Raw genomic sequence first — 144,179 nt, forward strand, 5'->3', positions numbered from 1 at the left:
AGCACCCCTCATGACTGTGTGCCTTCTTTTTCCACAGCTTATATGCCATAAACATCTTTCCTTTCCTATTGCCATGCAAACATATTGCAAAAATAAATAACTTGTTCACAAAAATGTTGGCACTGAATGTTAAAAAAACCCAGTCATTTGATGTAATCCAGGGTTTTGCTGAATCAACAGCCTTGTCTGGGAAATGCGTTGCATCCAAAGTAACAAGGACACTGGTTTCTGTTTTCGTTATCTGGGTGAACCGGCCCTTTAAAATACAGAGAGAACAGAGAAAAATGGAGACAGACAGAGAGCGATTTGAAGGAGATGAACTCGATGTGAATGATGGTGTGTTCGAGGCCGTCCAGACACCACACAACACCGATCAGTCATTATTGGACTGACACACTCACACACTGTCACACACACACACACACACACACACACACACACACACACACACACACACACACACACACACACACACACACACACACACACACACACACACACACACTGTCACAGAGTGCTCTTCTCCAGCGAGAAAGCGGAAAAGCACCACAGGTCAGCATGCTATTATTACAGCTTCTCATTGATGGTATGGTCCACGTAGGTGTGTGTGTGTGTGTGTGTGTGTGTGTGTGTGTGTGTGTGTGTGTGTGTGTGTGTGTGTGTGTGTGTGTGTGTGTGTGTGTGTGTGTTTTGAAAAGAAGAGCCCACAGACTTCTGCTCACCACTGCTTCTCTGACAGCTTCACTGACATTAAAAAGAAGGAGAAGGGAATGAGGGCGCACAGATGTAGAGAAGGGTGTGTGCGAGGGTGAGGGAGGGAGAGACGGAGAGAGAGAGAGAGAGAGAGAGAGAGAGAGAGAGAGAGACGCGTTGTATCAAGGAAGTGACAGTGAGGGACTGCCGAGGAAAACAGAGAACAGAGAGGCAGTGAATGAATGAGCGGGAGTGTGTGCGCACATAAAAATAGCTGGAGCGACTGCGAGGATGCTGAGAGACGGATGGAAGCTGCATCGAGAGTGAGAGACTGACGGAGAAAACAGAGAGCAGAAGGGGGAATTAAGGAAACCACAGAAGAAGAGGCGAGAAGGCTTTGCAGCTTGAGTGGGAGCGCAGACTCGGGGGGTGGGGGGGGGGCGGGAGCAAAAGGGGTGAGGGTGGGGAGGGCAGTTTTTAAAGAGAAGAGGACTGAAGAGCGCAACAGGAGAGAGGGGAGAGAAAAGAGGGAAGGCTGAAAGGCTGACGAAACGGAGAGAGAAATCCGGAAAGAGGATTTAGATAGAGAGAGAGAGGAGGGAGAGGAAGGGGGAGACGGAGAGCAAGAGAGTGCGGGAAAGGGAGTGGTAATTGAGAAGAATGAAAGGCTAAGAGCTTTGAAGACTGTATTAGTTGTACTGTGTGAAAGGGCTATGGATCATTTAGTGACATCGATGTATTGGATTGGGGGGATAATGGGGATTTATGGTGGCACTTAAGGCCATACGGGCTGAATACCGGCCCAAATTGTCGTAATGCAGGACATGGGGCGGACGGCGAAGGGCACGTGGGCGTGTGTCCGCACGGAGCCACGTAATGTGAGAGACGAGACCGGAAAGAGACATCAGAGGAACCGACAGCGGTCGAACAAGATTTGTTAAAGTGGCCCTATTATGCTTTTCCACTTTTTCCCTCTTCTTTTGTGTGTTATATATATTTTTGTACATGTAAAAGGTCCATAGAGAGTAAAACCTGAAGTCCACGCCTAAAAGGAGTTACCTTCCCCCTCAGAAGCTCCTGAGCTCCTGAAACGGCTCCATCGAATTCTCTCCTTCACTTCTGTAACTTTATGAGGTCACAATGTTACGGAAGTGACCTAAAACTCCTTCCGGCTAGTTTGGCCCTTGAACAACAAAAGAGAGAGATGGAGCTGAAGCTCGGGAGGAAGAGTTTTTTTGAAATGTGAAACGTTGACCAATCACAACAGAGCGGGCTAGCTGACCAATCAGAGCAGACTTTGCTTTCTGGAGGAAGGAGCAAGCGCTACAACGGAGCGTTTCAGAGAGAGGGTGAGAAGAGGTGCTGCAGGACAGAATGATGAGAAAAACAAGGCGGATTATGAGCATTAACACATGTAAACATGTTGTAACTGTAACTTGACATAAAAATATGCACCCGGAAAATTATAGGGCCTGTTTAAAAAAGCAGCAACACAATGTAAAAATGATTGTGTTAACATCTGAAAAGTACCAGAAAAAAGAAATACTGTATCTCAAAGTTTACTTGGGTAAATGTCATTACTCACCTCCACTGCTGGAGATACTGCCCTAGCAGCTAAACGTCCCCCCCACTAATCCAGTAACAGGACTACTTAACTCTCTTTCTAAATTAGATGACCTCACAGGAACGCTCGAATCAAGACGTTCACTGGACGTAATCCGATTCAAGCCTAAAAGTGATGACCGTTTTGATTATTTTAAGACCTTCCTTTTTATCCAGGGGAAGGGCTTTTGCTGAGCATGCATGGCGGTGTTAAGCCACGCATTGCTGCCTATTCACCGTTACACGTTTTCACACCTCGGAGATGACAAGTAGAACCGGAGTCCTCTACTTTCAGCAGATCAGCAGCTTCACTGGAGTAGCTCGGCCTTAAGCACCTTGTGGCAAAGTTGTTATTCTTTATACAGAATAGGGCTGCAACAGATAAATAATTAATTTTTTCATTCATTATCTTTATGTGTTTTAGGGTTTTGTTCATAAAATGTCAAAATCTAGTCTAAAATGCTCATCACAATTTTACCAGAGCCCAAAGTGATGATTTTAAATGACTTGTTTTTACCGAAAAATATATTCAAAAACAAGCAGACACATTTTCAAAGTTCTTAATTAAACTTTGACATGCTGGGGCGGCTGTGGCGTAGTGGAGAGCAAGGTAGTTCTCCAATCAGAGGGTCGGTGGTTCGATACCCGGCCTCGGCAGTCGATGTGTCCTTGGGCAAGACACTTAACCCCAAGTTGCTCCCGAAGGCTTGCCATCGGTGTGGACTGGATGTTGCATGAATGTTAGTTAGAGTCTGATGGTGGCACCTTGCATGGTAGCCTGTCATCAGTGTGTGAATGGGTGAATGATATGTAATATACTACTGACTGTAAGTTTGCTAAATGACTGTAATGTAATGTAATGTAACTTGCATCAATAATATGAAACAGAGAAGGGCTGCAAATTCTTACTTTTGAGAGGCAGAAACCAGCCAATAAACAGTATTTTTACTTTATAAATGTATTGAAATGAAAGCTTGATTAACAAAATTGGTGTGGATAAACTGGTGTTGTCTTAGCAAAGAACCGCAAACAGTTTTGATGTAATAAATCTTTTATCAGTATTTACTTCATTAGAATATTTTCTTCATTCAACAAATTGCAGTTTGGATGGATTATTTCTCTCGCACATCAGAGTTTCAGTGTCTCACAATAAATCACACAGTTGAATCTGCATTTGAAACACTCAGAGCTCTCACAGATCCACTCTTTTGATTATGAAAATGACATTTTACATCTCATTATGCGACTAAATGATTTTGGTTCCATCCGCTAATCGATTAAGTGACTAATGTTTCAGCTCTAATCCAGATAGCCGGGGTCACAGCGTGCACACTTCTCCAGCCTTAGATGCCCAAACAAGCTGGACGCACTAATTGCTGCATCCGGTTGTTTGGTTCTACTAATATGATTGTTTTATGGAGGATTGTACTCTGGAAGGTTGAAGCATCAGCAGCAGCAGCACCTCATCTGCATCCCATCACCACCTTGGGGGAAGTTAGTCTCAAGGCTGTGCCGGTTGCCCACCTTTTTATTAGAGGAATGGAAGTTTTAATAAAAAGTACAGACATCCTATTAAATTTTTAGCGAGTACTGAAGTATTTTAAGAGGGAGAATCCCACACACACAGTCATGCTGGAAATAATATAATTGCATATTCATCATCTTTTTTTAAAATAATTTATCAGTAATTAAAAACATAAATTTGATGATATGATGATTTTGTAGATACTTGGTATTTTTGGTGAACTGTAAACTTTTTAACTGTTTTAAATAGTAATTAATCATGTGACGAGGCAATGATTTCATAAATGTATGCTATAAATTGAACAATCATGATGACTTGAGGATGTAGAATGAAGCAATGTGTGGCGAGTTTTTGTTTAATACTTAAGTTTCTTGAAGCGGGCTTACATAAAACTAAATTAATTTTACCGTGATGTAGAGTTGCTTTATGGATGTTTTTGTAGGACAACTTGGAAGTTAGCATCAAACTAGTTCCTTAAACAAAAAGCCAATGGGATTTTTCTATTGGATATTGGTTTATTGCATTAAATAAGCTCTGCTACTTGCACATTTTTGTTTACCAAGATAATCTTCACAAATTAACACCACTTTTTATAATTTTTGATGAGTAAATACAATCGCCAGGAATAAAAAGCTAGTGTAAGGCTATAAAACGTACTACATAACGGTCACATGACTTCGCGTCACCAGCACTAAGCTAAATATTGTCTAGTGTTCGCTTTGTAGTATTTAGCTATAAGTTAGCAAGCACCTTTAATCAGAGATGTAAAAGCTTCAAAATTCACAACTTGGTTATTTATTGCCATATTTTATTTTGTAGAACAAAAACTTAAAATCTCTTAAGCTTGTGTTAACCATGGACCTCAAACCCATTCCCAAAACCCTTTGATTTTGAGACAGGGAAGAGGAAGTCTAGAGACTCGTTCCTACAGCTCTCTGTTTCTATGCTTCTCTGCAAACATGTCTGGGTCTTAATTAATGCTGACGGATTGGAGCTCTGTTTCTTTTATATGATTTCTCACACCTTTATTTTTTGCCTCCACACCATCAGCTCTGCGTCATAATTTCTGTTGCTGTCTGTTCCACAGTCTGCTTGTCAACATACAGACCTGTTATCTAGCATGAGTGTATGACTTTCTATATTTTACACATACATTTAACCTATACTGACTGATTCCTTGGCTGCTTTGGAGCAGCGGAAACAAGCTCAGTGACATTTAATCACCACGTTGAAATGTCGAACATTGTGCAGAAGCAAACATTTGTGTATATAGACATCCAGCTGATACTTAGCAGCATTAACGTTCATTTAGAGTCGTGCTCTGTTTTAGTCTTCAGGTAAATATGTAGCTGCTGAATGCTCCTTTTTGTTCCGCAGCTTGTTGCTAACTGTGTCTATCTGCCGTCTTATCGTGGTTTATCAGAGCTGAGAAGACACTGAAAAGCTCCCTAGAGCTTAGAGGAACTGTAGAGTCAGGTGATGATTATGTTGCTTCATCACTACGGATGATCCCTTTCACGTAGTCCTGTAAGCCACTGGTAATATAGAAATGATTCTAGCTGTGCTTAAGGGTTTACACGTTCTCACTTCCATAGTTTTCAGTTTTCTTATCCAGGTATCTCCAAGATTTCTGCCTCTACCCCAGCTCAATTGTTTGTGAATGGAATTTTGTGCTCACAGAATTGAAAAATGACATTTTGAAAAATTCAGCAGCAACCTCTGTTTCCAGAAACAACATCCTGGTTACTTTTGGGTAGAGATGCACAGAGAACCATTATTTTGTTAGATAACATTCAGTACATTTATATCAGTATATTTATTTGTTATATTTTGTTTTACAAAGTTAAGAAAGCATTGTTTAAGTCAAGCCTGATATTGCCCAGAGGGGGGATATGTTGAGGAAAATCTATTTAGTATAAAACTTTATAGCCGTATATAGAACTTGTTATGTTGAACCCCAATAACCTGGTTGTTAAGATCACCTTTGGAAATGAGTTGACTTTGCCAAGAACAAGTTGTTATTCTTTGCAAAATCCCATAACAGGAAATAAGTTGTGCCAGGAAATAAGAATATCATGTCCGGTGGAAGGATAAGCTGTATTGCCAAATAGGTTATTGTGACATTTAAGAACAGGATGTGAGAAGAGATGTGATAAGAACCAGATGTGTTTTGTTATGGCCCACTTGGCATGATGTGATTGGCTGGTGGGATGACCACAAAAGTATATAAGATATGATGAAAGGATGAACGTGTTGAATTTTGTTGTAAGCTCGTCTGCAATAAAATATCCCCACTGGTGGCAAACTCCAAGATCTGCATCTCTTCGTTGACTTTCTGCCACAACAACATAAAAGAATGACTGGCTGAAACATGAATTTGTTTTGCAATTTGGGTGAGCTGGCCCTTTAAGAGAGAGAATCTGTTAGTTTGTACTAATCCAGTGTAACAACCTGTTACTGCTCCCCAGTCCGATACGCTTGTTGCTCCGCTTGCAGCACCAGACATGCAAATCTACTCTGATTATCTAATAACGAACTGAGGAAATGTGAATTATGAGGAAATGTGCATCATAGCTGTCTTGGGGGCGGGAAATACACTTAATTTAACTTGTTAACTTGTTTGCTTTTTTTCTTGGTCAGTTGCATGACCTCCCTGACCTGAAAAAAAACTCATTAAAACTCAGTTGTATGATTTCAAAAAATACTGTACACAGGAGTCAGTGAGTAAACAAACCAGATCTTTTTTTCTTTTTTCTCATTCCCAGGACTGGTTTTGAAGACCCATAGTCTTTAATAAAAGCTGTATACTGTCTGTGTTTGTTTGTGTGAGAGAGAGAGAGAGAGAGAGAAAAGAGAGGATCGTGAGAGAGACAGACTGACGAAATGACTCCTCTGAGTGGCGTAGGATTATTGAAATGCACCTGGAAGGTAAACTAATTTTCTCTGCGGGTCAGAGGACTGGTTATGCTAATAAAACGAGAGATGTCATTAGATTCAGTGGTATTAGAAGAGTTCTCTGGAGGGGGAGGAGGAGGGGGAGGAGGAGGAAGAGGTCTGTGTCGGTGAAAAAGCGTGTGTTTTTCCAATCTTCTCCCCTGCCACTATCTCTGCCTCCTCTGTGTATATGGTATTCATAAGCTTGACCTACATGTGCCCATGCTTGTGTGTGCAAGCCTGCCTGTGTGTGTGTGTGTGTCACTTCACCCAAGAGAAAGTGATAAGGTTCTGGTCCACTTTCCAAGATTCACCAACCACTTTCACGGTCCGACCACCTAGTTTTACGTTTTTTTTTTTTTTTTCTTACAATAGAGTGCGATCTCCGGATGACAGTCTCCACTGTGTTTGTGCTTTCATACTTGGTCTAACTCCAGTACCGCTGCAGCACAGACCCCACTAGCACCTGCACACCGTTCTTCTTTTTTGCTTTTCATCCCTCGCAGACTGCTGGGCCTGCTGCCAAAAATGCAAAGGGAGACGACATCGAATGAGAAACGTCTCTATATGAAAATCTGTGCATATTATTTCTTAAAACTTACATCATAAAAATCAGAAAAACAAGCATGGCTGCAACAGATTGCCGTTAAGATGCTGTGGATTCTCTTTGTTTGCCAAAATATAAAATACCGTGCTCGGGTATAGTTTCCTCTCCGTCCTCAGTGAAGTGCAAATGCAAGCTGTTTCCTAAGCAACAGCGAGCAAGTGAGTCCAAAGAACGCTGGACTTAGCAACATTAGATCTTTGGCCTCTGCCATCCCTTTGGTGTCCCTCTGCATGAAACATCACAGACTGGCCTGGTTAGTAAACACGAGCGTGCTGTGTGCAGTTTACTGATGTTGCATTACAGGAGTTCTGGGTACTGAAGGGGAACTGAAAATATTCAGTTCACTCTGGCTGCCATTAGGAGCAGCCAACATGCAACATTGACTTTTTGCAGCTTTAAAAGACGTCATGAAGGAGCTTTAGAACATTGACATTCTCCTCACATGTTTCCTCAGGAACCAAGGATGTTGTGGCAGAATGCAACACTGAAAGGGTCGGATAACCTTTGTGACCAGATGAACCTGTTCTCACACAGTCTGGAGTTGTATATATTGTATATGCGCATGTTGTATAGACCCTGTTAGAAGTGGTTTAAAGTAAATACGACAATGGAGCATATTAAGGGCTGCAGCTAACGGTTGTTTCGGAATTGATTCTTCTCAAGATTAGCCTTTTGATTAATAGATTAATAGCTCAGGCTGTAAGATATCAGTAAAGAGAAGAAGACGTGTTTACAAATCACTTCAGTTCAAAAGCCTAAAGATGTTTAATGGACAATGATATAAAACATAGAAATGCCGTAAACGCTAACATTTAAAAGGCTGGGACAAGCTTCATTAATAACTTAACACATTCATGAATTATAGACATTGTTGATCAATTTTATGTTGATCCACTTATTGTTTCATCACTTCACTAAACATTTTTTGGCACACAGAGCCAAATGAACACCTCAGACCCATGTTTCTCCTGCTAGTCCTAGTTACCATAAAGGCAAATATAGACCTGCAGGTTCTATATGATGGCTCATAGGGTCGTCCCCTAAAATCCGTGGTGACATTTTATTGGATAAAACATTCGTACATCATCGGATGAGTCAGCAGTAAGGGAAGAGGTGCGACATTGCTCTGGAAATGTGAGTAAATGCACTGTTAGACACACAGAGTCTGTGGCATATAATGACAGATAGCAGCACAAACCACCCAGGGGCACAAGGTAACTGCACAAAAAAGGCATTTTTCATTTAATTGGAACAAATGGGGGTCATTGGAGCTCTGTACATGAAACCACCACATCCTAATGACAGTAAAAGAACCTTACTGGGTGCCATATTGTATGTGAGCTGTGTTTTGTGTGTGTGTGTGTGTGTGTGTGTGTGTGTCTGCGCTGTACTAGCGTTTTTCTAGTCCACGGTTCAGATGCTGACATCCTCTTCTTAACTGTCCCCTCCTTCTTGTCCCTCTTCACCCTCAGGACATCCAAATGTGGTGGAGGCAGTTCCAGACGATCCCACGTACAACGTGAGCAGCGAGCTCACCCTGGAGGTGACCCGCAGTGACGACAACGCTGTCATCACCTGCGCCGTCGACCATCCCTCTCTCGCCCCGGGAGACAAGAGGAGCGAGCAAGCTCTGCGGGTTTTGTGTGAGTCAACCTGGGGGTAAAAAGACGTGAGAGGGAGATGCAAAGTAAAACCATCTAACTGCTGTATTCTTTTTTGTTAAATGTCCACCTAGCTACTCTCCTTTATTAGGCAGCACAGTCACATTTTCCTCCTTTTGCAAGTTTGATCTCTGCTCCAATAATTTCCCATCAGCTACCTGTAATAATGACCACACAGGAATTTAACCTTCCTCTGCTGGCGCACTCGCCCAGACTTGAGTCACTGTGAATAAGAGGAGCAGGTTATGATCTAAAAACGTCGGAGTCGGGAGTCTGTGTCTGTGTCTGTGTCGGTGCTGCCCCCCTGTGGGTGAGGCGGGGGTGCTGCATCACCGGGGGAAGAGTGATGTCGTTGTGTAAGGGGTTATGTCATGGTGGGAGGCAGAGAGACGGGGACGCCTACAGGATGCAGATGGGAGTAGATTTAGATTTGAGACGGGGATGAATGAGACTTTCGCTGTTGTCTGCGCGCTTATGAGTCCTGTGTTATGTAACTAATATTGTCTGTGTGTGTGTGTGTGTGTGTGTGTGTGTGTGTGTGTGTGTGTGTGTGTGTGTGTGTGTGTGTGTGTGTGTGTGTTTTATAATTTACTCTGTCAGTGTGTTTGTCTTCCACTTACAGATTCCCCTAAACCACAGATCGTGCCTGGGAGCGATCTGCCGAGAGAGGGGAGAGGTTTCATCTTAAGTGTGAGGGCAACGCCAACCCAGAGTAAGACACACACACACACACACACACACACACACACACACACACACACACACACACACACACACACACACACACACACATACACATACATGTCTCATTCACACACAAAATAAACCACTTGCACACATACACAGTCTCCTACCGACTGACAATTTGAAGTTTTTCTTTTTTAACTTTTATGTAACTTCAGGCAGTTTGCAACATAACTAAGACTTTCTTCCTCTCATGCTCACATTTCACATTTCACTGGAGAAGGACGACGACTTAAGAGTACATGTGGTACCTTCTGAAAGCCAGAGCCACAGCAGCACAACAGTGGTTCATTCGACTAATCTGTGCGATGAAAATACCTTCATATGACTTTAAAACCTTCATATTACTTTTTTTTTTTTTCTGATCTGACACCGTCGTGTTCAAAGTCTGGTTAAGTTAAAGCAACTAACTAACCACTTTATTGATTATGATTCGGGTCATGGTTAGAAAAATCCGTCTTTGACTGTTAATGTCAAGGTCAGACACTTAACGAGATGCGACGAAAACATGCTACTTCCACTTTCGCTTATTCGTAGGACTACTCAAGGTCGGTATGTTTGATTATTTGAACACATCTGGTGAGGGCGGCTCCTGATGGACAGTTTATTCTGGGTTTATGTAACCGTCTTTTGTTATAGTGCTTGTAGCCTTTTTTATCGTCTCTTCGCGGCCAGTTCTAATATCATCTCTCACCTCCAGCTCTTGAACCAATATTGTTCATATTCCTAGTAACTTACCCGATAGACTATCATTTATATCAAGCCACTGTTTCCTCTCTCATAGGAGCGTGGCCTGTTCTGCTCTTTCTAATGTACTGATGGAAGCCCTGACTCTAATAAACAGAGACGGCTGGGTGCTGCTGTGTTTGCCCCAGAGAGTCTTCATAGATTTTTAGATGCACTTTAGACCTGAATATGAAGACACAGAGTCACATGTGAAAACCACACATTTAGCTCTGACACCTTCCCGCACAAGAAGACATGACACGCACATAAACACACACATGGGCGCAGTTAGCGGAAAAACATCTGCTTGTACAAGCTCTCGTGTCTTCACTGATACAGTGTGTGTGTGTGTGTGTGTGTGTGTGTGTGTGTGTGTGTGTGTGTGTGTGTGTGTGTGTGTGTGTGTGTGTGTGTGTGTGTGTGTGTGTGTGGACACAATAACACGTACACAGCAACACCCTGTCTTAAATCCTGCCTACACAAATGCACTCTTTCCCCTGGCCTTTCTGCATTATAGATGAACCTTCAGCCAACCAGCCCTATCGATCCCCCTCTCCTCCTCCCCCCCACGTCCTCTCCTCCCTGCCTCCCCCCATCCCTCCATCATCAGTTATCTCTCCGCCGCCGTGTCACTCACGGCTCGTTCGCTCTTCTCCGTCTCGTCACGATGCCTCCTCCTCGTCCTCCTCTCCCCGTCCTATCCTATAACTCTCCTCTATCTCCCCTCGCACCCCCCCCCCCCTAAACTCCCCGTCCCGCCTCCTCGTCCTCTCCCTCCAGATCTGCTCTCTTGTCATCACCCCCTCTCTCCTCCCTCTCTCCCTCTCTCCTCCCCCTGTCAGCTCCTCACAGGAGTGGCTAGGAATAAGACTAGCCGGTTAGTTTGATTGGCAGGTGGAACAGATAGGGGCGGGGCAGGAGGAGGTGGCTGTCATCTCATGAACGTGTTTTAACAGGCAGTAAGGGAGTCGATAAATTATGGACAGCAGAAAAGCAAGGCGTGAACAGTGTGTCGCGGTCCGGGGCTCAATTCCCACAGGGACCACCTAAAGGCTAGAGTTGTATTTATTGTGATGCAATTATACACTCTGGATGAAAGCAGCCAGTGAATTATGTATGTTCTATATAAAACCTAGTCATGTTCAATGCTAATAAATGGCTCTATGTAGTTCAAAACGGCCCTGACAGTGCCAGGGTTCAGCTCCCGCTGGGATCATGATACACAGAGAGGTTTTTAGATGAAAGTGTACACTGAGTGGCAGAGGCTGTATGTAAAAGGAAAGAAATAAGGCTACAGAGAAACAGGAAAAAAACTGAGAGATCACTGCAAAATATGACAAGGAAAGGAGAGGTAGAGGGGGGGAGAGAAAACAAACCGACAGGAGAGGGAGAGGTGGAGGAGAAGAGGAGAAGAGCGTGGGCGGAGAGGAGACGGAAATATTTGGTGACAAGCAACGAATGACTAAGAGAGGGAGAGAGGGAGAGAGGGAGAGCAAACAAGAGAACGCCTGTGTGTGTGTGTGTGTGTGTGTGTTAGCGTACGGCGTGCATGTGTGCGTGTGTGCACCGCCGCTTGTGGATGAGCCGCTGTCCAATCAAATCAGATACAGGTTGCCCCCGCAGCTGTCAGTCAAAACCCAATCACCGCGGCGACACCTTTTCCACACGACACACCCAGCCGCTCGGATCCATCTCCTCCCCCTCCTCCCTCTCCTCCCCCTCGAGCTGCCCTCCCCAATCAAACTCAAAAGAAAACGTCACACTCCGTTCCATGATACACACACTTTTTTTTTTCTCCTCTCTGTGGTCACATCCTGTCAGGTTCAAAAGAATAACTCACCGTATCAAATTCAATACTGTGTTTCCTTGACGCCCGGCAGCGAGAGCTTTCTAATAGAAGAGAAAGGAATTCGTGCTCTAACATTCTTTTTTGTATTTTCCCGTTTATTCCATCAGCTCAGCCCGGGAGTGCTCGCATCAAATATCTGAGCTTGAATCATTTAACTGAAGATTTTTTTTCACATTTAAAAAGCTTAAAAAGAACTTGCATAACTGAGATCCTTTGCCTGCGAGCTTACTTGTGTGTGCCAAGGTCATGGCCAGGGTTAGAATACAGCAGCTGACATGTAACAGGATTACAGTAATCTGCAACCTGTAAAAGGATAAGGCCGGCCACATGCTACTGTATATTCCTCTGAGCGTTTACAAATCCCACGAAAGGCCAAAACCAAACAAGGAATCGATTACTCACAAGTACGGATGTCACAATGTCAGACTTTCAGACCAAAATAATTCATGTTAACGAGATTAGCTCTATATCTAATAATAAATAAAAAAATTAAAATAATAATGCTATCATCCATAGTCATATTGATCTTTACCTTTGTTTAGTGTGCGTTTCTTTTTTTAGCAAAGAAATTAAACCATCACTGTATATGTAAAATGTTTAAAGAGGCCCTTTTTAGATTCATGATATAATTCTAAAAAATGCACATGATATTCCCTCATTGTAAAGTATTTATTATATCCCACAATGGGGAAATTATTAAACATGATATAATTCAATAAAAAACTGCAGGTAACACCTCGGCATGTTGCCGGTAGAGGGGTTTGAACCACCCCTACAGACAAGTATTCCCTCATTGGCTAAAGTCTAATGTAGTTTATTCTGCTTAAAACTCAACAATGAGCCACATTATTGAACTTGATGACCTGTTTTGAGCCAAATCTAATGTGTATTAATCCGCAGCTCAAAATAGTCCCCAACAAATGCACTATTTAAACTCCTGTTTGTTGCTTTGTAAGTTCTCAGCTGTTTTAAGAAAAAGACTTACCTTTTATTTTGTAAGGATACAATAATTGATGCTTTTGGTCACACAGCGGGCAGCTACATGTTGTAAACGACACATTTTTATCACCTTATAAAGTTTTTATAGCGAACTAGTATGCAAACAGTGGCTTATTTATTCACACATCCAGCAGACACAGAGCAACATTAACATTCAACCGTGGACTGTAAAACCAGAAGCCTAGCAAAGCTGAAAAACTGAGCAGCTTTAAAATACGTCAATCTTCTGGAACCAGTGGCCACAGACAGCGTGGTAATGAGAGCTGGGGGTTTGTTGAACATAAGAAGAAATATAAAATAACATCAGCATCATCCTTCCATAACCACTAAATGTACAGATACTGATCAGACAACAGATGCTGTCGGTAGAAATAAGTGTTGGATCACAAAGGTTTTTCTACGTTAGCATAATTTAGCAAAAAAACACCCAACAGCTCATTCTTTAGCGTGATAATAATTACAGCTGGGAGAGGGAGGAATATGCAGCTCCAAAGTACCCGTAATTACGATAAAGAATGTCTTCAAGCGCATCATGACTTTTGTGCAGTGTTTATTAATGCATGCGTGCTAATAGAGAAGCTTCCACCTAAGCAGAGCTCACAGCCATGAATATAAAAAAAACAAAAAATATGCAGATTCTAGACACGCATGCATGGCGAGAAATGATCAGCGTGGTCCGACCAATCAGCTTCCTGCACTTAAATCCCCCCCGTTGTATAACAGCGATTGACTTTCGAGCATTATGTGTAATAACGCCACACCAGTTACAGCCTGTAAATGTGAAGTTAATTGTTCAGCTAATTGCTTATTATCTAACATTTGGAGGCGGTTTGATACAACAGCTGACTCTGTTTTATTGCAGGTAACCAGTCGATGTAGCCAAACATGATCATGACACGCTTGTTTTAAAACTTCATGGCTTTAATAATCATTCGCTTCAGGACAGCTGACTGAACACTGGAGCTTTTCTTTTTTCTTTTTTTCAGCATTGTTAGGATTTATATTCCTTAGAAAATGACACATATTCAAAACTTTGAGCTTCCCAATGAGTCCACAGCCTCCCAAGTGTTTGCTCAGCAGCAGGTGTCAAGGGAGCAGAAGATGTTTCTCATTAGCTTTTCACTCAGTTTGAGAATCTTGCCCCCGCGGCATTAAACAGATAGAATTATTCAAATGTCTTTTAAAAACACCCAAGTAGAATTTAAATGATTGTTCTGGAGGAGCTTGGTGAAAGAGATGTATTGTTCTTTGCCTTTACAGCAACAAAAAGCCACCTGGCCTCCATCATGAGTTTACAGATTGCTCCTTTAGGTGTCGCTGAGGGTTTTTTTTTTCTCCACACATTTCCAAGAGCGATTAATCAGTCGGACCCGTTCAGGTCTGTCTCCGTCTCCCCGTCATTGTAATTACTGTACAGCGCTTAAGGACTCCTACATTTACATAATTGATTCTTTTTTTATCAAGACACGTCTCGCTATCTCTCTCATACACAATCTGTTATGCAGAATGGATTTTTTTTTTTTTTTTTTTTTTTTTTTAAACGCAGGCTGATTTGAAATGCTGATCTTTGTTCCGTTGTCTTCTTCTCCCTCCATCTCTTTTAATCTCTTTTCTTTTTTTAAACTGCACTGCTCCTCCTAACTCCCGTCCTCCTTTCCATCATCTTTTTCAGCATTCTATCTTTTTCCTGCTGCAACAACTTTCCTCCACTCTCCCCCCATCGTTCATTCTCGCCCCTCAGTCCCTTCTCTGTTTTCTTACTGCAACATCAGTCTCTTTCTCTTATTTGTTATCACTTGCTCGCCTCCCCTGGTTTCATCTTTTCTTCCCCCCCCCCCATCTTCATTCCTCCAAGCCTCCCCTCACTTCCAACCATTTCTTCTCTTTCAATTTCTACTTCACCCCTTGATCATTTCATCTTTTTTTCTTTGTCCTGCAGCTCCCTTCTCCTCTCATCCCTTCACCCCTCTTTTGATTTTTCCTTTAAGTTACTTTTTTAAATTGCAGAGCATATACAGTTCAACTCAGGCCTCTAATTCTTTGTGTCTCTCTTACTCTCCCCCTGTCCCAACAGGCCCACCTCCTTCGTGTGGCAGAAGAAGGATGGAGAGCTCCCCCCGATGGCCAAAGTCGACGGTGCTTTCTTGCACTTCGAGAGGCTCAATAAATCTGATAATGGCGTCTACCTCTGCAACGCCGACAACGGCCTAGGAATCGACGAGGGGGAGTACAAACTCCTGGTGCAAGGTAATGACGAAGAGTGACAAGAGGGAAAGAGAACGGACAGGAAGTGGGAAATGTGTGGTGGTGGTGGGGGGGGGATGTAGAGAAAGAGTTGGGATGTCTTCTTCTTTTACTTTTCTTCATCACGTTTCTTTATTTCTGTCGTTTGTTGTGGCTTTTGCTTGTACTTCTTCCATCTTTTTTCTCTTCTGATTTTCTTTCGTTTCTTTTCCTCCCGTCTTTTTTTTTTGTTGTTTTTTTCTTTCTTTCTTTCTCATCCAACCGCGCCACCATCAACAACTACGCCACCGCTTGCCACCCAAACGCTTCTCGCTCGTTCTTGCGCTCCTGTCCCTCTCACTTTTACGTGTCCCATTCGTTCGATCCACGGCCATTTTTTGCGCTTTGCTTGCTCATTCCAACTCCTCCTCCTCCTCCACCTTCTCCACCTCCTACTCCTCCTTCCAAGATCCCTTGGACCCAGACTCCCCAGACACCGCCTTGTCCTTCGTCGACTCTCCAACCTCTCCATCTTCCTCCACCTCCTCCCCCCCCGCCCTTCTCTCCTTATGACGTCTTCTCCAGCTCCAGCTCTGTTCCAACTTCTTCCTCCCCTCCTGACCTCGCCCCAACCTCCACCTCCGACTTTACCTCCACTTCCTCCTCCTCTCCTGACCTCACTTCCACCTCTGACTCCACCTCTACCTCCACATCTGACTCCACCTCTACCTCCACCTCCTCCTCCCCTCCTGACCTCGCCTCCACCTCTGACTCCACCTCCTCCTCCCCATCCTGACCCACCTCCACCTCCACTCCACCTCCCTCCTCCTCCCTCCTGACCTCACCTCGGCCTCCACCTCCACCCCCGACCCCTCCGAGGCTGAAGCGCCGACCACCATCTCCGTATTCTCCTCCACCAGCCTCTCCAACGCCCTCTTCCCCGACCTGCCACTCTCTCCATCCTCCTCCCCTCCTCCTCCTCCCCGCCCTTCCTCCGCAAGCATCGCTCCGTCCACTGGCAATTCCTCTTACACCTCCCCCGCCTCCTCCCTTACTCCCTCAGTTTCCGTCCGACTGAATGGAGTTTACACTTTCACAGGTAAAACCATCTGAGTTACACACTTTCACACACACCTGCAAACAAAAGAGATCTGAGAAGCTTAGTAATGGAGTGGAACAATAAACACCATTCAAGCTACTACTTGGCTGTTTTCTTGTTGTTTTTACTGAATACACAAACTGTGCTTGCATTGTGTAGTAGTCAAGGATACTGGGAGTTTGTTTTACATTCTCACACGCACACTTGCAAACACCAACACATACTCAAAGCTGACAGCGAGAGAAGAATGGCAGAAACACAATGAAGGAAAATGGCATTCATGTGGCCGTTTCACAGCTGTTTCATCTTTTTTTTTCTTGTTTTTCCCTTCCCTCCTGTTGATAATCCCCAACCCCACCTCCAAACACACACTCCTCCACTCATCTAAACAACCGTCCATCCATCCATCCACTCATCCATCCATCTAAACATCCGCTTGAGAAGATGCCGCAGACAACATCACAGGTATAACTTTTCCACCAGTCATCTGTCGTTCTGACTTTCTGTCGTTCTAACTTTTCATCCACCCGTCTGTCTGTCTGTCAGTCTGTAGGTCTGTCAGTCTGTAGCTCTGTCTGTTTTTACATGTCTGTCACTCTGGGGGAAAAAAACAAGTATAGGGACACTTTGAACTTCAGCAGAAGGATTAATATTTCATACTGCTGCCCACGTAATGCTTTGGTGCTGCCCATATATGCTCAGACACAGGCTCACACACACACTTACACACACACACACACACACACACACACACACACACACACACACACACACACACACACACACACACACACACACACACACACATTCACACCGAGAGCACTCACATCTATCTATAAAGACACACACGAGCATGACCCCTTAAGTGGTACAAGTCATTTACACAGTGTTCCACTTCCTCTGTGTGTGTTTTTCTATATGTGTGTGTATGTGTGTGTTTTTCTGTGTGTGTGTCCATGTGTGTGTGTGTGTGTGTGTGTGTGTGTGTGTGTGTGTGTGTGTGTGTGTGTATGTGTGTGTTTTTCTGTGGTGAGGGGTGGTGTGGTGGGGGGTGAGGGGTTCCAGGCTTGGAGGTGTTCTTGGGTCTTGTCTGCTTTCCTTTGATGCTGACAGCAGGATTTATGGGCTCATTCTGAGTCTCGCCTCGTCAGCATGCCCCTCTCACCTCCACGCAGGCCAGCCAGAGTGTGTGTGTGTGTGTGTGTGTGTGTGTGTGTTTCCCATTCTGTGTGTGTGTGTGTGTGTGTCATTCTGACTGGTGCTCAGAGTCTCCCCCCTCTCTCCCCACCACCCTCATCCACCACCCCTCCCCTATTCTCTCTGTTCTCTGGCCTCTGGCTGGCTGTTGTCGTGCCCCTTCACTTCTCCTATCTGGCTGAAATGTGACGTTTCCCTCCAAATTTGGCCGTTTCAGCTGATCATTTTGTGTCCCAGCTGGTTGTAATGTGTTCCTTCCCCTCTTCAGTTTCAGTTTTGCCCTCATTTCTCTGCTTGTCAGTGGCTGTCGTGTGTAAATAGCTAGCTGTTTCCTCGTATGCCTGGTTGAGTCCTTGCCCTCCACATTGGTTTGACCACTCAGACATTCACAGAGTGCAGTCTCTTCTTTTCCAACTCCCTTTCCTTTGTATTCCTTATTTCTAAAAAATGTATATTCTTACACTTTTTTTTATACGGTATGAGAAGTGCTGCTTTAGAGTTATGCCTTTCAGAAATGACACCCAGCGTCTGATCTGGTCGGAAAAGTCAGGCGAAATAAATTATGTATCAAATTATTTCTGCATAGATTGCTTTCTCCCCTGAGGAGAACAAAAAACTGAAATATCTGCTGTTGGGTGAAAAACTTGCATTTATAAAAAAGAGAGGAAGAGAAGTGGTCTCGTTTTCAGCTTGTCAGATGTCAATTGTCAACTATGTAAGCAAACTACAAGTTTACAAGTATATTTCTACTAGTATAAAAGTATTAAAGTATAAAACATATATACTCATATTATTTCCATCTCTTCCCCAGAGCACAACGGTAACATTATCTGACAAATACAATTTAGATATTTCAATTTACAGCCTTTAATAAACTTTGGGTTATAAAAGTTTTTTTCTCTAAAAGTAAATTAAGTCAACTAACTATACTTTGTTATTATTAAAAAAGATTGAAAATCCAACCTAATTATACTTTGGTATAATACTAAAGCCTAATACTAATAGTAATTATACTTTATAGTTAAACACACATTAAGTGGAGCCCTTTTTTAGTAACTACATCAGCAGTTTTATACAAACTTTGAACACAAAGTCAAGGAAACTTAATTAAAAAAAGTATATTAAAGTATAACAAATAGTCTTTCAGAAAATACTGTATACTTGAGTCTACGTTCTTTATGATTTGGGATCCACCGTGGCTGGATTAAAATAGTTGCCCCACATTCCCTGGTTGTTAATCCAGCCTTGGAGTGTTTTCAGAGCTTCTTGGTCCACAGAAGAAGACAAAAGAGTGCAGTGATTTCACCCGACATCAGCAGCCTGTGTTCCCACAAGGTCCTTACAAGTGTTTGGGACTTAGGTCGGTAAACTTTTGCAAATCCTGTTGCATGTTAGTCACGAACAGTTTTTAATGAAGGGTGTCGTGGTGGCCCCCTTTTTTCTTTCGCCTGGCTTTTTCTTTCTTCATATCCTCGTCTTTGTCTTCTGAAGGTTTGCCGCTGTGCCTGGGTATTATATATTGACAAGTCTCCTCTGCTCCCTTGTTCTTTCTTTTCTTTCTGCCTTCTCTCTGTCACTCTACCCATTATTCTCTCTCTCTCTCGTTCTCTGTTTCTGCTGCCTTTCATCATCTGTCTCCCGTTTCCACCAATATTCACACGTCCCCCCCCTCCTCCCTCTCTGCTCTAAATCTCTGTCTCTCTTTCCCTTCTCTCCCCTTATTTCTCTCCCTGTCTCTTCCTCATACTCTTATCGCTCTTTGTCTCTCATCCCTTCTCCCCTTCCCTCTCTCATTATGTCTCCCATCTAATCTTCACTACACCACCTCCTTTTCTCCTCTCCTTTCTCCTTTCTCCTCCTCTCCTCTCCGTCTCACAACTCTCTACTTAAGACCCCACAGCCATGTCGACTTCTTCGGGGGTGGACCACGCCGTGATCGGAGGGGTGGTGGCTGTTATCGTCTTCATCCTGCTCTGCCTCCTCATCGTCCTCGGCAGATACCTCATCAGACACAAAGGTCACCTGCTCTCTCTCTCACACACACACACACACACACACACACACACACACACACACACACACACACACACACACAGATACAAGCTGACGCACTCATGCATGCATGCATGAGTGTACGCCGCGTTACGCTTGCATAAATATGGATACATGCGTACCAAGATTGGATCTCACACGTACAGACATGCATATGCATACAAATCCACCCAATGCACAGAAATGCAAATGCACTCATACCTATATATGCATACACCTGACTTATTTTACTGTCAAAGCATAAATTGAATGAATGACAGTAAGGGAATGTTTATTCATTGCCTTTTTAATACATTTTAGTTCACACAACTTCCTGTGAGATAAGGTTTCGTGACGTCAGCGATATTTCAGCAGCACAGATTATAAAGTGAAATATGGGGAATAAAGTGATGCATTTGAATCTAAATGTTTAGTTACCCTGTTACTCATGTGCTCTGTGCGTGGGAGACAACAAGACAGTGCTTCTTTGTCTTTCATTTGACTCCTATTCAGTTCTCAAAAACACCTTTTTTAGCACACAAACAAAGAAGAACAAAGCTGATTTAGATGTCTCAGCTCCAGCAGGAGACAGGTGAAATTTAAAAGGCCCTAAACGCGTCTCAGCACCCAGGTGGCACGGTTGATAAACACTCTGCCTACCTCCGCCACCCCAGTGCTCCACAGCTGGTCCAGAATATTGAACACTTGGTGGCCAGTGTTCACAGACGCCAAGTCTGTGAGGAATCGTGTCCGTGTCGCTGCACCTAGTGACTCCCTCCAGGTTGGGTAATGCACCTGAGCAGAGGAGGGTAGGACCTGGGGGGTGATAGTGTGAAGCTCCTCACTGTCTGGTGACTAAATGTGTTCAGGTTTGCGGACCAGCAGAGGAGGGAGCAATTACACGGACTGTGCTACATGAAAATGGGTCATTCGACTGTCATTTCATTGCCATTATGTGCGAGTCAATGCAGATAGCTCTCACTAATGAAGCATAAAAGCAATCGATGAAACAACTAACAATATGTGCACTTAGAGGATAGTGCTCACAAAGCAATACTTCCCAAGGTCTTCGCAAAAGTATCGATCATTTTAAAGGTCCCGTATTGTAGAGAATGAGATTACCATATTGTTTTTAATCGAAGAGCAGGTCTAGGTGTTATATAAATACTGTGAAAGTGAAATGTGTATGCAGTCATCGGTAGAAGTGACGCTAAACTGTGTAGTCGACTCTCACAGTGAGTCGCCGACTGCAGTGGCGCAGTGAAGACGGGGACAAGGCCGATGGGAAAGACCGTAAAATACTGACCAATCAGAGCAGACTGGGCTTTTTCGGGAGGGGGAGGGACCTTAAAGAGACTAAAACGAAGCGTTTCAGACAGAGGTTGAAAACGGGTATATTCAGACAGACAGTATGAGAAAAATAAAGTGTTGTATGAACATTGAAGCTTGCTAACATAATCTATTAGAAACCCCAAATACAAGTATGAACATGAAAATGAGCATGATATGTCTCCTTTAAAAGCAGGATCACAAAATGATCTTACCTCAAGTTCCACTTGCTAGCCTTTTCCAGAGCTTTCAAAGACATCTCACAGTTTTCATCAGCACATGGCATCTGTATGGAAATTCTGTCACGTCCTAACAGCTGGTTGGATAAAGGGAAGATCAAAACCCCAACTCTGTTCAAAGATGGAGCTGGCGTCACATGTGGATCTCCTACTTCATCTTTCTCTGTCTGTTTATGTGACCGTTTTTTGTCCTGGGTTTCACAGACAGCAGATATTGTCTCTTGTCCATGTCATGTTGCATATTGTTTACAATCACATGACTAAAGTTCCATACCTAGGTCACATGATGTCAACAGAGTCAACTCCAAAACAACTAGTTTAAGTCTGTTGGTTGATACAGACAGTGAGATGTGGAATTTGAGTTAAGATTATTTGTCAAACTGTTATTTCAAATGTCAAGAATGCACTTTCAGGCTCACTTTAAAAATTTGATATGAATGTACAAATATGATCATTACGAGAACAAGTCTGGGTCGACTAGGTATGGATCGTGTATGGTTCTCTTGAGGCCTTAAAAACCTCCTGTAATAGAGAACTGTCTGAGCTTGTTCCTTATAAAAGAATAATTAGATATTCCCAATGGGGAAACTAAACACGCCGACCAATGATGAGACTTTGCTGCAGCCTGTCTAAAAACAGCAAAAAGAAGTTGAGATGTCTCTTTGAATCTTAGCCAGAAAGCCGCCTGTAGAATAAGATCTCCCTGAAACATGGGACGGGGTTTTACTTAGATGACAAAGGCTTCATGGAGCCCTTTAAGTACTGATTTGGGGATTTGGAGGTTGAAAGACGTCTAGATATCTTGGTTAAAAAACTGGGCTAAAAAGTTTTTAGATGTCTAAAGTTTGTATGACCTCTGTTTGTACTGTTTTTTAATTATGAAATAAATTAAAAAATATAATAATATATATAATGATGTTCACTTTTCTACTGAATTTAGCCCAGTTTTTTTCCCTTTGCATCTTAATGTTCTTGGACCTGGAATGTCGGGTAATTTGAACTGACTTTTTCCTCCGTTATGACTCATCATAACCAAAATGAAACCTCTCCATAGAACAATCACGTTTGGTACCCAGATAAACACATTTGATTTTAGTTGTTCTCTGGACTTTGTGTCTCCTAGAGTTCCAACAATCTAGAGAAAGCTTTAAAACACAGTAGTTCAACGACATTACAAGCAAAAAAAAAAACATAAAAAGAAGTGATAATTAAGACGTCATATTGGAACATCTCCCCACTACAATGTTTATAACAGTCCCTGGCCTTTTGTCTTTTTGCCGTTCCAATGTTTGACTTTTACTGCGTCAGCAATCTTATTTCTCCTCCCCCTTGTCTCTCTCTCTCTCTCTCTCTCTCACCATCTGTGTCTCTTGGACTCTCCCCCCCCCCCACAGGAACGTATCTGACCCACGAGGCCAAGGGCTCGGACGACGCCCCCGACGCCGACACGGCCATCATCAACGCAGAGGGAGGCCACTCCGGAGCAGAGGACAAGAAGGAGTACTTCATCTAGATAGAGGACGGGAGCGATGGAGGAAAGGAGCGGGAGGAGGAGGAGGAGGAAGAGGAGGGGGAAGAGGAGGAGAAGAAGAAGCTGGAGGATGTGGATTAGGGGAGAGGGAAAGGAGTGAGGGTTGGGGGAGAAAAAAGAAACCTCCATTCGTTTTCACGACGCTTCAGTTCTTCACTCGGTTGGAGGGATGACGGGAGGGGAGGAACTGTGGGAGGATAAAGAGATGAGTTGAGCTTCAGCTGATACTACCCTCTTTGCATTGATACAGGGAAGTGAGATTTTGCACTGACATACTGACGGACTGAAGTTACACACACACACACACACACACACACACACACACACACACACACACACACACACACACACACACACACACACACACACACACATACATACACGAGTCAGTTTTGGGGGTAAACCCTTCTCACGTGGACTTGAATGCTCGTAGATGCTCAGATTAACAAACACAAGCCTCTTTCTCTACTAACACGACTGAATTCTTTCTGAATGACACGTTAACAGACTTTTACACAAGCATCATATCCCACTTCTAACTGTCAGCGCCTCGAAAAAAAAGCAAAATTGTAACTCACATTCCGGCATTCCGGGAGCTGATACTTCACTCGTCAACACCTCGCAAAAACCCATTTTCCTCCACATTTAAACCAAACCAAACTCTGTCTTTTAACATTTCTGTTTGTCCTCATTCTTTCCGTCTAACAAGGCAGTTATCCGTCTGTAAACGTTCTAGTGGCAGATAAAATCCATCCAAAGCGAATTATTACTGACAGTCATAATCTCCCTCTCTCCTCACAGTTTAATCTTTTCATGCCATCAAACCTCTCCCCGCGTCACCACAAACCCTGGTACACGGCCGTGGAACTTCCCACAATGCACCACCACCACCACACAACATGCAACACTCATGCAAAAACAGCATTCCCGCCTTGCGTTACCAAGCCAAGGGGCTCCAGTATACATATATAAATATATATATATAGAATTATATAGCATTCTTTTTACTTGACAGAAAAATGTTTGGTGTGCTGTAAATACACTCTCTCTCTCTTCTCTCCTTCTTCTGTTCCTCTACTCTTTCTCTCTCTCTACATCTCCCTGTATCTCATACAGTCTGTTACTGCATTACAGTAACGTATATACTCTTTAAAAAAAAAAAAAAAAAAAAAAAAAAAAAAAAGCCTGCCTGTTTTTATTACATGCGTGGATATGCAGAGTCAAAAACTATCAATATCTGGGAAAAAAAAGTATTAAAATAACAACGATGATGTTGCGATGAAAACTAACCTTAACTGCAAATATTTGTACAAGGAATGTTTTCCTTCTTTTTTATTTCTTTTTCTTTTATTCCCTTTGTTTTTTTGGGGGGACTTTTGAGAGTTTTTGTCTCAGTGTGTTACTGTCAGTGTTAACAGTTTACAGTGTCTGTCGGTTTGTTAGTCCAGGAGTCCATACATCAAATTTTACGACGTGTGTTTTTGATTTTTGAGGTTCAAAGTTTTGATGCTATTTCCTTACTTTTGTTTTTCCATCACGCCACATTCAGTGTTGCGCATTTTCCACCTGCCTTGTCGGCCCTCTGCTCCCAAACACTGAACTGTAGCAAAACCTCGGTCGAACGCAGCTTTTCGAAATAAAAGGTCTCAAAGTGTTTGGTGGAGTTTTTCCAGGAGTGGCGCTGCCAGCGGCGCACGTGGTCTTCCTGCTCAACGTGCGGCTTCGACTCCGCCATCTTTCTCCCTGCTGCAGACTGCTCGTCTTGGGCGAGGCCACCTGGCGCTATATTCATTGAGTAGTGACATCATGACTTCCTCTAAGAAGCTGGCAACCGCCGTTGCTTCTGGAAGGTGAAAATGCTCGCTTGCTTTCCACTACATGCTTTATAACAAACTTCCTGGCAAAAAAAAAAAAAAAACCTTTCCGTTATTGTTTCTTTGTGTGTGTGTGTGTGTGTGTGTGTGTGTGTGTGTGTGTGTGTGTGTGCGTTTGTGTTATTGCAAGCAGGAATCCTTTGCCAGCTTAGCTAAAGGTTCCCATAAATGAACGGTGTTTTATTAAGGTTGGGAGTTCGCCTCGGCGCTGGCAAGCTCCACTTGGCCCGGTCGTGGAAATTGATTGCAATCTAACTAAGAGGCTCTGGGCTCCAGACTGCACGCATGCCAAGGTTTGGCTTTGTGGGCAGCGAGCCTGAGCTGGAGTCTGAGCAGCACTCACGCTGAAGAAAGTCATTTAGGAACGTAAATGTCCTCTTCTCTTTTTTTACCCCCTCCCCACCTCCTCTCCAATCGTCCATTTCTTTCCATTCTTTAATCAATCATCTCGTCTGCGTCCTGATCCACCTTCACCCCGTCTCTCCTCCTCTCATCACTCCTTCCATCTCTAATCGATGTCCGGTCCTCCTTGCCGGTCTCCGTCTCATTCCGGAGTCCGTAGACGTGCGGTAGAAGTAGCGTCTCTGGGTTTTGCTGGCGTGCGTGCCGATGGCTCTCTGCTGCACTTTTTTTTGGGCAGTGTTTTTTGGAGAGGAATCCATTTGCTGTTGTCAGTCTACCTGTAGACGGTCATGTCTGTGATAGTTTTTTTCTTTTTTTTTCTTACACCCTTTTTTTGGGAACGTTCAGGGATTGTGCTTTCGTACCTTTCCCCGCATTGTCGATAACTGCTACCTAGCTAGCTGCTTTGAAAGCAAGTGGCCCGGCTAGTGTGTCTATAAGCTAGCTATACTTTAAGGGTAACCTGAAGCAGGGTCAGAAGCTGTATTTTTACTTTTTTCCCCTTAGAGCTCTCGGTTGGAATTTCTGGGTCGACGCTGTCTTAAACTTGGCCTAACCAGCGTTCTGTTGGAGACTGTTTGCACCAAAACAATTCTAAACACACTGCAATGAATATTTCGAAGAATTCAGAACACTGTTTATCCCCATGTTTGCTCTGCCACACCCTTCGGCGTTTCACGGTGTTCGTGTCTGCAGACCAGAGGACACTGGCTGTGTCTCACAGAGCTCTTTGTCCACTTTGACGAGTAACCACTGATTTGTATTTAACCCCGGTCTAATTCTGCTCTGTGAATGGAGAAAAAGGAATACCTGCCTCATACTCAACAAAGTGTAGTGTCTTTTTAAAAAAAACTAATGGACCTGTATTTGCCTGTAATTTATCGTCCTGTCCTTCGTCTTAGTTAATGTGCTAGCATGTAGCTTGCATGAGAAAAAGGTTGGAAATGTAGATAGTGTTGGAGATGAGAAGTGCCGACAAGCGTCTCTCCGGAGACCAGAGCTGCAGGCCTGCCCGACTGACCTCCCTGCTGTTCTCTGATCTGCAAACATAGACCGTGTCCCAGTTAAACCCGTCTGTACCTCCTCAGCACAGCAGTCCTTTGGACGGTACTGAGAGAACTGAGGAAGTAGGACTTGTTCGGCTGCGATGGCTTTGAATTGGGACGTCTGATTCATATTTCATTGCGTCAGTGCAGTAATGACTGGCTGTCACCAGAGGCCAGCAAACAGCAGCTTTTCTTTACCTTCTCCAGTCAGACCGAGCTGTCCTGCCACCCCCACCCCCCCACACACACTCCCCTTCAGGCAGTCGCACACTAGCTGCCAGTCATCTCTTTATTTTTGTAGTACAAACAAATTGTTTTTTTAAATTATGTTTTGTAAAAGGTGTGCATAATTTTAAATTTATCACTTTCAGTTCAATTGATAATCATTTTCCCTTTTTTTAAAATTAGATTTTCCAAATCTTGGAGTTTAGGAAATTTGTTGTTTTTTTTAGCATTTTATTGTTTCAACAACCATTTTTTTTCTATAATTTCATGTATATAGTGTTGCCTTTACTTGATACTCTTACAAGCGCAACCATACACACTTTGTGCACACACACTTTGGGTACACACACATTCACACACATATCTGGGTATGCACGGCAGGCATGATGTCTGTGACTATAGTATATTTGTGCATATGTGTGTGTATGTGTGTTTGTGTATGAGTGCGAGGTGTGTATTAATCGACCCAAACAGACTCCGGAGACACTCTTACGTGTGTTGCATTCATTATTTTGATGACTAAAAACAGCATCTTTGTTCTCAGACTTATTATTTTGGATGAAAAGTCTTCCTTTTTGAATAAATATCCATATCACATGAGAATAGTGCTGTCATGTATGTTAATTTGTACTATGGCTGATGATGTCATCGAGACGAGACCCAACCGCATGCCGTGGTGGGTTTGCGTCTGTTGGATGTTCATACAGTATTTGTTTTACTCGTTTTTTTGTTTTTTTGTTAAAATACCAGTTCAGTTGTTGACTTCAATAAACATGCATTTGGGTTAATTTCACCTGTCTTGTCGTCGGTTCTTCCTGATCTGTTTTCTGCCCGGATTGGTCCTTTTTCTTGATATCCTACATCACAGTATACTACACTGCTTCAGGGAAATGACCAACCCGGGCATTTCCTCAAACAACTAAAGAGTTTTGTATGATTACACACAAAATATTCTCACTTAAAATATGCACATTAATATAATAAGAAAATCTATATGTATTAATAATCCAGTATTGTTAATTAAGTATTGTAGAAACAGGGACTTGCTTTTTAATAGATTTCTGACTTTTTTTCAAAGGGTAAGTATCTTCCTAATAATGTAAACATTATCTTTTCGATCAATAATTGAGATGATAATATAGCTAAAAAAAAAATCCAATAATAACTGAATGTAAGACTTTAATTTGCCAACAGGTTCTAAAAATCAACATGCAGTTAAAGAAAATGTCCAACAGAGGGCAGTAGAATGCAATAATTCGAAGTCCTTTTGAAACAAAAAAGGTTGGTTGGTTATAAAATTAGGGAACAACACTGACTGAATGTCTCTTAATAATATTGAATTACATTTCTTTATGGGAGAAGCTTTTATCTCATTATTTCTGAAGGTGATTTAATAATGTTTTCTTTCTCTCACGGACATCTTTCTGTTCTTCTTTCTTTCTCTCTCTCTAATTTCCCATAATTCGCCTTTACTCCTTCAGTGGTGACTGTGTTTAGAGAATACTGTTAATAAATGTATTTACCTGTATCTCAACACACAGGATTTACAGTGCAAGAACATATAATTAAACATTACAACACATTAACAAAATCCACCAAAATCCAACAGACAGAAAGAGGTTTTTCAAAAAGAGAATGCTTCCCTTCAGTCTTTCACTGGGACCTTTGTGTCTCTGTTATTGACAGTGTTGTCTAAGCCCTTTAGCTATGCGACAAGAAATGCAAAGTTAATAACAGCGACTTCACTCAGAAGCTCTGGTTTAGGGGCCCCCTGAGCCTTTGGGCCCCCGGGCCCGGTAGGCCCTTTCGGTAATCCATCCATATGTTAATAGTCACAATCCTCATGGATATCCAAAACTCTCGGCAGCTGTTTGAGGATGAAAGACTTGTTTTTGCTGAGCTTGTTCTTAAATACCGACCAAATCCAAAAACAAAAAAAAAAGAGATTTATTGTTGAGACTTTATCAGTTTTCACCAAACCAAAGTGATTTGATAAAAACAAAATTTGAACAAAATGTGTTCCTAAGTGCCAACAAAAAGTGTGCAGTGCAATTTGGATTAAAATACTGATTGAACCAAATATCTGTTCTGCAACATATTGCTTTATTTTCAGACTGTTAAGTCATCTGTAAGAATATAAGCGCTTGTGTAGCTATTGATCTTTCACATTTATGGAGATTCATCAAACTTCCCTAAACACAGAAGTCTATCTAAACACACCATTGAATGCCGGAGAGTAGGTTCCTACTAAAAGAAAAATATATATAACAGTTTTATAGCAATACTATAGTCCCTAAAAATCATTAAAAATAAAAAAAGAAGATTTATTATAATGAGAATAAAGGTACACTTAGTGATCCAAAGGTGTACAAAACAGTTGCACTGAAAATTCAAAAAATAGCATTATAATAAAGAGAATAACTGATTCCTTTCATATTGACTGATGGGTCTTGTCGTTTAGCAAGTTATATATATAGAAGAACCAAAATGTCTTCATTTTTTCTGAATCTTATGTCTCTATAACTTTGAATATTCATGACTTAATAAACAACTATGAAAAATCCAAGTTTGACAAAAGACATTCCATTTTTGTTAAAGTTAGGGTAGGTAATTTATCTTTAAAGCAATTGTGTTGTATTTGTTGAAATTCTACTTACATTTCCACAGCAATCAATACATTTAATTCAAGCTGAATGTAATGATTGGACTGGCTTCCTGCCTGTCTACCTGTCTACCTGTCTGCCTGTCTGCCTGTCTACCTGTCTACCTGTCTGCCTGTCTACCTGTCAACCTGTCTACCTGTCTGCCTGTCTGCCTGTCTACCTGTCTGCCTGTCTGCCTGTCTACCTGTCTGCCTGTCTGTCTGCCTGTCTACCTGTCTACCTGTCTGCCTGTCTACCTGTCTACCTGTCTGCCTGTCTACCTGTCTGCCTGTCAACCTGTCTACCTGTCTGCCTGTCTACCTGTCTACCTGTCAACCTGTCTACCTGTCTACCTGTCTACCTGTCTACCTGTCAACCTGTCTGCCTGTCTACCTGTCTGCCTGTCAACCTGTCTGCCTGTCAACCTGTCTACCTGTCTGCCTGTCTACCTGTCTACCTGTCTACCTGTCTACCTGTCTGCCTGTCTACCTGTCAGCCTGTCTGCCTGTCTACCTGTCTGCCTGTCTACCTGTCTACCTGTCTGCCTGTCTACCTGTCTACCTGTCAACCTGTCTACCTGTCTACCTGTCTGCCTGTCTACCTGTCAACCTGTCTACCTGTCTGCCTGTCTACCTGTCTGCCTGTCTGTCTACCTGTCTGCCTGTCTACCTGTCTACCTGTCTGCCTGTCTACCTGTCTGCCTGTCTACCTGTCTGCCTGTCTGCCTGTCTACCTGTCAACCTGTCTACCTGTCTACCTGTCAACCTGTCTGCCTGTCTACCTGTCTACCTGTCTGCCTGTCTACCTGTCTACCTGTCAACCTGTCTACCTGTCAACCTGTCTACCTGTCTACCTGTCTGCCTGTCTACCTGTCAACCTGTCTACCTGTCTACCTGTCTACCTGTCAACCTGTCTACCTGTCTACCTGTCTACCTGTCTACCTGTCTACCTGTCTGCCTGTCTACCTGTTTAAACTCCCCGAACACTCATTTCGCGTCACCAAAGTCTTCCTTAAGCTGCATTACAGCTGTGATTACTAATAACAAGTTATAGTACTCTCAGCTGTTTTTTGTTTACGTTGATTACATGGTCATTTTGGGGGAGTCCCTTCAGAGGGAGTCCTGAAGGGACGGGAGGACAGTGTTGCTGACTTGGCAACTTTCTCGCTAGATCGCTAGTGATTGTTGGAGCTAGTGCTGCTAGCTACTTTCAATGTAAAATAGTTGGCAACACACTAACAAACTCTTACTAGTTCTTTGCTCTTCTCGCTAGTAACACTTCAAACTCAGCTAATCTGCTTCATCAGGACTGTATGGTTTATTAGATATGTTTATTGACAGTGGCCTAACAAAAGAAAAAACAATGAGAAAAGCAAGAACAAAGACAGATACGGAGAAATCTGTCGTGTAAAAATATTAAATAAAAAGGGTTCTATTGTTGCCCATAGCAACAATGAGGAAATAGGTTTAAAGATCCTTTGAGATGTGTGTTTAGAGTAAGTTTAACTGGAAACACAAAAAACTGTTGAAACAGCCAGATCCCTCACATGAAATGAGGTAATCCCTGCAATGTTCTGATTTTCTAAGGTGAGTTAAAGCACTTGGTGATTTAAGGTTTTTGTTCAGTTTAATATAGTAAGGTGAGTATTTATTTGTAGGCCATATGTGACAAACATTAAGATCATTAAGTTATTCAAGTTATGGAAAAGAGAAGGAGCCTATTCCTTTTTAAACATATTTATTTATTTAGTTTATGTTGAATTCCCTGTCTAAGGTTACTTTTCATTTTATTTGTTATTCTTCTGATGTTTTTTTTATTTGTTTGAAATAATTCCATCGAATCTAATAATCGAATGATTTTAAGTGTTTATGTTTAAACGCAGTTCTCGTGGCGCCCGCTGGAGCGCCATCCTCCTCCTCCTCCACCCACCTCCTCCTCCTCCTCCACCTCCTCCTCTCTGTGGAGTCCAAAACGGAGATTTGGAGCGGGGAGGCGTGGAGGAGGTGGAGGAGGAGGAGGGGGTGTGTGCTACTGATTGTATGAGAGGAGGGGGGGCAGAGAAGGAGTGAGAGAGAGAGAGAGAAAGAGAGAGAGAGAGAGAGAAAGAGAGAGAGAGAGAGAAATAGAGAGAGAGAGAGAGAGAGAGAGAGAAAGAGAGAGAAATAGAGAGAGAGAGAGAGAGAAAGAGAGAGAGAGAGAAACCAAGAGAGAGAGAGAGAAATAGAGAGAGAGAGAGAGAGAACCAAGAGAGAGAGAGGGTGAGAGGAAATCATTCCTGTTTAAATGGGAATCTAAAGCGCAGAGAGGAAAAAGGGACAGAGAGAGAAACCAAGAGAGAGAGAGAGAGAGAGAGAGAGAGAGAGACAATAAAAAGTGGAGACAGATTTATTTTACGCACGGGAACAACAAGGAAACGAGGAGAGGAAAGGAAAAGAAGAGGAGAGAGGAAGAGAGGGAGAGAGGGAGAGAGGCATTGGCTTTTATTTCCTCTCAATGTGTCTCCTTTCACTCCCATGACTCAAAGAGGATTCCTGTTCGCTTCACCCGGTCGGGAGGGATTGATGGTGTCTTTTCGGGGAAGCAGATGCGGCTGAACCATGGCAGCCCTGTGGATCATAACTTTGGCCATCACTCTGAACAGAGGTAAGAGATGCTTAAACACACCCAGCCTGGGAAAGTTTAGAGCTCAATACCCTGACTGTCTCCCCCTCCAGCCTGCTGTGTGCGGCTGTGCGCTCTGGTGTGGTGTCTCTGGTGTGGTGTCTCTTTCTGTCTGTGCGTCTGGCGTGTCTGGCACCGTGCGTGTGTTGTGTGTGCTGGCAGGACATCATCAGTCCAAAAGCAAAAAAAGGGGTCGTGGGGTGTTCAGGGTCCTTGCTCTGCTGGGGGAACAATAAAAAAAAGAAAATTTAAGAGTTCAGACACACACACAGGAGACGCGTCGCGTTGATTTTGTCTTCATTTGCGCGTTTTGTGAGAGAGATGTGCGGCATCTGCGCACGACGTCGCTTTGACGTGACCTTTGAAACGCATGAATAGAGAGATTTGGATGACACAAACAAACGCAGTGTGGGTCAAAGGAGGATGTGTTACAAGCACACACACACACACACACACACACACACACACACACACACACACACACACACACACACACACACACACACACACACTGCGCATAGCCTGCCAGCCGGGGGATGATTGATGAGGCGAGGATCCAATGCACAGTCTGGTCACCCGGCTTTAACATGAGTCACACTGGATCAATTTCCAACACACACACACACACACACACACACACACACACACACACACACAAAATGGCACGCACGCTCCAGGCACGTGCATTCCTGTAATCTCACTGTGTGAGAGAGCAATAGTGTAAGGGTAAAGACCAGCGCAAGTGTCCCTCGAGAGAGAAAGTTGGTGTGTGTGTGTGTGTGTGTGTGTGTGTGTGTGTGAGAGAGAGAGAGAGAGGGAGACATAGTAGAGACCAGGGCATCCTTCTTAGTATGCAGGTAGAGTCTGGCGTGCTCGTGCCCGTGCGCGCGGCCCCGCTGCAAACGTGCAGGTGCCAAGAAAAATTCATATTTTAGCGTAAAGACGGAGACATATTCACTGGACTGGAGGAGAGCCCCATTACTAATATTAATGCCCCTATTTATCGATCACCTTGATAGATTGCCCTTTCACTCTCTCTATGTCTCTCTCTCTCTCTCTCTCTCTCTCTCTACACACACACACACACACACACACACACACACACACTCAAGCCTCAGTGGGAGAGAGGATGAGTGTGCGTTTGTGTTTGAGGGCAGTCAGGGCTCCAAAGACAGAGATGATTAATTGAGGTGGCCTGATGTGAACAGTTCAACTGTGTGTGTGTGTGTGTGTGTGTGTGTGTGTGTGTGTGTGTGTGTGTGTGTGTGTGTGTGTGTGTGTGCCTGCCTGCTTTAGCACCTGGGTCCCCGGTGCCGCAGGCCGCTGGTGTGATAAACCGCAGACGGTGATCTGCCCAGACAGACAGTCAGAGGAGCTCCCAGGCTGGAGCAGATCTGACCACCTGAGTAGAACAGAATAGAATATTAGTAATGCTTTATTCAAAAAGGTCGAATAGAGCGATACACAAGGTGAAAAAAAAAGATCTGCTCAAAGTCTGCTGAGCATCTTGGATTGAAGAATGGATGCTTTTTCCTTTTGAGGAGAATAGAATATATTGTGTTAAAGTAGATTGTCTGTGATAATCTATCAATGTCTTATAGAGCTCAGATTAATTAGGGCCAAAGCTGCTGAGTATTGGTTGTAGCCGGATGAAAGAGTCGAGCAGAGAGAGCGAAGTAGATTAGCAAAGTTTGATTATTAATCAAACAGAGCAAGACCAAGCAGAGCAGAAAGAGAGAAAAGAACAAGGCAGGAGAGAACTGAACAAAAGGGAACAAAGCAGAACAGAAGAAACGCAGACCAGAACGGAGCAAACGAGGAGAACAGGAACAGAACAGTAAAGGAACATGAATGAACAAAGCACAACGGATCAGAACAGAAGAGAACAGGGCAGAAACCCCCCCAAAAAAAACCAGAGACGGAGACGAACACAACGAAAAAACACAAGAGGAGAGAGCGTGAACGCGACACAGAACAAATACAGAGGAGATCAGAAACAGAGAGCGGAGCAGAGCAGCAGATCAGTGTCTCCAGCTGAGCCGGTGTAAGCCTGTGAATGTGATCACAGTGAATCCGTCCCCTCTACATGCAGCAGCTGCAGCCTAATGTGTGTTTAGCCCTTTTTTGGAGTCTTCCAGGTGTCTTCTGTCTGAGCTGCAGACTACATTTACTGCTCGGTCCGGTGGTGTGCCACGGCTTCCCAAAGCAGGCCGACTAACATCTCTGCGCGGTTGACCGAGTGTCTGCAGGCCTCTGTAATTACTTTGCCCTGTGTGTGTGTGTGTGTGTGTGTGTGTGTGTGTGTGTGTGTGGTCCGATGCGGCGTGTTGCCCGCTGTGATCCGACAGTGTGCTTGCCAGCGCCGCTCTGGCCACAGGCGAGGGGAGCCCGTTTTCTCAGAGTCGATTCTTGAACAGCACTTTTGCTTGAGCTGAACATTTTTCGCGGCCTGATCATGCAAGCGAAGCAAGCAAAGCAATTCCTGCACTGCAAGCACCTGTCCCATCTCTTTCACACACACACACACACACACACACACACACACTTTTTCTCCCTTTTCTCTCTCTCTCTCTCCCCTCGTCTCCCCCTCCCTCTCTTCTCTCTCCCGTCACAAGAATGGAGCAGAGGCGCAGATGTAAAGAGACAGCCCAAAAGACAGAGAGATGGAGGCAGAAAGAGACGAAGAAAGGAAGAGACAGCGGGGTTCAGTCCTAATCTGTTGACAAGAGGGGATGTTTGAGGATAAACAGAGGCAAGGCAGGAGCGCTCTGGGAGCAGGGAGAGAGAGAAAGAGAGAGAGGGAGAGAGAGGGAGAAAGAGGAGGCCCTATTGGCTCGACTCTCTTCTTCTACAGCGACCCAGCTGGACCATCAATGTTTGATGGTTTACACCAGACTTGGCTCTTGGGGCCCTCGTCTTAGAAATGCAAAGTCAAAGGCAACTGGACTTGCTTTTAAATTCTTGAAAACATTTCAGCTCTCATCTTCAAGTTGCCTTTGACTTTGCACTTTTAGAAAAATACCAGTCCATGACCTGGATGACCGAGAGACTCTGCACAACATAAAATGGTTTATTCCACCGGTACAGCGACAGATTGTCTTTGATCGTTAGTTTACAGATCCCCACTGTTACGCCCTCAAACTGTTGTGTAATTCCCTTTTGAATAGTCTCACAACAAAAATATTCTCTGATGGGCGTTTGTGGGTTAAGTCAGAACTGGTTTTGACGTTTACAGCATGTATAGATTGGGAAACATGCACTAGCATGTTTTTTATTTCCGTGAAATGACCCACTGCTTTACTAAATTTATATATTATTGGACACATGAATACATATTGAAAGATAAAAGTGGTTTCCAGCTAGTGATTCTTCAGGGGAACCCACTGTTGCATGGGCGGGATAATCTGGGTTTTTTTCAGCCCTGGGGCAAACATTTGGCCCCTGTTGACACCTGCTCCCACCACCAACACTTCTCTGTGTATTATGTATGCAGCCTGGGGCTTTCAAGAACACAAATTAAACAGTTATGAGCCATAGGAGCATGATGTTCCTTTCTTAAAAGGGGCCGTTCTGTAAGGTCACGTTCAGATCAGCAGTAGCCTTGCATCGTCCCTCGTTGCCTCAACTTTTGCTGCAACAAAATGCAAAATGCATCATCCAGTCACGTAAATGCAAGCGCACGGTCCATGGAGATTATTTTGAAAGATGAACGTCGTGGGTCTACTGCTTTCCTCAAGATCGTATTGACAAAAGATATAATGATTGACACAGTGTTGACTCTCCAGAGCAGTCAAATCATTCCTCATAATATTCTACACTGCAGCATTTGGGCGTCTTCTAGCGCATGGATAAGTCCTTTAATAGCATTAACTTGAACGTATTTCATTGCCTCCCTGGTGCCTTTAACCTCCTGGCCTTTTCTTTGTTGGCTGCCTGGATCAGAAAACATTTGATTCAACAAGCCACTCAGATTTGGCTCCCCTTCCTATGTCACATGCAGGCTCATTACAATAAACAGCCCTCAGTCTGAGTATCTTTAGCCACGGCTTGAGAGCTGCCTTTGCTAAAGGTGCACCATATTTTTCTCACCATCCAATCAGAGTAGACTTTTTCGGAAGAGGGGGCTTAAAGAGACAGGCGCTTAAACGGAGCGTTTCAGAAGGAAAGTGGATACTGGTTTAATCAGACGGACATTATTAGAAAAACGATGTGTTTTTTGAACAATAAAACATCTAAACATGTTCTAGTCGAAAACCAAAATACAAGTATGAACAAAAAGAGCATGATGTGTCCCCCTTAATGCAAAGCTGTTTCTGGACTGAACGTAAAGACAAACGAAAATAAATCAGGACCTGATCCAATCATGTGGTCATTGTGGATTTTCAAAAGCTAATTTGCAGTTCACATAGTGAACTTTGGGCTCCTGCGTTGAAATGCATTAAAAAACATTTTGTAGACCAGATGTGATGGAATTATATGGGCAACAGATCGAGCAAAGAGGAAGAGAAATATTAATCGAGGCCTCAAAATGTTCTTTTTTGTACTCTCATGTTGTTCAATATACAAAGCAACTGGACACGCTCTTCTTCCTGGTGGATTTTTATCATCTGAAGCACCACTGATGAGCATTTCTTGCATGAGCGGCTTCGGGATCAAACCTCCAACCTTGGCCATTAGTGCCATACTGTACTGAGCGGTGCCATAAAAGCAAATATAAAAGGTTGACTGACTCTGTTGCTCTAATTGGGTGTAGAGAAAAAAAATCCACTTCAATAAAAAAAAATGCTGTACTCTCAAATGAAGATAATTAAAAATGGCATGACAAGCCTTGTTTAAGAGCAGAGCGGAGGTTCAAACAACACGACGGCGGCGGCAGAGTTAAGTGTGTGTGTGTGTGTGTGTGTGTGTGTGTGTGTGGGGGGGCCTCATCCCAAACCCCTCCAGTACCTGACAGATCTGATATCCTTATGGAGAGGGAAGCGTAATCGGACCTGACAAGGAACAGCAATTAAAAGAAATAAATAAAATAACCGCCACTTAATTCAACCACGATGCCCCGATAATCTAGTAATCAGTGACATCAGAAAATCCCCCCACCACCCCCTTACCTCCTCTGCATGGGCTGATGTGTGTGTGTGTGTGTGTGTGTGTGTGTGTGTGGGGGGGGGTGAAAAGACCGTGGAGTACGCAGATCCTAACAGAGAGCGTCGGCTGGTATTAGGACTGACACCCATCAATCTGGCTGATATGTCAGACTGAATGAGGGAGGAGGAGTAGTGGACCGGGAGGGAGAGGAGGAGGAGAAGACATGCAGGGAACTAGAATAGAAAGAAAGTAAAGGAATAGAGGGTGAGGGCAGGAGAGAAATTCAGATGGGAGGAAGGAAGGTGGAGGAGTGAAAGAAGAAGGGAGATGGAGGAACTAACTGGCCAAAATGAATAAAGGAGGAGTGGTTGGGGAGCAAGGGAGCAGAACAAATAGGAGAGAGGATGAGGGAGAGCATAAGAAAAGAGGAAAAGGGCAGGAGGGGAATTCAGGTGAAAGGAGGAGGTGAGAGGAAGAGTAGAGATGAGACAGAGGGAGGATGAAAGAAGGAGGGAAATATAGAGGAATGGGAGCAAACGGGAGTGAAGGAGGAGGAGGAGGAGGAGGAGAGCCAGGCTGAAGAATGGGGGAGGCAAAGGAGTGAAAAAGAGGCAGCAGAGCAGGGGAGGTCATGGGGAGTGGAGACGGAGGGAGTAAACATTAATGGAATGAGGGCAGAAGGAGCAGTAGGTGAAAAAACAAAGTGAAGGTGGGTGATGGAAGAGGAGAGGAGAAGAGGAAGCAGGGAGGAGAGGAATTTGGGGGGAAAGAAGAGTGTGAGTAAAGGAGGACAAAGAGGAGATGGATGGTCAGAGAGGAGGTGTGGAATCGAAGGGAGGAAAGACTGGAGGAGAGGGGGAAAATGGAGCATGAATGGAGGAGAAAGGAGATAAGAAGACAGCATGAAAGGGGGGAGAAAGAAATGTGGGTAGCGGAGGAGTGAAGGAGGAAGATGAGTAACAAGGAGCGAGATTAAAGGAAGAGGAGAGTCGGGTAGGGGGAGATTAATGTGGCGAGAGTTGGAGCAGAGGAGCAGGAAAATAGGAGGAGAGAAGAAAAGAGGGTGATAAAAAACAGGAGAAATTTGGAGGAAGAAGAAGAAAGCGTTGAGAGTTGAGGAGGAGTTGAAATGGAGGAAGGAACTCTAATGGACGGAGTGATGCAGTAGTGGGAGTGTGGGAGGAGGAGGTGTGGGAGCTAACAGGAGTGAAGGAGGACAAAGAGGAGATGGAAGGTCAGAGGAGGTGTGGAATCAGAGGGAGGAAACACTGGAGGAGAGGGGGAAAATGGAGCATGAATGGAGGAGAAGGGAGATAAGAAGACAGAATGAAAGGGGGGAGGAGAAATGTGGGTAGCGGAGGAGGAAAGAAAGATGAGTAAAAAAGAAGATTAGAGGAAGAGTTGGGTTTGGGGGGAGAGGAAGAGCAGGAATATAGGAGGAGAGAAGAAGGTGATAAAAAACAGGAGAAATTTGGAGGAGGAAGAAGAAGAAAGCGTTGAGAGTTGAGGAGGAGTTGAAATGGAGGAAGGAACTCTAATGGACGGAGTGATGCAGTAGTGGGAGTGTGGGAGGAGGAGGTGTGGGAGCTAACAGGAGTGAAGGAGGAGGAGAGCCGGGTTGGGGAGCAGAGATTTATGTGTGGAGAAGGCTGCAGCGAGGGAGCAGAGGGAACCAGCCAGGCCTATTATAGACGGGGTTCTCCTGGGAGACCAGGGCCCCGGAGTTCTCCAGGCATCTCCAGCATATTTCACCGGCGTTTCCAAGCGGCACGCTGCAATGCACAAAGCTCCGCCCCCGACTGAGTCCGCCACTCTCCAAGGAAAAATAAAGTGGGTCTCCTTCCTCTGCATGAGCATTCAATAAAAGTGATAAAAGGCTGGAGGGAGGGCCCTTCTTAGCTTTTTTTTTTTTTTTTTTTGGAAGGGAGAGTGAGAAACCAAACTGGCCACCCTCTCCAAGGAGAAGCTTTCAAAGTAATGCAGACATCAAGCATAAAAGCACCAAAAGCATAAAAAGTGCCTCCCCCCCCTTTATATGAGGGAGAGTGTCAACAAAAAGGGCTGCGAGATCAAATGAGCTGAGTGTGGAGGTAGAGTTTGTGTTTCTGCCTCTCTCCCTCTCTCTCTGTTTCTTTGTCTGCCTGTGTTTCCTCTCACTTGCTGTCTGAGAGGCTCGTGTGTGTGTGTGTGTGTGTGTGTGTGTGTGTGTGTGTGTGTGTGTGTGTGTGTGTGTGTGTGTGTGTGTGTGTGTGTGTGTGTGTGTGTGTGTGTGTGTGTGGAGGTGAGAGAGAACAATTGAATGAGCCTCCCACATAAAATCCATTCACAGACTTGAGGATTAAGAATGAGAAATTGTCCGGGTGCAGTGGATTAAATCAATCTGATCCATTACAAGATCGCTATCACAAGGTTTCCCCCTCTGCCCTGGATTATGCATGCTGCTCGATATCTAAATGTGTAAGTGTGTGTGTGTGTGTTTGTGTGTGTGTTTGTGTGTGGTTGTAATGCAACAACTCATGTTATCAATGAAACAAAATCAGTTAAAGTCTGGCTTTGGGACCTTACCTCATTTCCTGTCCATCACTCTGTAAACTATGAGAAAGATAAAAATACGCCCAAAAATATCGAAATAGTAAAAAAAGTTGGTATCAAATGTCTGTTTATATTGGTAATACTATTGACTTATTCTTACTTATTCTTACTTATCACATAGTTGCTGATTTAAATCGAAATTGTAGACATTGTGATTTTTTCTTTTGTTCAATGAAAATTGGTTCTAATAGGAATCATTTAGGCACTGACATAAAGAAACACTTTAAATTATACCTGGCTTTGTGTGTATACATTCATCATTATCAAGTAAACACACCTCTTAGTGGTTTCAGTTTTGAAAATACTTTATTTTATTAAAAGTGATTCATTTTGGCAAACTAAGTAAGCAATTACAACTAGAATACACTCAATATAAAAACAAATGAGAAGATGAGATGCGTCGGTTGCAGTACCAATGCCAAAAGTGGTTCCCTGGGAAGATATATGATGATGCCAAAAATCTGAATTGACCCTTCGCTAAGTCCCGCCTCTCAGACTCAGACCGGCCAATCATAGTGTAGCATTGACCCACTCTGAACTGGGTCAGACAACTAGCCGGCTCTGCTCCATAGACTCTTATGCAATTATTATTTTTTTCCCTAATTTTCTGGCTGGTTTTGTGGATTTGGATCTAGTCATGCTAAACATTTTGTAATAGTGATACTTGTTCCCTGATGGTGTTGGAGATGTACGTTACATTTCTACATTTCAGCCGAGTGTTGACGCATAATGAACTAGTGTTAGTACTTTTATGCTACGCTAGCTACTGAAGGAATACTGACAATATTCACATGCTGTTTTTGCTTTTTAATAGATCATGACAGTGAAAAAACCTAGCAGTTTTGCAAGAACAGTGTTCATTTCATAGTCTTCTGTCTCGATCATCAGCTGACGTGGTGGTTCACTTTTACCATGTAATCTGTAGGCTTCTAAATGTATCTTTTTAACCTGCTTTAGCTGCTGTATCAGTTTATTTTTATACCTTCTGTCTGCTTCTTTCTGAAAATGCTCGATAGTATTTCTTCAGAGAGTGCAGTTAGTGACTGTGTGGGCTCCATTGTAGCTCTGACAGCTTGGCGGAGTAGCAGCCGGGTTGTGGGGATAAGCAAAGAGTCGAGTGTAATAGTTTCCTGGAATCTGACGTGGTCTGTTTGTGCTGTATGAGTCACAACCACAACAATAGGATACAGATTTTTTACTTTCTGCCTTAAGTCATCATTATGTGAGGTCATCAGTCATCACCCTCTTAGCTACTCGATTTGCAGGCTGTGTTATGCTTACTGTTGCACGTAGCTGGCTAGCATGAGTAAGACACAAGAACTAGACTTTCTTAAGGGGAAGGAGAGAAGAAAACATAATATCCAAACATGAAAAAAAATGTATTTCAGTTGGCTGGTCCACAAATGCTATGATAAAACAATCGTGGAGCACTGTCATTCCACTTATTGTATGATATTACTGCATATACGTTGCCATATCATAATATTTAAGTCATTCCTTTCATCCTCGTCTAACAAAGGCAGATACTAATTCTATTAAGACAACATATCTTACTCAAACTAATCTTCAGTTAAAGGAAAAGTTTGCAATATTTAATGTTTAATCCAATGTGTGACGATCATAATCCTATTTTTTATGCACCCTACAGACCCAGTATCCATAGGGTTCCACTTATAATTTAACATTTAGCCCCTTCCAATCTTTCCCACTGAGGCTTCCCCAAACTTATTTCCCTTATCAGAAACTGTACTTGTGTAACCAAATGATTTTATTGCGAGGGCACCACGATCACGTTTTTTTTTCTCTTTCGTTTTTGAAGTCTCAATGTCTCTCTCCACCTCCTTTTAGTTTTTTTCCTTTGGTGGATTTTAAATGATGATAAAAGAAGCAGAAGCGATTCAAAGATGTAGATGGACAACATGATTACAGATGATGAAAGCCGGTATCCATCACCACCCACTCTGTTTGTGTTTCCGTCCTCCTTCTGTCTGTCTATCTGCCTGTTCCTCCTCTCTCCCCTCTTATGTTTTAATGTAAGTCGATAACTATCAGGAACTGATAACACCCGGGGCTCCGCTCGGCTTGGCTCCGCTCGGCTTGGCTTGGCTCCGCTCGATGAGGCGAGGAGAGGAGGAGGCGGGAGCAGGCCTGGGTGAGGTGGGGGAGGTGGTGGGGGTGACACTATCTCCCCTCAGTGAAGCCTGATATGCTCGGGTGCAGGGGAGATAAGCGAGCAGCTCTCAGCGGTGGCGGTGGAGGGGGACAGTGACGTCACGCTGCTCGTCACTTGATCCCGTGGCGGTAAATGAAGTTATGGCGTCACAGGTGGAGATTATGTCACAGTGAGATTTGTCATTGTTCTGGAAAGGGGATTAGACCATGAGTGTGTTTTTCCACTGATTGTGACTCCACGTTTTTTGGCATAGTTGCACCTTGCAGTGTGTGTGCTCATGGTTGTTGGTTATAAGACTACTTCAATGCAGATATTTTGAATTTGAAAGCAAATGTGTGTTTGCGCAGCCTTGCTCCTAAAAAAATACGTCTCCATACAACGAAACTGCATCGTCTATTACGTTTTCAGGGAAAACGTTTTTATTTTATTTTATGTATGACAAATAAGCTTCTAATCATAGCCCATGGAAGTCCATACATGGATTAAAAGGTTGGAGTGGATGGGTCAAACAAACACAGGACTTGCACCCAGGAGACCGCTGTTCGTGTCCGATGTGAACCCAAAAGTAAACGTTGATGCCTGTAACTTAAATGAGATACCATGATGTGTAAACAGAAAAAAATATACATTTTTGGCTCAATTTATTGTCAGTCAAGTGTTTAAAACTGCAACCTTAATCGAGGAGAAAATATATTTCCCCTGAAACGTAATTGACAATGCGCTTTAGTTGTATTAAAACACAATTTTGTAGGAGAAAGGGTTGGTAAGAGAGGGAGAGAGAGAGAGAGAGAGAGAGAGAGAGAGAGAGAGATAGTGTTGTTATGGGAAGACAGTGTGTGTCTATTTTGTATCTTCTTCAAGAAAGGCACTGTGTAGCTTGTGTGTGTTTGTCTCTTCAGTGTGTGTGTGTGTGTGTGTGTGTCTTCAGTGTGTGTGTGTGTGTGTGTGTTGTGTGTTTGTGTGCAGCAGTGAGAGAGATTCTATGGAGGGGGGGTTCTCTCGCCTCAGCTAAGAGAGATATTGTAGGTGTGTGTGTGTGTGTGTGTGTGTGTGAGTGCTAATCCACAATGTACGGTGAGAGCCAAAGGAAAATAAAAGAGTAGGTCTGCTTGCTTGTGATTGAGGCAAAGCGAGAGAGCGAGAGAGAGAGAGAGAGAGAGAGGCGGGGAGGCGGGGAGAAAGAGGGGGAGGGCGAGCGAGATGGAGCGAGTGAAAGAGAGAGGAAGCGAGTTTGCAAAAGAGAGCGTGTTGGGGAGAGCGGGAGAAAAAGATAATTTCTTAGCTCTTCCTTTTAAATAAGTCTGTTTCTATAGCAACCATCCAACCAGCCGCTGGAGAGCAAGGGGAAAGTGGGGGTGCACCAGAGAGACAGAGGGAGAGAAGGAGAGAGAGAGAGAGAGAGAGAGAGAGAGAGTTACCATAGCAACGAAGGAAGAGGGAGAAAAAGGACTTGGAGAAACTTTAAAAAAAAACATATAGGGAGAAAATGTAAAAGGCTAGATAAGCAAAGAAAGAGTGGATTTACAACCCCGCGACGAAGGGTAGCTGTGTTAGGAGAGTTAATTAAAAGATTGAATTACTCATTACTCATTGAAAAAAAGTGATTACATTACTAAGATAAATGATGTTTTGCACGTCCAGGGTTCAGGTTGAAAAGATCGTGGTTTACTTTCTGCATTAATAATGTGTGGTGACTGTCAGCTGCATACAACTGTCCAGGTTGTGCAAAAGATGATGATGAAAAGAAGGCAGAAACAAATATGGTTCTTTGATAAAAAAATAAAATAATAATTACCAAAGGCTGAAAGAAGCAGCTACATTTTTCACATCGGAGAAGGATGTTGATTAAAGTTATTTTTGTTAATTGACTCGCATTTACTCGTAAAGATGTGTTGATCTCATTGACACTTGCCGGCATCTGTCTTTTGTGTCGCTAGTTTTCATTGTTGAAACTGGAGATGCCAAGGTGAAGAAATATTCCCACTGAACAAATTACAAGAAAAGATATTTGTGCATGGTGCTAAATATCTGGAGAGCGTTTTCATTGATCTTTCATCGTTTCATGCCTCGCCTGGCTCAGCAGCGGTATTTGTCAATTTTTGAGTGAGAATTTGTTGACACTTTTAGTTTATGATTTTAGCGTCCAGCTAAGTATTGACAACATGATATTTACATACAAGTATTGTACATTTGAAGGTTGTTTTATTTGATGAATGTTGCCATTAATACATAGCTACATTGTATTTATTTCTATAGAGAAAAGCAAAATGCCAATGAGCCATGTATGCCCGAACATTGTGTAACAACAATAACACAGACTACCGCCCTCTTCAACTTTGTCGTGATGTTTTTTTCCCCAAATGCAGCGAGGAATCATTCTGAAATTGCTACAGCTCTGATTTATGCACCTTACTGGCCTCCTCCTCATAAGAATGACAGCTTGGATTTATGCGAACGGTAGTATCTAAAGACATCCCCCATACCAAAAATATTACTAAGAAATAATTCAAACTGATAGCAATAACATGAACCTGTAGTATTTTAAATAATCCAGGAACACAATTGTATTCTTATTTTGAGGAGCATTATTAAAAGTAAACTTGATTGTTTACCAATTTGCAGGTTTTGGTTTTGAAGGCAAGGAGACAAACCTTATAGAATTGCTCCCATCCATCAGCAAACAGGCCAACCCTCACTATAATATCAAAGTAGTCGAGAATTAACAGGATTAGTTATTGTAATGTAATCATAATCCCTTACACTGTGCAGTGGTAGTAAAAAAAAAAAAAAAAAGTTAGCGCTGTAAATGTGCGATAAAGACAGAGCGAGCGGGGTAATATGGCTGTCCTCTATAGAGCCAGCAGAGAGAGAGAGAAGTGAGCTGCAGTGATAATACAGCTGCAGCCTGATTGTCCATTCTCAGCTCTTGACCACACCTGACCTCCATCACTGTGTGAAGAGGACGAGTGAGCAATGAGAAACACAGACGGGGAGACGACAGAGAGAGAGAGAGGGAGAGAGAGAGTGAGAAAGAGAGAGGATTGATTGGGAGTCCCTGAGTTCAGACAGCTCCGACCACAGAGGCCTCGATCTGTTTCCCCCGAAAGTACTGCAGCTACACGGTGATCCAAAATAAGAGTCGACACGGGGTCATGTGGGAGGAGAGTGACCAAACCCTTCAACCTACGCACAATGATGGCATACAAACGTTGTGCATGTTTAGCATGTGAAATCTATCAGACCTCATAGCCGAGTGACAAACCAACCAAGTCCTCTATGGAACATTGTACGGTGAAGATGAGTAGAGTCATAGAAGTCCTCTTAAGGGAAACGTGAACCCAACATGTCACATAGTAAAGTAACATTTGATGGCTGTAGCACCAACCAGACGTGACGTAAACAAAGAAGACAAAGTCAAGCTACAGTAGCCTGGATGGACAAAAGGAGTGAACGTAATAATATTGCTGGTTTACTGGACCATTGACGTGCATTAGTGCTGTAAATTAGTACAGACGTATGATGATTAGAGCTGTGTACTTGGAAGAATCTGGTGATATGATAGAACTCATGATACAGCAGTTACAATTCAATATATTGCACTATATTGCGATACTGTAGGCAAGGCGATATATATTGCAATTTCTGAATCTAATTTTAGGATTTAGGTCATTGTATAAGATAACTTTTTTTTTTATGTAAATAGTGGGATCTGCATATGCATTCATCACAGTTACTGTAACATCAAACTGTTTTGAGCCAGTTTGATGTTACAAAAACATTAAAGAAAAGAAAAAAACTGCTTAAAAGCTGAAAATCCTTTTGACAAACCGCATTCTGCAGGATTTACAAGGCTGCTGAAAAAAAGTAGATTTATTAAAAATGTAAATTACAATCAAAAGTAACACCTTGAACACGCACACAACACCATAGATTAGAAGAGTATCCAAAAACCTTTAAGCAAAAACTTCAATCTGAGCAGCAGTAGCCTCTGCACAAGCTGTTACTGTGTTAATCTTTACATGTAAACTATTTATTAAAAATTGATACAGTGTTGTGAGAACGGGTACTGTATCACAAAACATAAGATTGCTATTCTCAATATTTTCAATATTAATATTTACATCCCTGGTGTTGACAAGGCGACACAAATGAATCCATGGTGATGCTAGATTTAATGCCACAGGTGCATGTGGGACATAACACAAATCTGAATGATCTGTACTCGCTAAATGATTCTGAGATGTGACTGAAAGCTCTTAAGACTTTATGCTTTTGTGAGTTTATCATTACATCTTCTTCTGGCACTACAACAACATATTCAATACCATGCTTGAATAGTACGTTACATGTTCTACACACTAATAAAAAGCGTACATCACATTCTTATGTTACTCTGTGCATTCATGTTCGTCATGTTAAGTGAGAGCGGGAGGGTTAAAGGTCCTTCTCCCTCAGCAACTTCCTCGAGCATTTCTTCAGCTCTCTGTGCTTGAAGCACCTAAACTGGCCTCTGCGAATACAAAAGCAGCTCGATGTGCTCCTGAATCCTGAATAGTTTACTCACTCAATGACTTCCTCTAGTGCATATTTTGTTTTCTGGGCTGTAATGTAGGCTTTTGTGCAGCAGTTTTTTTATGAATCCCCATCATTTCTATTATGCACTGCGTTACAGAAGAAAAACTTTTCTTTAGCATCAGTCATACACATTATGCAAATCAAAATATATTTAACTAGTTTACATTTAGTAGATGTTGCAAGTGCATTAATGCCATCCATGTATAGAGCTTGTCATTGGACCAGTGTGTTTTCATTGTGTTCCTCATCATCTCACTTTGTTTCTACAAGTCGAAAAACTGTTAGAAACAAGTGACACTGACTCCCACTTCTTATACTTTTCATACATACTTTTTTGAAATAGTTTTTTTTACAAAGCACACCAGCAGCCTGAAAATGATTTTGTTTTAAATTATTAAAAAGGTAGTACGCTTTCATCAAACTTTTTTCCCCACATAAAATGCTCCCTCTGTAAAAGTTCCTCTGTAAGTTGCTTCCTCTGAGTGTGTCTGCGTGACTTTTCAGCCTCGATTGAATCTGACACTGCGCCTCTGCCTTCATGAGCCGCTGTGTTCTTAACAGCACAGAACATATCTTGTAGATTTGTCTTTTGAAACAGCTCACATAAAGCAAAGCCGTTATACACTAGACGGAGCAGGGTGAAATTAATGGGGTTTGGAACAAAAGGTTTTGAGAAAGATTTTCCTGACTATTCCCAGTGCAATTACTTAATCCCTTGTAATTAGTCTCCGTGTTTGAAAAGGAATATACATTCTCCGTCTCCCCGTCTTTTCCCTCTCGAGATGGAATATAAAATTGCAGACGAAAAAAAACTGCATGAATTTCTTTTGTGCAGCATGCTGCCTATAAACACCCAAACAGTCTGGCTTTGAACAGCAGTTATGCCATATATTAATGATTTGCATTTGTTATACTCAACTTCACAAGGATAATTATTTTCCAAGAGGAACGGCCATTATAATCAGTCATAAACATGGTCCGGCTTTTCTGCATAAATTAACCTTTTTGAATTTTGCTTCAGTGCACTCGGGGAAAAAAAGAAGTGTTTATCACTTTCTTCTTTTGCTTTTATGGACAATCATTGTGTGGTGAATTCACCGCAGCAGATAATGAGGAGCACATAGTCATTTCAAATCTGGCTGAGCCCACACAGGACAGCTGTCTATTTTAAGCTATAGCTGCTGGCCAGCGAACCATTAGCCTGTTTTACACCGATAGCAAATAGCCATTAGGCGTAACGGCAAGCCAGTTAGCCAACAGCCATCTGCCGCGCACTGCAATTATGCTGCCTTAAAGTGCTGTTGGAAATATAGTAATTATGAGTTGAGCATGCATTAATGATCCAACACAATGGTAAATACGTCTGGGAAAGGGGGATTTCTCAATGATACCTGCGGTAACAATCTGTGTTCTGAAGAGCACGCAAGCTACGCGAATACTGATGGAGTTTGTAAGATGTGCATTATTGTGGAAAATCAAACAAAAAGCAACACTACTTATGAGCTCACTTTTAATCGTATGGTCCAAAAGCATTTTAAATGCTCCACGAAGTTACATTTGCATCTGAGCTCGGCTGTAGCGGCTCTTGATGAGCTTTGAAAAAGCAGCAGACGCCAACTGGAGTAGGTTACCCATTAGCTGCTCGCTCTCTGAGCCGTTTCCCATGATGTGCTCTGTTCTGTTCACTGACAGTGGGCTCATTGAGACCACGCTGCCACTGCTAGCTCTCAGTGTAAATCCGCAGGCTGCTGAGTTTGGTGACTCTTTTCCTGGCAATGACAGTCACCGTAGTCAGCAGCACATTCGGGTCAACCAACTTGACTCATTTGGTCACATTCTGCCACAAGCCTTTTTGCTTTCACAATGCTCTGATTAAGTGGTACAATAGTTGCAAATCTGCTGGCGTGTTTGCTGAAGAGTAATTACCAGCGTCTGATAAGCGTTCTGGGGAAGTTTCCCAGCTACATGATTTCCACCGAGGCTTTATCGCAATTGAATGTGATTGTCTTTGCCGAAATTGGCTCAGCCGCGATCCTGGAAACTGGCCTTGTCTCACACACATGATAAGACAACAGATTGCCTTGTACGCCATCCAACCAAGAATAATGCTGCAAGCTGTAATAATTTACACCATCCGTCAGGGTTTTTCCACAACTACATGCCTTCTCCCTCACGGACATGAAACTACTGCTGGCTGGCAATGTCTGAGAATCCTACATGGCGTTGTGGAGGCGCTAATTGGCCACATAGAAGCCAGCTCAGGCTTCTCATTGCCACATCACACAACGTAAACACGGTGATGCAAATCAGGGCTGTAACACCGCACGGAGACGGGAGGTGGAGGGAGGGATGCTGGGAGATGGAGAACGAGGTTTCCCACTTTTCTTAATGCGCCTTTTGTGTTGATTTGTGTGCGTGTGTGCATGTGTGTGTGTGTGTGTGTGTGTGTGTGTGTGTGTGTGTGTGTGTGTGTGTGTGTGTGTGTGTGTGTGTGTGTGTGTGTGTGTCGGCCCTCGCCTCTCCTCTCCTCTCCTCTCTCTCAGGATCCCTCCGTTTGTGTTACCATGGGGACGGCATGCTTTCTATATCTCTCCCGCTTAACCCCCACCACCACCACCACCACCACCACCTCTCTTTCCTCCCTCTCTCCTTTACTCACTGGTTTCAGTGTTACCATGGCGACACATGTCTGTCTCCTCTCTGCCTCTGCTCACCTGTCTCACTGGGTCGGTCTTCTCTGTCCGTCGTCTGCCTGCCTGTCTGTCTGCCTGCCTGTCTGCCTGTCTGTGTCTGTCTGTCTGTCTGTCTGCCTGTCTGTCTGCTGCTGGGTGTTTGTGTGCCCTTGGCATGCCTTTCTTTGTTTACTCTTTGTTTGTTTGTTTCGTGTTTTATGTATCTGAATCATTGTCTGTCTGGCTGTTCTCCTGTGTCTGTCATCCCCGGTGTGTGTTTGCTCTCTGTCCCACTCTGTTTTTATTTTTTTGTCTCCGTTTCTCTCCGGCTGACTGCACGTTTGTCTGGCCACCAGGCTTTTCCCACCTCTAATCCCTCCTCTCCTCTCTCTGCTCTGCTGCTCTGCTCGGTTGTTCCCCCAACATCAACATCTCTCCCACCTTTTTTTTCTCCCCCACCTGACTCGATTGTTTGTTCCTACATCAAAACAGTATCCATTGAATGTCACTGGGAACACACAGAGGAAAAAAAAAAAAAAAAAAAAAGGGAGGGATTTAGGTAATTTTCGCAGACGGCAGCTGTTGCTATGGCGACACAACTTTTGGATTTGCAGCGGAGAGTGAGGGATGAATAGAGGGATAGAGAGAAAATGTGTGAGGATAGAAAGGAGAAGATATTGAGGGGGGGAGGTTCATGCTGTTAGATGCTTTCCCCAAAATACAGACATTTTATGAAGAAAGCATCACCTGAAGACAATCATTCAAAATCCCTTCAGTATCAAAAACCTATATGATATTTGTTCAGACAAGCAGGACCATCTTTCCTCGCTGTCAATGTCGTTCCTATGCTGTCAATCACTTTGCCAGTTTTTCCAAATCTTGCTTTTGTGATGAAACCTGTCTCTTTTGCGTGTAAAAAATAACACTTCATTAAGCTCTCTGTGGTACATTTTGTCTGCCTCTCCTGCAGTTTTAACCCCCCCCCAAAAACTGGATCCACATCTTAAGTGCATCAGTCAGTAAAATAAAGAGAATCCAAATAAAGCCAAACCAACCTATCATCCCCCATAAAGCACCATCTTCTTTGCTTCTGTGAAACATGTTGCAATGTGTTTGTCACTTCCCTCCAAATGGTGAAAATTTCATTTTGGATTGAGACCCCCACTTGTCTGCGTGCTAATGCATTTAGAAAAACCACTTTATTATAATACGCTTTTGAATATTCATAGTAGGCAGGCAGGGGGGTGATGGAGGAGACTGGAGCCGTTGGGTATTGATGTAGAGCTGTGGAATTAGCTGCTGAACTGCTATTGATTCAAGCTGTGAGGACTGGAATATGAAACATGAGGGGGGGAGGGAAAAGGGCAAAAGACCTTATCAATGAACTTGGAGAATGAAAGAGAGAGTGAAAGAGAACGAGGGTGCTCAGTGGAGGAAGAAATAAAAAAAAAAGAGAAAACCCAGATTATCAGTCAGCGGAGAATTGAATTAAAGGGAGACAGAAGGAGCGAGTGGTTGAAGAAAGAAAAAGGAGATTATCAAACGACACAGAGGGAGAATGAAAGAGACAAAGTACAACAAAAGTAAAGGAAAGAAAGAACGAGCTCAAAGATCGCATGAAAGGCAAAAGTAAAAAAACACCATGAAGGAACCAACGGAAACACAGAAAAATGAAAGAAAAGATCAAAAGAACTAAAGAGAGAACAGGGTGAGAGGGGTCGTGGCGCTTTAGCCCGGAGACGCCACGCTACAGTAAATCCCTCCGCCTCCGGACGCTGCAAATTGTTGATGGGAGGACTAAGTTGACAAATGTCAGAGTTTACATTTCATTATGGAAGGCGGGGGGGATGGAGAGGGAGAGGTGGAGAGAAGGGGGAGAGACAGAGAAGAACAGGGGGTGGCGGGGGGGGGCGGGGGGGAGGAAATGCCATGCATTCCATTAAGTGGCCAGAGAAGAGAAAAAAAAAACCACAGAGAGAGGGGAGGGGAGGGGAGGAAACGAGAAATGATAGAGCAATACAGGAAACGGAGGAGGAGAGGTAGAGGGCGACCTCCATACATAAAGACAGAGAGACATAGAAGGTGGGGGGGGTTATAAGCGAAGGAATGAAGTGCTCGATTCATCACCGCCTCAACTGTGGCGCTGACCTTTGAAAATGGAGTTAATGTTAGACAAGGCAGCACTTGACATTCTGACGGCCTCCATGTTTTGTCCATCTTTAGTCGCCAAGGCGGGGCCTCACATTACGCCCGCCCTTAGCTGATCTCAAAATTGCAGGGCTTCTCTATAGGGGGATACTGAGTTTACATAACAGTGTTTCACATTCTGATCTGTGAAGACAGCCTGTGTTTTTGTAAAATAAAATCCTTAAACCAACAATGAATTGAATCTGACGATTGCCGGTTAAGCCGAAGCCTTCCTGTGTGCTTTAGACCTCCACCGCTGTCCAAACCCAATTAAAAACACATCAGCGAGCATCACCATCCAACTATGTAACGTGTTCCTTTACTACCGTGAGTGTGGGTTATTTTGAATTGATCAAGCACACTGTCCTATTTCCCGCCGGAAACAACCACTAGAGCACAAATTGTGTATTGATCCGCAGCTGAAAATAGTCCCCAACAATTTCACTATTTACTTCTGTTTGAGTAACGTTTGTTAAAGTGTGCAGACCAGCTGTTTCAGGAAATAACTTATAATTTGACCCATTTCTGTAAGAATGAATAGACTTGAGGCTGAGTGTGACCGTCTTACGCATTGTTGGTCCTTCCGCGTAGTTTGTTGACACTAATGAACACAAATGTCAGGCATGCATCATAATTAATATGCCCATGTGACTGTAACACCTCTCTATAAAGCATAAGATCAGGATAGTGAACCTTGACTGTTAATCAAAACTTATCAAAAATTAACATTTATTTCAAGTTTTAAGTACCTGCTACATTAAATTCTTAAAATGATGTTTAAATCAGTCCTTGCCCCTTTTTTAAATATGCACAGTCCTATCAAGGCATATCTTTTTTTAAATAATTTTAAATACTTTTTGGATACTTTCAGGTAATTCATGTTTAATTTCACACATGAGTTGTACTGTTTTAAAATCTACCCAAAATGTCACACTGTAATCTATAAAAACATAGGAAACATAACAAGGTCAAACTACTTTCTTTTTGCATTGAAAATAAGGACAGGCCATTTTCTCCGGTCCCTGACCCTTCTGAGCTGAGAAAATTGCATAACTTTTGAGTATTATTAAATCTTTGGAAAATCAAGTACATAACTTCAGACATGCCTTAAAACAAGGCTTTAGATTCAGAAACTATTCAGGAGATCAAGGTTTTCTTTCACGTGGCTGGGTGGTGTAATGAAGCTAGAACACAGCGCAAAAGGGCCTGAAATTCAAACTAAATGTGTTAGCATCATCTTGAGGAGTGTACCCTAAAATCATGTTTGCGTTTCAATCAACCTACATCCTCAACATTAGACATAATAATGATCCAGAGTGGATTGCAACCAGGAAGGCTCAATCCAAACTTTTCTTCCCAATACTGACTCCGATACCTAAATACAGGGTAGTTGCAATGCTGAATACCAAACCGATATCAGTGCTCTTTTTCTTAAATGAAAGAAAAAGAAAAAGAAAATGCATGCAACTAATTCAAATATGAGCTAAAGAGAAATCATTAGACACAATAAATAGAAACATCTTTTGGTCATTTATAATGCTTGTTATCTGTATTTCTAAATGTGCTCAAGAATTCACATACAAAGCATAATTTCAATGACTAGTTTGATAAACTCAGCGTCAATCACGACCAGATTCTTTTCTCATTTGTTAGGGCAGGTTGTCCTCTGAATTTTTTTCAGCTATCAGAAATGGGCCTCAAGTTACAAAAAGATTGAGAACCCCTGGTCTAAAACATGTAACAGCAGATGCAGACCTTACAAACAGCACTGAGCTTCTGTGATAAACAAAGATAAGAGCTGATGCTGCATTCAGTGTCCTCTGTGTGTCCCGATGAGAAAGGCCTCCCTCGTTTTAATAACATGCTTCTACATCTTTTCAAACCACTTAGCCCCTCCGCGTTGCTAAAAGTTCCTCGTTAAAAAGATGTAAAGTCAGTCGTCAAAATCTGGGGCATTCTCCTCTCTGAAGCTTTCTCAAACAAGTGATGAAATGTCATCCAACCATGCACAGTTTCAAAACAACCTTCCACTAGGCCAGAAAATGTTGGAAAAATCTGTAGGAGAAAAGAAAAACAGTAAAGTCCTAGTACTCCCTACTCATTAAAACGCATTCATTGTCAAGCGCATGCAAGGGGTGGTGTGGTATCCGTGGTAGCTTTAGACACGTTTTCTTTTTAAAACCAAAACAGTTTTTGATACATTGGTAGATCGGTGGCATTTGGCTGATACCAAGTCCACTTAAAAGGTCAGAATCAGCGCTGATGAGTTCATCCCTCAGAGGACTGAACCTTGAGAGTAAATGAAGAGTTTAATTGCAAAAAAAGTATCCACTCAAAAGAAATGGCGCTCATTCTTATTACAAAAACACACCTTTGTTTGACAGAGTGACTCAATACAGTGGATCATGCATGAAACACTTAAAACTAGTTACTTTCTCCTAAATCAATGTACTTTGAGGTAACAACTCACAGTCTCGTTCTCAGGGTGTAAATTGCTGATGTTTGTGATCTTTTCATATGCGTGTTTTTTTTATTTTATATCTTTCATCAGATAAAAATCGTAACGGACAGGAACTTTGCACACCAAGTCCTATTTTTTATTATTTTATCAGTTGCAAATATTCACAATCGAGACAAAACTGTGGGTGCAATGGATCATGCTAGTCCCAAACGGGGCTAATGAATGAATGACTTTAGCATGAAGCTATCGTTTAGCCGCCTAGAGCACAATCACTGCTGTCTAGTCTTTTGTACATTCTTCGTTTTTGCGACCAGCTGCAACCAGCTGATGTTCTGACCTTGAATCAAAATGCAGTATTTCTTAGCAAACCCATTTCATAGCTGCACTGATTCTTTAGATCTTCCTGCTCGGGAGGAAAACAGAAAGTGTATGTTCTTTTATTTTTTTCACTGCTGTAGCCCAGTAGCAATTTCCTAGTAGGATTCAGGCCAAGATGAGTCAGAATGAGACTTGGGCAAGCCTTGAACGAATGTCATGGATGCACAGTGATTCTGGTTGTAACAGATTCTTTGCATTCAGAGATATCTTATCGAAGCCGAGTCTGAGAGGAAGGTTTTTTTTTCACCCAAAGGAAAAGTGTTTTGATATTTTCTTATGTTGTATTACGTGAATTGAAACGCAGACTTTGCCCCACATTATGTAATGCTGCAGTACAGTATATCACTGTCTAGTACAGAACATTCATTAGCTCTAATCGTTTGTTTCTCCAGCATCGTTTTTAATTTAGGATTTTGACTAGTTGGATTCGCAAGTGGATCCATGTTTACAAACTTATATGGACCCATAATTATTTACAATTCTATGGGAGATCCCAACGTTTCCAAGGATACCAAATATGTCAGCTTAGATTTTGAGGATATGTGAATAAATGATGCACAAGGCAGCAAGAATATTTGCATCTGACAGTAAAAGTGCGGCCATAAAAAACACTGCAACTTGGGTTTGAATATTTCACCCAATATGTGATTTGCAGAGCTTCAGCAAAGTGTTGGAAAAAGCATATACAGAATATATGTAATATACAGTGCGGAGAATAAAGTTACGGCCAATATGAAGTCACTAAGCACCCCGTGGTTAACATGAACAATGTTTCAAAATAGATATTGAAAGGCACTATAGCACTGTAAATTATGTTAAAATGAACAGTTGATTTTGTGTTTTATTTGATAGAAGAAAAGAACAAAACGTGCCTTTATTGCTCATTCATGCTGCCAGAGGAAGTGAGCTATTTGTGATTCACATCTTTGAGTGTTTGATATCTCTTGTGTGTGAGAGCGTGCTTGAGTGTGTGTGAAAGGGATTGTGGGTAAACACTGGAACAGGTCTGTTTGAGCGTTGGAGGAAAAAAAAGGGGTTTTGTGAAATGAGATAAAGAGATGAAGTACATGTGACTGTCAATATGCAATGATCAAGGCAACATGGGACCGACTTATATACGAAGATGTGTACTTATTTGTGTTGAGTATAACTTAGCATTTTACTCTTTTAGGTCTTATAGTCTTTTTCTGATCACTTTTTAAAGTAAGATTTACTTTTACTTTTAATTTTCTACTGAAAGTGCAATAAAGAAAAAAAGTACACAAAGGAGAATGTCCTATTATATCTAATGCAACATGTTGATTAGCTAAAAAATGGACAAGAAATGTTCTTACTCAAAATAGGTTTTGGTTTACTAATTAAAAACAGAACAATTAGTAATAATGACTCTTACTTGTTCTGCTTTCAGACACAAATGGCAACTCTCAAGGCAGCATGAAACTGTTATTTTATTTCAAATTAACATTTTAACAGACTGATGCTAGTTTAAAGGTAAATGATAGTCTGTGAATAAAAATGGACCATTGTACTTGTTTACTTTGTCTGTGGATACACAATCTGCTGCAAATCTCTTCTTGAAGCGCTGTTTTGTATAGTGTGTGTGGTGTTTGTGTATATAAGAATGTGTGTGTGTGTGTGTGTGTGGACGGTCTGATGTGCTGCTTGCCTGCTGATAGTCCTGTGACTGGAATCTACTCCCTACAGTCTCCTTCGCATCAACTCCCTCATACTTTGTCTAATGAAAAACCTTTTGCCCTGTCTCTCTCCCACATTAACACACACACACAAACACACACACAGATACACACACATACACACTACCACACACTGATGGCAGACTGAGATAGGGCCACACAAGTCTGTACGCTTTGGGCACACAAACAAAAAAAGGCGCACACAGTAGGAGAAGCAGACACACTCAGACAAAAACATATACTTAAGCTACATGTGTGAAGTGCACATACACGCTCTCGTCCCACGGCGCCACATTCGGGAGCAAAGAGCCGCCTTTCAAAAGCGAGTCCCCCGCTCCAACTCCACAGAGGCCGCTCTCGTTTCCCTCCTCCCTGCAGCAGTCGGTCACAAAAACACAATTTTTTTCTCACTGATGATTTTAAAGTGAAAAACCCAAATGAAAAATTCATAAAATTGGAAGAGAAGTCCAGGATTTCTTTTTTCCTTGAAGAGGTGCCGATGGAATTGAGTGTGTGTGTGTGTGTGTGTGTGTGTGTGTGTGTGTGTGTGTGTGTGTGTGTGTGTGTGTGTGTGTGTGTGTGTGTGTGTGTGTGTGTGTGTGTGTGTGTGTGTGTGCAACAAGAAACGGAACTGATGCATCTTTTCTATGTCACTGCTAATGTTGCATGTCACACAAACCTCCAGGGGTCTGCAGTCTCCACACACACACACACACACACACACACACACACACACACACACACACACACACACACACACACACACACACACACACACACACACACACACACACACACACATGCATGTATGCACAAACCACAGAGGACTACACACACTTGTGCACTTTACACACATCCACATCCTCAAATGTACTTTCACCTATACACACAGACACAGATCAGACAGACTGACGCTTATAGACACTCAAATGCACCAGCATCTTAATGCATACATGCATACACACACACTTCATGTCATGTTCCTGCTCGGCATCATGGGAGTTCAAACTCTTCCACTCTGACCATAAAAAGGAGGATTCAGTGCATGTCTTGGTGGTAGTAGCAAATATTCAAACGCTGCTGGAATAGAGTGAAGGAAATCAGTTCTGCTTGTTATAACACACACACACACACACACACACACACACACACACACACACACACACACACACACACACACACACACACACACTAAAAGTGTATGTATGTGAGTGTGTATTTGTGTGTGCTAATGTTGAGGAGCAGAGGTTGACCTCAGGCTACCAGCTAATTAAAACTGAGAAATGAGGGAGGGAGGGAAAGAGAAAGGGAGGGAGGGAAGGAAGCCTAGAACAAGAGGAGTAGTTAGGAGAGAAATGAGGAGAAAGTGAGAGAGAGAGAGAAGTAGGAGGAACTGAGAGGAAAAGACTAGAAGGCAAAGAGAGAGTATGAGAGAGAGAGAGAGAGATTTATTTTTTCTTTGGTTCTTCTTTATTTCAGTTGAGGGTCTAAGGACAGAGCCTGTTGTGTGCTGCACAGATATGAAACCCTCTGTGACCAAACTTGTGATTTTGTGCCACATGAATAAAATTGTGGGCACAAATTACCAATTCATGCTCCCAAATAGATCATTTATGATAATGAATTAATTTAACACTGAACAGTATTGTTCACATTTAGCAACAAGGTAGATTACAAAATATGCCTCTTTTCCATGCCATCGAGAACGACGTAAAGAAGTATTTTTGGATCTGACTCCCCCATTGGCAGGCTGACATCATTTGTTGTAGGTTAAAGCTACTACGAGGATCTTCCATTTTCTGTTGATTTTGGCGGTCTCACTGTTTCCGAGCACCAGAGTCTCTTTAGAAAACCTCTCATTTTACTGCAGCAGCGTCACTACGGCCTGGCCTCCTTGATGGTCTTATTTCTCTATGTAGGTCACACATAGATGTAATAGTATTACATTCAGACTGTTTCATAACCAGTTAAAAGTCCTTGTAGTAACTTAACTTGAAATGGAATGGCACCTTTTCTTCCCCTCTTAAAAATCTGCTCCTTTCCACAAGATTGTGCAACCTGTCTGCAGGGATTTTTAGCCCATTGAGCTGCAGGAGAACGAGTGAGGTGGGACTGATATTGGGGGACTTACAAGTTCATCCCAAAGGTGTTAGATGGAGTTTAGGTCAGGTTTCTGTGCAGCCCAGTCAAGTTCTTCAACACCAAATTGGGTAAAACCATTTCTTTATGGACTTGGCTTTGTGCAGAATGGCACTATCACTCTGAATCCGGAAGAGGCCTATCAAAACCTGTTACCACAGAGTTGGAATAATGCCAAAAATAATAATAATAATAACTAAAATACCAATGTATGTTTTCACAGCCATCGACAACTTTTGCTTACACAGTATAGTGCCTCTAACGATATTATGTAACGTGAAGAAATGAACTCGGTATTCACAGAAAAACCTCAATACCAAAACACATACTTGTGGGCATGAGTTATTAATTTGAACACAACAATAAAAAATAAGAAACTCCCGACACCTGCTGGGCTCCATAAAGGATTTTGATATAGTGAATGAAAAATGAAGAGCATGTGTTGAAAGAAACAAAGAACGCGAGAAAGAGAGAGAGAGACTCCTGGAGGGAGGTCTGCAAATGTGTGAAAGTCTGAATCGATGGAGACACAGTGACCTGGTAATATGGCAGTTGAGAGAGAGAGAAACCAGTTTTTTCATTCCATATACTGTATCCGTTGTTTTTTATTATTATTAACTCTGTATTACATGTTATTTGGACCAACATAATGCCAGTAAAGCGTAAGTGAATTGAACTGAATTTGACTGTGGACAGGGAGTGTGGGAAACCACGCAAGAGCCAGAAGAAAACATGCAACGTTCATGTTTTATTCACACAGCAAATATACAATCGATGTCTCTTTATATAATTCATGATTCTTTTTAAATATTTCACTGTCAACAAGCCAATTAGCAATTTTAGTCGGCAGTGTGTTCGCAATTTTGATCATGTGTTTCTATCTTTGCGTGCGCTTGTTTGTGTCTGTTTTCAAGTTTTTGCATATTTCTCTCTCTCTCTCTCTCTCTCTCTCTCTCTCTCTCTCCATCTGTGTGTGCGTGCACATGTGTACCACTGGCTTTGTGTGTGTGTGTGTGTGTGTGTGTGTGTGTGTGTGTGTGTGTGTGTGTGTGTGTGTGTGTGTGTGTGTGTGTTTGAAACAAGCAGACCCTGCCAAACAGGCTGCTGGGTCTGGGCAAAGGAGAGCGTATCGAGGAAGAGGAGGATGAGAAGGATGGGAGAAAGAGGAGGAGAGCGTGTGTAATGTTTCTGTACGTGTTGCGTGTATGTTTGTGTATGAGGTATTTTTTTGGGTGGGGGGGGGGGGTTAAAAGAAGAGGAAAGAGTGAAAAGCCTGGATTGAAGTTTTGTCTGTTTGTTCTCTCCCCCTTGTCCCACTTACATGTCCCTGTGGAGCCCAGAGAAGGAAGGCAGACTGGTGTGTGTGTGTGTGTGTGTGTGTGTGTGTGTGTGTGTGTGTGTGTGTGTGTGTGTGTGTGTGTGTGTGTGTGTGTGTGTGTCATGTTCACGTGTGTCTGTGCACGTCAAACACATCGACACAACCTCGAAGAGAAAGAGCCAAAACAGATCGAGATAAACAGATAAATAGACGGATTGAAATAGACAGACTGACAGCGAGACGGGGGAAGATAAGAGAGAGGAGACATGAGCTGGAGAGGGCACAAGGATAGACAGTGGGAGATGAGTTTTAAAAAATCATACACACAATACACACACACACACACACACAGAGAGTGATTGACAGAGACCGACAGACACGCCTACAGACTGGAGAAAAAAAACGATGAGCGGAAAGAGAGTGACGGAGGGAAAGATAGAGAGACGCAGTGATCTACAGCAGGAAACAAATCAAAGCAGACAGCGGAGAGAGAGACAAAAAGACAGACAGACAGACAGACAGACAGACAGACAGACAGACAGACAGACGGACCGAGTGACAGTCACTTGCTCTATTTGTCTGTTTGTGTCCTCAGCTGCTCCGTTAAACACCCCGCGACCAACTGGTTTGGTCACAAACATTGGTTTTGCCTCGACGGCGGTGAGTGATTCATGAGGAAAAACCCGCCTCGTGAGGGCTGTTATGTTTGCTGGTCTGAACTCTCAGCGTATTGGCAGTGTCGGTCTTCTGCACGGAAATCATCTGGAGCGCAGGAAATGAAGCATTTTTCTGTTTGTTTGTGTTTGAATGAAGAACTCAAGTAGCAGCCATCTCGGCTTTAATGTTGCAGCCAATGTGGAAATGCTTTAAAATGAAATGTCTAATGGAGGCTGGCACTGAGGAAACCCATGCTGCGTCCCAATCGTCCATGAAAAGTCTGCTTTCGTAGTTTGTTAATGTCCTGACAAGTTGACAAAAGCCATCCCTTGAAATAAAAAGGTTCATCCAAAAGATGATCTTTTACATATTTCAAGGATGCAACGTTTCTTCCCATTCGATCCTCACGAGCCGCCGCGTCCCACTCAAATGTTAAATGCTGCATTTAGGTGATCCTCGTCTTCCGCAGACTCGAGTGAAGTCAAGAACTATAGGTTAGCTGAGAGGGGCTTTGCAATCTGTATATCACATGATCTCATTATACCCTTGAAACCTCAATTTGGATAAGGAGACATCACAAGAGTAAACCACCAAAACCCAAACTTGATCTTCAGGACATCTTTGCTCTGAGAGTGTCTGTCTTTGCAGCTGTGCTTTTTCTCTTCTACTGCTGCTGTGATGGAGAGAGAGAGAGAGAGAGAGAGAGAGAGAGAGAGAGAGTAAGAGACGGACAGTTTCGGTTTAGAGCAGGGATACAACCTATTAACTTAATTCTGCCCTCGCAGCAAATTTCACTAAGATCAGTTTTAAAAATGTATTTTCCCAAAGACAAACTCAATTCAGCCTAATTATCAAGGCAGAGAGAGTCCAGCTCCCCTCGACAGAAATACTTGGAAACCAGGAGTTCCCAGATTTTAATCGTCATACATAGCTACAGTACTGTAACAGCGATTTACTGACTGGTGACCTCTGGGAAATGCAGTACAGTACTGCTACAGTACCGAGCTATGAGTACCTTAGGCCAGTGGTTCACAAACTTCAGAATGTTACTTAGCGATGGAATTAAAGTACAAATAAATCACCCTGGAACCCCTTCAAGGACGCCTGGGATTCCCCGAACCCCACTCTGGGAACCACTTCCTCATGCTAGGTTCAGACGGCAGGAAAAACAGTGTCACAAATCCAATTTTTGTTTGGACATGTGTTACTCAGAACAGCACAAATCATTTGAAATCTGATCTTTTCAATTCTGATTTGAGCCACTTTATGGTCCTAATTCAGATACAGGTCGGATTTCTTGCAACATAACCTCAGTCTGAAGAGTCATATCTGAACGAATGAATTTTCAGCTGTTGTTTCAGCTGGGAGAAGTGTTCGAGTGGCGAATCATCTTAAGATAAAATGAAACTCACCAGTACCGTCTTGGTTTGTCTTTCTCTACTGTTCCAACATCACCTACTCTGGTTTGGTCATAATAAACACTTAATGCACAGAGTTGGATAGAAAATGTTGCGGAACCATCATCATCCTCTTTATCATCTGCTCACAAATTCCCTGGCTTCCACTTCTGCACATCAACTTCTAAACAAACTTCTAAATGGGGGCGGAAAAGCTGACTTCAGTGGCCTCTGTGTTTATTATTGTTCTTATGCACCGGCGAGACCTGTCACCAGTTCACAATGGAATCTGAAATTGGCAATATTTAGAAAATAACAACAGCCACACAAAGAAATCATATCTGAAAGATTAATCCAAATCAAGCTCTAAAGCTTGCAGTGTTAAGATAGCCTTAGATGTCACTATAGAGCTAAACCTTCAGGTTTTTCCACATAAAAGAAACGCCTAAAGTTCTAATTTGATGCTTAATAACTTTGTTTAACAGACTGATACAAGCTAGAATACTTTTTCAACTTTCTCTACAGTTGATAATTAGGATGATTGATAGTTTTAAACTCTCAAATATTACCCTAACACATTGCTCTTAAATTAGACATTAGACAGGGAGTACAAGGATTCCCTAAACCATAACTCCACATGCCAGATCTAAAACATACAGTATGTGACAGAGTCCAAATTAGCATATACAAACCTGAAAGGCCTTTTCTATAATTTACATTATTTGCAGTAGCAAGATCAGACCTTCAAAGTCTCTAGTAGCGGAGGTATCTTGCACTTACATCAAAAGGAAAAAAAAAATGAATGTTCAATGCTGCTGGGCTGTGAAGTTCTGACACAAAAAGGGCCTCCAACGCACGGCTTTGGCACGCTTTCACCCCCGCTCAGCGCAGCTCTATTATCTCCATGCATTGAGACGTGTACGACCTGCCATAAAAATGTCAGGCAGTCCTCGTGGGAAGGGAAGGGAATTTTTAAATGATTTCTTTGAAATGCAGGAGGAAAAAAAAAAAAAATGCAAATTAGTGTGTGTTTCCATCAGACGTGTTGAAGAAAATAAATTGAATTTCCACGACTGATTTCTATGTGGCAAGTTGTTATCGTGCTTTCGTGTCGGATAGTGTAAGTGATATCTCATGGCTTTCATGTTCAAGATGGAAATCCAGGAATGCACTTTGCATGCTGTAAGGCTCCGACTTCAACCACGTTATATTTGGTAGAGACAACATGTGCGTTTCTCTGCACATGGGAGGTCACGGTTTACACAGAACATCTCACAGAGAATTTTTTTAACCCGCAGACCTTTCTTTTTTTACCTCCAGTGAGCATAAAACTTGACATTTACATTTGGCTTTAGTGCTTCTTGGAAGGAAGCCCGAGTTCTTGTTCATGCTGCATTACTGCAGTAACTCCATGAAAATGTACTCATTACCACTGTAACTCATTAAGTTAGATTTAACCGTATGTGCATTTCTTTCGGGTGGCAGCAGCGGCTCGGATTTATCCTTCAACTCTTTTTTTTTCTCCCCCATCATCATTAAGATTAAAGTATCCTCATCCCTGTTTGCAGCTGAGTTGTTTTTTTTTGTCATCTTGTTCACGGGGCTTCAGCGAGTTTATTCCTCTCTTCACCGTTTCACTTCACAGCAGAATCTCATCTCCTCTGCCTCAGTGGAGTTCACATCACCGATTCTTATTGAAGGGGAAATCGCACAGCCATTGCTGAGCGAGGTCGTTATTTGGATAATGACTAATCTGCTCCTGACTTAATTCCATTCCTCTGATCCGACGGCCAGGTTGGAGTCGGAGGATGTGGCTAATGATGTGGCTGCAGCGTTGTCTGGGAATGCAGAGAACACACACACACACACACACACACACACACACACACACACACACACACACACACACACACACACACACACACACACACACACACACACACACACACACACACACACACACACACACAGACGATACTGGCAGACATTCACTTGTTAATCACTCACATCGCTCACATACTGTCAGCACTTATATGTATGAGTTCTCTTTAATGTCATGGACCGAAACACACATTTTGACTTTAACACCATGAACTATTTTTCTCTCTTAAATTGTCCCTACAAGAAACTCAGTACAAACATTTTTTCCCACATTTTTCCACACTACCATTTAAATATTCTGTATATGCATTCCAGTGCTTCACTCTTAGTGAAATGTTCAAACAAGACATATTTTTTAATGATCTTTTCATCAAATGGAGAGAATTTGATGAAGATGTTTTTCTAATGTTTTATGCACATTTTGTTTTTAAAGTAGACATTTTTTCGTGTCTGAGAACATCTGAATTTGGCCCAGATCCTAAATATTTTTTTAAATAATGTAGAATGAATACTCTTTCTGTCCCATCATTTTTGTGATGCATTTGAGATGTCTAGTGGTGTTAAATGTTATTGCATTTGTGTTCTTTTATTTCTATCCCTCCTCTCTTGCCGTAGTAGATTTTGTCACTGACTCTAGGACAGGCTGAAGTTACTTTTTTCTTTGCACCTTTGGTTGCCTTTTAAGGGTCTAAATCTGTAAGTATTTCTGAATGTAGCATGTAAATGTTTACTTTGACATATTCCTAGTGTATTTTCTGTGTGACGTTTATTTTGAAGTAATGTTCTTTGCTAAAAGCATTTCTCCACTAGGATGAATGTTAAAATTAGCTTAGATACAATCTAGTCCTGCAAGTTTTATGATAATCAATACTAATCGTTCTTATGTGATTGCTATATACTTAAACTTACCATATATTCAACAGGGGTTTTCTAACACACACTTTGTACTTTGTACTTGTAAACATCTCTCACACTAACCTTAATCTAAACCCAATTCTAATCCTAATCCTAAAACCTAATAAAGAAACACCAAGAAATATTCAAAACCTCGACTGGCCAAACTGTCACTCTCCAAAAATGTCCTCATTGGTTCCTAACAAAGATAGAAGTACAAGAGCGTACACAAACACACACACACACACACACACACACACACACACACACACACACACACACACACACACACACACACACACACACAAACACACACATACATACACACACACACATGTCCATTCATGCACTTGTTCTAATTTTTATTGAATGCAACATTCACAGCATTGACCTGCTCACTCAAACGCACTCACTCTAACATGCACCAAAAAACCCACATACACACAAACACAACTCCCCCCCACCTTCACACACACACACACACACACACACACACACACACACACACACACACACACACACACACACACACACACACACACACACACACATACAATTGCCCTCCTCTTCTCACATGCTTTTTCACTCCGTGCTCATCTGGTGATGTTAATGCCAGCAGACATGTACAGTGTGCTCTAACAGCGGAGTGAGGGGGGGTGTGTGTGTGTGCGCAAGTGGGTATGTGCAAATGCGAGTGTGCGTGTGTGTGTGTGTGTGTGTGTGTGTGTGTGTGTGTGTGTGTACTTACCGCTCTTAAAAACCAATTAACAGCACACAGCAGCAGCAGCCGCCCCCCTCCTCCAAATGAAGAGGTGAATTAAACATCACCAAGACCAGATGGAAAGAAATCAGAGAAAGAAAGAGAGAAGGATGAATAATTGAAGACGGAGGGGATCACAAAAAAAAGGGGGAAATAAAACTGAAATAAGAGATGAAATGAAATGTAAGAAAGCAGAAGTCAATTAGAGAGACTGAGAGAGAGCTGCAGGCGGAAGCAGATAGGAAGAGAGGGGAGGGATTGCCGCAAGTGTGTGAGCGTGTTTGTTTTTGTGTGTGTTTGCGAGCATGTGCACACAGTGTTTGTGTACGTCTCTCCTGCCTGTTTTTTCCGGAGTCTAACTAACACAACCCGGGTGTTTGAAGTCGACGGCAGCGTAGTCAGGATGGTTGCAACACAGTGATGATTAGACCACTTTCTCCTTCACAAAGCTGAACTTCAGTAGGACTTCAACGCCGTTCTGTGAGAGCGTGGGTGTGTTTGAGTGACAGTAAATAAGCTTTGAACCAGGAGCGCTTTTCCCAAAAAGTGTTTCCTGAGCACTCGCGGAGCATTCACAATTCACAAATGATTGTTGTCTCTGGATGAGTCCAAAGTATGGCAACTGGTGAGGAATTAAACTCATCTGTCAGATCAAAGTTTTTAGTGCCATATAGTATGTGTAAAAACCATCTGGAGCTTCATAAATATATGCATGTTTTTGTACAATTATGGACCCCGATTTTTGAAGCCTCGAGTGCAGCATTTTGGCCGTCCCCATCTTGGTCTTTGGATGTTGCCATCATGTTTTCTTGCAACCGATTGAGACACTAGAGGTTGTAGCTAAGTAAAACCCAACTCTGAATATGTTATAAATAACTGTCATGTACTGAAAACACACTATGGAAGGTTTAAAAACCTAAGAAGAAAACATGGACAACTCTTAGGCCCATATTTTGCTAAATCTGGCTAACGTAACGTTCTCCGCTAGCACCTTCCCGATCAGTTCTGTGCATGAGCAAATCTCAAAAAACATGAGAAAGGAGAGAGATGGATCACTTATTAGCGAAGTCCATCATTGATATTGGACCCCGCAATTGTTTTTTCCCCCGAGTTGTTGATGTAAGTAGCCAATGAGTGAGATATCTGCCTTCTTTCTCATCTCTGTGAAGGGTTTACAGATCGTGCACGTGTTGTTGTTGTTGTTCCTATGTAGCGTCAATAAGCTGATAAATGATATGATATTGGATCGGTGCATAGACTTGAATATTCACCGATAGCAGATCAAGCTAAAGTCTGCATGGAAGGCATTTCTGACACTTGTATGGTATCGGAACAACTCTAGTTGTCATGTTCTGATATCTCTGCAGATACAAAAACTACAACAAAACTACAAAAATATGACCCGATTGTAATAAACTAGAATGGATTGTATTGTAAACAACCATGTTCCTCTTTCTCTTCCCACTATCTCCTTATCTGTATGTTTTGGCAACACAAATGTATTTTATTTCTGATGCCAGTGAAGCAAATTGAAATTCCCACAGAGAAAGAGACAGAAAGGCTAACAGAGTAGTGCTAGGATCAGATGAGGTCCTTACATTTTTCTGTCCCAGCAATGTCAACTTATCTTACATGTAAGTCAGGTTCTGTGTGAGTGTGTGTGTGTGTGTGTGTGTGCACAGTATATGTGTGTGGGCGAAGGAAAATGTCTGCGTTTGTACCCAGCAATGCTGTCTTGGAGTGAGTTTGGGAGTGTAATTGAGTATATTTGTGTGTGAGTGCATTTAGATTTGAGTGTGCATTCAGCTCCGGGGGCATCTGTGTAATTTGTGCAGTGTGTGTGTGTGTGTGTGTGTGTGTGTTTGTGTGATTTGGTAATTGTTTAGTTTTTGTCTGTGTGTGTTTGTGTGCTTGTGAATCATGTACGCAGTTGTCTCCATAACTTTAAGCTGTGTCTGTGTGCATTTCAGTGTGTGTGTGTGTGTTTCTGCAGCTACACTTCGATAATTTCCCCTGGATGGGCTTGTAAGTGTGTGTCTGTGTGTGTGTGTGTGTGTGTGTGTGTGTGTGTGTGTGTGTTTTGTGTGTGTGTGTGTGTGTGTGTGTGTGTGTGTGTGTGTGTGTGTGTGTTTTTGCGTGTGTGTGCGTGTGCTCGCCTCGTGTGTGATTTCCAATAACTGCTCAGTTTGCTCAGCATCTCCTCTGCGGTCGGCGTCACGCTGCTCCTCTGTTCTGCTGGAAGTGTTTGTGAGGGGAAATAAAAGCAGCGTTTTGGTGTGAGTTTGTCGTGTGTGTGTGTGTGTGTGTGTGTGTGTGTGTGTGTGTGTGTGTGTGTGTGTGTGTGTGTATGTGGGGGGGCACTGGGAAATCACTGAGCCACTGTTTACAGCAAACACTGAGCGAGCCGGGACACACATTGACAAAGTTATGATCCGGGTGTCTGTCCCTCTGTGTCGGTCTCGCTCAGTCCTTCTCTGCCTCTCTGTCTGCTCTCGTGTTCGTCTCTGTCAGTTTAATGCCGTTTGCTTCGGGGGCATAAATGTTACATGAGCGATATTCCCCAAAAACATCAAAATAAACAAGGCAGCAGTAAACATATCGTCCCACGGGAAAGATGCACTCGTCCCTCTCGGCCCGTCACAAACAAACAGGTCGCTGTATTCTGACCTTTGTATGTAAATGACTGCAGGGACATGTGGCTTTGTAATGTGACACGAAAATCTGATTACTTTTCCGTAATACCTTTGTGTGTGTTTGTTGTGTGCAGCCTCCCTACACTGTCTAACTGGGACCTCAAATGTACTCCTATAAGGAAGATAAACACAGCAGATACACTATTTAATAAACCTATCAGATAAACATTTTTTGCATGCACATGCCATGTCTAACTGCGTATCCATAATTCATCTGTCCTGTCTCTGCGGTCATATGATGACATTCGTCGTGCAACACATTTTCTTGCATCTAAAAGACCAAAAAAAAAAATAGCCCTGACTTCAGAAATACCAAAAAAGCAAGGTGCTGCTTTGCGTTGTGTTTCAGATCCACATGGGAAGAAATGAGTACTGCACATTTATACCCATATCCCAAATTGTTGCTGTGTCATGTTTCACAAATGATAGTATTCTCACACCAGGTATGCTGTTTGTTTCAAAGAGGAAATTATCTCATACTGCAAATCATAAAAGGCCCCATGAGGTCTGCTTTCAGTAATAGTTTCATGAGTTTAAATACTTAATGTATCTGGCACAGATCAATCACAGCAACAATCGTTCTTGAAGTAAATAGTAGAAATAAAGCCTTACAGTTACAAAGGAATGCACTTTGCAGGGTGACGTTGTGCTGTGTTCTTGCAAAAAAAATGAAGCCAGGTTAAAATGTTTGTGTCTTAGCTGGAGCCCTTTGCGCGTGCGCTTTCGTAGCATCTAGACACTCGCCCCATTCAAATGAATGAGGTGGCGAAATTTTGAACCCAGTGCTGATCAGTGCTGATCTGTTTCTACCCAACTGCTAGTTCATTTTGTATTATAAAGATCATGTGAATTAGGTATTTTTCTATTTTCTAAAAACAGTGAAAAAGTCAATTTTTTGCATACATTTTTTCTACAAAGAGAAAGAAAGGCTGGTAAGAAACGATGATGTTGTATTTCAAACAAATACAGAACATTCAACCAGGAGATTGGTGTTATTTCGAAGTTACGTGTTTTCTGTACATATGTAACTATGTTCACATTTTACGTACTGATATTAAGCCCAATCGTGATGTTTCTTCCAAACCTAACTAAGTGGTTGTGTTGCCTAAACCTAACTTCCTTTGAAGACGAAAGTTTATTTTGAAAAGCATATATCGAGAATAAATTGACACGCCGTCACTGACACGTCCAAAACTGATAACAGAAGGGTATCTAGAGCGCCATAGTTTGAAACTTTGGAGAAACTGACCAAGGATCAGTAAATGACGAGTTGGTTGTGAGACGGGTTGTCATGGTTAATAATTTGATTGTGTTCCCAAAGTTTAAATCCTGTTCTGACTGACCAATTGTGCAACGAGACAGAACCTGAGCTAGTCATTAATCAGAGAATGCTTCATCAACAAAAACATTTTCCACTCTGAGAAGTGTCAACACTTTTTATTGCAGTGCTGAGGATTTCTGTTAGCATGATTTTAATGAACCTTTCCATTTCCATTTAACTTTCTGAGAACAAAAGTGAGCCAGAAAATGTCACAATAATGCTTGAAGTGAAACCCAGCGACAGAGGAGCCTTTCATTTTCTTCTCCCAGCACTCGTCTTTCTGTGTCTCCCCATCCTCGCTTTTGCTTCCCTCTCTCTCTCCTTTTTCTCTGTAGTCTACTCTTTCTCTCTCCACCCCCCCCCTCCACACTACACTCACTTTCACTCTCTTTTCTCTCTCTCATGCAAACACCTTTTTTTTTTTCACTCTTCTGTCCACACTTTGCCCTTTGCTGCCTTTTTCAGAAATGGCAAATGTATGCACAAGGCATACACAACAGAACAAGGAGAGACATGAATGCAGGCATGCGTGTAAACACGGACAATACTCACGCACACACTCACACACACACACACACACACACACACACACACACACACACACACACACACACACACACACACACACACACACACACACACACACACACAGACAAAGCGTGCTCTCTCCTTCCTCAGAGTGGTGTGCGGTAGTTGAAATGGGAGCGAGCTGCAGCCCGGAGGCAGAGCTGGGACATGAATACAGGGAGAGGGTCATTCGTGGCAGTTTTTGGGGGGCGGGGGTTAGGAGGATGAAGGCTTCAGGGTGTGGAGGAGTGTAGTTTAGGGTTACGCTCCTCACAAACTGTCCTTTCATTCCTACATAGGAACGGTTTGCTTGCAGGAGATTGTCTTTGGCCTTTGGTGGCCACGTTGGAGATCTTAAGCTCTAAGGCGACAGCGGATCCTGTCTGATAAGATGACAAGACATCCTGCTTTTGATGTACAAAAAAAAAATATCTACTGCCTTTTTTATGTTTTTCAAAGACATTTCCCTCTGATTAACCTGAATTCCAACAACAGCATTGCATGAGAGGCATTCTTTGAGTGAGCAGTGTTGCTCATTGTTACCTAGAATACCAGTAAGCTCTTTCTTTCTGATCCTCGAGCCAACAAAAAAGCTTTTGAACTGCTTGGAAAATGAGAAGCTACCTGATAAGATTCATGTCTGTCAATCAAAGACAAGACAAGACGCTGAAGAGCAACAACTTTTCAAGTTTTTACTGCAGGCAACAACACAGCAATTGTATCACATTAAGGATGGCCAGCCAATGGTGCTGTTCATTGACTCGTTTTTTCTTTAAAGACCGTCCTCCAGAGAAAATTGACAGCTCATCAACTATTGGATTGCCATTGAATTTAGTTCAGATATTGATGTTTCGTAGCTGATGTCTCTGCATGGCTTTTGTAATCCCCTGGCTTTTCCTCTCTCCCCACCACGACGTTGACCTTCTTGGTTTTGAGGAAATTGTTTGGCCAACACATTCTCAAACCTCTCAACGCTTTGTCAGTGGCCCTACTCTTCAAACAATGACACTCTGTGTACCCCTTTAGCATCAGTTTCCTCTCGTTACATGCATAATGTCTGTTCAAAATTTACTTCTGTGTTCAAAGTAAACATTCAGTTTCCTCTTGTTACATTCTTACATTGTCTTAATAAACTTCCAACGTAGGGTAACTTTGATTTTAGGTTTACCTACGTAACAAAAGTACTCGGTTTGGTTTAGGGAAAGATTAGTTTGGGTTAAAAACATGTACGTTTGTTACGTTACTGGCAGTAGGACGGACACCTGTGTTTGTCTGACACAACCAGCCACACCAACCTCTAACCTAAGTGGACTTTCTCGCTCTTAACACTGCAAAATAAGCTCCGACCATCTATTACTGACGCGACTGTGTTTACATTGGAGTTAGTTGAAAGCCTGGTGCGTCTCATACAGACAGTATCTGACGCCAAGGGCCACTGACCAAGCTGCAGAGTTTGACAAATGTGTGGTGAGAACGGGTTGGTTTCTCCAAGAGGATGGATTGCTGGGAATTTTGGTACAGATCTGAATGAATGAATCTCAATGACACTGGTGATCTTCTGACTTTCCAACTGCCTGAGAATGTACGACTAAACTGATGTCAAGTTAGACTTTAAAAACATGACGTGACTGTCAAAATCATATTCACTATTAAGCTTTGTTAGTCACCCAGGATTTAACTTACAGTTTCTAGTTTCTAGTTCATCTCATCTTTTCCAAGATAGTTAACATTTTTTCACCGAATACTTCAGCTCATGTTTAATGTAAAATGTAGAAATGTCTTTTAAAAGATATGTATACTTAATACTTAAATGTTGAGAGTTTAAATGGAATAGAGAGGACGGCGTGAATAAAATATATTAAATACATAAAAGATAATATGTTTGGACACTGGGGCTGTTATTGTGAAGTCTATTGTACCACTGGGTCATTATGCAATGAAAGGGAGAGAGAGGAAGATAAGATATACCTAACAGCATCCCTCAGGATAATGATGCAAGGCAGAAAGATGAAGAGGAAGAAAGACAGGAGGAGGAGGAAGGAGGCTGGGAAAAGAGAGACAGAAACATCTGCAGACGTAGGGGAAGATGTAAGACAGGTGAGAAGAAGTTAAATAATAGAAACATATTAAAATATATGGAGAGATACATTAAAGAAGAAGGAGGAGAGAGAGCGGGAGATGCTGGAGGACTAGAGAGGGGAGAAAATATGGAGAGAGGAAAAGCAAAGGGATGGTAAAAGACAGAAAAAAGATGATGTGCTTATTTGAAAAAAGGCAAAAAGAAAAGGATAAACAAAGTTAGACAAGACGAGAGAAGAAAAAGAGAGACAAAGGAGGAGAGACAGACAAATATGAAAGAAACCGAAAGAAAGTGAAGGAGGCAAGGGAGAAAGAGAGAAGAGGTGAGCACATGGCAGAGGAGATAGACAAGGAATATGAGTGTGTGTGTGTGTGTGTGTGTGTGTGTGTGTGTGTGTGTGTGTGTGTGTTTGGGGGGGAGGAGGAGGAGGAGGAGGAGGATGGGTATCCCGTAGGGTTAATTACATCTCTGTTCTCTGTCAGTGCGGCTCTCTCCTCCGCGATTTGAATCCCTGCTGCAGGCTGACAGGCCACACACACACACACACACACACACACACACACACACACACACACACACACACACACACACACACACACACACACAAATATATACCCGCATACTCATAAACACAGATTAATACACACACATCCACTCAAATATCATGACACACAAACAAAAATGTTCTCCGTCTCCTCCTTTATGTCTTTCTGTCACTTTCTCTCTCTCTCTCTCTCTCTCTCTCTCTCTCTCTCTCTCTCTCTCACACACACACAATAACACACACGCCGCAGTCTTTCCCAGGAGACCATGCGTTGTTCTGTACAGAGTTGTACACGAAGAAGAGGGCCCTTACTCGTAATAGCTGTTAATTTTGCATAAATCATGCATAACATGACCCACATGTAAATCACTCATGTCAGCAGCGCATCACGTCCCAGAAGCTCCATCTTCATCTTCTCAAAAAAGAATCAGCAGCAGCTTCCATTTTTTCAGTTTGTCTTTGACTCCTGAAGATGAACGAGAGAAGCATGCAGACAGATTTTTTCTGTCGGGTTTAAGGAAGTTTAAATTAACATTTTGGCTCCTTCATCTTGTCTGACTTATTATGAATAAATTAAATACATTTAGGACATTCTGCTTGCATATGCAGTTTGTATATGTAATTAGAGGATCTGCCCTTCTGCCGTTGATCTCATTGTGCTAGTTAAATGTGGTAGAAGTGATACACCATTTATATCATTCCCTGAAAATGTCTTGTAAGTACATTGCATTTTGGTCTATTGAGGCCCTATTTGACTTTTAAATTTTATTATTTGGGGCCAAAGTTGAAGGTCGAACAAGATCAGCGTTTTAACTGTTATGACTTACTACATAAAAACCTTTAACAGAACTGTTCTCCTTGCTCTGTTTATAAGTATTTGAAGAACATTTTCTTTTGTTTGAGCAGTGATTGTGGAGCACTTTGGCCTTTGTTTGAATGCACTCTGCAGTAGAGTGGGGCTGGAAATATGGAGAGGCCGGCAACAAATTACATTCTAATGTAACAAAACTGCACGGTCAATTATGTTTCCAGGGAAACGTGTTTTCCCCAGGATAATGTTAGTTCTTGACATATCACAAATACAATTCTTACCATAGTCCGAACAAGTCTGTGCAGGGAGGAGGTCATGGTGGGTAGTTGGAGATGTGTGAAACTAAAAGTCAATGTTATTTTAATATCCCTCTGTGAATGAAATAACATAACAAAGGTAATTATTTTAAGCTAAACCATGATGTTTCACTAAACTTAACTGAGTAGTTTGGTTGCCTCAACATAACCAAATAGATTTTGTTTTTTTTTGTTTTGTTTCAATTTACTACGTTACATCATGTGGGAACCTGATAAAGGAGGAAACACTTTTTCCTCAAAACTTGATTGAGAATGCAGCTCAGTTGTATAGGAATTTAATTTAGTAGAAGATAGACTATCTTTGACTGTTAAAACATCAGTGCAAAGTGTCGGCTCTAATGAGAAGTCATCACTCTTTAATTTGGTGAGTTGACACCAAAAGTAATGTTTTATAGCCCTCAAAAATCTGGGTTACACAAATTAAAAGACGTATACACAGAAATCGGCAAAAAAACTAAAAAAGGAATACATATGAGCATATATGTCTGAATGGAAGATAATCACGTTATCTTCAAGGATTCAGAGCAAGAGCATTAGTAAAGAAAAAATATGTTCTTTGAGTTAACTGACCTGATCCCCAGAGGAAGATTCTTCTATGACCCTGCGAGCCAGAATCACTCGCAGGGTCATATCATTACTGTGCATTGTGACACATTTGAGGAGACATAAAAGAGTGAGATTTTCAGTCATCTTTGTTGTTTGAATTAAATTCTAACAAACAGAATATTACAACATAAAAAGAAGCAGACAAATAATGAAACATTCACCACTGTACAATCAAAATGTCTAACATCATGACGGTGGCGTCTGTTAATAATAACCTTTGCAGAAACACTTCAACTTTATTCAAAAATGACACAATTTGTGCGGTCTGTAACTTCAGCCCTTGAGTAGTAAAACTATAACACTTTTACAGACTGACTTGTGATTATTTTGCACCTAAGAAGTGTAAAAAAATTCAGAAAATTCTATTCCGGGAGATTTCTTGTATCTTCACAGGTCATCTGGAGATAACTTTACCAATCAATAAATCATAGTAGCTAAACGTGAAATTACTCTTAACGTTAACTTCACAACGCTCCTTTCAAATTGTCATTCAAAAGCTTGTATCGATATCATAAAAGTGTCTCAACATTAAGATCAAAACTTGCTTCATTAAGGACAGTCTGTCTGTTGATTAAACACATTGAGGCAAAAACAAGACAAGTATAGAAAATAATACACCATTCTGAGTAATGCTGATTAGTAGCCTTTCAGGTCATTCCCATCACAGAAACACTTGCTCAACACAAAACCAGATAGATTTTGCAAATGTTTGAGCGAGCTGAAAAAAGAAATCTGCAAAACTTCAATACGTCTGTATTTCAACTTTACATCATCTGCTTTATGTTTGACTTCAAAAAAAAAAAGAAGAAGAAAAAAAAACGCAACCAGAAAAAGGCAATTGTTCAGTGTTTGGAGGCGGATTCTCCCTTAAACTTCAAAAGGGAAGAACAACGATCAGCTCACAGTCACAGCAGTTGTCTTCTTGATTCAGTATTCAAAAGGAAAGTTGATGAAACATCAAAGTGCCTCTCGGGAAGTGTGAAGATTCTCGTCTTCAATAAAGGAGCCTTCCGCCCAAATCACATGACAGGTGGTGTAATCCTCCTGACAAATCAGTAAATCTCCCTGTTGTTTGGACCTTTGTGGTTCAATCCTACTGAGACGTGTCCCTCAGAGCCACGGCCGGCTTTATTAACCAGTTATGCCTTAATTAGCTAATAGGATTGTTTTAACCATGATCCAAGAACAGAATAGCCCACGGGAAGACAAACACCAACTCTGTGGTAGTGTGTCTTTGCGTGTGTGTGTGTGCGTGTGTGTGTGTGTGTGTGTGTGTGTGTGTGTGTGTGTGTGTGTGTGCATACATGTAAGAGTGTGTATGTGTGCCTTGATGTATCCTCAGCTGTGTGACTCAATGTGCGTGACTCAGTGAGGAGCACACACATTGGGTGAGATTCAATGCTGCATGTGTGCAGGGGCGTCTGTTTGTGCGAGATTCAGTGTGTTTGCCTGTGTGCTCGTGCACGTGCGTGTGCATGTGTCATCTAAGGCACCCCAGCCTCCCCTCTCTGCCTTAATTAACGCGCCTTCTCGCAAGACTTTCTGTGGAATATGAAACAATTTTACCTGATGATGCAAACAGCTGAAAACAGCGCTGGGGTTGGTGCCTCGCCTCCTCGCCTCCTCACCTGACACTTTTTCTCTTTATGCGAGAGCGTTAATGTATGCCAGCGCTACACTTGTAGTTTTTTATATCCGTGTATTTTAGCGGCACTGCAATAGCCAAAAGGCTTATTTGGCTGGAGGAAATGTGTGTGTGTAAGCAGAATCCTTTGTACTGTGTGATGAAAAAGAGCAGGCTGTGTATCACAGCTTGGCAATGATGTTCTTGCAACACAAGCTCACTTAAACATCTATGCAGGCACACACACACACACACACACACACACACACACACATACACTTTCACTAACAGTTCCCACGCAGAGACACACATAAGCCTCAGTAAAGTCCAGGGAAAACTTGAACAAGGGGCAAGAAAGAGACAAAACAGAGGCAGAAGGCGCAGAGGAATGGCAAATATGCAAATGTGAGCAATTGAGCTTTGGGTCCAGTTAAAAAGAGAAATGATTAAAATGATTTTATGACATAAAATCTGTGAATTTTCCTTTGTCCCTCCACTCCGCCGATGTATTTGTGCATTAATTCAGGCAAATCATTTCAAAACCTCGCCGTCCCGTAAGACAAATTTCCCTCACAGACTGGGTTTATATTAAAACACAGTCACAGTTAAAAACTCATAATAAAACAAGGACAATAAAAACAGCATATACACAATTAAGACACGTGACAAATCACCTCAACAGCCGGCGTATGAAGAAGCACAAGTCGATAAGACCGGAGAGAGACTGCGTGGCTCGATACAGTGCAGTAAAAGATGGCAGCTCATGGCCAGGCCACAATGAAAGGAACTTAAAATTGATTTCCCTCTCTGTCCCTCTGTTGCAGTGTGGTGCATTCGCTTCTCTCAGGAGCCCGCGGACCAGTCGGTGGTACTGGGAGAACGGGTGGTGCTGTCCTGCCTGGTCTTCAACTACAGCGGCATCGTCCAGTGGACCAAGGACGGACTGGCGCTCGGCGTCGGCGAGGGCCTCCGAGGTGAGGAAGGGGAAATGGAAATAGTGGGAGATTGAAAGCAAAAAAAAAAAATCTTGCAGTTTCACCAAGCTGCAGGGATCAAAGTCAAGTGCAGAAGGGGAATAACTCAGCCACGGTTTCGGTTCAGTTTTGACTGTAAGAGCCCTGACAAAAGCTATTACGGTTGAAAAGTGGAGGGTTTTTTTAACATTAGGGGAATGAACACTGAACAGAGCGAGAGTTAAGAGCCAAGAAGCGTGTGAGTGACAATCTGGGCAAAAATGAGTCCTGTATATCATGCTGAATTAGAGAAAATCCCTCACACTGCTGACAAAAGCAGACGCACATTCCCATTTACATTTTAAGCCGACACGCACATCCAGTATGACTTACTGTGGGTCCAACAGTAGAATACACTTCTTGTTCAGAGATGGGGAATCGTCACATGCAGGGGAGGTCAAAGGGTCAGAGCCAAAAAAGAAAGAGAAGATGGTTTTTTCAGCATTCAGGAGACGGTCGAAGGAAACTAAGAAATGCCGGAATAAAAGTCCGGGAGAAGAAGAAGAAGAAAAAAATGAAAAAATCTCATTCTCTACTGACCTTCACCCAGATTTTGACAAAATATTTAAACAAGCTTTTGACCATTGTGACTTACTGAATGCTGGTATTGACCGTAGGACAGCAGCTGCTGACAGCTCTTACTCTTTGACCATGATACATTCCGGCCAAATATTTTGGAATGAAAATCATCCTTCGGGCTTTTATCTGTTGGAAGATGAAAAACACGTCTCTGAAATAGAATTGAGAAACTCCAAGGATGATCTTTTGAGGCCCTCTTCAGAGCTCCAGTTCATAACGTTCATTGAAATATATTTTTGTCATATTTGCTCAAACTATCCTGATAGTAGCACATGAGACAAAATCCACCTAAATTCCACTGTTCCTTTCCGAAAAACAACCTTCAGAGCCGATAAGTCTCCACAGTAGTTTGACCATTTTATCTGTATTTAGTGGTTGGCAGCTGCAATAAATGTGAACCAAGATTCTGTTACTGTATTGCCTTTTTGTCGCCTCAAGTGTTTTTAGAAAAACATGTTTTATTGTCCTCTTGTTTAGCTGGGCTTGGTTTTGGCTCGACTGTTTTCAACATGCCAGCCGGGGGATTTTACATTTTCTCATTTTACTAGAATATGTTTTCCGCTAACATTTGAGGCAAAGCAGTAACAGAATCTTGATTCCAATTTGAGCACCGCTGTGTAGTTTAAAAGTTTGATAGGAGTTAAAGAGATTCACAAGCAGTGATTGACAGCTGTGATGTAGAGACTCCTCGGCTCTGATTGGTTGTTCTTCTTCGGTTGCGGTGGAATCTTGCAAATGTCATTAAAGGCACTAAAAGGAGGAAGAGGTACCTTATTTTTTCACAGATCATCTGTCAAAAAATAGTGACAGTTTGAGAAAATATGACAAATAGTTACAACTAATTTAAGTCACCAACTGTAGCTTCATCATGTTAAAACATACCTATTATTGTTTTATCACTTTGAGCACTGCATAGAACTCAACACCTGACACCACCTCTACCCATGCTTCATCGTGCTAAAGCTAATTTACCGTCATAGAGGACAACAGAGTATGAACCTGTTACTCACTCAGGGATTTGAGACTTGATTATAAACTTGATTTTGAACAGATTATGTGTTTTAGAACTACTGATGGAGAAAGTACTCAGATATTTTACTTACTGTTATAAAAGTAGTAGTAACACCGTGTAAAATTACTCAATACAAGTAAACGTCAACACGTATTAGCTTAAAAATCAAAGTACTCATTATGCATTATGGCCCATTTCAGCATTTTTTTATAAGATATGGTTGGAGATATGGTATTTATTGATGCATAAATGTGCACATCACTTAAATGTTGCAACATACGGGTAGTAGTGATCAATTGGATAAATGTGTGATCTAACAAGTAGCATACGAGAGGTAAACAACACCTGCTTATCAAAAGATAACCTTTGAGATCCCCTTTTTATATTCTTTATTTAGTTTTTTTATGTTTTTCCATGACTGGATGAATATTTTATTCATCAATGGCATCTCATATCTTTGATGCTACAGTAAGTCGCATTGCTGTGATGTTTCTGCTCTTCATGTCAATCAAACTGTGACAGGACTATGACATCTTGGTTCTTAGATTTTGTTTTGGTGCAGATGAAGTTTCTGTCGGTGACACTTCGGGGACTCAAACTCCAACTTCATGAATATAAAGTGTTTCTTTTCCAAACTATTCTTTATTTTCCTGAAGAAAAACTTATTAAAAACTTATTTTTTCTTATCCGCATGAAACCATAGTTTAAATTAACTGGCTGCTAAAGGATACTTTTTTTTTTTTTTTACTTATATATGAAAATGTCACAGATATTTACTTTAATGAAAAAATTCTAATAATATACTCAACAAAATGTAACATTATTAAGGATTAAAAAAGTACATTCGCTTCACACACATCCAGTCACCCACACACTCACACACACACACACACACACACACACACACACACACACACACACACACACACACACACACACACACACACACACACACACACACACACACACACACACACAGCCACTCAAGTGATAATCTGACAAGTGATGTGAATCTTGTGTTCAACTCAATTTTATTCACAGGTTCAGTAAAGGTCAGCACGACTCCCCCCCCCCCCCCACCCCCGCCCTTCTCTTATTTCCTGCTCCTCCATCTTTCAGACTTCAGACTCCATCATCACTTGCTTTATGTATTTCCCAGACCCCCTTTTTATTGCTTTTCATTTCCCTTCCTCTCCTCTCCTCCCTTCTTCTTCCCTCTCTCTTTGTGTGGGTAATGCTCTCTTTGTCCTTGCAGCCTTTTTGCGAGCATGGTTCCGATGATAAACACACCGGCGTTTGATAAACATGTTGTCCTCTCTGTCTCTCTTCCTCTGCTCCTCAGCCATCCATCACTCCCTTCCGTCCATTATTTATCCTTAAGTTGTCTGCGCTGCCATTCCTCCCCTCATCCTTGACGGATACCGTCTCAATCTTTTGCTTCTCATGTTCGCAGTATAAACAAGAGGTCATGTCAATGTATGGAGCAAAGTCTGTGGGTTGTTAACATCTGCACAGAAAAATCGAATGAGTTCATTCTGATCGAAAAAGGGGGTGTTGTTGGTGCATGAAACATGACGTGTAATGTCAGGTGCCCTGCATGTTGTATACAGCTGTTGATGATGGTGTGGGAGGGCAGATTAAATTCATACCTGCAGTTTGCACACCCACACACACGCAGGAGATCTGTGTTTTTTTTTACATCACGTAGTTGTGCATGTGAATATGGAATACATGAAATTTATTGGAAATCCTTTAAGTATATACACATTTACACACACATGTGTGTATCATGTTTACACGTATCTATGCAAATAGCTAAAACACACATGTACTCATTACCTGCAGGCATTAGTGGCGGTTTATTGTTCGTCCTCAACCTCCTCCTCCTCCTCATCCTCCTCCTTCTTCTTCTTCTCCTTCTCCCCGGGGTGCTTTCACCTCTGTGGTTGCTATGCTGCGAGGTGCTGGAGTGGATGATGTAATCTCCACTAATACTTTTGTCCCCCCCACCATTCCCTCCTTCCTCCTCCACGCACCCCAACTGCCTGCCTGCTTGCTTGCTTGCTTGCCTGCCTTTGCCATCTGAATCCATGATGTCATGTTAGGATTGGCCACGGAGGATCAATGAGTGCCCCCTAGTGGGACGTCACGCTCAATTATGTCTTTGTCTGAGAGGCGAGGGGTTCAAACAGAGAGAAAAGGGGGGTGTTGTAATTGGAACGGCACTGCCTGTAGTTCTGCAGTTTGTGTATCTTACAGAAAACTGATATGGAGTCATTGCATCATGTATATGTGGCGATGTTTGATCAGTTTTTGTGCAAAAACCCTTCAGCTGTTTATCTCTGCGTGTGCGAGTGCTCCTGCATTCATTACCTTCCTCTGTGTTGTTTGTGCAAAGGACGTATCATGATGTCCAGAGACTCTGGTTAATGCAAAAAAAGGTCTTCAAAACCTCTGAAATGAACGCTAATAATGCTAAATGCTATCTGCATATTATGATAAAAAGCTTTGACATTTTCACATAAATTCAACATCCCATTTGCTGCTCTCAGTCTCTGATTGGTGTAATGCAATTGTGATTGAGCTTTTAGCCGTTTCATAAGAGCTTTTATATCTGAGTTATGTTGTAAACAACATGAGCAGAGGACAGAAATGCAGTCACTGACATTGAATAAAAGAAGATGACGAGTGGATGTAGAAGGTTTTATGTTCCTTTTCCTATTGTTTGTGTTCCTTAAACTGAAAAACAACATGATACAACGGCTCACAAAAGTACAGAAACATATCCTCATTTCCCATTAGTGTTATCTGTCGATCTAGATAGTTTGGTTTTATTAGCCCAGGCTGGGATTCAATGCAGAATGATATTTGTGCAACTCACAGACTGAAAAAAAACATCTAAAAAATGTAAAAGCAACATCACTTTCCATAAAAAGCATAACTGTGGATAATCCACAGAAGACAATCAACAGTTTTCATAGGGACTACTTTTTTTTTATCAAAACCTATTCACCATGTGTTTGAGGGATTATTAATTAAAATGGAAAGAAACCTTTTGAATTAACGAAAAGCCTTTGCATATTCAATGAACCATACTTTTCCAGCCTAAACTGGCAGAAATTGTAGATTTGGGACAGTTAAAGTTAAAATTAATAAATGTCAATTAAACCGGGTTCCCACAGATTTTAAGACATTCTTCATAACAAAAAATATGATGGAAAGGGAAAAAAATGCCAGCTCTAAAATGTGAACCGGGAGCTTTCTTTCACCTGTGAATTTCCATTTTCATCTAGTTTACCAGACGAGCAGATTCTTTCCAGTGTTACTACCTGCAACTTATCACTCAGCGTTTCTGAACTATATATGATATTATTTTCCGACACAGATCGTTTGTGAAGGCATTGCTATTAAGATGACTCATGACTGTAATAGCAACGCGTAATGGGCCTCTTTCCTCATGCCAGCAATCATTTTTAAAAAAGCAGGTCATGTTTTCCGGGTGGTACCACTATTTTTAAATTACATTCCAGAAGTAAAACTCTAAACTCGTCAAGCTATTCTGACCTGCAAATAAACGTGCATGACTCACAGTGGAACTATAACAGAAACTCCCAACATGTTCGGGAGTGAGAAAGTGATTTACTGGATGTCTCTCCATCCATTTAACTGTAAACCTGACTGTGTGTCTCCTGCAGCCTGGCCCAGGTATCGTGTGCTGAGGGCTCTGGACATCGGCCAGTACAACCTGGAGATCTCCAATGCTGAGCTGTCTGATGACTCTCTGTACGAGTGTCAGGCCACGGAGGCCGCCCTGCGCTCCAGGAGGGCCAAACTCAATGTACTCAGTAAGTGAACTGGCTGCAGATACAGTGACCATTTCTTTCTGATACATTTTTCTTTTAACCACCACAGTTTGAATAAAAGACCGTTTCATACCAAGGAGACCAGAGAAGATTATCAGATCAAAGAGAGAGAGGTAGCTTTACACTCAGAGGCGCCTTTATGGATGAGCAGTGTGGTTAAAAGTGCACGATCGATTTAGACGCACACATGTTCATCTGGCTCTATACTATTGACTATGTTTGATGCGTCATTCTTGCAATAAATCTATAGGGTTTTATTTCTGTTTCCCTGAGAATTTTGCATCCATGAGTTTCGTTTGTGTTGGAAAGATCACAGATTTGAGTGAGGCTGCAGAAAGAGAAAGTTCATAGAAAACCACATGGCGCTTGAGCAAGGCATTAACTGTGCCTCCTCTTAACTTTAGCCATAACCTTATATTTAGAAGGAAGTTGCTTTTGATTGTGCATGAAGAAACAAGAAAACTTGAAGGGATTTAGAGACTAAAAACAGCAAAAAGGTTCAAGGTTGAGAAGATAAAACCTCTTGAGGAATCTGCAGGACAGCATTTTTGGATATAACAACATGATGTAAACTTCCTCATGAGTTTAACATTTGATGTTGCTGTTGTATGAAGAAAGTCACGTACTGTATTTTTAAAATGGGAACATTTAAGGAACACAGCCGTGTTATTAGTATGATCATCCTTTTTGAGGAAATCCAAAGGGTTGAGTTGAACTAATTCACACTCTTCTATTTTAAATCTGCCTAGTTGGACAGTATTTTCTCTATGTATATATAAATATACATGTATGTCCGTATGCACGAGTGCACACTTGCATAAATGTGTCCTTTTTAAAGCTTGGATTTGTGCGTGTCTCTCCTCCAGTCCCCCCTGAGGACCCGGTGGTTGATGGGTCCCCGGAGCTCCTACTGATGGCCGGGAATCCGTACAACTTGACCTGTGTGACCCGCGGGGCCAAGCCTGCAGCGCACATCCAGTGGACCAAGGATGGAGTCGCTGTTGAGGGGGCCGTCCAGTCCACGGTGACTCACACACACACACACACCGAGGCACACATGCAGATAATAGCGAGCAGCACATGTGTGCAAGTCATGCAACATAAAACCCACATAAAACCATGGAGAGATTATTACACCAAAATGAGATGTGTAAAATCTCGAATGCCTACGAAAGAGTTTGTAACACAGGAGCAGACTGAAGGTACTAGAATACCTTCAGTCTGCTCCTGAATAACAGCCACTCTCAGTCTGGTTGTTTGTTTGTTTATATGTTTTTTTGCCGTGGGCACTGCAAAGGGGAATCACAGTATGAACACCTCAGGCCGCACATCATCCCTGCAGTGCTGCATTAGGGAAATACAGTATGCAGTGCAAAGTCAGCACAAGACTTTCTTGGTTCTTGGTTGACGAAATTATAATATCTCAACAGATGGGAACCATAATTACAATGTAATGCTATTAAATGCTTTTGAATGCTTACAAATTGCAGATTCTGACCAGCTCACAAATTGGGAAGGTGCATTTTTTTGTGCATTGAAACTTGGTAGGAGACGATTAATACAGTATATATTTTCAATAGTGACAAGGAAAAATCAGTGAAACGCATCGCAGGTATTTATGAACCATATCACAGAAAGATACATCCTAACTTCTCACCTGGAAAGCCATGACTGCTCTATTGTTTGATGAAAGTAACAATAGGTCAACAAAAATACATTTAAACATAAGGTATTGATATCACTAAGTCATAATATCACATTTAGTGAAACAGAACTGCATTTTTTTTTCACCAATACCATTTTACTCTCTCTCTCTGTCTCTGTCTGTCTCTCTCCCCCTATTTCTATACTGTCCTCCAGCCAAAAATAAGAGTCAAATAAAACTAATTTAAGGCCAAAAATATGATATTTATTTGAATAAAACAGTATGTCATGATAGAGTTACAACTCCCCTTTATCATATCATTAATATATATGATAGGCTGCAATGTGTTGTTCATTCATCCACATTCACTCAGAAAAAACTGTACTAACCATAACATTTCAGCTGATTTGTGAATTATGTGTTTAAGCTCAAAACAATATGGGAGAATCATGTAATTTTGGTTTCTCTACATTTGAAGGTTTTAAAAGTTTAATAAAAAAGGTGATGAAGTTTGAAATGAAAGTTAATCATACCTGCATCGTAAATTGTAATTTTATTAGGTCGTAGATTTAATTCCCAGTTGGACCACATTATGTAGTTAAATAGATGTAGTTGTGGTATTTCACTAAACTTTGTATTCACAGAAAGTAGCATACACACAAATTCTAAACCACCCATTTATATAAATAGACGTCTTGATCATAATCCCATCTTCATCAGATTAATCTTGACCTGATCCAATTAATAGTTTTTCAATTGCCTTGCCTATGATCCCCTTCCCATCAGACACTTTCTTAAATTCATGGTCGTGACACAACTTGAAACATACACAGATCCAAGATGTATTCAACTTACCCACAAATATAGCTCACACACAAATCCCTGTACTTCTATCTTTGTGAGGCCCCTCAATGACATAAGGTATTCCTTAACCTGTTATCCAAACCTTATCATCACAACTTAATGCTTAACTCAAACCTCGACTCTTACCCTAAACCTTATTCCAACCTTAAACTTAAAACGTATTGATAAAAATTGCCTTAAGTTTCCAAAAAATGTCCTCACTGTGTAGGTTAAAAACTTCAGGTCCTCACTACACACAAACACACACACACACACACACACACACACACACACACACACACACACACACACACACACACACACACACACACACACACACACACACACACACACACACACACACACACACACACACACACACACACACACACACACACACACACACACACACATATAGACAGGAACTGTACTAGGTGACAGTTGCAATCACAGTGATATATTCTGCACTCTTTTCTCCCACATTCACACTCTTGACACTCCTGTATTTTCTCCTACACACACGAAATTATGCCTGCAAGCTTGCACGCACACATAAACACACACATACACTCACATATGCACACTCATGCTTTCATATGCACACAGGAGCAACAGCAAACACTGACTCACACACGGATGTTTTTACATCTCTTGCAGACAGTTTCATGCCCCCCACACCTGCTCATACATATTACATGCTGCTCTAATGTTATCGCTACTGTTACTGACCACGCATCTACATGGAGGCCGTACACTCTTTATTGACACATTTTAGCCGCATTGCTAAGCACCTCACCTCCAGGATTCAACAAGACTGGATTTTCTGGTTGTGCAGAAAAAAGATTTATACTTTATGTTGTATGGTTTTCATCTCATAATTATTGTCATTATTGATTCATCCATCAACGATTGTCCGATTGCTGTAATTAAGAAATCCTTCGATCTTCAAAATGTCAAACTTTAATCAATGTCCATCGCAAATTCCGAACCCCCAAGACTCTTCTGTTCGATCAATAACCAAAAAACAAATGTGTTTCTGCAAGAATTATATAAAAGTGACTGACTGACTGATCAATAAGGTGATTCAGCTCTACTGTGTTTCTTTTTTTTTCTTTTTCACTTTAGTATTCAGCTCTCATTTTGAATGCAAGGTCAATTGTCCATATAAAGCTAAATTGCTTGCTGTAATTGAAAGAACATTTTGTAACCAACATTAAACGTCTGAATTATAATGAATAAGTACAAGAACATGGATTTCTATAAAATTGCTTCTTTAAGCTCCTTTGCACTTTCCAACTCCTTTTTTTTTCTTGCATCTCAAAAATGTTTTAAATTGTATTTCTAACTTCAGATTGCTGTTTCTGTTTCCATGTTATGCTTTTTCTTTGACTCTCTTGGCTCCTTTACTAACCCTCCTGTATATATCTCCTCTCTCCTTCCTTTCTTCTCTCTTAATTCTCTCATCATATTTCCTGTTTCCCCCTTTTTTTGTCCTTCTGTCCTTCCTCATCCGCTTTGTTCCTTCTCCTCCTTTTTTTGATCTTTTTCTGTCTGCTCCCCTCCATAAATTCTACCATCCTCTTCTCTCGTTCCATATTTATTTGCTGAACAGGAAGTGTTGCCAGACAGGAAGAGGGTGACGACGAGGAGCTACCTGCCCATCACACCAGCAGACACTGACAGCAGCCGCAACTTCACCTGCGTGGCCAGCAACCCGGCGGTGCCGATGGGCAAGCGAGCCACTGTTACCCTCAACGTCCACCGTGAGTTGCTCTTTTTCTATGTCGAGGTCCATAGGTGGGGCTGTTTTTTGTGTTGGCACATGAAAAAAAAATCACTCTATAATTTTAATTAGCTGCCCCAGCACCAAAAGAACAACACGCATGCTGTGTATATGAATTTACAGCCACCATTTTTCACCATTCTCAAACTTGGGCTGGTTCCAGGTTTCCAGGTTTGAAACCAGTGATTTTCTCCTGAAGCAAGTTGAGCATGTTGATTTCTTTCAACATCTGGAAAACCTGATACTTTTTGTGCTATAAGAGATTTTAATCGTGCCCCTGGAGAAATAAGGAATGCTTGCTCACAAGCAAACTGCAGTTTGAATTTTCAATCAAGAAGATTGATGTGTTTTTCCAACCCAGTGTCGTTAGTAATTACTGGGAGAATAACTGCAGTAACTGTAGATGTAGAACCAGTGCTGTTTTAGTACAGAAGGCTGTAGGGAAGTGGGGGTTTTAGAATACCAGATTTTATTGCGAAATGTATCATGTGTGTGACTTATTTATGTGGGAAATCAATCCTCTTGCTGCTTTGCACAGTTGAAACACAAAGGTAATTGAGTTTATCTTCGGTTTTCATACATACATATATATATATCTCCCTGTCCAGACCCTCCTATGGTGACCCTGTCCATCGAACCTCGCTCCGTCCTGGAGGGCGAGAGAGTCACCTTCACCTGTCAGGCCAATGGCAACCCTCCCATCATTGGCTTCAGGTCTGAATCCAATTTTACTATATATAATATCATTGTTATATTGACACAGGTGACTGTTTAGTAATCTGCAGTCAATTGCTTGCTTGCACTTCCATAGATGCGAGCCAGCATCCTGGGAATTGGTCAACAGTGATGTAACATTGCATTACAATCATATATCATATTTAGTATTATTAATCTGTAATGCTCCTTTACGTTATTTTGTCCATTGTTTTACGGCACTAAGTAGCTTTAAAAAAATTACTTTTATCAGCTAACATCAAGAAGCAACCAAAGTAGATCCATGCTGAGTAACAGCTTGCTGGCTAACCCTGGCTAACCTTAGCTTAGCCTACAATTAGCTTGTTGCATGGACTTTTTGACCATGGTCAATGTTTTTTGGGGACAGTGTTTCATTTGATACCTGCAGTCCAACATCAGCTGCCAGGTTGCAATTCTGTTCAATAGCAATAGATTTTCTTTCATATATTTCATTCTGCTTGTAACCACCGTCTGGAGGCGATTCCTGAATTGTAATTTCTGCTTGCAGAACAGAATTAGTGAAAGTATTGATCATTTAAACAATTAAATACTAACTTTAATCTTAAGTGACACCACTGAAGCATTAGAATCGCTAAATGCTGGACTTAAACACGGTGGTTTTAATCTGAGGTTTGAGAATCCACCAGAGGGTCCCAGTGTGGGAACACTGCCAGGCACTTAGGCACTAAGCCTATTGAGTGTATATTAAAATGTCATCTAATGGCAGATGTGCAATATGGTTATATGATTTTTGAGCTTTATATCTGGATAACGGAAATGGAGAGAAATTGTTTTTTTTAACTTGCAATCATTCCCTCAGGTTTTGGAATGAAGGATTTTTAAACGTTATTTTAATAGCTATAATGGTAATATAAAAACACTTTATGTCTAATAGTAGAAATCTAACATTTGGATCACCACCAAAAACCCATAATGCTTTTGATATCTGCTGACAAACTGACAATGATGTGAGATGCTTGAAAATCTGTTAAATGGTGATGTGTTTCTGCGTCAGGTGGGCAAAAGGTGGCGTTTTGCTGGAGGGGGCCAGGGAAAGTGTGTTCGTCACCACAGCAGATCACTCCTTCTTCACCGAGCCTGTGTCCTGTCAGGTTTTCAACGTTGTGGGAAGCACCAACGTCAGCATCCTGGTGGACGTGCACTGTGAGTAGAGAGCAAACACTCCTGAGCTGAGTGGGACTCTGATGATATTTATGTGCTCTAGTATATCTATATTTGTCAGTATTTGTTTGAAGAGCCACGCTGCATTTGTTTTGTCGCTACATAGTATTCCTGTATTGTGGAGAATGAAATTTGCAATATGTTGGTTACTGTATAATCTTTTCTGTCAGTTCAGTCCGATTCAATTCAATTCAACAAAGCGTTATGGCATTTATTGCCAAAGCCTATATTTAAATAAAGTACATGGAATGAATGTGAAAAGTTATAATTCATTGTATCATTTACAAAATCAGAAAAGGAAAGAAGGAAAAGGGTTTTTTTTAACTATAAAGACTTGAAGAGCAAAGAGGAAAATGTACTAAAAGAACAGTTTGAAAAAGTTTGACTCTATTTAGTTCTACAAAATATTTGAGGCAAAAGTATTCTCAATTGTTTTACTATTTTTTAAATGTTATCAATTTAAGCCACTTGGTGATCACTAAGTCTCTTTTTATTTAACTGTGTCCAGGGGTTTTAATTCTCATACTCTCTTTCAGTTGGCCCAATTCTGGTAGTGGAGCCGAGGCCCGTTACGGTAGATGTGGACTCTGACGTCACTCTGAACTGCAAGTGGTCCGGGAACCCGCCTCTCACCCTCACCTGGACCAAGAAGGGCTCCAGCATGGTGAGTACAGACCATCAATCCCTCCCCTGACCTTTGACCTTGAACTCTATTTCACTAAAATGTCACATATTTAAATGTTTACAGAGAGAAAGAGAAAAGTCTGAGAAGCACTTATTGGAGTAGATCACATTTGGAGAACTACAAATCCTTCAGAAAACACTAATCTCAATTAATTTCAAGGACCCAGACTTCATAAATGTTTGCTCAGTTGCAAAGACCACAGTAAGAAGTGATACTCCGTTTTCATATCTCAAATCTTTAATTCATGCCTAACAAGTTAAGAAAAGCTCCAGGAAAAAAAAAACTAATGGAGCCTGCTGAGTAAATCAACATGTTTTAGGAATTAAATATAGATCTCCCTCCCTCTTCTGTCTGTGGTCTGTCTGTCTCCAACCACACTCACAATGCTTCTCATGCATACTTATACTTGTTTCTGTGTCCAGGTGCTCAGCAACAACAACCAGCTGTATTTGAAGTCAGTGAGCCAGTCCGATGCAGGCCAGTATGTCTGCAAGGCCATCGTGCCCCGGATTGGTGTTGGAGAGACTGAGGTTACGCTCACTGTCAACGGTCAGTTACTATCAAATTACTCTGCTATTTATTTATATATTAGCAAACTTTATTTAAAGAGGCCATATTATGCTATTTTTCCAGGTGCATATTTTTATCTCCAGTTACAGTTACAACATGTTTACATGCATTAATGCTCATAATCCGCCTTGTTTTTCTCATCCTGGCTGTCCTGCAGCACCTCTTCTCACCCTCTCTCTGAAACGCTCCATTGTAGCGCTTGCTCCTCCCTCCAGAAAGCAAAGTCTGTTATGAGCAAGTCCGCTCTGTTGTGATTGGTCAATGTTTCACATTTAAAAAAACTCTTCCTCTTTTACGTCACTTCCGTAACATTGTGACCTCATAAAGTTACAGAAGTGAAGGAGATAATTCAATGGAGTCGTTTCAGGAGCTCAGGAACTTCTGAGTGGGAGGGTAACTCCTTTTAGGTGTGGACTTCAGGTTTTACTCTCTACGGACCTTTTACATAAAAAATATATAACGAAAAAGTGGAAAAGCATTATAGGGCCACTTAGAACAGATTTTCTCATACACAGGAAAGCCCTACTTCTGTGTCAAACTTATGAATAATGAAACCACATGAACCTCTATGATGTGTTTGTTTGAGCTATAATCATTCTATACATCATGCATGTGTCTGTATCCCTGCAAGAGCTGAAGCCACTCAACGAACAGAGTAGAGTACAGTATGGGCACCCAGCCTGATTCATTCATGCCCAAGTCTGACCCAAATCCCCACTGCTAATTTTTCATCCCTAAACAGGCCCAAAGCCAACATTTCAATGTCAAAACTCTCCCCTCGAGGGGCTGGATTTTACTTAATAAATCAAAACTGATTCACAAAGAACACAATGACGAAAAGCGAGTTCACAAATGCTCCCTTAATCTTCTCCAACTGACAAAGTGTGACATTCATTGGCACGTCCTTGAGCTCGGTGAGCTAGTGACTGCTTCCTACTCGTTCACTTACCGGACAATATTATATTAAATGCGCTGTATTTCTATGTTGTCAGATCAGTCTCAATGTTAACAAATGCACACAGAAGGATTGGTGATTTATATAAAAATGACTTTCTACAAAAAAAATCAATGCACACAAAAATTGTTATCAGTATATATAAATGTAAACAGACTCCACAATAAAATTGATACATTTAAATACAAGCTGTTGAACCTGCATTTACAAACTGCTTTACTGTCATGTCTTTAACTTCACTGCATTTGTGTGTGGATAACAAGAAATGACCTATAGCCAATCAGATGAGCGTGCCCATCACATCCAGTTAAAATACTGTTCTGGAGAACGGCAAAAATGATTTTTTTTTACTTTTGACGGCATTCCCATCTATTTTTAGGGTTGCACGTATTTTTTTCTGCTGGCCCAACCTCATTTTTTTTGTCCTGCTCTCGTCCACTAAAGTGACATCTGGTTTGTCTTTTCCTGAATCTGAATGCATCATAAGTTGAGTCTAAAGTGCAAGTGTACTTCCAAAACCTTATTATTTGTTTTAGTAATCCTTTTATGTCTCTATGTCTTCTCTCTCTCCATCAATCTCTCTCTCGTCCTGCCTCACTCCCTCAGGCCCCCCCATCATCTCCAGTGATTCAGTCCAGTACGCTGTCAGAGGGGAACGAGGAGAGATCAAGTGTTACATCGCGAGCACCCCCCCACCTGATAAGATTGTAAGTCCATCCTTGGAAGTTATAATCTTCTGTAATGGTGCTCGAGCTTTTCTGAGTGCATCTGCCTCAAACAGAATCGTGATCACAGGAACCTCCTTGTTCACCCTGGAAACAAAACAACTTTTTCTTTCTCTGCTCTTGCCTGCTCGTGTTAAGAGCTTAACGATTGGCACAAGTGCCATTGTTCTCCGACTGTGTCCCGAGTATGCGAGAACAATCTGTTCCTCGTCTGTGGTGGAAGGTGTGACTCATCAAAAACAGCTGCTGTAGTGTCTGGTGAAAATGAAAGAGGTAGAGTAGATACGATCAGGAATTCATGAAAAAAAAACGAGAACGCGGCTTCTAGTGTTACTTATAGTAATAGTTTTTTAGTTATCTTCACCATGAAATTGTCAGTGCAGCGTCCATACTATCTTGATTTCAGTGTGAATTGGACCAACCAGCCGAAACCGTTCCAATTCAGTGGTCCCTTGCAAAGGGGTAACCATCTTTTTCTCTAAAAGAAAGCGTTCACACAGATTGCCTCACCAGCAAACTGTAATGGAATATCCTTTTAAATGTGCCGTAACTGCAGAACTGTACGCTGTTTTTTTTTCATTCCTTTCGTTTCTTGAAGTGTCTGAGTGCAATACTTGATCAATAGAAAGTGTTTGTGCATTATGTAGGTCACAAAAAGGGTTTTGGTATCTGATAAAAAACCTGTAACAAAACATTATGCTCATAAATCACAAAAAAAGCTCGTAGCAACGTTTGAGTTTGAAGGATAGAATGAGTGAGAGAGAGTGTGGGGGTAAAACGGTGGGTAGATGGAGAGATGGAGGGAGAGTAAAATTCTGTACCTTTCAGCGTCAATTATCCAATTGTGCAGCGCCAACATGACAGAAATCAGAGCTTTTAGGAAGCTTCAGACCCCCCCCACACACTGAGAGAGAGAGCTCAGAGCGTATAATGTGATACGACATTATAGTCTCGGCTTAATGCAGAGACACAAGGACTTATAAAATATGGAGTACGATGCTGTGTGTGTGTGTGTGTGTGAGTGTATTGTTGTGTGTGTTTTTGGTAATAGAGGCAATGAGAAATTGAGAAAGGGAGACAGAAATTCAGACAGAGGTGCTGCAACAAAATCATCGTGAGAAAAATGAAAGAAAGGGAGGGATTTTGAGAGGCAGACAGAAAAACGACGCATTATGTAAGATTGTCACAGGGAGAAAGAAAAAAGCTGATTTTGGTTTCTTATTTTCACTTCTCCCTCCTCCAATCACATTTTCATATTTTCAAAACCAGGTTAAAAGGTACATTAGCCTAACATATGGCTCTATGTATATTTGATATTACCATGTTCCATATTTAATACATTCAAATTTCTACCTCTGCAGATTTTAAGTAGAAAAACCTGCTTGAGTTTTTATTGCTCATGGACACTTGCTGCACTCTGTGTGTGTGTGTGTGTGTGTGTGTGTGTGTGTGTGTGTGTGTGTGTGTGTGTGTGTGTGTGTGTGTGTGTGTGTGTGTGTGTGTGTGTGTGTGTGTGTGTGTGTGTGTTCTTCTTTGTGAGGAAATTCTTTCTTTCCCGGCTGGAAATCTTTAATTGGGCACATACTGCACCGGTAGAAATAAAAATACATATTTACTAAGGCGTGAGAATATAGTTTGTTTTGCTTAAAATGAACTTCCTGCCCAGACTTACTTTAGTCTGCTTTAGCCTTTAACATCAGCATCTGTTTGCAGAAAGTTTACTTGTGATTATACTGTATACATAAATGTGTGTGTGTGTGTGTGAGTCTATTGTGGTTAATACTACATAAGATAAGATAATGTGAAATTAGCATTATTGATCCCTGAGGGGTAAATTGTGTGATTGCAGCTGTAAAAAGTGGAGTTTAGATAAAAATCTAACAAATTAAACATATTGGAAATGGCGTCTTCATCGCGCCAGCTCCTATCAGCTCGAAGGACTTTTTTCTGCTGTGTTGATTAGAAACAGATTTATAGATTTGCAAATGTTTAAGTGTACAGATTTACCAAGCCTTTGATCTTATCTGAATTCTAAATGGATGTAAACCTGCTTAACCATTTAATGCCATCCTTTTGAAGTGGCAGATCACATATAAGGAATTTGAGAGCGAGTAGTGCTGTCTACTGGCCTGGAACCATTGGTCACATATATGTGTTCATATAACCTTATGTACTACTTTTTACACACATTAACAGAATGCTTTACAACTCACAAAAGGGACTACAACAGCTTGTCAAAGGAAATATAAAGTATTGTAAGTAAATGTGTCAGTGGATGAAAAAGAACAATTAAAGACTCAAAAAAAACATTCGTAAGCTAAGAGATTTAAAAGTTCATACCAAAGTATCAGTTAAAGTTACTTCAAGGAACTATAATATTGTGTTGGTTTTGGCAGACACAGTGATCAAAAAGCCGTCGCATTCCCGAGCACCAGAGACCCTTAAGAAAACTTCTCCTTTTACTGCAGCAGGGTCTGACAGTCTGCCCTGCTCAGTCTTGTTTCTGGTTCTCCCCTGCCTCCCTTCCCACAAGCGGGCCCAGCAATACGGCCTGGGCCTCCAGCAGCGTGGTGTCATGTTGGGACCAGTGGTGAAGCGAGGCGACGGAGAATGGGCGCTAATGCTGGGGGCTTAGCTCTCCCCTCCAACTGCAGGAGAAGCCCGATCTGGGTCTGCCGGAGGCCCAGCTAGAGTCTGAGCTGAAGGAGTTTCTGGTCAACCTGCATGATTTCGTTTGATCTTGCCTGAATCCAAACCATGACAAGCATTAAGAATGACTTCATAGAAATAGCCAATCTTCTGGCTGATGGTCTATGTAGGTCATATAGAGGCATCAGTGTTGTACTGGGACTGTTTCATAACCTCATAAAAGTTCCTTGTAGTAACTTTAACCGGAGATACTGGGAAGGGAGTTCCAACCAGTTAAGTTGAGACCCCTTTATGAGGATCTCAGACTACACTGTGGCTCATTAGAGATAAACATACATTTGGCAGCAGAATAATTTAATATAAGTGTATAGTTCCATCCTCCTCTCTTTTATCTGGTCAAGTTCCTGAACCAACATGTGAGTCATCAGAGTAAGAATAGCATCTAAATCATCCTTCTTGAATTGTGCGTTTCAGGTTTGGGCGTGGAAGGAGAATGTGTGGGAGAAGGAGAAGGGCACCCTGATGGAGAGGTACACGGTGGAGCAGAGCAACCTCCAACCCAGGGCGGGGCCGTCCTCTCCACCCTCACCATCAACAACGTCATGGAGTCGGACTTCCACTCGCCCTACAACTGCACCGCCTGGAACTCCTTCGGACCCGGGACCATGATCATCACCCTGGAGGAGACGGGTATGGAAAAACCAGTTGTGTGTCAGTGGCAGTTGAATATGACAGTGTATTGGTGGTTTGTTTGTTGCACAGTTAATGAGTTAATTTTATTTGTGGTGTTCATCATCATAATAGAGCTGATCAAGATCAAGTTGAAGATTAATATTATCATCAGTTGATGCTTCATTAAAAGTTGATGAACGTGTTTATGGCAAATGATACAAGGACTTATAAATTAACTGATAAATTAAAAACTCTTTTACCAACACTCACTCCTTGTTCCTCAAATATCACGGCCCTACACTTCAAACTATTATGCCCTGTCCTCTATCATCGCTTTTGAACGTGTCAGGGATGGCAAAACAAAACTACTTGGTTAGATTTAGGAAATAATGATGGTTATTGGGTTAAAATAAGTACGTTTTCCTATGTTAAATAACTACGTTTGTTACATAACAGTATGGAAGTTATGTAACAAAACTACCGTTAAATAGTTCAACGTTGACTTTTGTCCTCGCACTGGAGACAATAGCCGTCTCCTGTGCTGGTTTGATCCATCTAACCTCCACTTCCACAGGCCTTAACATAGAAGTGTTTTTTTCGTGCGATTAATTAGCATTTTGTTATTTTTGTCATAAACACTTTCACACAAATAATGCAACTATGACATGCTGTAATTGCGAACATCGGCAAAGGCAGTGCATACCAAATCCACTCCTTCAGTTTTTACCTTTTAAAATAAAAGCCCTAGTCATATACACACTGCGTAACTGATTACCAGAGGGAACTCAAATTCTTTCACAGTATATCACTATAAGGAAACTCGATAAAACAGCTTACAGTAGCTCAGACTACTACAGTCAACCTCAGACTGACTTCCAGATGCTTCTCTGGGTCAATATGATCCTTGTATTTGCTTCTCTGCCTGTGCAAATCAAACCTTTTATTGAAAAAGTGCTGCGATTGTGTTTGTTTGACCTTAAAGTGTTCACATATGGGGGAGATAATACACAGTCCTCTACTGTAGTACACCAGAAACAGGCAGGGGAAAAAAAAAAAGACATCTACATGTAGCCAGCACACATGGACGTCAACAATTCAAGTTTAAAAAATAGTTTTTAAAATGTAAGGTTAAATAAATGTCTAAGGAAACTTCCATATGGTATCTTTAATGTCCAAAGGAACGATGCTCCTCTCACACTGAAGTGCCCTAGAGCAAGATTTTTTCCGCAGTGCCCTCAGCTGGACGGTATGATTGAGTGTGATAAGTCCATTCTGGATGGTTACGCATTTTATTGGGAGGACTTGGTATGTGACATAACATTGAAAAAATGATTTCTTCATGCTCCGTCAGTCTTATCTGGCTCTTATTCTTTCATCTTTCAAGCTTCAGAAAATCTACCAGAACATCTTTGAGAGAGAGAGAGAGAGAGCTGTTTCTATCCCTTGTCTGATTTGCATGCCTTATCAACGTATACATGCAGCCTTTAGAGATTCAATTTTAAGCCAGGACACACAGTTTATACTTAAAAGACACAAGATCCACGCGTGTTTCTCTAACAAAGCGGCAGCAGCTGTCCCTCAAACCTGATCTCTGCTTGTGTTTGTTTCAGATATTGTTCCAGTGGGAATTATCGCCGGTGGTACGGTGGGCTCTTCCATTCTGCTGCTTATGTTTCTACTGGCGCTCGCCTTCTTCCTCTACCGCCAACGCAAAGGCAGTAAGTGAACACACAGTTATTCTCTAATATGTGTGTGTGTAAGAGTGTGTGTGTGTGTGTGTGTGTGTGTGAGTAGGGGCACGCACACACTTCCTGTATGCGTCCATAAGTCTTTCCTTCATCCACTCACCCTATCTGTCATTCTGCCTCTCCACGTTTGAAGAAAGGAAACATGTGCCAACCGTATAGCATTTTATTCAAATGGGATTAATGAATATTCATTTAATGTGGCAAACTGCCTTATAACGCCTACTGTACCCTTTCCATTCTACTGACATGGAATTGATTCTTTTTTTAATAAATTGTATTTATATGCCACTTGTACACTAGATAAAGTACATAAATAACAGAAGAGAAAACAAATTGTATTTAGTGCATTAGTTCGTATATGTTATGCAGCCGACGGCAATCCATTTGCATTATTTGCATTAAGGAGCACAAGCCACACTTCTGCAATCCAGAGAGCTAAGAACATGTGGTGCCTTTAAGTTGTTTGGTTTGGAGCTGCTCCACAGCAAAATAAAGAATTGGGAAAGACAATGAAGGTGACTGGCAGAGTCCCCAGAGGGATTTTCTGGGGATAAGAGTATATTTTCTGGTTCAGAGCTGATAACACCACTACAGAAAAGATACCATATTGGAAATAGAAACTCAAACAAACATCGTTGAGGCTCCAGATAAGCTGTCTCTCATTTGCGGCGCGATGCTGCAGCTCAAGACTTCACAGATTTAAATCTTTTTGCTTTGCTTTTGGAAGAGAGTTGTTCATGTTGACAAGTATTGCCTGCTCTGTGCTGGGGATATATAGATTAAGATGAGAAGTATTATCGTTTCAGGTTTCACAAGGCGTAATCTCTATAAACAGAATCTGTATTTGTATTCTGGAGGCAGCGGGACAAGATTTTGGGATCAGAAGCGTTCTGGTTTCCGTTTGTAGTATGAGTAGTATTGACCCATCATGTTTAAGCAGTCTTTGGTTGGATGCAGGTAAACAGTTTGTGTAGAATAGGCCGAACGCATTGGCCAAAATGCAATCTTGGAACCCACCGATTATGTCGCTTTTTATTGGTTGAAAATGAGCTTTTAAAGCTTCCTTGTGAAAGAATCAAGTCATACACAGCGTCTCTCAACTCCAACTCCAATCTCGCATCTCAAGTTGCTAATTGGTAAACAATGAGCAGCAAATTAAAAATGAAATATTGACCCGGATAACCACTTGAGACACCTAAAACCCAAAAATATAGCTCCTTGCCCCGAGAGGCTTATGGTTCATCAGGGCATCAAGGATCACCTCAAATCCATATTAATCTCGGACTATCTAGTCCTGAATTAGGATGGCTATTGTCTCGTGACATTCATCCAGCTAATACACATACAAACGTGACCAATTCTTACAACATGTATCAATACAAAGCAGTTAAATCACAAAAAGAAATTATGAAATACAAAACAAAACAGAAAAACAATACCAAGTATTCCTTTCTTTCTATGCAATATCAACATGTATCAACCATCAACCAAGTTTTACAGAATACTCAGTTTCTCTATATTTCCTTTACAATCACTATCCACTCTCCTTTTGTTTGTGTTTCCTAGACAAGTTATATATTGCAAAAAACTAGCATTGTTTTTTTTATGTTTGTTATTATCATAAGCCAATAATATGTGAATGTGCTCAGCCATTAAAATGTTACATCATCTCCGGCTTTGCACAGATTCTGTGCTATCTTTCTGTAAATATTTATAGTTTTATATATAGTTTTAAGAAAATCTATCCAGAACTGGAAGTAGTGGATTGTATTTTACATAACTAAAAACCTTCTAATGAAATGACATAAAATATGTTTAATCTCTCCCTCGGTGCATGTTTAACAAAATGAGCACCTTCGTTTATAACACCTACGACCTCCAAGATGATATTTATGCCAAAGAATGTGCAGTTTCCTGACACCATTTTCCCTCATGGTGAATTCTGATAAATATAAAAGGGACAAGGCAAATAATGGAAGGGACAAAACTGAAAAAAAACAGCATTAAATAGGATTAAGTCTCGTTGCTTTTGTTGCTTTTTAAAAAATAAATCATTAATTTATCTTTACCCAGAATATGACCAGAGGTTGTGTTTCTCTTCCAGGTCGCCGCGGTGTCACCCTTGGTAAACCAGACATCAAGGTAGAGACAGTCAACAAAGAGACCCACAGCCTGGAGGAGGAGGCGGCCGACGTCTCCACGGCAACACGGATGGTCAAGGCCATGTACTCAGTGAGTAGACACCCATCTGAGTCACCGAGGGCCATGGAGAGGAGGCGTACGGGTCAATGGGCTTAAATGTACAGATACCCAGACACAAAGGGCGACATGGCAGGAGAGGCAAACACACTCACACACACACACACACACACACACACACACACACACACACACACACACACACACACGCACGCACGCACACACACACACACACACACACACACACACAAAACACACACAAAAAAACACACTTATATTCGCACTTGAAAGTACACACACAAACACCCAAGGCTTGCCTTCAAATACACACAAAAATATGACACAAACACACTCTACCCAAAATCGAGAAAGCACATATTGTGCTGTACAAAATACAGATGAAGAAAAACAAAGATGGACAAAATAGTTTATACAAATACACAAAAACAAAAATTGCACATGCACAGAAATACGCAACATTAACAAACACAAAGACACACACTCTCTCTTTAACATTGTGTTCCTTTTAGAGAAGCGTTCAGCCCCCGATGTCCTGGAGAACCTAATCGGCGAGGCTCATTTGGAGCGGTTGTAAAGTTCGGTCCAAATTTTTTTTTTTTTCCAACAACTAACCGTTTTCTCGTCTTCCACTCTCTTGGGATGAAAAAAGCTGAAACTCTGTTTTCCTCTCCCCTCCCTCTCTTCCTCCTCCTTTCCTTTTTCTCACCCTCCCTCTTTCCGTGTGTGTGTTTCGTTGTTTGATGGTTTAGTTTCTGCCCTCTGTTTCCCTCTCTCCCTCCACTCAGCCGTTCAAAGACGACATGGACCTGAAGCAGGACATCAGGAGCGAGAGCGACACCAGGGAGGAGTACGAGCTCAAGGTGAGGAGGCCCGTCGCTCCCAGAGACATTTTGGGAAATTAGAAATTGGATTGTTTTTGGTAGCGTCTTGTATCCTGCATGGTGCACATGACGTATCACATGAACTTTGTGATCATTGTCATATCATCAAGAGCCAATTACCATTTCCTACTTTTTGTTTCAGGTTTGCACTGCAGTTAAAAGCTTGGTTCTCATAACAATACCACTTTTTCACAATCCTTGCCGCTGAAGTCCTCCAAACCAACTGTTGTCTATTCTTTATGCATCATAATTTGTAGGATTATGTGAGGTCAGAGCATTATCAACGCCTCATTTAGGGTTTCTTTAGGTTGGAATGGAACTAAAATGTTTGTGTTTTGGGATTTTAAATCTCCTGACCACAAACTAACCAAACTAAAGGAGGGAACAAAACTTTGAAACATTGGTGGTGTGGAAACTTTAATTCCAGTTAGCTGTTGCACAGTTTTGCTTCCTGTCACCGTGCATTACAAACCACATGCATCCTGTAAATATGAAGTTGAATCATTATGCGTCGTGTCCACACACATACTTTGCACTTCATCACTAACACAACATTACGTTTTTGTTCACGGCATGAGCAACAGCACGGCACCAACGGCCAACATCACCTGCCATATCAGCCTGCAATGTGACTGATAATACATACAGACAATATGAGACGTTTACAGTATGCTATAAAACACAACCGAGCTAACTCGAGCACAGACCCTGATGTTCAGGTGTCTTGACCCTAATATTAAACTAATATTCTCTCTCTCTGATCACAGGATCCAACCAACGGCTACTACAACGTCCGAGCCACGACCCACGAAGAGGCTCGCCCCCAGTCCCGTGCGATCCACTACCAGGGCGAGTTCCGCTCCCCGAACCCAAACATCGGACCAGCCGGTGCCACTTCCGGCGGACCCCCGGCCGGCGCCAGCGGTTCTGTTCCCCCCAGTGGAGTGCCAGGCTCCAGGGCGGGCTGCTACGACCCCCGCCCACCCTCCAGGATGTCCCATGCCACCTACGCCCAGTTCAACACCTTCACCAGGGTGGCGCAGAGCCAGCAAGCACCTCCCAACCCAGCTCTTCAATCGCCTGGTGATTACCCCGGAGACTGCGGCCTGCTGGACAGCACGACCCAGCTGGCCTATGACAACTACGGATACCCCTCCCAGTATCCCAGCTACCGCATGGGCTTTGCTCCACCCATAGAGGAAGGGCCAGCCTATGAGATGTATCCAACAGGTCAAGGGACCGGGCTAGGGCCAGGGCCAGGACCAGGACCGGGGCCGGGACCAGGCCCAGGACCAGGACCGGGACCAGGACCAGGACCAGGGCAGGGGCCAGGACCAGGACCAGGGCCAGGGCCAGGGCCAGGACAACAAAGTCCTGAAACAGGACTGGGGCAGTATGGAACCTCCACTCGCTTCTCGTATTCGTCTCCACCCTCTGACTATTCCCAAAGACACACACAGCGGATGCAGACTCATGTTTGAGCAACACACACACACACACACACACACACACACACACACACACACACACACACACACACACACACACACACACACACACACACACACTCTTTGACTTGCTTTTTGCAGCTGCAGTACTTATTACACATAAAACATAAATATATAAAAGATACATAAACATTCAAGAGTCCATTTTCCAGTGCATGGAATTTCTGTTCACTTTTTGGACCAATAAACCACCACAACAAGTCACAGCAGTTAGCAGCGTCTCATATAATGCAGTTTGCAGCAATACATACAACACATGCAAAGCGACATTCACACACATTTGCGGAGACTTTCTGTTGCGTGCAGTGTTTATGCTCCAACAAAAGCAACAGCGGGAGTCACAATCAAGAGAAAAGAGACAATAAAGAGAAGAAGAGCACTTTGAAGACAGGAAGAAGAAGAGCAACAGGAGCTTTAGGAGGAGCAGAGGAACCTGTTTCTTCTTGCAGTCCTCGTTTGGCTCTTGGTTCATCTCCCTGCATCAATCTTTCCTCCCAATTCATCCCTGTAAATAAGTGCAAATGGAGATTTTTGGTCATTTTAAAGTTATTTCCTTGTACAAACCTATACAGTGCGATGCAGTACATTGACACACAGCAAAACTCCCTGTAATACATACTTTTTGCATTTTCTGACACTCACATATTGCAACAAAAAAAAACACAAACACATACACAGAGATCTTTAAAGACTTATTTGTTTCGATGTATTGCAGCAACGGGGCAGCTTGGACTATGAATATATTTGGCACTTTTTGATCCCTTTTCCTCACTTAAACCTGCCCAGTGGCCATTTCTTACAAGATCTACCTTGATTTAAGTGGGACAGAGCTTCTTAAAGTGGTACAGTCAGCGACCAGAGTGCCAATGCTTATGTGCCAACACACACAAACTATTGAGGTATGTCTTCTTTTGCAAAGAGTGGACAAGGAGGTGGTCTGGACTAAGAGGTTTGTGTTCATGCCACTAGTGAGAGCAAAGGAAAGGAGTGGTAGCAGGCGTCTCTCTATGCTCATTCTCCTCCTCATCTCTCATGTTAAATCATCATGATACATTTCTATACTTTACGTTTCACTTGAGGTCAATGCTGTAAGCAGTATTTGTGATACGAGGTGTGGCGGAAGCGCTTTTTTCATTCTACGAATTTCTGCAATTTGTACAAAAAGATACCTCCCCTACCTTCAAGTGTCAAGAAGTATTTGTTTCTCTCACTTGCACAGTAGAATAGATTTTTTTTTTCTCCATATTTTTACTGAAATGTATGGGGGAAAAAATGGCATTCAGAAACATTTTATAATATTTTTATAAGGAGTTGTGGACCAAAGGTTCAGTGTTTTGGGTGAAACTCACTTTTTAATGTGTACGTGGCGGCGTGATCGTTATTGGAAACGTTTTGAGTTTCTTTAAAAAACAAAAATGCGATGGATGGTGTTTTTAAAGTGGATGTTGTAGACTAAAATTAGAAAATTTGAAGAGCTTCATTCCAAAAATGATAAATATCCAGCAGGGGCACATCTGTTTGATGGATATCTCTGTTTGGTGTGAAACTCTTTCTTTGACTTCCAGTCTTATTACTGGACTGCCTTTTATCAAACGTCGACGACATTCAAAATGATGGATGGAGAGCAAGCAGCCGATCACTTTGAGCTGCGGCTGCGAACTACTTAAGCAATGAGAAGGTTCAAGTGTAGTCTAACATATCAAAATGAAGGTACAGAGGGTTCTATCTAGCTCATATGGTACTTTGTACATTTATATGTAAGTATACTGGTTTGTTCACTGCATAAGAAAATTTGGTGGTATTTTATGTCTGACATTTTCCATTATATTGTGTCGGCGTTGGAACGTGTGATTGGCCTTTAACCCCACAGGTTCATAATGATCAGCGTTTAAAGTGTTGCCACTAACCTCTAACCTCCACTGATGCAGCTACTGTACACGTCTCGTGTTTTAATGAATCTCCACCGCCCCAATACCAAATTACTCTCCACCAAGAGAGAAAAAAATCGAATTATTCTGTCTGGTGAGCTCTTGTAACATCCACAGTAGTAGTTTTGCCTTCTTACCCAACACAAAGTAAGTCCAAATTCAAACCATGATCAGCTTGCAAAAGCAGTGTGGGATGTGCTTGTGTACTGTAGCAGTTGAGAGCAGCTAAAAAGTTGGAACCATCAAATGCTATACTCTTTTCTTGAATGATATTAACACCTTGATGAGTAATTATAAGCAAGAAGTTGCAAAAGGAAGCCTTACTTAATAAAAAAAAAGCTTTGGTTTTAGGACATTTATTTGACAGACTAAAGATTCTTTAAATAATTCATGAGTCTTTTAAACTAGTTTTGCTAACCACCAGGAACTGGTTTGACATGTTCTTGATGTGTTGCCTTTATTTAAGGACACTTATGCTTTATTGAATAGTCAAAGTAATGAGTGACTGTATGCAATGAGGAGTCACCCTCTTGTATCTCTATTATACATTTTTGAGCAACCAAATAATGATAGCCGATGAAACGTTGCTTTACAAAAGACCGGAGGTTGGAAAGTGAAGCTAGATATCTCAACAGCTCGAGAGGTAATCATTAAGTCTTTATACTTATCAGCCACCCTATCAACCCTTCACAGATACAGTATATTATGGTAATTCTGTGCCAAGGGGCAGTAAAAAATTGTATTTATTGCCCCTATTTTGAATAAACACTTTCAGAAAGGGAACCGCAGCCACGCCATGTCTGATTAGAATATCAGATGGAACCTTGTAGCTCCAAGGTCACTATATAAACCATTGCTGTAGTTATGGAGAGAAGAACGGCAGATGGAGCACCCTTTTAAATTTATATGGTCATCACAGCCTTGGTACTGCATACTATTACCTCTTTACAACCTTTTTACAGAGTTGAAGCCGTGCAGTATTTTGCATCTGACTTGAAATGTCGTTATGACCTTGTGTAGAATGAGTAAATTTGACACAGAGGATGTACTGAGGCCAAAAAAATACACGACCTGGCCATCCAGGTACTAAGTTATGACCTTTTAACTATTGACAGTGTGTTAAGAGTTTGAAACTGTCTTTTCATGGGGAAAAAAAACACAACAAACCTTTCTCTCATAGCTTTCTTCCAAATTTTTCTCCAAGCTGATCACATATGAAGTAGGTATAGCAATCTTAGCTTGCATTAATGTGTACATGTTGGGGGGGGTAGGGATTATGTTTTTAGAGAATATATAGCTTCATGAGCTCATGACATAGTCCTCATTTATTTCTTTTTGAAAATCAGTATTTTGAATCTTATTTTCTTGGTATTACTTTGTGGTGTTACCTCACCGGTGGAAGATATGACTGTGGTCGAAAGTGTGTGTTTGAACTTTTTATATACAGTATTTTATTTTATTTTGTATGCATCAGATAGAGGGGTTCTGATTAATCAACCCGGCCGGAAAAAAAAGAGAGGGCATGTGTGCGTCTGTGGCCAAAACGACTGCTCATCAAGGCCACAAATAGCCAAAACTCTGTCTCAACTAGGCCAACCCAGGCTTGAACCAGGCCAGACTCACAGCTAACTGCTCTGTTCCATGCTGTGCTGTGCTGTGCTGCGCCGTCGCTGGCCAAGACCGACTGGAGTGGCTCGGATTTTGATTTTTACCTCGTGGAGTCTTCAGTGAGTGCCAAAAGACTGTGCAAACAAATGAACTGAGCAGACAAACAAATGCAGCAGCCATTTGTGTTTCTTGTGTTTATGTTTGTGTATGCTCATCGGTGTGTGTGTGTGTGTGTGTGTGTGTGTGTGTGTGTGTGTGTGTGAGTGTGCTACCTGTTTATGTTTTCATACATGAACAGGTCCTATATGTGTCCATATGGGAAAGTGCATGTGTGTGTGTGTAGATGTGTGTTTGCAGCCTGTAACAACAGTGTGTTTTCATACCATTATAAATGTGTTAGGACCACTGGACTGTAAAAATTAGGGTTTGACTGATTGTTTTGGTCAAAAATCTGATTTAATCAGCATATTTCCTCAATTTATGTGAAAGGTTTTGATTGTTCTAAGCAACCACTACCGCACCTTCCATGACACCTAAAAATGGCGTAGGAGGGACAGGATATGCAGCACAGGCAGCTTATTGTTTGGGCTAAAGCTGTCGCAATTTCAGATTTTCCCCACACGATTATGATGGCCCAACTGATTCACCATAAAGACATTTTTGAGATATCAATAGAAAATAAAATTAAAATTATGCTTTCATTTAAATTCATCTTTAACTCTGTTTATTGTGCATTTTTTGGGGCAAAGGAATCACACTCAAAATATGAGTCTAGAGAGGTTAAAGAAGTGTAAGGAAATCTTGATTCGGTTTGATAACAGGCTGGTGGACAAAAACACAAGTTTCTCTCCTAAAGTCTGAAGGATTTTGACTTTGAACTACCTTAATGAGCAGCAAAACGTAACAGAATCTCATCTACATTTTAATTTCAACTAGGCATTTCCACCCTGTCAAGGAGATTCAGTTGTAAACGCTTTATGTTTGCTTGATTTGAAGGTGTTTGATATTGTTGGGAAAGAAACCATATCAGTCAAACCCTAGTATAAAGCAGGACAGCTGGTAAGACAGAGTGAAGGAGACATTGCGTGGCCTTAGGACACGAGCCGAGCTCGTCCCTCATCCAGCTGCTGAGCCTGTCTGCTCTCTGAAACAGCTGCACGACTGAACAGGATTAATTGATGTTCAGTTTGGTAATCGCTAAGCATATGAAGACGATGATCAGAACAGGGAGAAGGACTCCACATTGCACTTGAAAATGTGGAGGTGTGCACGTGGGTGAGAGAGGGACAGTGTGGGTGTTCACATAAGCATATATTCTCCATGCTCCAATTCTTTATTTCTATCCCTGTATATTGTTCACGTGTGTATTATGTTCATGTTGAGTTATTGTTTATCCCTTTTATTCAAGAAAAAAAAAAACTGTACAAAACTTACAAGATATTATTCAAATGCCCTTTTAATTTCATGTTTGATTTCTTTTTTTTTTCTTTCAAATTGTATGTAATTATTTTTCCACAATATTACAGAAAATAAAAGACGACACAGCTTTTCATAAGAACAGCAGCAAAGGCTCCTTTATTTTTGGCATTTATTAATTCTGTTTAAACCCTAGTTTACAGAGAGATCATTGTATTAAATTATATTTTGTATTTTTTAGAAACGAGGCCCCAGGATGTGGCATAAAAAAAAACGTTTCAGCTCTCTACCTTGAATGAAGTTCATACTTTGCACTGTTTATTTAGGTCAGACTATGAATGACTGAGCCCAAACAGTTGTTGTGACAGTTCCTCGGCTAAGGTGGAAAGTAAGTAAGTGTGCGTCTATGTTTAGCACACAGGCACGAGGGCATGTAGAGCGTTCACCTGAATGAGAGTGTGACAGTGGAGCTCGGAGCACGACGCCGAGACAAACCCATGTTCTCTTCTTCTCCATTCTACTCTTTTTCACTTCTCCTCTTTCTCTCCGCCCTAATCTCTTTAGCATTCCTCTAATGCTCCGTCCTTCTCCACTTCTACTTTTGTCTCTTGACTTATCTTGTCACTCTTTGTCACATGAAATATTGTCTTAATGTCCTCTGAACATCTTTCCTTTCTCTTGCCTCCTCTCCAGTCTCCTCTTTGCCCTTTCCTCAAATCATCCAGACAGTCCTTCTCTCATCTCTCCACCGCTTTTCTTTCCTTTCTTCCTATCCTGAATCCCTCCTTTCTCACTTGTGTCTCCTCTCTCCTCTCCTTCTACTTATCAGTCCTCCTATCACATCACATATCGTCTCCTCTTCTCCTCTCCTCACCTCTCCTTTTACCCGGTCTTCTCAGTCCTTCTCGCACATCTCCTACCATCTCTCGTTCCCTTTTCTGTGTCCTCTTTTCACATCTTCTACAGTTGTCTCTTTCCTCTTCCCTTTTCCCCCGCCTCTCTTCTCTCTTTTTACCTTTTTTTCCTCCCTCAGTTCTCCCTTCCCTGTTCTTCTCCTCTTTTATTGCCTCTCTCCTCTCATTCCTTTTTTAATTTCCTTCTTCACCTCTCTCTTCTCTCCTCACCACTTCTCTCTCCTCCTCTCTCATCTCAAACCTTCTCCCCTTCCCTCATCTCCTCCTCTACTTCCCTAATCTGTCCACCTTTCTTCTTTTACCATTTCTGTTTCTTTCTCTGTCCTCAGTCCTTCTCTCCTCCCCCTACTTCTCATTTCTCTCTGTTTACCTCTTCACCTCATGTTGTAAGTCCTCCTCTGCTTCCCCTCTCCTCCTCCAACTTCCTCTTCTAATTCCTCCTTTCACATCTTCTTCTCTCTATACTCATCGCTTGCCTCATCATTTTAAGACTCCTCTCCTCTCCTCCCTCATGTTGTCACTCCTTTTCAAATCACTGCAACTTCTTCCTCCTCTTCTTTCATTCTCCATCTCTCCTCCTTCCTCTTTTTTCCCCTCAGTTATCACCTCACCTCTCGTCTTTTCAGATTTTGCAGTAGCTATTCAATTTTTGTCTTTCCTTTCATTTCCTTACCTCTCCTCTGTCACTCTTTCACCTCTTGCATCTTTTTCTAATTCTCCCTATTCATACCTTCTCTTCTTTCCTCTCCTCTGAATGACAGGAAAAAAAGGAAGAAGGAAACAAAGTGAAAGCAAGAATAATAACAGATATGTCGGGAAAAAAGAAGGACAAGGACAGAGGACGGATAGGACGCACTACAGGCTCCGTTTCTCATCTTTACTTAGTGCGTAATAGTGATTATCCTCTCCTCTTTCCTTCTGCTCTCATTGAGGAATAATGTCTGGAATAACCTTCAGCACTGCACTCCCGACTCCAGTGGATCCCCCCCCCACACACACACACACACACCTCCTTCTCCACCACCAATCACTTTCATTTTATCCCCTTGTTCACATTTGAAGCAGTCGTTGTATGGATTATGGCCCCTCTCATGCTTGGCACCGCACTCAGACCCTGAGATATATTATCATATTAGTGGAGAATGATGTAATGCATTTCAAGACATTTGTCCTTCGCACACCCTCTGTCCCTCCGCAGATGATGTCACTGGCTTTGTGTCTCAGAGGCAGAGAAGTCGTCAAGTGGGGGGGTGGGAGGGTTGTTTTGTTTTCGTTTGATGCTGTGGCCATCTTGTGGTGGGAGAACAGTATTGAGCAATTAATGGGAAGAAAAAGGAATGGAGTAAATTAGGATGTAGGCAATTATTTATAACTCAACCAGAGGATAATGGGACTCTTAATAGATGTCCTTGGCGTAACGCTACTGATGTGGTCTGTTGGGTCAGGGACAGAACAATCCAGACAGTTTGGATATGACTAGATTACAAATCAGCTTGTTGCGAATGACAGGATTGCTGGAGGAAAGTCATTGATAGCAGTTTCATGTCAGTAATCAAGATCTTTCAATTTGACCATTTTCACAATAAATATAAAATATTCAAACATTTTAAAAGGTTGTAAGTAGTCAGTGTTCCCACAATGGCAGCACAGAGGTCTCTAAAACAAAAATGAGGAGAACAAGGAGAAGAAAATGGATGAAAATGAGAAAAAACATAATCTGATCAAAATCTGATGTAATCTGTGTAATCTGATCCACATTTTGATCTTTAAATTCATAAAGAAAAACTGGTATGTGATTGACTGTTTCTGTAATTATTTAACTTCTTTGATCAGGTTAAGCAATGTACTATTTAAATTATCCAGTTACCTTTATCACACTTTTTCAACATACATTATTATGACTATTTAAAAAATACATTACTATTATTTTTTTATAATAATATAGACCTTTGTTGGACAAACCCTGAGGTAGTGGTCATGCCATGCAGGACTGCAGACAAAACATGATTTATACAAGAAATCCGCAGTTAAAATACAGTATTTAATATTTTGAATCCAAATTCTTTATAAGTTAAATTCATATTGCCTGATTGATTTATTTTTTATCATTATTTTAATTAATGCTTAACATTCTGGTTTTGTTAAGAATTGTTGTTTTGTATTCAATGCAAAAGTAGTTTTCGTCATGGCTCTTGCAATAGTACGATGATGGCAGGGTTTCAGTTCCTTCTGTTGTGTGTGCCACAACATCTGACAGTGTTTCCAGTGTGAAGGGTTTTTCTGTTGAGAATCACAGCATGAATCTTTTGATTTCAGATTTACGCTGAAAAGAGAAGAAGCCAAATCTGTCAAACAGAGAATGACAGATTCGGCTTTGATGCGTCATCTGCATTTTAATGACATACAAGTCACTCTTAATCTTTCCCAATCCGCAATCCACAGACCTCAAACCCATTGAGACGAAAAACAAACCTTTCTCTGCTCCACTTCAGGTAGGAATGCCAGCACGATGTCTTCCAACAGAATGCACAATCGTTGCACTTATCTTGCCAGTTTACAGTGTTAACTATCTGCTGTCTTTCCCTTTTTACAGATGAGTTCAAGGAAGCAATTTAAAGGATCAAACACTGCCTGTTTAGTTTAAAAGGACCAATGTTGGAGGCTTACTCGTGCCCTGCCAATGCTGGCCTCAAACCAGAGCATTTCATAGTGGTTAGTTTATAGCCTAATCAGATGCATTACTGGATATAATTCTTAGTGAAAGAAGAGGCTTAAGCAGCATTAAAACAAAGAAAAAAGTTTCCACTCATCAGCCAGGGATTTTTAGACCATGAGTCAAATAATCCAGCTTCAAATAGAGGAAGAATGTGCAACTTGGATCATACTCTGAATACATTTGCATTATAAATTGTTGATACAAATGTGAAAGTCAACATCCACAAGAAAAGATCACTTAAAAGTCAGGAATCATCACTTTTAACCACTTACTTTATTCATGTCAGTTACAGTAGACTTGTTTAATATCTTTATTCTATAGTTTGACATTTTATTTCAACTTGCAAAGACTCATTCTACAGTGGTCACCAGTATTTTGTTTATTATGCAGGATGATTACTGTGTAACAATGCCTTTTTGCAGGTTCCTCTTTCTTTGGCAGGCACTCTCAGCTTTCAGTGTGAACATTTACAGTTTATGACAGCAATCTTTTGTTTATGCATACAGCGTGTTAAATATAGACCTATGAGGAAATAAGTGGTAATTCATAGCAAGTGCAGTCAGAACCCAAGATTAAAGTGATTGGTGAAGCAAAACATAAACTAATACAACAAATACACACACAATACAAATAACAGTATGTTATGTTGTATATAGTGTATTGACACTAATTGTAATGTTTTTTCCGTCTTAGGTTCCTAATGTTTTTCCCTTTTTATTCTGTCAACTAATGGTTTTGTGCCAAAGATGAAAAGTATCCTCAAAGTTTCTCTATCAAATATTCAGAGCATTAATATCAACCACCACATTGTGGACTTATATGTTCAAATCTGCTTCCTTAACAAAGGGTTGAACTAAATAAGTCTTTGTGTTAACAGATCTCAAGCAGTAAAACAGAGCTCAGAGTGAAACTTCAAAAATAGGAGTTTATTTGTTCACATCCTGAGCAAGGTTGTGTGGTTTTGACAAAATATCCCCAACTGTGACTGTAGCTCTGTTCCTTGTTTTTTGGAGCAAAGTCAGAGTCAACTTTAGTCTGATGAAGAGCAGTTGTGTGTAAACGTCTCCTGGGTGTAATTAATAAGCCGTCATTGGAACCCTGCAGTTTGTGAGCTATTTGTTGGTTTATTGCCGAACAGAACACAGATTATTGCATTGTGTAGTCAGACAGGGCAACCGGACAGAGACTCTATAATGTTCATCTTTGTGATACTGGGGCTGCTTGTCTGCATTGAGGCACGAGGTAAGATAAGAACACTGTTTACTTAAATGTTATCAACAGATACAGCAGCGATGCCTCTTTATTGTAAAACATGAACTGACCATCATGAAGTTGCTTCAGATTTATTTTATGATTAGCAATACATATGTCAGGGGGAGACTGATTAGCCTTTCTTTGTTTGTAAAACCCAGCAAAAAAATGTTTATTCATTGATCACAAATCTAAGAAGAGGGAGTGATTTCTGAAAACTTGGGAGAAAGTTAACAAAAATCATATTACCTTTAATTTGGGCATGCTTCGTTGTGAAGATTTATTTTCTTTTTTGTTTTTTCAAAGAATCAAAAAAGTTAATATATTTATTATAAAATAATGCAAACAATGTTCAGAGCTCAAACAAAGTCATTGCCAGACTGTGTACAAAGGTTGTTTTTTTTATTCACGAGTGTAAATATGATTTGAGAGATGTTTGTAAGTTTACCGTTCAAAAAGCTTTAAAGGGGATTAAAAGAAGATTAATTTCTATTGTTGGGGTTAAAGTATGGAAGAATTCTAATATAAATGTAAGAATGTGTAACTATTTTAGGTTTTCAAAAGGATTGTTTATAAAACAATTTTTGAGTCTGAATGAAATATATATATAAATCTTTTTTTTCTTTTCTTTTTTATATAATTTGTTTGCTTGATGGTGGCTTTATTGTTGGGAAAGTAGGATCGGCATATATAAGCTTAATGCTTCTGCCTATGCCTTTTCAGTTATATTGGATACTATATTATATATAGGCTGTGTACATTGTATTGTGTGTGATGACTGAATAAAAACACTAACTAACTAAGTCCAAAAAGTATGTTTTAAAGTCATAAAGGTGGCATCACTGTAGGCCTGAAGGATAAAAAACAAAACACTATTAAAGGCAAAAGGAATTCTGCGTCCTAATCTAAAACAAATAGCTTGTTTCTCAGGAAAAAATGGAGCAAACAAAAGTTTGGTTTTCAATGCTAAGCATTAAAGTCAAAGCCTTTAAAACGTTTAAAAAAAGAACAATACTGACCGACATCTTTAAATAAAATTAAAAAGAGTTAAAAAGAAAAACTTTGAGCAACAACTTCCTCTCAGTGGGCTTAGCTTCACCTCTTAAACTTCTCTTTCCTGAGGCAATATGTGTCACCAGACAAAACCGGTATAAGAAATTTCATGAGAACTCTTCCAATCACTGATAAGCCATGATAAGCTGAATGTGTTTGAACTGATGGTTCAATGTATAAGAAACATAGTAGGGATGAAGTAACATTCAGTTATAATCATATATTATTTGTGATCTTTATTATTTTATGTGTCTCCTGTTTTTACAGGGCCCATTGCTGTGACTCCTGTGTTTGTGAAGAAGGGAGATGATCTGATTCTGAATGTTCATGTTGATGTTCCTGAGGATTTTGTACTTGTTGACTGGAACTTCAATAAAACGGTCAAATTAGTAAGAAATATTCCTGGTAGAGAACCAACAATCTTTTCTAATTTCAATGGAAGGGTTGAGTTTCCTGTGAAACAATTCTCTGTGAAATTGAAGAATCTTCAAAAGGCAGACAGTGGAGTTTATACTGCACGAGTGTTAACGGCTCAAGGAGACCAACAACTAGTTGAACACAAGGTCACAGTTGAAGGTGAGTTTGTTCACCTTTCAGACACTGATAGAGAGTTTCTGCTATCATGTTTCTAAAATTCCTCACAGAAACTTTCCCCCTCAGATCCAGTGTCTCCAGTTAAACTGACAGTGGACCCAGTGGACCCAGTGGACCCACTGGTCTCCAGAAGCTCCTGTAATCTCACTGTGACCTGCAGTACACAGGACTCCAACATCAGCAGCACTATTAGATGTGTCAACCAAACCTGCAGTCAGGAGGGAGGAGAGCAATCAGAGGTCACAACCTCTGATGCTTCTCTCCGGGTCTACCTGTTGAATAGCTCAATCATCTGTAACCATAGCAACCATGTTAGCTGGACCAACGACGTTATAATGATTGAAGACTTTTGCCCCAAATATCCTGGTAAGACTGAAAGACAAAATGACTTCCTTATAATAATGCACAGTTTGGAGTTAGCTTAAGGAGTTGTTAACATTTCCTTCCGTTTTTAAAATGTTATTTGTGTTTTAAGTGGATAAGTTCTGAACATGTCTAAACCACCTTGTAAAAACCAACTCAACTAGAAAGTACAGAAATGTTAATTATAGGAACATTTAATTTCATAAATAATTAAATAACTAATTTTCATGTTCGTTGTAGAAAGTACCATTTGCCTCCATTGCTGCATTTTTAAGAAGAGAACATATAGGCCAGCACTAGAACGAGATTGTTTCAATTAACACAAAAAGCAAGCTAAGCAAAAATTAAAATAAAAAATTAATCAACATAAAACTATTATGCTGTCTTACAATGCAGTCCGGAAAAATCAACTGCACATTGCAATTTTGAAATGCAGGAATTGCAGCATTTGAGTAAAGTACACAAAAAGTTATCTTGTGTCAGTTTTGTAATGTAATGTAAATGTAAAACCACCTGTTTTGTTGTTTTCCAGGTTCAGAGAGTCCGTCTGCTGGTATCTCTGTGTACCTGGTGAAGATAGTCGTGTTCTCTGTCGGTCTGGTCATCATGGTGTCGGCCGTCATCACTGTTCACCTCATGGAGAAGCTCAAGAAGCACAAATAAAGAATGCTCATGCTATACCACTGATCCACAGCTGGAGGCAGTAACACACAAGAAAAGGCAGTATAGAGGAAGAAGAATGCAAGCCAGCAAACATGGATGTAAAAAAATGTAAATTTAAACATTTATAAAATCAGCTTTGCAAATGTTCCATGGTGAGGGTGATGGATTTAAAACATGGACTCAGTAATGCATTTTGGGGAGAAAAACTTCATGTAAACATTGTTTCTTCACAAAAAACTGCAACGGTTACCTTTTAAACAAATGCTTTATTTATTATCCATTGATTGTATCCAATAATCACTGGTCAGAGGTGACCATGTAAAAATGTTTTTGGAGGATGTTATCCGGACAAAGCTGGCAACCAAGGGAGATCATACCTTCTCTTCGCTGGGGCCACGCCTATGGAATAAGCTCCTGGAGAAGATCAGGGCCTTAGACTCCCTCACCGCTTTTAAATCAAATCTTAAAACTAAGGTCTTGGCTTTGTGTAGTTTAGATTGCGTTTCTTGGGTAGTTGTTCAGTTTTACTATATATTCTTAGATTTTATTATTAGATCGACCGGTTAGAGTAGGGATAGGAGTATGAGGAAATCACAACTTATCTTCACTATCTGATATAATATTGCCTGTGTCATTTTAAATCAATTCATTCATCATTTGTATTCTTGTTTAATTATTAATCTTGTCATCCATTCATTTAATCGTATTAGAAATAAATTACCCATTTATCTCCAAGTCGTTGTCTGTCATATTATTTCAAAGTGGGAACTATGAGGTCAATGAAATCAGGATTTACGCCTGAGATATTGAGACTGGATAATTTGTTGCCATTTTTTTTTTGTTTTCCTCTGTTCAGAGTTTTCACGAGAAGTAATATTTTTATTTTAACGTAGTTTGATAAACTCGCTACAACAGTATTCTCGATGCTCTCTCTTTTATCTGCAGGTCAGTAATAGAAAAAAATCAGCATTTAAAAAAAAAAATGTTTAACTGTTAACAATTAAAGTACTTGAGCTGCATCTAAATTGAATCTGCATTTCTGGGTGTGTCTAAATTACTCCATCCTCAAACAGCAGCACACTTTAAAGCCTCTGTGTGTGGGATTTGATATGTTGGGATGTTGGCGACTCCTAGAGGTTGTATCAAAACAATGAGCTTTGGCAGACAGCAAAGCATGCAGATACCTCTGGGACCTGACCTGGTGATGCTAAGCATGAATGGATAAAGCATAAAAACTGCACTAATTTTGAGGTTGTGTCCTTTTTCAACAATGAAAAGTATATTTTGATAATATATCACATGTATATTTATCACAAAAAATGTATCAACTTATCTGATGCAAGCATCCAAGGACATAAGATTTTTTGAATTGTACAGATTGTGAAAAGATCAGGCAAATTTGTGATTTGTGATATTAGGCTATATAACATTGAAAACAAATCTGCCTGTGGGGGCTTTAAGGTACACAGAAGTTTGGCACAACATTGGCTATGGTAAATAATGATTAGTGTGGGATTTCCTTACTGTAGACTGTATATTGTGCGACAGGACAAGGAGTATAATGCAGCAGCTTTATTGAAAGCGGGACAAACAGCAGACAAACAGGCAGGGCCTGACTCACGTCGTGAATTCCTCTCAGGAGCGCGCCAAGCAGTCAGGGAAACAGGCAGGGGATCAGCCAAACGGAAACCAGAGGAAGCGGAGGCTATACTCGTGGTCGGGGACAGAAGTCTAAAGCGTTGACCGGGGCACAGGCAAGGCAGGGAAGTCCGAACAGGCAGAGTCGGCAACCGGCAATCAGTCCAAGGGAAATTGCTGGAAGGTTTTGGCATAAATGCGGCGAACAATCTGGCAGCGAGTGTGTGACTGACTGGGATTTAAATACTGGAGGGAGTAGGTGCAGCAGAGTGAGCAAGTGCGAGGGATTGTGCTGATGAGGAGGTGTGGCAGACAGGTGCACTGAGTAATACTGATTAGGTGAGGGATGGTGTGGTGAGAGAGAAGGGGCTGGGCTGTGAGCTGGAAATGGAACTGGGAGTGGCCGAAGTGAACTGAGAGACAGAGTGACAGGCAGGTGAACAGCTAATGACAGGAGTGTATGGAAGTAAAACGTGACAAAGTATATGACTGCTTCAAATTCAATCATATTCAATGTGTAAGTGCTTTTAGTAGTATCATAAAACATATCTTCCCATGGTGAGGTGCCATGTCAGGCAGCTAATCCTCCTAAGGTGCAAATGTACTAAAGGATACATAACAAAAAAATAAGTAGTGGACACCATCAATTGTTAAGGATTCAGTAGCAAAAATCAAAAATCAGGCAAAGGTCAAAAATCAGGCAAAGGTCAGACAGAGAAACAAGATTTACATCTGTCAGGTATTAACTGTCTAAATCTGCAGAGACTCCAAGTGTAACCGGGCTTAAATACCCAAAACCAATCACCACAAACAGAAATCAGGTGTGCACACAAAATGGCGGGAAAACAATCAAAGACAGGGTGGAGTCAGGGCCACATGACTTTTCAAAAAAAAACAGCCGACAACACCGGATGATGAAGGACCAGAGAGGAGACAAAATCAAAGTGCTCATGCAGCCCGCTGACAGCAAAAACCTGATCTCAAACAGCACTCCAGATGTTACGCTAACAATCAATAGACTCTGTGGTTGCCCAGAGTTGCAGATGTAACACAACATATTCAATCTAAAACTGACTACATTCCAGTTGTTATTCTACATTAGTTCAACAGAAAGTGCTTAATCGAACATTTTACAGTGCATTGCCATGTACAATACACATTTGTTTTTTGTCAATATATTTCTTTGTATTCTTATTTTTTACAACAGAAAATTCTCATTTTGGGTGGGGATTTTATTGTATAGTATGCTGTATTTAGCATCACTCATTGTTTTTTTTAAGTGTATAAAAAGCAAACCGAGCTGAAACTCAAAGTCTTATGACTTTTATAAATGTGTAAAACATAATAATATTTATCATGATTATTATAAAGTATTGATTTCCGGAGTCACGTTCCCGGGACCGCAGCTGAGTTCCCGGATCCCGTTTCGGATCCCGTTCCCCGGATCACGTTCCCGCAGTTGCTGCTGTTCCAATTGTTTCCGCTGCGTCCTCCCGTCCCGGGATCCTGTTCTCCCCCCTGGATCCTGTTCCCGCTCCAAGTATGAACTTTCCCCTTGGATCACAGCTTTCCCTTGCCTGAGAGACCATGTCGCCAGAGCCCCAGTCTCAAGAGCCCCCTTGTCCAGGCAGAGCCCCAGTCTCAAGAGCCCCAACCTCCAGAGTGGATCCGTCCCCCTGGTGACAAAGTATAGAAATGTTAATTATAGGAATATTTAATTCAAAATAATTGTGTTTTAGTAGAAATGCCATTTGCATCCATTGCTGCATTTTCCCATGGTGAGAACATATCAGGCCAATCCTCCTAAGGATTGTTTCATCATGTACAAAAAGTGCTAATACATAACAAAAAAAAAAATCAACATGAAACTATTATGCTGTTTTAAAGGACCCAATGCAGCAAATCAACTGCATTTTGCTCTTGGTTCAGATTGGATGTTTGGATTTGAACAAGATTCTGCAGTGTTAACAATCCAAAGGGCAAAAGTCTCAGTCTCAAATGGATAGGCAGGCAGAGGTCAAAAATCCAAACAAGTGTGAACAGAGTCCAAGGCAAAGGTATCCAAAACACAGAATCCAAACAGAGCAGGAGCACGCAAAAATTAGGCAAAAGGAATCAAAAATCACAGGCAGACAGAGAAACAAGGGTACAAAACGCTGGAAAGGTCATGCATACTTCAGAGAACGATCTGGCAGTGAGTGTGTGGTGACTGGAGCTTAAATACCCAGTTGAGCTGAAGGTGAGACAGAATGAAATCAGGTGTGGACACAAAACTGTGAAAACAAACAAAGAAAGATCTGCCAACAGTTTCCACTAATGACAAGTTTTTTGAAACAAAAACAGAAAATATGATTGACAACACCAGTCATGATCTTTTAAATAGATGTAAACAAAAAAAGCTATTCTGTTTTCTGAAAAACCAAAACTCAAATGAGAAAATGTTTCATCACAAACAGCTGTAACCTGGATAGAATGCCCATCGAGTTATTGAGCACCTTGAACACAACATATTTAATCTAAACTGACTACATTCCAGTTGTTATTCTACATTAGTTTAACAGAAAGTGCTAAACCCAACATTTTACAGTGCATTGCCATGTACAATACACATAATTGTCATTTTGTCTAAGTGTCTTTAACTCGAGGTCTTCCAAACATTTTTTTTTTATTTTTCACAACAAGGAAAATGTAAAAACCACTCATGAGAGTGTTGTGGGTGGGGATTTTGTAAGTTCTGTGATAATGATTCTATCACTCATGGAAAAGTTTGATGATAATGAATCAAGGATGAGTATGAAATTTAAATGTCTTATGACTTTTATAAATGTGTAAAACATTTGTGTATTTATCATGATTAATTATAAAGTGCAGATGGATTTCAAATGAGATCATGTTCTCTCTGGTTTAATAAAGCTGATTTTGAGTTATTAAAGGCAGAATTTTGTTTCATGTCAGAGGAGCAGCTTTCCCCTGACAGATGTTGTGTCACAGCTTTCCCTTGCATCTATGTCCATGTTAATCCAGCAGCCCCGGAACAAAAGAGCCCCAACTTTAAAGTTATCTGGATATTAGAAATATTATTATAGGATATATTTAATTACATAAATAATTGTGTTCGTTGTAAAAGTCCATTTGCCTCCATTGCTGTGTTTTTTGAACAAAGAGAACACTGAATGCTGAGACAGAACGAGAAATTGCTTCAATTAGCACAAAAAAGCAAGCTAAGCTAAAAATGCTTAATTTTAGTTGAAAAATATCATTACAGTCATTTATGCTGCTCTCTTTAAGTCCTTTTAGTTCTCATTTAGACATTTTAAATCGTTTCTGGCTTTATTTCAATACAGAACTATTACATTTGATGAAGAAGTCATAAGGAGATCTCCTTTGAGGTGGTTAGAAGCATCTCAAAGTATAAGCCAGAGCATGTTGAAAGTGTAGTGCAGAGGCAGATTACATGTAAACAATTAATTCCAACAGTGTAATCCGAATATAGTAAGTTTACAGTCTGTGGAAATAACTGATCAAGCTGATTTTCTAAACAAATCCAAATTTAATCAACCTGGGGGAACAATAGTGTAAGTGCAGCAACTAAGGAAAAGAGGACAAAGTGCTAAAGGAAGGCTCCTGTTTGTCATAATGAAAATCCTTCAAGAAGAGGTGAGTTTTCAGCTTGCGTAAAGGAAGAATGTGCAACTATAAGATGGGCAGATACAAATGTGAAAGTCAACATCCACAAGAAAAGATCAGTCAGGAATCATCACTTTTACCACTTACTTTATTCAGGACAGTTAAAGTGTGACTTGTTTAATATCTTTATTCTATAGTTTGACATTTTATTTCAACTTGCAAAGACTCATTCTACAGTGGTCACCAGTATTTTGTTTATTATGTAGGATGATTACTGTGTAACAATGCCTTTTTGCAGGTTCCTCTTTCTTTGGCAGGCACTCTCAGCTTTCAGTGTGAACATTTACAGTTTATGACAGCAATCTTTTGTTTTTGCATACATCGTGTTAAATATAGACCTATGAGGCAGGAAGTGGTTATCATAGCAAGTGCAGTCAGAACCCAAGATTAAAGTGATTGGTGAAGCAAAACATGAACTAATACAACAAATACACACACAATACAAATAACAGTATGTTATGTTGTATATAGTGTATTGACACTAATTGTAATGTTTTTTCCGTCTTAGGTTCCTAATGTTTTTCCCTTTTTATTCTGTCAAATAATGGTTTTGTGCCAAAGATGAAAAGTATCCTCAAAGGTTCTCTATCAAATATTCAGAGCATTAATATCAACCACCACGTTGTGGACTTATATGTTCAAATCTGCTTCCTTAACAAAAGGTTGAACTAAATAAGTCTTTGTGTTAACAGATCTCAAGCAGTAAAACAGAGCTCAGAGAGGAACTTCAAAGAGAGGAGCGTATTTGTTCACATCCTGAGCAAGGTTGTGTGGTTTTGACAGAATAACCCCAACTGTGACTGTAGCTCTGTTCCTTGTGTTTTGGAGCAAAGTCAGAGTCAACTTTAGTCTGATGAAGAGCAGTTGTGTGTAAACGTCTCCTGGGTGTAATTAATAAGCCGTCATTGGAACCCTGCAGTTTGTGAGCTATTTGTTGGTTTATTGCCGAACAGAACACAGATTATTGCATTGTGTAGTCAGACAGGGCAACCGGACAGAGACTCTATAATGTTCATCTTTGTGATACTGGGGCTGCTTGTCTGCATTGAGGCACAAGGTAAGATAAGAACACTGTTTACTTAAATGTTATCAACAGATTAAATGTTATCAATTTATTTCAGATAAAATACATATTTTTTTTCTTTGTTTGTAAAACAAAAAAATATTATTTGTTGAATCTAAAAAATTTCTGTTGAAGTTATTATATTTATTATAAAATAATGCAAACAATGTCATTGCCAGACTGTGTACAAAGGTTTTTTTTTTATTCACGAGTGTAAATATGATTTGAGAGATGTTTGTAAGTTTACCGTTCAAAAAGCTATAAACGGGACTAAAAGAAGATTAATTTCTATTGTTGGGGTTAAAGTATGGAACAATTCTAATATAAATGTAAGAATGTGTAACTCTTTTAGGTTTCCAAAAGGACTGTTTATAAAACTATTTTTGAGGGATACAAGTCTGAATGAAATATATATATAAATCTTTTTTTTCTTTTCTTTTTCATATAATTTCTTTGCTTGAGGGTGGCTTTATTGTTGGGAAAGTAGGATCGGCATATATAAGCTTAATGCTTCTGCCTATGCCTTTTCAGTTATATTGTATACTATATTATATATAGGCTGTGTACATTGTATTGTGTGTGATGACTGAATAAAAACACTAACTAACTAAGTCCAAAAAGTATGTTTTAAAGTCATAAAGGTGGCATCACTGTAGGCCTGAAGGATAAAAAACAAAACACTATTAAAGGCAAAAGGAATTCTGCGTCCTGATCTAAAACAAATAGCTTGTTTCTCAGGAAACAATGGAGCAAACAAAAGTTTGGTTTTCAATGCTAAGCATTAAAGTCAAAGCCTTTAAAACGTTTAAAAAAAGAACAATACTGACCGACATCTTTAAATAAAATTAAAAAGAGTTAAAAAGAAAAACTTTGAGCAACAACTTCCTCTCAGTGGGCTTAGCTTCACCTCTTAAACTTCTCTTTCCTGAGGCAATATGTGTCACCAGACAAAACCGGTATAAGAAATTTCATGAGAACTCTTCCAATCACTGATAAGCCATGATAAGCTGAATGTGTTTGAACTGATGGTTCAATGTATAAGAAACATAGTAGGGATGAAGTAACATTCAGTTATAATCATATATTATTTTTGATCTTTATTATTTTATGTGTCTACTATTTTTACAGGGCCCATTGCTGTGACTCCTGTGTTTGTGAAGAAGGGAGATGATCTGATTCTGAATGTTGATGATGTTCCTGAGGATGTTGTATTTGTTGACTGGAAATTCAATAAAACGGTCAATATAGTAGTATTTATTTCTGGTAAAGAACCAAAAATATTTCCTGATTTCACTGGAAGGATTGAGTTCCCTGTGAAAAAATTCTCTGTGAAATTGAAGAATCTTCAAAAGGCAGACAGTGGAGTTTATACTGCACGAGTGTTAACGGATCAAGGAGACCAACAACTAGTTGAACACAAGGTCACAGTTGAAGGTGAGTTTGTTAACCTTTCAGACACTGATAGAGAGTTTCTGCTCTCATGTTTCTAAAATTCCTCACAGAAACTTTCCCCCCTCAGATCCAGTGTCTCCAGTTAATCTGACAGTGGACCCAGTGGACCCAGTGGACCCACTGGTCTCCAGAAGCTCCTGTAATCTCACTGTGACCTGCAGTACACAGGACTCCCACATCAGCAGCACTATTAGATGTGTCAACCAAACCTGCAGTCAGGAGGGAGGAGAGCAACCAGAGGTCACAACCTCTGATGCTTCTCTCCGGGTCCACCTATTGAATAGCTCAATCATCTGTAACCATAGCAACCATGTTAGCTGGACCAACGACGTTATAATGATTGAAGACTTTTGCCCCAAATATCCTGGTAAGACAAAACGGCTTCCTGATAATAATGCAGAGTTTGGAATTAGCTTAAGGGGTTTTTATATATATACATATATATTTTTCTAAATACAACATCATGTGTTGTCCATTTGCGCTGTGCGACTTGCATATATATATATCCACTTAAAACACACATTATAAAGTGTGTTTTAAGTGGATAAGTTCTAATCATGTCTAAACCACCTTGTCAGGCTGTGGGGGGAAAAAACCAACTCAACTAGAAAGCACAGAAATGTTAAAGCTAGGGTGGGTCATTTCTTTACTGTAATATTTGGCAAAACTGTCCTAATAGCCAGTCAGCTATATGTAGGTGAAGTGCTCTGAGAATATCTGCTCATAACTTTGCTCTCCCCTGCCTCTGTGGGCCGCACCCAAAAATTGCCACCGCTCATGTACACTTTGACCAATCAGAGCGAGGCTCCGATTCTCCGTTCTTATTGGCTGTGGGACTGTCCGGTCACCTTGGCAACGACGTTGGTGCGTCCCTGCGTGTTTCGTCTTCCTATCAATGTAACTGAATTCACATGAACGCGCATAACTGACGTTCGGTGGGAGGAGCTACAGCAGGTAGCGTGGCAGGGAGAGGCCAGAGAGCACGCGACGGAATCTCAACGGCTGTTTTCGCCCACCCTAGCTTTAATTATAGGAACATTTAATTAAAAAAATTTTTTTTCACGTTTAGTGTATAAAGTACCATTTACCTCCATTACTGCATTTTTAAGTAGAGAACATATAGGCCAGCACTTGAATGTGATTGTTTCAATTAACACAAAAAGCAAGCTAAGCTAAATAATGTAATGAAAAATTAATCCACATATAACTATTATGCTGTTTTGCAAATTACAATGCTGTAACCACCTGTTTTGTTGTTTTCCAGGTTCAGAGAGTCCGTCTGCTGGTATCTCTGTGTACCTGGTGAAGATAGTCGTGTTCTCTGTCGGTCTGGTCATCATGGTGTCGGCCGTCATCACTGTTCACCTCATGGAGAAGCTCAAGAAGCACAAATAAAGAATGCTCATGCTATACCACTGATCCACAGCTGGAGGCAGTAACACACAAGAAAAGGCAGTATAGAGGAGGAGGTGGAAGAATGCAAGCCAGCAAACATGGATGTAATCGTGGCTAAACAGAGTCGTAATTCAGGCTGCACCCTACGACTTGACACTGTTCTTGCATAGATGAAACTGGGGAACTTTTATTTGTCCCTCCTCTTTGTTTTTTCCGTCTTCGTTCTTGTTGGTTGTGCGTCATGTTTAGTTTTACGGAGCTCCATCCTGTTATTTTTATTTTAGAACAGCAGTTTTTGTCATTGTTTTTCTCCTCAACTCCTTTTGAGCATCTTAAAATTATTCGTTTTAAGCAAGCCTTATTTTGTTTTAGTGTACGTCTGTTGACCTCGTGAGATATCAACTTCAATTATTATCGTTTAGGCCAAACAAGATTAGTTCAGGTATATCAACGAGTAGCTCCCGTTATAATATTATTCAGAGCAATATCCCGCTACGAACACCGCACCGGATCCAAAGCCTGTCTTGAAGCAAGACCCGGAAAGTACGGAAACTGAGAAATCACAACTTATCTCCACTATCTGATATAATATTGCCTGTGTTATTTGAAATCAATTCATTCATCATTTGTATTCTTGTTTAATTATTAATCTTGTCATCCATTCATTTAATCGTATTAAAAATGAATTATGTCGTTGTCTTTTTCAGTCGTTGTCTTTTTTATATTATTTCAAAGTGGGAACTATGAGGTCAATGAAATCAGGATTATTTTCCTCTGTTCAGAGGTGGTGCCCCATGAGTTTTCACGAGAAGTAATATTTAAATTTTAACGTAGTTTGATAAACTCACTACAACAGTATTCTCGATGATCTCTTTTATCTGCAGGTCAGTCATGGAAAAAAAACAGCGTTTTTTTTAACTGTTTAACAATTAAATTACTTGAACTTCAGCTAAATTGAGTCCGCATTTCTGGGTGTGTCTAAATTACTCCATCCTCAAACAGCAGCACACTTTAAAGCCTCTGTGTGTGGGATTTGATATGTTGGGATGTTGGCGACTCCTAGAGGTTTTATCAAAACAATGAGCTTTGGCAGACAGCAAAGCATGCAGATACCTCTGGGACCTGACCTGGTGATGCTAAGAATGAATGGGCAAAGCATAAAGACTGCACCAATTTTGAGGTTGTCTCCTTCATCAACAATGAAAAGTATATTTTGATAATATATCACATGTATATTTATCACAAAAAATGTATCAAGTTATCTGATGCAAGCATCCAAGAACATAAGATTTTCTAAATTGTACAGATTGTGAAGCCCTATCAGGCAAAGTTGTGATTTGTGACATTAGGCTATATAGATAAAATTGAAAACAAATCTACATGTAGGGGCTTTAAGGTACACAGAAGTTTGGCACAACATTGGCTATGGTAAATAATGATTAGTGGTGGATTTCCTTACTGTAGACTGCATATTGTGTAATTGAATAACGTAATAATACAAGGAGGGTATATAGGTATGGCAGACAATGAACTTTAAAGAGCTGAATTCCTATGTTGAGTAAACACATTTTGTAGATATAACTTGTGTTTATATGTAAAAATGTATACTTGGACTTACAGGTTCCTCTCTTTCGACGATAAAGAAACAGGCCTAACAGAACAGCAATTATGATGAGAATGAAAAGTGGGACCCAAATAGCAGTCAAAGAGACAGCAGCAGAGTCTGTAAAACAAAATTAAAAGCCAGAATAGAAGAGTTGTGGGTGGGGATTTTGTGAGTTCTGTAAAAGCTTGCTTAGTATAACTCATTGGTGTTTTTTTATAGTATAAAAAGCAAACCGAGCTGAAACTCAAAGTCTTATGACTTTTATAAATGTGTAGAACATGTGTGTGTATTTATCATGATTATTATAGAAGAACTATTGAAGGTTCTGCCCCGCCTGTGAGTGTTTCCTGCCCCCCTTATCACACAAGACTGTCACTGGGGTATTTAGGACCCAAATGCAGTACGACTCGCTAGTACGACTCGCTAAAGGAATAGTTGGTATGAGGTTTATTAAGAAGCACAGGGAGATCGTACAACCAGCAGGAAACCAGGCACGAGTTAACTCACACAGCCTAGTCAAGCCGGGGAAACGCCAAGCAGCCACGGGAACAGGCAGACAGAAACCAGGAGGAGCAGAGGCACAACTCGTGGTCGGGGACAGAAGGCTGAGATGTTTACCGGGGCAGAGACGAGGCAGAAGAGTCCGAGACAGGCGAGGTCGATGATGAGCTGATGAGGTGAGATAGAATGACAGGAGAGTATGGATCAGAACTGTGACACAAGACAAAGAAAGAAAGATCTGCCAACAGTTTCCACTCATCAGCCAGGGATTTTTAGACCATGTGTCAAATAATCCAGCTTCAAATAGAAGATGAATATGCAACTTGGATCATACTTTGCATTATAAATTGTTGATACAAATGTGAAAGTCAACATCCACAAGAAAAGATCACTTAAAAGTCAGGAATCATCACTTTTAACCACTTACTTTATTCATGTCAGTTACAGTAGACTTGTTTAATATCTTTATTCTATAGTTTGACATTTTATTTCAACTTGCAAACCTTTTTTTTCTCATTCTACAGTGGTCACCAGTATTTTGTTTATTATGCAGAATGATTACTTTGTAAAGAAAACTGCATTGTCAGTTTTCAGTGGGAACATTTACTGTTTAACATTTCGTTTTGCATACAGTGTGTTGAATATAGACCTATGAGGAAGGAAGTGGTTATCATAGCAAGTGCAGTCAGAACCCAAGATTAAAGTGTTTGGCTTAAGCAAAACATAAACTAATACAACAAATACACACACAATACAAATAACAGTATGTTATGATGTATATAGTGTATTGACACCAATGGTAATGTTTTTTCCGTCTTAGTTTTTTAATGTTTTTCCCTTTTTATTATGTCAAATAATGGTTTTGTGCCAAAGATGAAAAGTATCCTCAAAGGTTCTCTATCAAATATTCAGAGCATTAATATCAACCACCACGTTGTGGACTTATACGTTCAAATCTGCTTCCTTAACAAAGGGTTGAACTAAATAAGTCTTTCTATTAACAGATCTCAAGCAGTAAAACAGAGCGCAGAGTGAAACTTCAAAGAGAGGAGCGTATTTGTTCACATCCTGAGCAAGGTTGTGTGGTTTTGACAGAATAAACACAACTGTGACTGTAGCCCTGTTCCTTGTTTTTTGGAGCAAAGTCAGAGTCAACTTTAGTCTGATGAAGAGCAGTTGTGTGTAAACGTCTCCTGGGTGTAATTAATAAGCCGTCATTGGAACCCTGCAGTTTGTGAGCTATTTGTTGGTTTATTGCCGAACAGAACACAGATTATTGCATTGTGTAGTCAGACAGGGCAACCGGACAGAGACTCTATAATGTTCATCTTTGTGATACTGGGGCTGCTTGTCTGCATTGAGGCACAAGGTAAGATAAGAACACTGTTTACTTAAATGTTATCAACAGATACAGCAGCGATGCCTCTTTATTGTAAAACATGAACTGACCATCATGAAGTTGCTTCAGATTTATTTCATGATTAGCAATACATATGTCAGGGGGAGACTGATTAGCCTTTCTTTGTTTGTAAAACCCAGCAAAAAATATTATTTGTTGATCACAAATCTAAGAAGAGGGAGTGATTTCTGAAAACTTGTGAGAAAGTTAACAAAAATCATATTACATTTAATTTGGGCATGCTTCGTTGTGTAGATTTTTTTTTAGTTATTATATTTATTAATTGTATTTATTATAAAAGTTATTATATTTATTATAAAATAATGCAAACAATGTTCAGAGCTCAAAAAAGTCATTGCCAGACTGTGTACAAAGGTTTGTTTTTTTATTCACGAGTGTAAATATGATTTGAGAGATGTTTGTGAGTTTACCGTTCAAAAAGCTATAAAGGGGATTAAAAGAAGATTAATTTCTATTGTTGGGGTTAAAGTATGGAACAATTCTAATATAAATGTAAGAATGTGTAACTATTTTAGGTTTTCAAAAAGATTGTTTATAAAACATTTTTTGAGGGTTACAAGTCTGAATGAAATATATATATAAATCTTTTTTTTTTATATAATTTTTTTTTCTTGAGGGTGGCTTTATTGTTGGGAAAGTAGGATAGTTATATATAAGCTTAATGCTTCTGCCTATGCCTTTTCAGTTATATTGGATACTATATTATATATAGGTTGTGTACATTGTATTGTGTGTGATGACTGAATAAAAACACTAACTAACTAAGTACAAAAGTATGTTTTAAAGTCATAAAGGTGGCATCACTGTAGGCCTGAAGGATAAAAAACAAAACACTATTAAAGGCAAAAGGAATTCTGCGTCCTAATCTAAAACAAATAGCTTGTTTCTCAGGAAAAAATGGAGCAAACAAAAGTTTGGTTTTCAATGCTAAGCATGAAAGTCAAAACCTTTTAAACGTTTAAAAAAAGAACAATACTGACCGACATCTTTAAATAAAATTAAAAAGAGTTAAAAAGAAAACTTTGAGCAACAACTTCCTCTCAGTGGGCTTAGGCCTTGTCCACATTAACCCGTTTTCAGCCATGTCCACATTAACCCGTTTTCAGCCATGTCCACATTAACCCGTTTTCAGCCATGTCCACATTAACCCGTTTTCGGCCTTGTCCACATTAACCCGTTTTTCGTTTTCAGCCATTCCACATTAACCCGTTTTCAGCCATGTCCACATTAACCCGTTTTCAGCCATGTCAAATGAAAACCCGGGAAAACAGGGTTTTAAGATCTCCGTCCACACGTGCGTTTCAGCATCGTTTTCCAAATGATGTGCGTCCAGACTTGCTCCCCTGAAAACGAATATCACGTGACTATTCACGTACACTGGGCATGCATGCTGGTGTAAACAGGAAGTACATTGGTTGCTTGGTTACAGATAATACATTACACTACTTCTTGATAAACTTGTCTGCTTGATACTCAAGAACTTCCTCTAAAATCTTCCTCCATGAACTCAAAAAGACACATTTCGTGGAAGTTTTTAGAAGTTTTATTTTTCAAGCTTAGTTACAACACTGCAGGTCTAACTCTATGTCTCCCACACAGACAGCACATGTACTTTAAATGAACAGTCATTAAACTAAGTTTACTAGATTATGGGTCCATACATCTGGTCAACACAAGTACGTCATTAGTCCGTTCTGTAGGGCTGATGACGTCACTGGACACGCCCCTTTAATCTCTCCATAACAGCTGATTCCAGCTGAAGCCAAAGACCACTAACCCCCTCTGGGTTGCCATGGGTCACCTGTGCTCCCCTGGGTCCTAAGTCCCTACCAGTTTGAACATCTATGTAGAAACATTTGTAACAAATACCACATTATCCACGTTGAATTAACCTGCTAGTCGATCGGTATCAAGGCTGTTGTTGTTGTTCTCTTACGGAAAGGGGTCACGTGGTAAGGGGGTGAAGAATCAGGGAATGACCCGTCATAACTGATAAGAACCAATCAAATAGAAACGCCGGTGCCTACGTCATCGTTTTCAAACTTATTCGTTTTCGGTGCCCTAAAACGCTGTGTAGTGTGGACGCTCGGTGCAAATGCAGAAAAACATTTGCGGATTCATTTGAAAACGGGTTAGTGTGGACGTGGCCTATTCACACACATATATTGTGTGTGAATTTATTGTTTTATGTGTCTACTGTTTTTACAGGGCCCATTGCTGTGACTCCTGTATTTGTGAAGAAGGGAGATGATCTGATTCTGAATGTTGATGCTGATGTTCCTGAGGATGTTTCATTCGTTGACTGGAACTTCAATAAAACGGTCAAAGTAAGATTTACATCCAGTGGACAGCCAACTGTCTTGGTGGATTTACCTGGAAGGTTTGAGTTTCCTGTGAAAAAATTCTCTGTGAAATTGAAGAATCTTCAAAAGGCAGACAGTGGAGTTTATACTGCACTAGTGTTAACGGTCAAAGAGACCAACCACTAGCTGAATACAAGGTCACAGTTGAAGGTGAGTTTGTTAACCTTTCAGACACTGATAGAGAGTTTCTGCTCTCATGTTTCTAAAATTCCTCACAGAAACTTTCCCCCCTCAGATCCAGTGTCTCCAGTTAATCTGACAGTGGACCCAGTGGACCCAGTGGACCCACTGGTCTCCAGAAGCTCCTGTAATCTCACTGTGACCTGCAGTACACAGGACTCCCACATCAGCAGCACTATTAGATGTGTCAACCAAACCTGCAGTCAGGAGGGAGGAGAGCAATCAGAGGTCACAACCTCTGGTGCTTCTCTCCGGGTCTACCTGTTGAATAGCTCAATCATCTGTAACCATAGCAACCATGTTAACTGGACCATCGACGTTATAATGATTGAAGACTTTTGCCTCAAATATCCTGGTAAGACTGAAAGACAAAATGACTTGCTTATAATAATGCACAGTTTGGAGTTAGCTTAAGGGGTTGTTTTTATTATATATATATAACGTGTGTTTTAAGTGGATACGTTCTGATCATGTCTGAACCACCTTGTCAGGCTGTATGGGAGAACAAATAACTCAACTAGAAAGTACAGAAATATTAATTATAGGAACATTTATTTACATAAATAATTAAATAACAAATTGTCGTGTTCGGTGTAGAAAGTACCATTTGCCTCCATTACTGCATTTTTAAGTAGAGAACATGTAGGCCAGCACTAGAACGAGATTGTTTCAATTAACACAAAAAGCAAGCTAAGCTAAATAATAAAATAAAAAATGAATCAACATTAAACTATTATGCTGTTTTGCAACTTACAATGCAGTCCGTTAAAATCAACTGCACTTTACAATTTTGAAATGCAGGAACTGCAGCATTTGAGTAAAGTACACAAAATGTTATCTTGTGTCAGTTTTGTACTGAAACCACCTGTTTTGTTGTTTTCCAGGTTCAGAGAGTCCGTCTGCTGGTATCTCTGTGTACCTGGTGAAGATAGTCGTGTTCTCTGTCGGTTTGGTCATCATGGTGTCGGCCGTCATCACTGTTCACCTCATGGAGAAGCTCAAGAAGCACAAATAAAGAATGCTCATGCTAAACCACTGATCCACAGCTGGAGGCAGTAACACACAAGAAAAGGCAGTATAGAGGAAGAGGAAGAAGAATGCAAGCCAGCAAACATGGATGTAAAAAATGTAAGATTTAAACATTTATAAAATCAGCTTTGCAAATGTGTTGGATTTAAATCGTGGACTCAGTAATGCATTTTGGTGAGAAAAACTTCATGTAAACATTGTTTCTTCACAAGAAAACTGCAAATGTTACCTTTTAAACAAATGCTTTATTTATTATCCATGGATTGATATCCAATAATCACTGTTCTCACTTCATTATTTCACAGAGGTAACCAAAATGTTGTCTTGAAAAAAAAAAAAAATAATAACTATTTGTGTATGATCAAGATCAAGAATATACAAGAAATAGCCTTGATAAATATACTTATAACACTTAATGTGGTCCTGTTTATAATTTAAAAAAGCATTGCATATTTACCTGTTTCATTGTACACTCCGTTTTAAATTTTGTTTCAGCATGTTTTAATCTTTGGCTGGAAGCAGTATCTGGTACATGCACCATAATTGTAAACTTGTTAAAGCTATATACTTATTGTGTATTTTTGTGATTAAAGGAAACCTAAAGATCACGAGTAACTGACTTTTCCCCGCTGGTATATTGTAAGTTTATCCACAAGGAATCAATCAGAGCTGTTGTTATAGTAAACACACTTGCAAACTGAATGTAAATTATATTATATAAAAATAAAACATTTAATGACAATCAAGCTTTTAATAAGACAATACAAGACTCCTGCAGTATGTAGCTTCAAATCAAACCAATCGCATAGGGCCTTGAAAGTCCTAATTGTAAACCGTTGCTCATTTAGGAAATAATTACATTTCTTCTGCGTTTAATTTGAACTGTTACGTTATGTAAATGTCTGGACAGCTAAAAAGTGAGATAAAGGCCCAGGTACCCAAGCTTGGGCTTCCAGCAGTGGTAACGTCTTTTTCACGTTGCAGCATTGATCTTCAATGTATCAATAAAATAATTACTAATATCTCGAGTTGTGATGCTACAAAAAGCAACTTCTGAATGTTTGTGATGCTTAGTAACATTTCCTCATTGTTTTGCAGCTGTTTCCAATGAAAGGTTTGTGCATAAGAGAATATTCACATTAGCAGGTCCCATTAACTTAAACATTGAAATCTTTAGAAACACTTAAATAGAACTGGAAAATGCAGGAATTGTTGAAAAACAATCTTCATGGATTGTTTAAGGTCCTGGATGGCTTCGTCACCTATCGAAGTACTACCAAGCTGTAGGTGGAGATTGGAGAAAGACCTGAAGCATCATCTGTCAGATTTTGATCCAGAGGTTGGGCTTTTGTTGAGCCCTGGAAAATAAATCACATACATCTTTAGCAAAGTCTGCCATTTTTACATTTCACTCTCTTTTTCATTGAACTATTTTTAAAGTGGGAAGTTATCTCCCAGCTGCTCATATAAATACTTCAAAAGAATGCGAAGTTATGCATCTTTGTATTTAGAAATGATAATTCTGTTTTTCGTAACATTACAATGAAATTGTATCTTAAATGCATGAAGTTGCTACAAAACATATTTTTAAGGCATTTTTCACGAAGAGCTGAGTTTAAACAAATCTTTTGGCCGTGAGAGCACATCACACTGCAGCTTAAACACAAGCACATGAACAAAGCATCTACGCCACTTTGACAACACATGAAGTATGTTGTATTTAGGAAAATACACTGAAAATTATAGTTTTCTATAGTTGTTTTAAGACTGAAAATGAGATTTGCAAAACAATTAACACACATGCAGACAATGAGTGCAGATCTCACCTGAGAGTCTTCTGCTCACAATGTTCATTGTGTAAGTAAATGCAGTACAAAACCTTTGGTTCAGTAAAAAGTCACATGTAGCTTAGGTTAACTGGTGTGTTCAAATAAATGGAAGCAAAAAGAGAAGTCAGTAAAGCTATGATCATGTAGTAGAAGTGATATATTAAAATTACATTGTTGCAGTATTTTAGACACCAGTATGGGACTCGATATTTGTACAAAAGTGCATTTGCTGTTTTGCAAAGTGGAGCATCGCAATGATGGGACAACAAAGACAAAAGCAAACGACACATACACAGCAGAAAAAACGCAGTTTGAGTGGACAAATTGCCAGAAGAGACCCAGTTTGGATAGATGGATAGTGGTGCATTAGGTTCATCGGGTCCAAAACATTACATTTGAGCACAAGCAAGCAGCACAACATGTGGCAGCATGTGGCAGGTAGCAGCAAGCAGCAGGACCTGGAAACAGATAAGTGGTAGATAACTGATGAAGAGATGAGTCACAGGTTATATAAAGTAAATACAACACCATGTCAGGAAAATGCATACTGATTTATGAGAATAGCCAATAGAAGCATGTGAGGCATCAGGTTTATTTTTTAAAAACATTTCTTAATTTTGCGTCAATCGGAGAGTGATGTTAGAAAAAAAAAGTACCTGAGGAACTTCATAAACAGTATTCTCGATGCTCTCTCTTTTATCTGCAGGTCAGTCATAGAAAAAAAACAGCACTTTAAATATATTTGTTTTTTTAACTGTTAACATTAAATTACTTGAGCTGCTGCTTAATGGAGTCCGCATTTCTGGGTGTGTCTAAATTACTCCATCCTCAAACAGCAGCACACTTTAAAGCCTCTGTGTGTGGGATTTGATATGTTGGGATGTTGGCGACTCCTAGAGGTTTTATCAAAACAATGAGCTTTGGCAGACAGCAAAGCATGCAGATACCTCTGGGACCTGACCTGGTGATGCTAAGAATGAATGGACAAAGCATAAAAACTGCACTAATTTTGAGGTTGTGTCCTTTTTCAACAATGAAAAGTATATTTTGATAATATATCACATGTATATTTATCACAAAAAATGTATCAACTTATCTGATGCAAGCATCCAAGGACATACGATTTTTTAAATTGTACAGATTGTGAAGCCCCATCAGGCAAATTTGTGATTTGTGATATTAGGCTCTATAACATCGAAAACAAATCTGCCTGTGGGGGCTTTAAGGTACACAGAAGTTTGGCACAACATTGGCTATGGTAAATAATGATTAGTGTGGGATTTCCTTACTGTAGACTGTATATTGTGCGACAGGACAAGGAGTATAATGCAGCAGCTTTATTGAAAGCGGGACAAACAGCAGACAAACAGGCAGGGCCTGACTCACGTCGTGAATTCCTCTCAGGAGCGCGCCAAGCAGTCAGGGAAACAGGCAGGGGATCAGGCAAACGGAAACCAGAGGAAGCGGAGGCTATACTCGTGGTCGGGGACAGAAGTCTAAGGCGTTGACCGGGGCACAGGCAAGGCAGGGAAGTCCGAACAGGCAGAGTCGGCAACCGGCAATCAGTCCGAGGGAAATTGCTGGAAGGTTTTGGCATAAATGCGGCGAACAATCTGGCAGCGAGTGTGTGACTGACTGGGGTTTAAATACTGGAGGGAGTAGGTGTAGCAGAGTGAGCAGGTGAGAGGGATTGTGCTGATGAGGTGGGTGTGGCAGACAGGTGCACTGAGTAATACTGATTAGGTGAGGGATGGTGTGGTGAGAGAGAAGGGGCTGGGCTGTGAGCTGGAAATGGAACTGGGAGTGGCCGAAGTGAACTGAGAGACAGAGTGACAGGCAGGTGAACAGCTAATGACAGGAGTGTATGGAAGTAAAACCGTGACAAAGTATATGACTGCTTCAAATTCAATCATATTCAATGTGTAAGTGCTTATAGTAGTATCATAAAACATATCTTCCCATGGTGAGGTGCCATGTCAGGCAGCTAATCCTCCTAAGGTGCAAATGTACATCATGTACTAAAGTGCTAATACATAACAAAAAAATAAGTAATGCCCACACCATCAATTGTTCCAACTAGCAGCCAAACAGCTCTTGGTTCAGAGTAGATTTATTAAAGTTCTCAAGCAACAATCCAAAGGGCAAAAACAGTCTCAAAGTCAAATAGGCAGGCAGAGGTCAAAAATCCAAAAGTCGGAACAGAGTCCAAGGCAAAGGTATCCAAAACACAGAATCCAAACAGGGCAGGTCAAAAATCAGGCAAAGGTCAAAAATCACAGGCAGACAGAATATAACAAGATTTACGGAACGCTGGAAAGGCTCAGGAATTAACTGGCACGATCTGGCAGAGACTCCAAGGCACACCGGGCTTAAATACCCACAAACCAATCACCACAAACAGAAATCAGGTGTGCACACAAAATGGCGGGAAAACAAACAAAGACAGGGTGGAGTCAGGGCCACATGACTTTTCAAAACAAAAACAGAAAACACATGACAACACCACATGATCAAAGTGTAAACAAAAAGCACATGTTGCTGGAAAAACAAAAACTCAAACAGCACGGTTACTAACAGTACCCCCTCTTACGGACGCCTCCTGGCGTCTTAACTGGGGGAACGGGATGAGTCTTTAGAAAGTCTCTAACAAGGGTACGGTCCAAAATGTACCCAGATGGAACCCAGCATCTCTCCTCGGGGCCATAACCCTCCCAGTCCACTAAGAACTGGAGGCCACGACCCCGACGACGAACGTCAAGGAGTTGATGAACTGTGAAAGTCTCTGAGCCATCAATGACCCGTGGTGGAGGAGGGGCTTGGGAACAGGGCAGAGCTGGTTGCAGATGAAGGGCTTTACCCTGGACATGTGGAAGGTGGGGTGGATGCGGCGGAGGGTGGGGGGGAGCTTGAGTCGGACAGCAGCAGAGCCAATGACTTTCAAAATGGGGAAAGGGCCGATGAAGCGGGGAGCCAGTTTCCGGGACTCCACCTTGAGTGGAATGTCCCGGGTTGACAGCCAGACACGCTGACCCACGCGATAGGGGGGGGCCTTGGAGCGATGGCGGTCAGCTTGGCGCTTCATCCTGGTTGAGGCACGCAGCAGCGCTGTCCGTGTCCTCCTCCAGGTCTGATGGCAACGGCGGACGAAGGCCCGGGCAGATGGCACGCCGACCTCCACCTCCTGGGCAGGAAAAAGGGGGGCTGGTAGCCGAGACAGCACTCAAAAGGGGAGAGTCCTGTGGAGGCAGACGGGAGGGAGTTAATGGAGTACTCAACCCAGGGTAGATGGAGGCTCCAGGAGGTTGGTCTCTCAGACGCCATGCACCGCAAAGTTGTCTCGAGCTGTTGGTTTGCCCTCTCCGTCTGGCCATTGCTCTGAGGGTGGAAGCCTGAGGACAAACTGACAGAAGCACCAATGAGAGCACAGAAGGCCTTCCAGAAATGGGACGTAAACTGGGGGCCACGGTCAGAGACGACATCCACAGGCAAGCCATGGTATTTGAAAACATGTGCTATTACCAGGATGGCAGTCTCCTTGGCCGAGGGGAGTTTGGGCAATGGGATGAGGTGCACGGATTTAGAAAAACGATCAACAATCGTGAGAATGGTTGTGTTACCGTCTGATGGAGGGAGGCCAGTAACAAAATTCAGTGCAATGTGGGACCAGGGCCTCTTGGGTATGGACAGGGGCTGCAGGAGACCAGACGGAGGTTGTGTGGAGGTCTTACTCCGAGCACAGACAGAACAGGCAGAGACAAAGGCACGGACATCCTCCCCTATGGTTGGCCACCAAAACCTCCTGCAAATGAAGGCTTTGGTGCGCCTTGCTCCAGGGTGGCAGGAAAGACGGGAGGAATGACCCCACTGCAGGACCTGGGAACGGAGGGACATAGGGACAAACAGGCAGTTAACAGGGCAGTGACTGGGGGCTGCATTGTCCGGTTGGCGGCGCGCACCAAGGTCTCGATCTCCCACTGAACTGCCCCAACAAAACGGTGGTCTGGGAGGTTGTTCATGGGTTCATCAGGGCTACCAGGAGTTGGGAAAATGCGGGAGAGGGCATCTGCTTTGCCGTTCTTTGATCCGGGGCGAAAGGACGGGGTGAAATTAAATCGGGAAAAGTAGAGAGACCAGCGGGCTTGACGGGAACTCAGACGTTTGGCAGTACGAATGTACTCAAGGTTTTTGTGGTCAGTCCATACCAGGAACGGCACTTTTGACCCCTCAAGCCAGTGCCGCCACTCCTCCAGAGCTAACTTGACGGCTAGCAATTCTCTATTGCCCACATCATAGTTGCGCTCTGGTGGGGAGAGGCGATGGGAGTAAAAGGCGCAAGGGTGGACCTTCTCATAATTGACAGAACGCTGAGAAAGGATGGCGCCAACACCTACATCCGAGGCATCCACTTCCACGATGAACTGGCGGTCTGGGTCAGGCTGTATCAGGATCGGGGCAGAGGTAAATTGCCTCTTCTGCACTTCTGCACTGTAGTTTCTAATAAAACGACGATAGAAATTAGCGAACCCCAGGAAGCGTTGCAGCTCCCGCCGGGTCGTCGGCTGGGCCCATTCCACAACTGTCCTGACTTTCTGTTGGTCCATCTCTATGGTTCCGGCAGAGACAACATACCCCAGGAAGGAAACTGTGGTGCGGTGAAACTCGCACTTCTCTGCCTTGACATAGAGCTGATTTTCAAGGAGGCGTTGGAGGACCTGGCGGACATGGTGGACATGGTCAGAAAGGGAGCGAGAAAAAATTAGAATGTCATCTAAATAAACAAACACAAATTCATTGTGGTTGCAGATGAAGGGCTTTACCCTGGACATGTGGAAGGTGGGGTGTATGCGGCAGAGGGTGCCTCATAGGGTAGACTCAGTAGAGGACCAGAGGCCATAGAGCACCTTGAACACAACATATTCAATCTAAACTGACTACATTCCAGTTGTTATTCTACATTAGTTTAACAGAAAGTGCTTAATCGAACATTTTACAGTGCATTGCCATGTACAATACACATAATTGTCATTTTGTCTATGTGTCTTTAACTCAAGGTCTTCCGGTTTTTTTTACAACAGAAAATGTAAAAAACTCACGAGAGTGTTCCCCTGTTCCCGCTGGGCCACACCGTTCCCGGATCCTGTTCCCCGGATCCTGTTCCCTGTTCCCCGGATCCTGTTCCCTGTTCCCCGGATCCTGTTCCCGCTGGGCCGCAGCTTTCCCCTGTTCCCCTTGGATCACAGCTTTCCCTTGCCTGAGAGACCATGTCGCCAGAGCCCCGGTCTCAAGAGCCCCCTTGTCCAAGAGCCCCAGTCTCGAGAGCCCCAACCTCCAGAGTGGATCCGTCCGCCTGGTCGTCCCCCAGAAATGTTAATTATAGGAATATTTAATTACATAAATAATTGTGTTCGTTGTAGAAAGTGCCATTTGCCTCCATTGCTGCATTTTTAAGTAGAGAACATATAGGCCAGCACTTGAACGAGATTGTTTCAATTAACACAAAAAAGCAAGCTAAGCAAAAGAATAAAATAAAAAATTAATCAACATAAAACTATCAATGCAGTCCGGAAAAATCAACTGCACATTGCAATTTTGAAATGCAGGAATTGCAGCATTTGAGTAAAGTACACAAAAAGTTATCTTGTGTCAGTTTTGTACTGAAACCACCTGTTTTGTTGTTTTCCAGGTTCAGAGAGTCCGTCTGCTGGTGTCTCTGTGTACCTGGTGAAGATAGTCGTGTTCTCTGTCGGTCTGGTCATCATGGTGTCGGCCGTCATCACTGTTCACCTCATGGAGAAGCTCAAGAAGCACAAATAAAGAATGCTCATGCTATACCACTGATCCACAGCTGGAGGCAGTAACACACAAGAAAAGGCAGTATAGAGGAGGAGGTGGAAGAATGCAAGCCAGCAAACATGGATGTAAAAAATGTAAGATTTAAACATTTATAAAATCAGCTTTGCAAATGTTCCATGGTGAGGGTGATGGATTTAAAACATGGACTCAGTAATGCATTTTGGTGAGAAAAACTTCATGTAAACATTGTTTCTTCACAAAAAACTGCAACGGTTATTTTTAAACAAATGCTTTATTTATTATCCATAGATTGATATCCAATTATCACTGTTCTCACTTTGTACATACAAATTATTTCACAGAGGTGACCATGTAAAAATGTTTTTGGAGGATGTCGTCTTTCTATTTTTGTATGATCAAGATCAACAATATACAAGAAATAGCCTTGATAAATACACTTATAACACTGCATGTGGTCCTATTTACAATTAAAAAAAGCATTGCATATTTACCCGTTTTATTGTACACTCTGTTTTAAATTTTGTTTCAGTATGTTTTAATCTAAGAAATAATTACAGTTCTTCTACGTTTAATTTTAACTGTTATGTGATGTAAACGTCTGGACAGCTGAAAAAGTGAGATAAAGGCCCAGGTACCCAAGCTTGGGCTTCCAGCAGTGGTAACAACGTCTTTTTCACGTTGCAGCATTGATCTTGAATGTATTATTAAAATTATTACTAATATCTCAAGTTGTGATGCTTCAAAAAGCAACTTCTGAATGTGTGTGATGCTTAGTAACATTTCCTCATTGTTTTGCAGCTGTTTCCAATGAAAGGTTTGTGCATGAGAGAATATTTCTTCACATAAGCAGGTCCCATTAACTTAAACATTGATATCTTTGGCAACATTTAAATAGAACTTGAAACTTCAGGAATTGTTGAATACTTCATTAATTGTTTAGGACCTGGATGGCTTCATCACCTGAGCATACACGCTCTCTGGTTGAGTCGTGTCTCTAGTCTCAGTGGGTTCCAGAGGTCCAGTGTGAGGTCCTACATAGCTGTAGGTGGAGGATGGAGAAATACCTGAAGCATCATCTGTCGGATTCTGATCCCGAGGTTGGGCTGTAGGTGCGACCTGGAAAATAAATCAAATACATCTTTAACAAACGTCTGCCATTTTTAAATTTCACTATTGAGATATTTTTAAAGTGGAAAGTTATCTCCCAGCTGCTCATATAAATACTTAAAAAATATTGTTTGTCTTCATAAAGGATAAGTCAGATTTTTATAACATTACAGTTAAATGTTATCTTACATGCATGAAATTGCTACAAAACATATTTTTAAGGCGTTTTTCACGAAGAGCTGAGTTCAAACGAATCTTTTTGCCGTGAGAGCACATCACACTGCAGCTTAAACACAAGCACATGAACAAAGCATCTACGCCACTTTGACAACACATGAAGTATGTTGTATTTAGAAGAAGACACTGCAAATTATAGTTTTCTGTAATTGTTTTAAGACTGAAAATGAGGTTTGCAGAACAATTAACACACGTGCAGACAATGAGTGCAGATCTCATCTGAGAGTTTTATGAGCACAATTTTCATTGTGTAAGTAAATGCAGTACAAAACCTTTGGCTCAGTAAAAAGTCACATGTAGCTTAGGTTAACTGGTTTGTTCAAATAAACTGAAGCAAAGGGAGAAAACAACACAGCTATGATCATGTAGTAGAAGTGATATATTCAAATGACATTGTTGAAGTATTTTAGACACCAGTATGGGACTCGTTATTTGTACGAAGAGTGCATTTGCTGTTTTGCAAAGGGGAGCATCGCAATGATGGGACAACAAAGACACAAGCAAACGACACATACACAGCAGAAAGAAACGCAGTTTGAGTGGACAAATTGCCAGAAGAGACCCAGTTTGGATAGATGGATAGTGGTGCATTAGGTTCATCGGGTCCAAAACATTACATTTGAGCACAAGCAAGCAGCACAACCAGTGATGTGTGCATGTGGCAGGTAGCAGCAAGCAGTAGGACCTGGAAACAGATAAGTGGTAGATAACTGATGAAGAGATGAGTCACAGGTTATATAAAGTAAATACAACACCATGTCAGGGAAATGCATACTGATTTATGAGCATAGCCAATAGAAGCATGTGAGGCATCAGGTTTAGATTTAAAAAACATTTCTTAATTTTGCGTCAATCAGAGAGTGATGTTAGAAAAAAAAAAAAGTACCTGAGGAAGTTCATAAACAGTATTCTCGATGCTTTCTCTTTTATCTGCAGGTCAGTCATAGAAAAACACGGCGCTTTAAAGATATCTGTTTTTTTAACTGTTTAACAATTAAATTACTTGAGCTGCAGCTTAATTGAATCCGCATTTCTGGGTGTGTCTAAATTACTCCATCCTCAAACAGCAGCACACTTTAAAGCCTCTGTGTGTGGGATTTGATATGTTGGGATGTTGGCGACTCCTAGAGGTTTTATCAAAACAATGAGCTTTGGCAGACAGCAAAGCATGCAGATACCTCTGGGACCTGACCTGGTGATGCTAAGAATGAATGGGTAAAGCATAAAGACTGCACCAATTTTGAGGTTGTCTCCTTCATCAACAATGAAAAGTATATTTTGATAATATATCACATGTATATTTATCACAAAAAATGTATCAACTTATCTGATGCAATCATCCAAGGACATAGGATGTCCTAAATTGTACAGATTGTGAAGCCCTATCAGGCAAATTTGTGATTTGTGATATTAGGCTATATAAATAAAATTAAAAACAAATCTACATGTAGGGGATTTAAGGTACACAGAAGTTTGGCACAACATTGGCTATGGTAAATAATGATTAGTGGTGGATTTCCCTACTTTGGACTGTATATTGTGTAATTGAACAACTTAATAATACAAGGGGGGTATATAGGTATGGCAGACGATGAACTTTAAAAAGCTTAAATCCTATGTCGAGTAAACAAATAGGAATTTGTAGATGTTACTTGTGTTTATATGTTAAAATGTATACTTGGACTTACAGGTTCCTCTCTGTTGACAATGAAGAAACAGGCCTAACAGAACAGCCATTATGATGAGAGGAAACATGACGCAAATAACAGTCACAATGTGATTGGAAGAGGGAGGGGGAGGATCTGCAAAACAAAAAACAAAATAAAAGCCAGATTAGAAGAGTCTGCCTGGTTTAAGTCATGCAACATAGTTGGGAATGTGTCATTGTAACACACACACACGCTTTTCCTGTACTTCACAAAAATGCATCACAGCAGTTTACAGTAAAAAAAAGTTATTTTTCGAAGTTAACAATATTTGTACTGCAAATGTTTTTTATTTCTAAAAATACAGCCCACACACCCCTGAAAAAACAATAAAACATAAATGGAGTTCAACCATATTCGTAAGAAACCCATTTTATTTAATGTACCGCAGAAAAATAAACAGAACTTCTTCACTTGGAGTTATAAAAATGTTCTTTAAAACTTAAAATGTGCGTTACTATAAGGAAGCCGTTTTGTCTTTCAGTCTTACCAGGATGTTTGCGGCAAAAGTCTTCAATCATTTTAATCTCTTTGGTCCAGTTAACATGGTTGCTATGGTTACAGATGATTGAGCTATTCAACAGGTAGACCCGGAGAGAAGCACCAGAGGTTGTGACCTCTGATTGTTCTCCTCCCTCCTGACTGCAGGTTTGGTTGACACATCTAATAGTGCTGCTGATGTTGGAGTCCTGTGTACTGCAGGTCACAGTGAGATTACAGGAGCTTCTGGAGACCAGTGGGTCCACTGGGTCCACTGGGTCCACTGTCAGTTTAACTGGAGACACTGGATCTGAGGGGGGAAAGTTTCCGTGAAGAATTTTAGAAACATGAGAGCAGAAACTCTCTATCAGTGTCTGAAAGGTTAACAAACTCACCTTCAACTGTGACCTTGTATTCAGCTAGTGGTTGGGTTTCTTGATTCCTTAACACTTTTGCAGTATAAACTCCACTGTCTGCCTTTTGTAGATTCTTTAATTTCACAGAGAATTTTTTCACAGCAAACTCAATCCTTCCATTGAAATTAGAAAAGATTATTGGTTCACTACCATGAATAAATCTTACTAATTTAGTTTTATTGAAGTTCCAGTCAACAAGTACAAAATCCTCAGGAACATCAACATCAACCTTCAGAATCAGATCATCTCCCTTCTTCACAAACACAGGAGTCACAGCAATGGGCCCTGTAAAAACAGTAGACACATAAAACAATAAAAATCACACACAATATATGAATATAACTGAATGTTACTTCATCCCTACTATGTTTCTTATACATTGAACCATCAGCTCAAACACCTTCAGCTTATCATGGCTTAACAATGATTGGAAGAGTTCTTATAAAATCGCTTATATTGGTTTTGTCTGGTGACACATATTGCCTCAGGAAAGAGAAGTTTAAGAGGTGAAGCTAAGCCCACTGAGAGGAAGACTTTCTTTCACCTTGTCTTCTTTTCCCTCCCTCTTACCCACACTATTGTTCCCCCAGCAGACCATGGATGTGTTTATAAAATCAGACAGTGAGCAGTTATTTCCACAGACTGAATACTGAGGTAGTTACATGTATATCGGAGAGACGTATGCATCTACACCTTTTCAACATGTGGCTAGTATGTGTCTCTAACCACCTTAAAGGTTCTATTCAGTATTAGAGCTTTGTTCAAGAATGAACACTTTGAAGTATACTGGTGTGTTTTGCCTTCTCTTAAACTGAAGATATATCCATAATAATAATAATAATATCCAGGATAACCATAAAGAAACACTCAGCTCTTTTGTTTGGTGACACCTGCTGGATTAACTGACATAGAGTATCACAGTATATCTCAACGTATCTCAATAAAAGATTTTATTAGCATCATTATTGAAATAATTGACAATGAGCATATCTCTGAGAATTGCAAACATTCTGTCACAGTTCTGCTCCCATACACTCCTGTCACTCAGTCTCTCACTCACCTCTCAGCCACTCCCACCTCACCAGCCTGTCACTACTCAGCCCCTCCATCCTGACACTCTCTCTCACTCACATAATCAGATAGTCAGATGTTGACAGCAACAGCATGGAGTTTAGTGAGGAAGAGAGAAAGCGTAGTGACGGGGGGAGGGAGAGTGAGTGAGAGGAGGAGGTGAGAGGGAATCGACCCATTAAGGCGGCTAGCCGCAAGAGAAAGAAAAATAATGCAGCTAGCTCAGGTGGAACGGAGAGTGAGGGGAGGAGAAGGACCCGAAAGCTGAGTTGCTTAATGTTGTGGTTCGATTTGAAGGAGAGGGGGGAGTAAAGAAAGTCGATCTGCAAAAGTTAACAAAAATCATTAGAGGGCAGGTTGGAGAAGTGAAATATGCGAGAGTTTTGGGAGATGGAAACCTGCTTATTGGCTGTAATACTGAGGCGCAGACGGAGAAGGCAAAGAAAATTAGTTTTGTTGGAAAGAATCAAAGTTGCTAAAGTAGTAAGAGTGGGGGAGAAGAAGGTTGGTGGTTGCAGGGGGGTGATTACCGGAGTACCTTACAGTGTTGGCATGAAAGAACTGGTGGAGAACTTGAGGATGCGGAATGAATCAGTCAAAGATGCTAAAAGAATGACAAGGGGAGTTGAGAAAATGGAGACGGAAACCATTTTAGTTGAGTTTGAGACCAAGATTATCCCTAAGGAGCTATACTATGGATTCATGAGATACAATGTAAGATAATTCATACCAAAGCCTATGAGGTGCTTTAACTGTCAGGAATTTGGACATGTGGCTAAGGTGTGCAAAGGAAAAAGAAGATGTGCTAGGTGTGGTGGGGATCATGAGTATGGGAAGTGTGGAGAGGGAGTGAGACCAAAGTGCTGTAACTGTGGAGGTAATCATAGTGTTGCCTTTTGGGGGTGTGAAGTATTGAGACGAGAGGTGGAGGTGCAGCAGATAAAAGTGAAGGAAAAAGTTTCTTCTGCAGAAGCAGTTAAGAAAGCTGAACAGAAAAAGCCGATTAAGGGGGGAGAACATGATATAGAGCAAACTGCAGACAAACAACAAGAGCAGAGAAAGGTATGGAGGGAGAAGAAGGAACTGGTAACATTTATAGCAGGGGTGATAAATGCAACATCTGAGATTAAATCTAAAACTGAAAGGATCCAGATTGAAAGAATGGATAAGAATGGTCAAGTAATAGAAGAGCTCTTAAATGAAAAAAACTTAGTGTGCTTAAACAATGGAAATAAAATAATAGATGTCAACACCAGAAAGGAATCAGTACTTGATCTCACACTGGTCTCCAGTAATATGACACCTTTGTGTGATTGGAAGGTGCATCAAGAAGGAACCATAGGGAGCAACCATTATCCAGTCTTATGTAAACTTAACATTTCTACAGTGCTGACCACAGAACCCAGAGGAGGAAGATGGGTGTTTGAGAAGGCTGACTGGGAAATGTTTTTAAAAAGACAGTGATAGATACCTGAGTCAGACTGATTATAATATGGACATAGAAACATTAGATAACAAAGTAAGACAGGGTATAATATCAGCTGCATTAGAATCCATACCTAAAAGTAAAGGCAAAATACAGAGGAAGGCAGTACCATGGTGGGATAACAAATGTAAAGAAGCAGTAAGAAGTAGAAACAAAGCATTTAAGCTCGTGAAAAGAACACATCATTTCCAGCAAATGAGTACAAACAAGCTCAGGCAGTTGTAAGGAGAACAATAAGACAGGCAAAACGGATGTACTGGAGAAAATACTGGGACTCAGGTAGGAGAGGTGGCTAAAACAGGGAAGACTGCACTGGGGAAAGATGAAATATGCTCCATCATGTTGAAGCACTGAAGAACAGGTCTGATGAGTAAGATATAGCAGGTAGGAGTTAACTAACTCCAGAAGATGGTAGTAATGCAACGCTACGGATGCAAGCTGTCGTTAAAACCCAAGAAGAAGAAGAAGAAGAAACAGAAACTCTTTCTGCATGCCTTGCAGTGTTGCCAACTCCTCAGTAAGGACAGTACCTTTTGGCTGTCCTAAGTCGCTAAATGACGTCATCGCCTAATTTGCATAATTGTTATTGGATTTTTTTTTTTTTACTCATTACTGGCAGCTTGCTTTGGGTGGAACTGTTATAAGGCTTTGCCTTTTGAG

At 41.1% G+C, this 144,179-nt stretch overlaps 3 protein-coding genes across 3 annotated transcripts in view; all 3 read left to right on the top strand.

The window, feature by feature from the left end:
- The window catches only part of cadm3 (cell adhesion molecule 3), an 87,136-nt gene extending 62,973 nt beyond the window's left edge, over window positions 1-24,163 (top strand). Inside the window, 7 exon segments of the mRNA XM_054596857.1 lie at window positions 8,834-9,004; window positions 9,645-9,686; window positions 9,689-9,734; window positions 15,415-15,587; window positions 17,107-17,127; window positions 19,751-19,876; window positions 22,853-24,163. Of these exon segments, the coding sequence (XP_054452832.1) occupies window positions 8,834-9,004; window positions 9,645-9,686; window positions 9,689-9,734; window positions 15,415-15,587; window positions 17,107-17,127; window positions 19,751-19,876; window positions 22,853-22,971 (698 nt within the window). The 3' untranslated portion in view covers window positions 22,972-24,163.
- A 7,469-nt stretch (window positions 24,164-31,632) lies between these two features.
- On the top strand, window positions 31,633-105,603 carry kirrel1b (kirre like nephrin family adhesion molecule 1b). Its single transcript, XM_054596856.1, is given in 16 exon segments — window positions 31,633-31,821; window positions 76,090-76,239; window positions 81,565-81,714; window positions 82,599-82,756; window positions 85,833-85,983; window positions 86,612-86,717; window positions 87,754-87,902; window positions 88,457-88,584; window positions 89,028-89,154; window positions 90,737-90,837; window positions 93,979-94,056; window positions 94,059-94,194; window positions 95,787-95,894; window positions 98,029-98,156; window positions 98,930-99,004; window positions 99,793-105,603. Coding segments are annotated over 16 exon segments (2,505 nt in total). The 5' UTR covers window positions 31,633-31,775; the 3' UTR covers window positions 100,507-105,603.
- A 4,519-nt stretch (window positions 105,604-110,122) lies between these two features.
- On the top strand, window positions 110,123-113,129 carry LOC129089415 (uncharacterized). Its single transcript, XM_054596858.1, has 4 exons — window positions 110,123-110,357; window positions 111,687-111,995; window positions 112,080-112,379; window positions 112,909-113,129. The coding sequence occupies exons 1-4, from the start codon at window positions 110,309-110,311 to the stop codon at window positions 113,037-113,039; spliced, it is 789 nt and encodes a 262-aa protein (XP_054452833.1). The 5' UTR covers window positions 110,123-110,308; the 3' UTR covers window positions 113,040-113,129.
- The last annotated feature ends 31,050 nt before the right edge of the window (window positions 113,130-144,179 follow it).

The sequence above is a fragment of the Anoplopoma fimbria genome, chromosome 3, assembly GCF_027596085.1.
Source record: "Anoplopoma fimbria isolate UVic2021 breed Golden Eagle Sablefish chromosome 3, Afim_UVic_2022, whole genome shotgun sequence".
NCBI lineage: Eukaryota > Metazoa > Chordata > Actinopteri > Perciformes > Anoplopomatidae > Anoplopoma > Anoplopoma fimbria.

Excerpts from the sequence above, each read along its gene's own strand:
- LOC129089415 (XM_054596858.1), top strand. The coding sequence starts at position 110,309 with ATGTTCATCTTTGTGATACTGGGGCTGCTTGTCTGCATTGAGGCACGA. Across the intron at positions 111,996-112,079 it reads ACACAAGGTCACAGTTGAAG|ATCCAGTGTCTCCAGTTAAA; the intron begins GTGAGTTTGTTC and ends TTTCCCCCTCAG. Across the intron at positions 112,380-112,908 it reads CTTTTGCCCCAAATATCCTG|GTTCAGAGAGTCCGTCTGCT; the intron begins GTAAGACTGAAA and ends GTTGTTTTCCAG.